The following is a 122,624-nucleotide window of genomic DNA, read 5'->3' on the forward strand; positions in this document are numbered from 1 at the left end:
TGTCCCTCACAAAAATGGTGGAACGACAGACTGTGTAGAAATGTGTACAGGACAGTTGTAGTTCCCACATGGTCCGAATGCTTCAAGCAGATTAGCTGAGTTTGTGTATTAACCTCTTGAAAAATGATAAGTAAGAATATTTTTTCAGAACTTTAAATACAAATATGATGAATACCTAATGTTGTAGGAGAACAAACTTCATCTGAATACATGCATTCAAGGGTTTTAATTACTTGAAAAATAAATATTAAATGTCTAAATCAGTCTTAATAGTTATTTATCTTGCAGTGATATCTTTCAACATTGATTTACACTTCATCTCTCTCAGTTTCTTGATATACAGAGCCAGGGAACTGAGGGTGTCAGATTCCAGATAAGATTAATCTGCTCATCAAATCAACTCTTTACTCTGAATCACATGTACACACATGCACACACGTGCACACTCATTACAAAACAGCTTCTAGACTTTGCACTGCACGATTCTTCATTTTCATGTCACCGTCCACGCATTTAGGAATCCAGCGAAAGGGGGATTGCAAAGGTTCCATCCAGCTTCTCGTGTGCACGTGTGCTTCACAGAACTTCACAGACTTTGGCCAGGAGGATCATGTGACCTCGACAGGTACGGTTGACATTTGATTTTACATGTTATATAAGGTGTGTTTTATGGTGTTTTGATTTTCATTGTGATTCTTTCCCTGACTTGAACATGATCCAGATTCTGGGTCCAGGCCTCTTTCAGTCCAGGCTCACAGAAGGTGGTTAATCTCCATAATTAAAAAGCTTGAAAATCCCTTTTTTTTTTTTAAAACAGGTTTTCATGCAGTCTATGAAAAAAATCCATGTGTATTATGTGTATTGTGTATTTTTCATCAGCAGAAAAAGGAATTGAGCTAAATCCTGTCATGCATGGTAAATCTAATCTGCTTGCAGTGACTGCGGTCCAATGAGATGACAAGTACAGTCGCTTACAATGGCAAAATGATGCTTTTTAATTTATTTGACTGGACAAACAGAAGCATTATTCTGTCTGGTAGAGATGTTGTAAGAGTTTTAACAGTTTAATGCCTGAAAATCTCACACCTGACATTAGGATTCGAACATCTGAATGTTCATATACGTTTATAACCCAGATGAGTGCTTGAGGGGGATGCATTTCTTTTGAATAAAGCTACAAATACAATAACACTCAGTCAAAAACATAAACAAGGCGTAGTAGTACTATATGCAGTGCAATAAAAAGTCAGTATAATGTTTTACTTTGGTTGTTAGAGTGTCTGAACTGTGAACATATACAATGACGTAGACTAAAATTAACTTTAATCACAGGAGGAAAGAAAAGAAAGAGGTTGAAACAGAAAATCAGAGACTTACTCACTTACACTAAGTGGATAAAAGTATTTGGACACATGAACTTTACACTAAACTCATAGGTATTAATGTCCCCAAGGGTTTCGAACCAGCACACAGAGATTTGCTTCTGTTCAGATCATCCAGACTGTTGTTGTTGGGGCTGACGTCAGAGCTCTGGGCAGGTCAGTGGAATCCTTAAACACTAACTGGGAAAGTCATGTATTTACTGTATAAACTTGGCTTTGTGCACATGCAGTATCAATACGCTAAAAGAGCAAAGGCCTTCCTCAAAGCAAGGTTTTGTCTAAATTATTTACTTTGTATTAGTTTGATGAACCCGTGGAAAGTACACAAAGATAAGTAGTGTAGATGCATTTCTCCCTTGTGTTAAAAGCCGTGCAGATTAACATGGACTCTCTGAAGAAGGTCCAGAGGGGGAGGACGGCTGTGGCGCCGACAGCCGCCCCTGACGGTGGCTATGCCTGGTTCGTCTTGCTCTCCTGCTTCCTGGTCTTTGGACTGACCTTTGGGGTCATTAAGTCCTTCGGCGTTTTCTATGTCGAGATACAGCAATACTTTGAAACCACAGCAACAGGCACATCATGGATCACCTCTATTGCTGTGGCCACCATTCACGTTGCAGGTAATTATCGACCCTCTTTTTTAATTGTGTAAGTTCATGACTTTAAAATGTAATTTAATAAACACATGTATAGAGAAAGCAAAGTGTATAGGTTTACATGGCAGCAGTACATGTCGCATAGCACTCAATTTCAACAATATTCCCTTGTTTAATCATAATCCCACCTGTCTTTATGCCCATGATCCTTCAAATGACTCTGCACGAACACGAAGGCTTATTCAGGGTCTGACCACCAGGTGGCTCTCTCTTACATTCAGATTAATAAAAACGTTAAACCCCAGATCCTCTCTTTTGTTGAATGAATTCCACTAATCACACACAAAACTATTAGATAAATACTCGCTTTTTAATCTCCAGTATTTTCATGGTTTCTGGTAAAAGAAATTACTATCTGCGGCAGACGTGGGCCACAAAGACAGTAAGTGATTAATTTCAAAACTGCTAAATCTCTAAGTCTTTACGTGGTTTAACGTAAAGTCTTCACAGAGAATATTTAGCAGACGGGATTATATGTGAAGAGGAAATCATTATCTTAAAAAGAAATATTGTGTGTGGAGTGCTTAACGTACAGTACACTGCATCGGTTTTACCTTTGTATGTATAAATATACATGTATATATGTGCTGAACAGGGTTGTGTCCTGTGTGTCCCTCTGCAGCTCCTGTAGCCTCTGCTCTGAGTGCTCGCTGCAGCCATCGCTCTGTGGTGATAACGGGTGGACTGATTTGCAGCTCAGGAGTCATGATTGGGGCTTATGCTAATAACGTGATTGAACTCTACTTAACAGTGGGGTTCTTGAATGGTGAGTTGTTTGATGCAGATTGATGCAACACAAACGTAACAGTAACCCAAAAAACATGCACACAAACTGTCATATTTCCTTGGCTGTAGGTCTGGGCTATGCTTTGACCTGGACCCCCACAGTGACCATGCTGGGCTTGTACTTTGAGAGGAGGCGTCCGCTGGCGAACGCCTTGGCCAGCACTGGAGAGTGCATCTTTACCTACGTCCTCACACCCCTGTTCCAGCTGCTGATCGACACCTACACCTGGAGGGGGGCTCTGCTGATCCTGGGGGCTCTGCAGCTCAACTTGTGCCTGTGTGGGATGCTACTGAGGCCGCTTAAAGCCACCGCAGAGCTGACTCGTGTGGATGAGGTCGAAGCAGAAGAGACAGAGGAGCAGAGAATATGTGAGGGGTCTGATCTGGGCACAGTCAAGGTTTGTCCTGAAGACCCCGAGGAGATCACTGATTCAAAAGACTCAAAGACGGCTGAATTCAGGACCAGAATCCTGCGCTACGTAGATTACACCCTCATCTCTAACGCTCAGTTTATGGTCTACTCGATGTTCGGGGTGTTTGCTGCTCTGGGTTTCTTTGCCCCAGCATTGTTCCTGGTCCCTTATGCTCGCAGTAAAGGAATCGAGGAATACCAGGCGGCTGCGCTCATGTCCATCTCTGCAGCGCTGGACGTGTTTGGAAGGGTGTTCTTTGGCTGGGTGGCAAACCTGAGACTGGTGGAGACGGTACGTTCAGTGAAAAGAGTGGAAAGTGATATAAATCTCCTCTAAGGCCCCGATAGTTCCCTTAAATTCAATCACGCTGCACCAAGGTGCACACACTCGTATATATCAGCCTGATACTTTTCATCAAGGTCCGTGAATTACTCCCTGGGCACACGATCTCGTAATGTTGAAGAAAGTGATAAAAAACATTCCTTCCACCACCCCAAGATTCAATGGTTTCTTTCTTAACTCCATCCTTCCACCACCCTAAAAAAACATCCTATCTCACAAGGTTGAAGTAAAGAATCCTTAATTCACCCCCTTAATCGAATCTGCTCCAAAAGTTAATGGGTTCTTTCCTGGCCCCACCATCAAAAATTCGTTTTAGCTGTTTCTATGTAATCCTGTTAAAAGTCCGAAAATCCAACAAACCCAAATAAAAACAAAGCACATTTCACAAAATGTCAAACAGCTGTTATTGCAGCATATTGCCTGAACAGTGTGTAGAGGAAGGTGTCGGGGTCACGGCCCTGCAGCCGCTGACGCACGGTCTGTTTGCCGTGTTTTTCTTGCCACCAGGTGCAACAGCTGACGGCTACGGTGATTCTCCTGGGCTCTGTGCTGCTCCTCTGCCCACTGGCCTCCTCCTTCTCCGAGCTGGCCGCCTTCAGCGCGGCGTACGGCCTCGTGTACGGCGCCGCGGTCTCCGTCCACATCACCGTGCTGGCCGAGGTGGTGGGCGTTCACAGGCTCGGCAGCGCACTGGGGTTCTTCATGCTCATACGCAGCGGCGGAGGCCTGCTCGGACCGCCCATCGCTGGTGAGTAAGAAAGATGCCTTGCCAAGCACTCGGCGTACCTGCTGTGCCTGTAGGAGATGGATTCCAGCTTCGACGTTTTGACTTGCAGTTCCCTGTGATTCATGTTAACTGGCTGTGATAGTGAGCAATAGACAGAATATTATCTAATTATGTTAACATTTCTGTCAGCGGAGCTTTAGAAAAAAAAAAAAAAAATCATTACCTCAAGGTTACAGTGTCTGTGGTTCCCTCTGTCCCATTCTTCCGCCACATTAAATCACACACAATGGATGTGCTTGTACACCGCTCGTCATTGTAACTCCAGCCCACTGAGCCCATTCATTGGAAATGAGATTTTCATACCTGCCTGACATGCAGCGCCACCCTTCAATTAATCATGGATTTTGTCGATGGTCCATCCCATAGGATACAGTCGTTTCATATTGAAAGAGCAACTAAGCAGAAATGAGAAAATCCCGACGTGTTAATTTCATGGCCGATCGCCGATTCCTTTAAATTAACTTCCCATTCTGCTGCTTGAGACATTTGTCACTAACTCACACACTGTGATGCAACGACTTACACTGTGACAAATGCCAAATTGGATTTTCCTGAGATCTCTTTAAAGCGACAATCACTGCCTTTGTGGCTAATTACTATCACATTATATAAAGCTGATATGGAAACAAATGCTTTCTACACATTTACACGTCCTGCAGATATGGAGTTTGCGTCAGCCTGACGAATGTAAGCCCATTATTCACTCTCCTCTCGGCTCCGTTTTGCTTTTCACCAACTCCTGAGCGCAGCCATCTGACTCTTTAGCTCCTGAATGCTCCTCTATGTTCAACAGACGGTCGCTAAAGTTGCCTGCTGGCTGTACGGTGCCGGGCAAAAAGAGTAGAGTGGGGTTTTTCAATATACTTTTACTGAAAACACCTGCCTGCCGATACTGAAAACAAAGCTCCTGAGGGATTGCAACAAAACACTTAAGTTAAAGGAAACCAAAACAATAAGCTGAAAGACGATAGATTGCTCAGTAGATCTGAAGGGTTAGGGTTAACTAACTGAAATGACAGAAACCATCTTTGACAAAGAAATATTTCAGGAGGAGGCCGGGTTTTTGACCTGTACCGTAATCAGCCACCAGGGGGCAACCAAGATGCTTTGGCTTCACTTTTGCGGAGTCATCATGTTGTGCATCTTTGTACAGAGTCAGTGATAAACACTAAATACAACATGGGCTGATGGGAATGTTGTACGTTTTGCAGGTAATCAGTTATAAAGAAAAAGTTATAACCGAATATCAAATCAATAATTGTTTGTGTACTTTAATAAAATCAACAAAAAGTCAATAATTAATCACGAGAAGCAACATATATATAAATAAATATTGATTATAGCAGCTTTAAGTCTCAGCAAGATACAGAACAAATACAGGAAACATGCAAAAATAATATCAGCCTCTTACTATTACAGGATAAAAATGTCTGTCTGCTTTTTATAATGTACGTAATTTGTCACCTCTGTGGTTCGTTAAGGTGTAAATTAATGATGAGAGTGTAGGTGTAATATTTGTAGGTGTAATATTTTTTACTGCTTCAATAAAACGTTAGAATGGAGACGTTTTGGCAGCAGCTTGGACAGCGTCTCAAATGTGTCATCTACTTAAGCAGCGTGTTGGCAGTTGTCTTCATTTATCCGTCCTCTTGTGAAAAGCAGAAATAGCCACTCAGTAAAAATGACAGTCTGGTGGTCACGGAAATCAAGGGGACATCATTTTTCCTGTCTCTCGTGGATGCAAACTGCAGCAGGACCGCCGACAGCTCTGCTCCACAAACCATTGAAGTAATGACACACAACACCAGAGGTAAATACAGCCTGAAAAAATATTCAGCTTGACTTTGGCACCGGGACTCGGCCACAGAGCGCCGTGCCTCTGAGCCCCAGCCAGGAGTCAATCAGCTGGGGACGACCTCTCCTGCCGAGTGGGAAATTATGGATTTATAAGAAGCTGTTAGAGAAGCCAGAAACAGGGAATCAGGGCAATTAGAGTTTTTGAAGTGTGACAGGCTGCTTTCCCTTTCCTCTGCAGGACGTTTGTGTCAAAGAGCTTTGACTTTACTTTTAGACTTGTATGTATTTTCATGCCTCTGCGTCGGCTGTGTTTTTGGGTCGTCCATCAACATTCTGGGAAATTCTTCAAACAAATGTTCACTTGGACTCAAGGGTGACCTGCTTAGGATTTGGAGGTCAAAGGTCAAGGTCACTTTAACCTGACAAAACAATATTTTTTGCTTCGTGATTAAGAATATGAACGTCTGAGGAGAATCCTTTCAAATGTGGCACAAATGTTCACGTAGACTCGGGGATCAATTGATTGGATTTTGGGGGGTCAAAGGTCAAAAGTAAAAAGTCACGGTGGCCTCACAAAACATGTTTTTTGCCCCTTGAACACGATATCTCAATTCTCTAGGGAATTAAAAAAAAATTCTACCACTTTGCACTTGTACTGAGAGATCAATTGATTTGATTTCCATGGTCAAAGGTCAAAAGTCATGGTGGCCATCTGGAAAAGATATGTGTAGACTGAAACTGCAGTGGATGGCGGAGGTAAACGACCTCACTGTGGTATTTCTACTTTGTTATGAATAAAGTGAGGTTCGTTGACACCGGCTGTTTATATCAGGAAAAGCTTGGAAAACACAAACAAATACTTTCCATTCCACACTCAGTCCTTCAAACCGTCATTTCTCATTTGCCATTTAACATCTCCATTAGCGTTACAAGTTCTTAAAAACCATCTTAAAATTAAAGAAAATGCTGAAGGCTGACGCTGCCCTCAAATCAAGTTAAGCGCTAATTGAGGTAGAGTAGATACAAACGTAGCCTGTGGTGTCCTATTTATAACTTAAGATGGTCCCACTGACACAGAGGCTATTTCTAACTTATTTACTGTACCGTTCAGTCCTTCGAGCGCTTTGAAGAGCGCGGACTTGATGGATGTTGAAGATGCATCAAAGCGTTTTAATTATTCCTCCTTCACGGGAGGAAAGTCGTGGCATTACCGTCTTAGGAGGAAATCAATTTACACACAACCCTCTTCTCCGTATCTCTGCCTCGGTCTTTTACCGTGTGTATAACTCTCTGATATTAAATGAAGCCGAAAACATGATTTGTGACATTTCTGTGTTTATGGGTCAGAAACTGTGTCAAAGCTGCAATGTGTACTTTTCATTTCAGGATACTTCATTGATAAGATGGGGAACTACGGGACGGGCTTCATTATGGCCGGAGTGTCTCTCCTCGTCTCTGCCCTGTTCCTGCTCCTCCTCCATCAGATGACCCGCAGGGGTCAGAGGTCGACGAAGAGGAATCACAATATGCAAACGGACAAAATGGGACAAAGCCTCGGAGGCGAAGTCACAGATCTGAGCATGAAATCAAAGATGGAGAAATATTTTCTGATGCTGATGGAGGTAAATCTCAAGATAGCGGTCAAACATTAAAAAAATTGTAAAGACTGAGGCAGTGTTGTCAGAGGTGTGAAAGTGTCACGTGAAGAATCATCTGCAGGATCGACCAGGTCTTTGGAATCCTCAAGTGTCTGTAGGTGATGACTTGATGGATTGGAGGGAGCATCTCTGTTTATAACACAGACCACAGACAGCGTGTGCATGCAGGAAGTGATGAGACTGATAAAACACTCTGCGGTAGATCTGCCCTGTTTGTTATTAGTGGTCAAACTGTGGTTAGAATAGAGGAGCTCTTTATGTATTGTTTTGAACTTTACTTGAATGATCACTTCAGTGGTTGCATCATACAGTACGTGTCCATGGGCAATTTAAAAACCAGTCTGCAACCGCGATACTTCAAACTTGTGTTTTCATATTTATTATGCTTTGCACAGTTTTCCAGTTACTTAATTTATTTGTAATGTATGGAATTGGTTCATTTGTGAAAATTAATGTTGTTTTTTTAAGAGATTAAATGTTTAAACCAGGACACTTTTCCTGTTTTAATAATATAATATTAACAGAGGTTACCAACTCAGTAATACTGTATAAATTTAAGATATTGATAGGAGGGTTTTGGAGGGTTGTTTTCTATAAGACAAGTGGAAAAACATTAAAAGACAAGATCTTGCTCCTCTCTACCCAAAACCTCTGGACTTAGAAAAAAAATGCATATACTGTGTTATTGTATCATACATTACAGATGTTTTATGAATGGATCAATGCCGGGGTTACTCAGTGAAAATGGGACTATGGCTCCCCCCAGTGAGAAGATGATGATGTTGCATTCCCAGCTTGCACAGTTGCAGGGATGAGCTGCAAAATGTAGATAAATACACACACATTACAACACAGGAAAAATCAGAGAGTTCACAGATATAAACAGAATTAAGTTGCATTAGTTGTTTTGGTCCGATTACTCAAAACCTAAGAAAATGTATGAAGTCTGCTCCCTTTAATTTACAGGCTAATTTTAATCAGCCTCAGAAGTGAACTGAAGTGTTAAATTAAACAACAAAATAAGTTGTGGTTGAATGAGCTTCTCCCCGACTTGTGTCCCAGTAGTGAAGCCTGAAACCGAGTGGGAATCTGCTGCAGAATGTTTGGTATGTGCAACCGGCGAGCGAACGAGCGCTCAAACCCCCGGACCAGCGAGAGGCCCCAGATACACATCTTAAACCTGCTGCAGTGCAGATATAACAAGAATAAATAAACATGTCATCCTCCATAAATCTGAAATAACAAACTGCAAACCGAGGTTTACAAACAGTGGCCCACACTGAAATCTCCACCGCACAGACAGACACACACACACTCACTCAGACTCACTCAGACTCACACACAGACAGACACACACACACACACACACATATGCCAAAGGAAGGATACTGCAGAATAGAAAACTTACCACAACAAGAGAGCTGGTAAAAAAAAAAACACAATGCTTTTATCTGCCAGAGAAAAACAAAGACATAATCCAAGCATGCAGTGGTCGACTGGAGAGACAAGAGGCCTCCTATTATTTGTGAAACACTGCCAGGCTCAAAATTATCAGAGGATTTCCAATCCAGTGAAAGTTATGTCTCCTGTTATTTGATACGTGAGGAAGTTTGATCTGTTACTTGCACGTCAGTATGTCTGAAAACCCTAAACCCATATTTACCCAGTCTCTGTACATAAGAGGAAAAACAAGTCTGACTGAGCAATACACAAAACAAGCACACGTGGAGATACACACCATTTTATTTACTGGGATTACTGAGAGAATACTGTTTTCTTCTTTACCTTGAAGTACATGTGAAGTTGTTTTAAAGGGAAACTCCACCAAGTTGATGTATTAAGTTCACTAAAGTCATCGTGAGGAGAACTTCCCTGTAACATAATGTGTTCTTAGGCTCTGGAGGGAGATTTGTCAAAGTATGAGAGAATAAATAACCAAGAACATGTCATCAGGGTTCTGTCATCTGTGCTTTTACATTCACAATGTTTCACCTAAGTTAGAAACTGGAGGTGTGGAGTGTGCAGGAAATGAGCCTTTATGGGGTTGATGAGAGATGCTAATGCATTATGGGAAATTAAGGATTCATCATTTGGGGGGCGGGGGGGGGGGGGTGTAACCTTACATTATTATGTTCTTTCAGTGTTTCTTTATGGTTTTTCCTGGTATGTAAAAGTTCTGCAAAGTTAAAAGGCCCAAAGTCTCCGCCAGAGAAAAAGATCTTGAAATGCACCATCAGATGTCCTGAGAATTCTGGGATGTCATGTGACATTATGTTGCCCCATATGTGCATAATTCACGCCCCCTAACAAAGCCAGGTAAAGCAAGAACGGAGGCCGCCATTTCCTACACATTGTGGAGGACCAATCACCAAAGAGTGAAGCAGCTGGCCAATCAGAGCCTCCTGTCGGGAGGAGGGCCTGAAAGAGACAGGAGCCAAAACCTGGTGTTTCAGACAGAGGCTGAAGAGAGGAGCTGCAGCAATGGACAGCAGAGTTAAAATGCTGAAGCTGAATATTGTCATAATAATACATAATAATCATAATATAATAAGTCTTATTTAACATGGTTCCCTTAGTTCTAAATCCCTGGAGCACCATAACAACCGACTCTTATCTCAAAAGTTGATGTGTTGGCTTTTTTTTTTAAAGATGCTGACTGAGGATTACTTTGTCACACTATGTTGTTTGTTCCTGTACAACGAGCTAATGAACAGAGCCCATGTGCTTTGACTTAACTTCAAGCAACGAAGTGGGACGACTTCAGTTTTCACCCCGGCCCCCCCAACCTTTCGCCCTGGTGTGTTTGTGAGCGTGGAGCAGCAGGGATATGGGACCGTCTGCATTTGGCCCCGTCAACATCAATTCCAATAAAGCAGAAAAAGCACAGGAAGAGCTTTGAAGTCGGACGGGACCCAGGGAAACGCCTCCCAGTCACTTTGACCCCACGGTGGAACCCGTCGGGCACAGAGTCGCTATAGAAATCGCTGAAATAGTTTTTGCAGTTTTTTCTTTTAAATTTCAACCCTGCTTCGAGAGGTCACGTGGAGGAATGTCGCACAGCTACCTGACTTCAAAGTGCTCGGTGGTAGCTCCAGAAGGAGAAGAGGGGACGTGAGAGGGAGAAATGTGGAGGGTAAGAGACAGGAGAGGGTGAATTATAGCTACATGTGGTGGAGGAAAGTTTGGAGAGGAGAAAAAAACAAAAAGGGGAAACTTAAAACTAAAGAGGAGCACGAGAGGGGAGAGGAACAGCTGGGGAAAGGGGAAAAGATAAGAGCTGAGAAGAGAAGGAAGGAAGGTAGGGACATTTACAGAAATGAAGTAATTACTGGATACAGCACAGAGGGTACAGTTACCGTTCAGGTTAGAGCCGATAGAGGAGAGAAGATAATGATACAGGAATGGAGCCTTCATGCAGCAGAGATGGGTCGAGGCTTGAACCACCTCTGCTGAGGAGAAAAACAGAGCGTGAGGAATGATTAGTGTGGCTACAGGGGGTTTGGCTTTAATGAGCATGACTAACGTAAATAACAGACCCACACAGCACCTCCAGGATGAAACAGGTTATTACTTTAAAGTCGAACGGATCTACGTGAGCTGAGCTGGTTCTGTAAATGTAGACGGCAGATTCAGCCTCCAAAACACTGACAATGATGAAATCCTCCCTACAACAAATCATTTCATTTCATTATATTCATATAAACACTCAGGGAAAACGGTGAAGAGAGAGCAGGCGGATGTTTAGTCTACGTACGAAGCTTTCTTTTTGTCATTCAGCCCTTTTATCTGCCCATCTTCCTTTCATCTGTACTGTTCTGTTCTTTTTCGCCCTCACCACCTTCCTCGTCTCCCCCCTATTTTTCCATCAGCCGGTGCCAGCCCGCATCTTTAAACAGCTGTCCCACTTTAACTCATCACGACCATTGTGTTGCCGGCGTCTCAAGAACGCTCGGAAAGACGAGAATACTTCGCGTTTCAGACGTAGCTGTAGATTCACAGCATCAGATGGAAACTTTCCATCTTCTGGTTGTTCTGTCTTGTTAATAGTTCAGTAAAGTCAAGCAGATGGTGCCAGTCCTGCTCTTCCTGTCCCTTTACAGTCAAATAAATCCACAAACACAATTTTGTTATACGCGTCAATAATGTGTGTGTGTCATTCAAACTGTACAAACACGTCAAACGCACATCCTGTCACAGACTAACACAGCCCTTATACCAGAGATTTATTTGCCCTCTTCAGCTGCTCGAGGTTTATATTCTATCAGACCAACATTAAAACCAAATGCTGGAAGCTGATGCTCGCTGAACTTTTAAAATGTGACAGTGACATGGAGCAAAGACAATTTTCATTGCTGTTGAAATACAAAACATTAAAAAGGAGAAAATTCAGTTTGAATTAACTGCGTGAGTCAAAGTGCTTTAAAGACTTTAGGTCAGAGCTATGAAATCACATTAAAATACAGGCAGGATCTAGGATTGTGTGTTTATAAGTGAACATGTTGAGAGTTTTCAACCTCTGAATACAACTTTCACTCTTCTCCAAATCCAGCACCAAGCGCACCTGACCCCTGACCCCCGCATACTGACCTCTGACCCCGGCTGACAGTTCTGATTTGGAATGAATGGCTTTGACAGACTCCTGTTTCAGGAATCAGCACATTGACACAAGAGCGGCCCACCAGAGCGTCGTGCTAATAAACATTAACGTGACAAAGTGATAAAAGCTGTTCACCTGGTTAGCTCGTTTTTAGCCCCACTAGCGCTGTGTTTCTGTCCATTGCTTTGGTCTAGACTGAAATATGTCAACATTGTCAACAAATTTGGTTCAGATGTTCATGTTCCCCTCAGGGTTTAGCAGCATAATTAGGTAAAAACTTTAATTTGTCCAATAGTTTATGACCAAATTCCTAATAAACTGTTCAGCTGGGTTTAGTGTTGATTAGCAAATGTTTGAATGTCGTCCCTGTCGGGTTTCACCTAACGAAAGCTTAGAGGAGAGGCTGTTAAAGCATAAAAATCCATTTTTTATCGCTTGTCTATGTTTATTTTTCAAATGAGGCAAAGAACATGGGTTTAAAAACAGACTCCGACAGAAACAAATGTCCTGACAGCTGAGAGTTCACACCTTGTTACGCATGCTGATGATTTCAAACAAGTTGGAGACCTTGGAGATTTATTTTTTGGTGGATGGTAAGTTGTAATATTAGCTGTATTTCATTGTAATTTATCTCATGAAAATGTTAGTATATAGCAACCTCCTCGAGTGTCGCCATGTTTATTTTTTAAATCATGCAAATTCAGTGGTATCCTCCAGTAACACGCGTAGTACATCGGCAAGTATGGCAGCCGGTTGTCTATGCGAACGCGTGTTTAAACAGCAAGTATATCTCTGGCCTAAGCATATCACGTTCGTCACTTGTCGAAAACATGAGCTTACGTAGGCTAGTTACTTTACTTGGAGGCTAGCTAGCATGCTAACTTGCTTAACTATGATTAACATGGTGAATAGTATATCTGCTTAATATTGGATCACATGTCAGCATGGGCAGCCATTTGCATTTCTGATACGTAGATGTTCTACTTTCCCATTTCAGACAGAAATAAATTACAGGAGTGATTTTTATCAATCGAAGCTCACATAGATACACACACAGTAAGTTTATATAGTACATACATACACACCGAATACATGTTTTGGATACATTACACAGACAAAACCCACAGACTGTCCACACAAACGAATGTGATTACATTTCTGTTTGTCGTCTAAACTCACATATTCAATCCAGATGCACGGGCTGAACTTCATTATGAAATGTTTGTGAGGGGTTCCCTGTTCGATTTATGAAATCATACTTACTGTGCTCGTGTAATCGTCACATGTGGAAGAGGGGCTGCCGAGAGACCACTCAGCCGCACACGTGTCTGCACAACCACCAAGTATTACACCATGAAGCAGGAATTAATCTTGACCATCAGAGAATGGAAACGTGTCAGAGCTGCTCCCTGAGACTCGCTGACACTCGAAAGTGCATCGCAGATGAGAGGAATTTTTGTGTATGGAATCTTAAATAGGATTTCTGGATTTCACACTTTCCTCTCATTCATAAGTGCACAAATAGATGCTGTGTCAAGACCGAATGTCACATCCTGTTTCTCGGTTTGTACATCACTTCACGTGCAGGGAGTTACAATACAGTGTGTGTTTTAATGGGCGGGGTGTCTGAACGTTTCAAACCCTATTTTCCTCATAAATGCAGCTGTTTACTTTATTTCATGTACACAGAACATTCCTGGTGTTCAGAGGAAGCAGGACACGGTCGATGTGTGGGAATATTAGCACAGTGTCTTCAGTGAGAAACTGTGCAGCTGCATTTTGTTCTGTAAGAAATTAAGACAGTTCAGGGCGTGGCGTAGTTTATGATAAGAGACAGAGCTGAATACCGATTTGATTATTCCATATTCCACAAAACCACGCCTGTTTAAAATTTTTGCAGCTGTACTGGTTCTAATAGATGCGGTAATGGATGTTTCCTCTCTCATGGTGAATGACACCGTGTCTTCAATAAATTCACGTCATTTCTAGATGTCAAACACATTGTTGACTATGCAAGAAGGTCCTAATCAATATGATCACATGGTCTATATGCACATAAGTAGCAGTGTGGATTCTTTACTTGCTGCGGCTCAATTACTGCAGGTCACTTTGACTGTTTCAGAAAGAAAAGCTGCAGCCAGCATCACCACAGGCCAAACAAACAGAGCATTCCAAACAGGCAGGTTTAGAACGGGCACAGACAACAAAGCTATGCAACTGCAAACGATGATCGCTACTGCAAAAGTTGAACAATGCATTTTTCTCTGCTGTAACATGGGATCAAGAACCCCAACAAAACTCAACATCCAGATACATTCGCCATTAAATAATTAGCTGTTGAGACATTTTTAAACACAAAATGCTGCTGTTTGTTTACTGCAGATGATAAAAATCAGCTGACTGCAGTAAAGTCACCAGTTAGAAACATTTGTCACCAGTTAGAAACATTTGGTCCGTCTTTGTCAAACATACAGAGAATTCCAAGTGGGAGATTTCCAACCATTATCAATGTATTATGTGCAGAGGCTTGACAGGCAAATCACCAGTAATGGGAAGTTGCTAAATGGGTCATTTCCAAAGTATTTAACGCACCTCTGCATCTGCTAAACTGCTGAATAACCCCAGTCTTTCTTTTTACCCAATTCCTCTACACCCCCCCCCCCCCCCCCCCCCCCCCCCCCCTGTTTCCTCTCTCCCTTTTCTCTCACTCTCTCTTTGCTCTGCCTTTTGTGTAAGTGAAGCCGGGGCCTCCCAGTGACATAAGCCCTGCTCCTGTAAAACTAATAATGACTGAGATTTGTGCGGGCTTGGCATTCTTTCTCCCTCTCAATGCAAGACACCGGGGAATGGAGGGAGGGGAAGCAGAGGAAGGTTTGGTGGTAAGGTGGCAGGGGGTGAGAGGAGGGGGGAGACACACAGAGAGAGAGAGAGAGAGAGAGAGAGAGAGAGAGAGAGAGAGAGGGAAACACACCACATGCAAGGGTCAGCGGCACTGAAATCACACTGCATCCTCTGCAAACATACAGACAGAGGAGTTCACACACATGGACACACACATTCAGGTGCGTCCCAGTCTTCCCAGTCACGCTGTGTTGTTTTAAATCCTTCATATTCATCTGGAATGTAAACAGGGACGTCGGACACTGCATGCAGCACAGGGTCGACCTCTGGGCGAGCAGTCAAATATTTTTCAAACCCCTGGTTACTTGTGTTTTTTTTCCCAACACACCAAGAGAACATGTGAAGCGAAGCCATTAGAATATGAAACTTGTGCCAAACACACGATGGCCAAAACTCCTGCAGAGATCCCTGCAGATGTGCCGTGGGATGCAACAGGGGGGGACAAGGGGGGAGGTCTCGCTCACACTCTGCCCTCTCTAATGCTCTCCCCTCCCTCCTTTCACGCCCCTCTATCCCCCCCCCTCTTCCGAGAGACATGTGCGCACGCCATGCCAGCAGACAGTTCCAGCTCTGAGGAACTGATGCACAAACAGCTGCCGTTTCTCCCCCTTCCCTCCTTCTTTCGCTCCATTAACTTTTCTCCTCTTCATTTCTTCACCCCCCCACCCCCACCCACCCCCCACCCCCCTGCCCTTCACCACACTGCCCTGCATTCGTCCTCTCTGTACTTTTCCCCTTCCTTCCCTCTAACTCTGTCATTCGGCCCTGCACTTTTCCTCAGGCAGATATAAAGGCAGGTCCTGTTGAAAGTGAGAGAGAGAGAGAGAGGGCTTGTGTAATCTCTGGCTGCACATGAGTACCGGGGAGAGTTACTGCCTCAGCTGGAGAAAAAAAGGACCGGGAAAGAAGCGGAGGAGAAACTAACTCGGGATAAGAAGAAGGAATACCTCTGGAAGACAGGAAGGGAGGAGAAGGAAGAGAGTTTGAAGTTGGGGGTGCAGGACAGAGACCATGCTGCTGCTGCTGCTGCTGTCCCTGTTGGTCCTGTCCACAGGAAGTGATGCCAGAAGAATCAGGAAAAGAGGACTCAACCAAAAGGTGGGGCTGCTGTAACCTCACCTTTAAGGACGTGTGCACTTTATGATGAGTGTGTGTGTGTGTGTGGCTTTCTCCTGCATCTTTTTCTTGTGGCTGTCACGGCCTCGAAAGTGGATGTGGTTCAGTACAATAGCGGCTCTGTCACAGAGCTGGTTTCACACTGTGGGAGCAGTTTTGTGGCCGAGGTGAGAGTTGGTCGAGTCGAGCTGACGACCGAAGTGTGGAAGTTCCGCGATGGAAAGAAAACTGGCGTAAATCACGTAATGCATTCACTCAGCTGCTGTACTTTAGTTGAGAGCATTGACGCTCAATCTTATATTGATCATCGCTAGTTAGCTTAGCATAAAGACTGGAAAAAAAGTGGAACCAGGGCTCTGCCTAATAGCAAGAGATTTAACCTACCAACCCATCAAACGCTTATAAAATACAATGTTATCTTTTCTTTAATCTTTAATCTTCATGAAAGTAAAGTGTGTAAATAAAAAATTGCTGTTTTATGGGAGTTTTGAGCCAAATATTTATTTGCGCTACTCTTTTATACCCCACTTTTTAAGCGTAATTAACAAAATCCAAACAGACCATCTGTTACACAAATCTATGCACTGATGCATTACCGCATCTTTAAAGTATATTAGTTTCACCAAGATAAAACTGCAATTCTCTTTTCTCAGAAATCATTTAATAAACAGTGACATGTATCGTATGCAAGACTCTAGTTTCGAGGGGGGGGTGGGACTCGTGTTGCCAAGTATGACAGAACAATCTCAGGAAGAATTTGAAGAACCATCACGAATACGAGGAGTTTAATCATGCATTCATCACAGGGTCAGTAACATACAGCTGTTTAAATATGTTATACAATTTGTCAATATGTTTTTTTGGTATTGCCTCAGTACTCAGTCCAGTTATTGGCATCATATCGGAACATCTGTAATTTTACTTCACTTTACGCAACTTTTTCCTACCTCAGAAATCTATTTTTTTTTTTATATGCAGACTAAGATTTTACAAGCAAAACTTTAAAAGCTTTGTTAAAAAGATACAAGGCCGACATGTAGCCGGGGGATCATTTCGATGCAGTTGTACAGTTTCCTCGTAGCACTTTTAATTGGATGATTATCTTCTGTCTGTCCTTTGCATGAAGAGGATCGTAACTGTCGATAACAGTTTGGGTGTGAAACAGGAAAAATCCACATGGACAGGAGAAGTTTTTTGTTGTTTTTTTAATTTGACGAGGAGCCAGAGTTGTAGTGTGCAACAGGTCGGATTAAATCAATGATTTTCCAGGTTTCCATATGAGTAACCGAGCAGCACACTGGACGTACGGCCCCGGTCTGTGTGTGTTTGCGGTGGATAATTAGGGCAGGAACTGAACTTGCAGACCGGGCCCCTGCTTGTTAACTCGGCTCAATGTGGCTGATTGATCATTTCTAACAAGGGCTCGATGTAGCGTGCTGCCTTCTCCTGCCCGTTTCCCCCCCTCATGCTCTCTCTCATGAGTTCTGCCCTTTTCCACCCTTCTCTCTCGCTCTCAGCCTTTATCTCCGCTCTCTCTCGTATGATGGAGTTACCCTTTCACCCTCTCTCTCCCCCCCCTCTCTCTCTCAGTATATCACCCCATGTTTTCCCTCTTTCAAATTCCCTCTTCTCCCGTCTCCTCGTGCTCCCAGGATGGGCCAAAAGCACCGTCTCGCTGGACTCTGCTTCAAAGCTGCTGTAATTGGAACATGCTGACACGGCCGTGCGTATGGAGCTTGTCGCTTTCCCTCTGAACCTTTTCATCTCTGCATCTTTCCATCTTTCATTTTTTCTTATCCAGATCCCATACATGCACACATACACATACACATACACATACACATGCACACACACACACACACACCCTCAGCCTCATTCATATCACCGCAGATGTGCAGAAGGATAAATTATAGTCACTGCATATTCCACGTAGGCAGTTGCACTATGGAGCAAATGTCAACAATTTGCGACCAACCCAGACCACCAGCATGCTCACTACCTGCTTTCATTTGTTCTTTGAATATGGACGATTTCACCAGATTCATGTACATTAACACGCATTGAATTCAAATTAGTAAAAACTTCTCGATGAGGCTGATGCTCAGGTTTCCTCATCAACATAAAGACAATGTGGAAATACCGCAAATGCTTGATTAGAGACTTTGTGGATCTGTTACCTTAAATAATCTGCAGATGTGGAAATACCCCAAGAGCTCGTAATTCAAAAGAACACATGAAAGAGATCAGTGACTTCTTTCAACCACTTTCATTTGATCTCATTTGATATTTAGCTTTGCTTGTGCTTGATAACATAGTAGAAATGTTAAACATATAAGTCAAAATATAATGTGAAAGCTACAACAGTACAAATGAAGAGAAACAACATCTGCTCTTGACTGTAATTTTGGCCAAAATGTTTGCACGAGTCATGACAAATATGCGTCTGTGTATGTTTCAGAAACGCCCTAACTTACAATCTTACAATGTTAAAGAAAGAGGAAAATATTCAGTTCATCACTTTACACTCAATGATTGAATGGGGTCTTTCTCGGGTCATGCCCCACCCCTCCACAAAATTTAATGAAAATCAGAGAAGTAGTTTTTGAGGAATTCTGCTGCCAGACGGACGACAATCATTAATGTTATATTAACTTTTAGATATTTTAACTGAATACTTCATTTGAGGTGGGCTGACGACTTGTCCGGTGCGCACCCCCCATTTGCTCCAGCCACTCTATAGATAATGGGTGGATGGATTATACTTAATATTCAGTTATTTTGCAGTAAGTTTGTTTAAACACAACCATTTTAGGAATATGCATCATATGAGCACAATATAAAATAGGTTACAAATTCCCCCCAAAATCTTAAGTTAACCAAATTGAAAGAGATTTTTAACGTAGCGAAATTGGGTCTTTTCAGGAATCTTTGGGTCTGTGGTAATTTCCTGCTTTGTCCACTTGATAATTTAGTCTTTACAATCAAATAAAATCTTGTTTTCTTATCAAATGTTTGCCTCCATTTTTCAGCAGGTTTGCTTTTAACCTCTTTCATCAGATTTTAAAGTCAAGTTCTTTGCAGTGCAGGTTTCTGGTTGGTGGTTTAGGGATCAGAGCCATGTCCACCTTATCCAGACCTCGCCCCGGCCACAAGGGTCAAAGGTCACCAGCAGCACTTTCCTAATTTCCTTTTTTGTGTTTGACAGAGAAAATGTCAAACAACACAAAACATGTAATACGGGGATTTAGTTGTATGAAGTAGGCGTCGGAGGGAAGTTTGCAATCAAAAGAAACATGCCTCAGATGAACGCCCCAAGCTGCTGTGTGTCCCCCCCCCCCTACATACACACTGGATGACTTAGTCTCCGGCGGCTGTAACACACTCCAGCTCAGACCTGTCAGGGCGTGTCAGTGTGCACGGAGTGTGTGTGAGGCGACCATCACGAATCTCTAGAGTTTCATTGATTTGATGTGACGTGGGCTGTTCTCACACCACCTGGTCTGAAGACAGGGGCCCTGCAGATGCTCACACACACACACCTACTTCCTGCTCCGGCTCTGCTCGGCTGCTGCATGAGACAAAAGAGTTTCTTACGCTGCTTTGAGGCTGAGGGAAATTTGTAGGTTTATAGAAATAATTAGTTTACCAAACGTTATGACCCCCGGTGCTTTTAAATTACAGACAAGGCAACGTTTTGTGTCGTTAATTAAATTGACTGGGATTAACCCTGACTATTTGACTGTAGCGGTTAGGAATAAGCACATATTGAATTGAAGTGAATTACACAGCCTTCACTACTTAATGTAGGAACTGAGAGTTTGCAGCCTTTAAGACTAAGAGTTGACAAATCCTGGGAATGTGTGACAAATCCAGACTTGGCAGGCGTTGTCTGTGTAAAGACCTCTTCACGCCAGCATTCAAAACCCAGACATTTTCGGGGGGGATTCCGATTAATTCTAAGGGAATCACAGAAAATAGTGAATTCACTCGCGGGGTGACTTTAAAGCAACATTATGCAACAGTTTTTACCTTTAAGGAAAACAGCCTCAGAAACCATTTTGATGGTACACTGACTTGTAACAGGGGGAATGGCCTCTTTCATTTCCACTCTGTGCCCCAAGCGCCTGTTCTTGCACAATGTAACTGTGGCGTTTCTAATTGAATAATAATCTGCAATTTAAAACTGCCAGAATCAGACCCGACAGATTCAAGAATAATGCAAAACTGTTAAAAAGACTTGTAAACATTGGAAATCAGTGTTTATCTCCGATATTCATAAAGGAAACTTTTAAGAACTCCAAACAGAATTGCAATGATGACGAACATTCGGCCAAGTTTTAGTTCAGTGAGTGGGACGATGCAGTCGAAGCTCCTGACAAGTTTTGTTTACATGGAAAACCACTGGGAGCCCGATGGAATAAGTTTATTCTTGTTGCTGCAGATTGTACAGTTGTTGCCTCATTCATGAATTTATCTCACTGAAGGAAGCTACACTGACAGTGATGACTTTTAAAGATGATGGAAAACTGCAGGAAGCTAAAATCTGAGATAGCAACTGTGTCAGCCGGGAGACATTTGTTTTTTAATCGTTTTTTCATTTAAGAAAATGTTGAGCAACACAATAGAAACCTGCAAGCAATAGGTTTGTGAGCCGGTGCAATCCAGTGGACTAATCCCAGTCAGATGATGTGGTCAGCTGCACATTACTGGACTCACACTGGAGAAGTTTGACCTGCTGGAGACACACACACACACACACACACACACACACACACACACACACACACAGACACACACACAGGTTTGTGCAGCTGTCCTTATAAGAACTTTGTATTGACTTCTGCTCATTGTGGACAGCCTAAACCAAACCTTATCCCCAACCTTGAACTAATCACTATTCACATGTTACCTCTTCCTCTAACTAGGAATTCAGAAATGATGTTTTACTTCATTAGGATAAAAACAAGTACACACACACTCATAAACCAAGTGAGAGTGTGTTACATCATCTTTAACAACATGAGATTTATTGCAAATCCATCAAACAGAATTTGAGACCACCGTCGTGTTTACATCCATCACTCTGTTATTAAGTAGAGAGACGAATGTTCTTAAATAAAAATCTATTCATAGTTATCGTACAGCTAGAGATTTTGGCCAACCACCAGGGGGCGATCAAGACACTATGGCTTCACCTTTGTGGAGGTGTCATGTCGTCTGTATTCTTACATGCGTTCAATGCTGCATCACTATAAGCAGACAACATATATGTGTGATACAGTAGATGAGATTATCGTGGTCGTCACTGCTACCTGTGGCTATGACGGAGATGTAGCTAAAATTAGCTACGGTCATGTTTCTCAGTTTCTCTCCAGTTGTGAGAACCTCACGTCATATGAGCTCCCTCTGTTTGTCAGATTCTCAAGGTGAGACATCACCTCTCTTCCAGCATGTCTTCATTCCAACGATTGCTTTTCCCCGCCATGCATCTGCCTGTTCGTCTGTCAGCATCTCTCACTGTCAGTCATCGGAAACTTTCATCTCCGGCTGATTTACAGGACGTCTGTTTGCCTCGCAGCCGAGCCCACTGCGTCTCTATGCCTCTACGCGCCTGTCGATCTTTCTGTCAAAACCGAGCGTGGAGACAGGAAATGAGTCCTGACAATTTGAAAGCTAACCAGATGTGTCCTGTGAGCTACTTCATTTAGCGGGAAATCTGTTGCGTTTGAGCTGACACTCGTATGAAAGAACACAGCTCTGCCTTGTCTATGTACGTGTGCACAACCTTGACCTTGCAGTAATGTAAGGGCATATGTCAGAGACTGGGTGTGTTTGTGTGTCCTTGCACAAAGGAAGCCCCGTATCTTTCTGAGATCACTGCCTGGACTCATGAATGGCCTGATCTCAGAGCAGTTACAGGGTCTCTCCTGTGGCTTCTCCCCACAAACTCCCCGTAAACCAGAGAGCAACAGACAAGGACAGATCGACTGACTGATAAATCATTATGCAGACACTATCATGTCAGACCAAAGAGATCGGAAGAAAGGCACGGGAAGAAAATCAAGGAGAGATTATAAACAAGGCGGGATGGTGACAGCGTTGCAGACAGAGACAGACAGACAGAGAGCGGGGGGGAAATGTGCCCACAGACAGACATGAACATCACACACGGGCCCGCTGGCAGCGTCTCGACGGGAGAGCAGCATGGCAGACGGGAGTGTAAATAAACAATGTGGAACATCAGAGAGATGTTTGTGTGATAGCGCTGGTGACGCAGCCCTCGGCGGAGCCCAGAGAGCGAAGCAGCTACACTGAGGAGCGGATACACACCTCTGCAATGTCATGTGTACACATGAGTGAACACATGCACACTCACACTCTCACGCTCACATAAACAGGAAGGGCACACTTGACCTTTTTGTCTGAGACATTTGCAGGAGACGTTGGGAACAGATCGGATATGAGACAGCCGTGGTCATTATGTCATTATCCAATCACAGCAGACTTTGTGGGACTCATTCATAGATTTCAGAGGAGCAGGAGACACCGTGAACCACATGAATGAAGGGGAGGAAAGTGTACTATGTGTGGTATTTTGATATAATCTCTAATCTTGTTTATAATTTAAATTTGTGTTATTACTTGTACTTTCTCTGATTTTAAGAAAACACATCACTTTCCTCAAACTGTCCATTGCTGCAGCGCCTCTTTTCAGCCTCTGTCTGAAACACTTGGTTTTAGCTCCCGTCGCTTTAAGCCCAGTCTCCTCTGATTGGCTAACTGTTGTGATTGGTCAACAGCTTCCAGCACGTGTAGGAAATGTCGGCCATCGCTCTCGCTTCACCTGGCTTTGTTAGGAGCGTCCAGAGTCGTGCATTAAGCTAATCTCAAGTGCTTTTGCAAACTTTCGATTTTTAACTTTTCAGAACTTTCAACATTCACAAATAAAATCTATACAACCCACTAGAGGAAAGTAAAACTGAAAATGTTTCCTTTAGAACATAAAAGCCTTTTGACCTTGAAGTGATATTTTCACACTGGAGTTGATTTCTGCTCAGTTCCCACAGACTTCAGACAAAAACAACAACAACATTTATTTCCGCATGAACGGCTGCTTCACTTTTTCACTCGGAGCGTCTGATGTTCCAGACATTCCAGCTCTTTGGCATCAGTTCGATCATCCTCCAATAAAAGAGAGGAAATATCCAGTCTGAGTATGTGAGAATATTGGACTTGCGTGCGAAGATTGCATCGAAATATTGTTGTTTCATCAACCAGACACAGAGCGACGTTCCTGTTCATCTGGAGTCATGTTTCTTACCAGCTGGTGATTGTAGGTTCAATATTTATTATCCTTTTAACTCCATTTTGGTCTCCATACCATCTCCACTGAGTTGCAGGTTCTTAAACCAAATGAATGAGCCCAGAGGCTCCCTAGAGCAAAAGGGGAATCGTCAATATAAGTGAAACCTTTTTACTTTACTTAATAAATATGGATGCTGCAGTTTTAAATAAAAACAAATCTCTTAAAACAATCTCAGAGTTACAGACATATTTAAGAAATTACCCAAAACATCACTGGTCTGAGCACAAATACTGAGCCTCATCCTCAAATCCTCCATTACTTGCTCCAGTAAAATGCAGAACTCACAGTAACTTTTACAAGCTTTGACTGCCAGAGCCAGACATTGTTCCCTCCACCCTCCCTCCCCCTAAATAACCCTCCACCCACTAAGCTCGCAGCTGCCAGAACAAATTAATGGGTGTTTAAAGTGAACACACATACAGTGTGTGTGATACCACCGTCACCGCCAAACATTTGCTTTCATTTTTCCGGGTGGTTTGTGAGAGCGTTCGGTCGGCCTGCCAAATAAACAGCACAGTTTTAATGATCGTGTGCAAACCACAAGCTGATTATCTAATTACTAATCTAGTGTAGAGAAAAGGAAGAAACACCCATTTCTCTGTGGAACACCCTGATACAGACGCAGGATGAATCCCTGAAACTGCGGAGTCTGGGAAATTCACATGAAGACATGAAATCAGAAAGAAAAATGAGATTTGTGTTTCCGCCAGAGCTGTTTGTCAAACGGCTGAGAACACATGCTGTGTTACTGACAAACAAGCGTAACCACAAAGTTTCAGTTTAAAGACGGGATAACAAAGGCAGTGTGATCATTAAACCAGGAACGTGACAAACAAACAACAACATTTGTTTTACTGCTGGAAAACAAATGATGTTGAACTTCGACAAAACAGTTGTTGAGGAATGAACAGGATTTGATGACATCCTGTGCAGCTCAAAGTTAGGAGTTCAAAGTTGATCCTGCGACAGCCTGCGATTGAAATATCCTCATATTGTCCCTCTGCTGTGGAACTGACAGACCAGCACAGTATCTGCTTGTTTCGCAGCAGTCGGTGGAAAGAAGTGGAATAAATTGGGAACTCGATCGCACAGGAAAGCAAAACACAGCGGAAGAGAAAACATTCGGGCCTAATGTTTAGTGGAGGTCAGATGTGCTTCTCGCTGTAATATCTCCCATGTGTACACAGCCCGGGACAATGAACGGGCCAGGAACTCGTGATATTTGATGCATGGTCGTGTGAAAAATGAATGAACCCACAAATCCGGCTCAAGTGAGCGAGAATCAATAATGAGCTGCAGCTTTGTGTTGAAACTAGATGCCGATGCTGTGATGCGTGCAAGAGCAGAACGTGCCAGCAACAGTGGAGAAGTGTGTGTGTGTGCGTGTGTGTGTGTGCACACTGCTGCTCTAGTGTGTGAAGTGTGTCTTTGCTTAGCTCAGGGTCCCGTGGCCTGTTTTTCCCCCTCACACACTCACGGGGGAAGTGTTCGTTCCCACGGTGAATCACCTTCCCAATCCAGGTCGAGACGTGAGAATGCACAGTAAAGCATAAACTGTTAGTTTCTCTGCTGCTGTGCTGGGATGTAAAGGGATCACCCAGAGTCCGATGCTGCCCTCTGATGGGTGAGAAGTGCAATCTCAAACTCCTGTGTGATAAATACTGATCAGCCACTACAGACAAGCTGCTTTCAGACAGGCACTGAACCTGGATGTTCTCCGGAAGTGTTCAAGTTTAAAGTCTGCAGAGAGTTGGGGAGTTGATGACGTTTCTAACACACAACAAGATGCAAAAATTTAATAACAAAAACAATACGAATATCCAAAATATCTCCTAACTTTGCTGTGCCTGTTTTAATGGTGAAGTAGTTTTTTTGTTCAGAATCAAATGAGACGTTTAATTTCTTTTTCACAAATACACACAGTTTCTGTATTTCATATAATTTCTCTAAACTCAAATCTCTCAAATCAAAATCAATCCATGAGGCACAGGAGCAAGTCTCAGATTTTGATGGACTCAGAATAATCGTTGATATTATTTAGGATCAGAGTAAAACCAGTAAAACCACCTCACATACTCCTTCATACCACAGACATCTTTCATGGGAGAGCTTCTGTTTGAGTGTATTTCAGTGTTTTTCTTTGTGTACAGGACCCACTTGAAGACCAGATGATGAATCTCAAATATTTTATCCTATTAATAAACTTAATTCACTTCTTTGTCTGTCAGGATTACGAGTACCCCAACCACCCCCAGTCCACACAGCACCAGAAGAACGACCGGTGTCCTCCGCCGCCCCAAATGCTGCCGGAGCGAGCCTGCGAGGTGCCGGGCTGCCGCTCGGACTCAGAGTGCGAGCGCCATAAACGCTGCTGCTACAACGGCTGCATCTACGCCTGCCTGGAGTCTGTTCAGCCTCCACCAGGTCGGCAGACGCAACAGACAAAAATGGATTTATGTCCGAGCTGAGCAGCTATAGGGGAACCTAACCTTTAACCTTTTGCCAGGCGTCCCCATTTTTGTGCACAGGCCTGAAAATAACCCATAAAGATAAGTCGGTTGTAAACCAGGTCTTTAAAAGATAAATCAAGGACAAGAGAGAAAGATTTATATTCATTGCCTCAACTATTTTCCTGCATAAACAGGGAATCTAAAGACCTATGGTGGTCACAAGTCTGAACCAATTCTGTGTTAAAATTCTTTGCACACACAGAGTTTAGAGACTTTAAAACTTTCAAAGCTGTCAAACTATACAAATTTCAAACAATCTATAATTTGTAGAGGCTGCATGGAAGCTGAGTGAAGTATAGACTGAAAAAAGACGTGAAATTAATAACTAATAACTAATAATTAATAACAGGTGAAATTACAATAAGACGTTTTTCGATTCTGCTGCAGAACTCTCAGGAAATACTGTTATTTAATATTTTAATAGCTCAGAAAAGAGATCATCTTTAACGTCTTAACGTCTTTACGTGTGTGTGTGTGTGTGTGTGTGTGTGTGTGTGTGTGTGCGTGTGCGTGTGTGTGGGTGTGTGGGTGTGTGTGTGTGTGTGTGTGTGTGTGTGTGTGTGTGTTCTGAACAGTGCTGGACTGGCTGGTGCAGCCCAAGCCTCGGTGGTTGGGGGGTAACGGCTGGTTGCTAGACGGCCCTGAAGAGGTTCTGCAAGGTGAGAAAATCTAAAAATTCCAACCACAAATGCATCTTAGCTTTTACATGAAATGCTTTCATCCGGTAAATCCAACCCTTTTCTTTAATTACCTCCAAGTAGGTTCTGTTTTCATCAGAGTTGCTTTTTTGTCTGTTGGCTGCATTACACTAAAACTTCTGGACGGAATAACACAAAACTTAGTAGAGAGATGCGATACAGGTCAGGGAAGAACCCATTAAATTCTTTGATGGGGCATTAGCCTTGGCGGAGGGATGAGCTCTCAGAGCACCCTTCCAGTTAATATCAGCAGAACCATTTTCTTTCTCTCTAAGCTCCTGTTGTGTGTCTGTTTCCCGGTTCTTTGGGGTGTTTTTAAGTCTCCCAGTATTTATTCCAGTCCAATTAAGCATTCAGAAATGAAAAACCTCAGCAACTACATGGAGGAAAACAGCCCATCTCACTATGTTGAAGAAAGAGGAAAGAAAGAATTCCTAATCCTCTCCTAAAGTTTAATGGGTTCCTCCGAGAGTTATGTCCCACCCCTCCACAAACTTTAATGGAAATCTGTTGTGTAGTTGTTGTGTATACCTGTTCACTAATAAGTGCTAGATAATAGAAAACGTGTGTCAAAATGCTTAAACTCAAATCTGCATGATGGCATTCTATTTAAAAGGTAAAAAATCTGCAGGTTTAAAGAAGTTGTAAGTAAACAACAAGCTGTAGTTGACGTCTGTGGTTTCCTCTAATGCCCAGTGTGTATTTAATGTTTCCACCAGCCGAGGCCTGCAGCACCACTGAGGATGGAGACGAGCCCCTTCACTGCCCCACAGGCTACGAGTGCCACATCATCAACCCGGGTAACCCCGCCGCCGGTATCCCCAACCGGGGTCAGTGCATCAAGCAGCGTGGGAACTCCGGTAAGGCCCCGGCACCCCCGGTTACAGCTGAGCGGTTGGGACATCATCTCCTATCCTCAGTCCAGTCCATCTGATTTAATGGAACCACTCTCCAAATAAATAAAAAATAGCACCAAGGGACAGAAATATGAACCTTATGATTTTTTTATTACCAGAATAACAAGCAAGAATTCAAAATACAAAATGTGGAATATACAGATCCGATCTTTTTGTTTTGTCTCCTTTCCTTCACAGACGGTCGGGGCCTGAGGCACAAATACTTCAAGGACTACAAGGACTACTTAGGTAAGTGAGGTAATGAGAACAACTTAAAAAACACTTAAAAAGACACTTAGCTTAAAAACACAATCACCGGGTCGAGCTGCCTGACGTGAGGATGTGTTTCATTGACTGACAGGTACCAGCTCTAACAGTGCAGTAGGCTTCGAAAAACTTCAGCACAAGCACCTGGGATGAAGTACGTTTTTCATGGTGTTGGAAAAAAATAAATCGTTATCTCCCCTGAGGCCAAAACCTTATGTTTTTTTTTTTATATCCTCATTCAGATCAACCATGACCTCAGCCTCAGCGACGACCATAACACGACCTCAGACGTCAGCCCAGTCGATCTGCTCTCATCTCACCTGAAGCAGGACCACATCTCACCTTCTCACTTCACCCACAGCGGCTACCTCCTCTTCTGCTTTATTCTGTGGCCTCACCGGAGACCGATGCACCCACAGTGTAGCGCCAAAGAAATACCTGCATTTATTTTTTCTCTATCCTCTCTCTGTCTAATATATATTCTGAAAAGGAAGGAGCAGAAGGTGTTGGTGGTGACGCAGAAGAAGAGAAAGCAGGCTGTGCACCAAAGTTGTTTTTATCATAAATCTCACAGGATGTTTGGAAGCGTTACAGTTTTGGCGTCGAACGCTCGTTCTCATTCTCACACTTGGACAAACCCTCTAAACCTGAATGCTGGTCAGCAGAGAAAAACCAAGACCATGTGTTTCTGTTGCTCATTCTGCAAAGCACGCTATTCAAATTTCTGCATAATCTGGAAGGCTTTAGAGACAAATGGGAGACATCCCAGCTGCATCTTTGAATAAAACCCAAATGTGAATTAAAATTTCTGATTATGAGAATAAATGCCATATGAGAGTGTGGGTTGTGTCAGTTGTGAGGGATTTGGAAAAGCTGTGGGTTGTGTCGAGCCAGCGGATCCCGACCGCCACACCACAACGAGTTCAATTGAGTTCAGTCATTTGAGCAAAAATTTTAGTTTTTAACCGATTCTCCACACAACAAGGAAGGAAACCTTGGACAGCTTTTAAACGCCACCTATAAATAAACCAACAGAGAGTGAAATGTGAGGTATGCAACAAATATCTACCACTGTTGTGATTACACAAGCTTTTCATGAATTTCTATGTTTGTTTTTGCATGAATGTGTCATCTGGGGACAAATGTAGCTCATCTGACAAACAAGATGATTCAGTCTGAGTTAAATTATCACAACTCCACGCTGCTCGATACAAGCGTTTTAACAGAAAGGGTTTTCACACGGAGCAGATTTAGAAAACTGGTCAGAAAGTCTGTGTCACTCTTGAGCTGAACCTGCTTCAGTCAACTTCAGTTGTCCGTGTTATCGATATATAAATGGTGCTCACGTTCATTTTTTTTGCCTCTAATAACAGGAGAATAAGCTGAAGGTGTAAAAAACAAAAGCTGTAACCATGAAATCTCTAAAGTGATGTCTGAATGTTTCTGCCTAACTGGTGCTGCAATGCTGCCTCGTTTATTCTAAATAAACAGAAACAACATTGTCGACACGCCCTTTTTTTTCTGATGAAAGAAATCTAGGTGGATAGATTGATTGATTGATTGATTGATTGAGAGAGAGAGAGAGAGAGAGAGAGAGAGAGAGAGAGAGAGAGAGAGAGAGAGAACCATGTAAAGCCTCAATCGTAGAGGTGCAGAATTTTTTCCACCACATCTGTGCTTTAAGTATTAGAAATAAACTTCACACTTGACAGATTGAAGCAGTTTAGCTCAGTTCTATGTTCTTTCCTGTTCCACCTGCAGAGACAGGTTTGGCACCACAGCTGGCTCCACATCTGGACCTGATCCTGAAAAGCACAGAGAAGCACGTCCGTGTTGTTATAGTTTGACGAGCTGCTGCTTTCCTGTATTTAAACACGTCACATGACCGACACATGTTGAACGTGTGTGTTTGTTCCAGTTTGTTCAGGACCCTGTCAACGCTGCCCACTACTGGACAAAGACAGACATCACTGTTGAATCTCATCAGAGAAATATCAATAAAGAACAATAAAACACAAAAATGTACCACAACTGATACACAGTATACTACAGTGTAAGTGCTACTTTAACAGCACAATGCTCTTCTCTCAGAATGATAACACAAGAATACTCTGGTATTACAACAACCTTCAGTATGTTGTTATTTGTAAAGGAAGATACTCGCTACAGGGAGAGTTTAGTGTTCATTACGTTCATTCACTCACCAAGAATGCAATGCAGACTGTGTAGAATAGTATGCACAGACAATACACAATATATAAGCAATAAATAGACATAAAAGAAAAGTAATTTACATAAGATACAAGTGAAAGTGGTGAAAACGACAATAATGTGCATCACTTACAGGAATGAGTGATGTGTAAGTGTTCCTCGATGTGAAGCAGGTTTTGAACTGAAGAAACAACAGTAGGTACAAGATAGAATGAGATAAGATAATTCTTTATTAGAATATGAATAAATAAGTAAACAAGCAAAATAAATAAACACCAGCAAAATAAATAAACACCAGCAAATACAAAAAACAGCTATAATGTTGTAGCAGTACGGAGAAAATTAAATCGACAGAATGGCCCTTTACACCTGAACAGGAAAAGGAGGAGGGGCCTAGGAGGACACACCTGTGAGCCAAAAAGGAGGGAAATCAAACAGAGAAAGGAAGCATGGAAGAGAACTGAGGAGTGAGAGCAACTGAAGGAAGGAGATAATTGTAGAGATAAACCAGTTTCTGGACGTATGTGATAAAAGAGGAAGAAAAGTGATCAAATCTAAAGTAATTCGTGGCAGTTGATCCAACAACCGGCTGTTTTTTCACAATCTTCCTGGACACAGGGAAATGAGCTGATCCCTGGAGCCTGAACAAGTGGATTCTGTTCCGGTTGAATTACAAAAGTTAAGTCTGTTTCTGTTCTGAAACTCCCCTGGCTTCTGCTTTTTGATTATTAATCACACTTCTTTGATTTTATTATTTTGATTTTAATAATTAATCGGGCAAATGATTATTCCAGTTAAATAAATGACATTACTGAGGGTGTTGGAGACTTTTTCCTGCTGCACATAAAGCAGAGTTCAGAGACAAATCTTTGATAAAAGATTCAATGCTTATGTTTAACTGGGAGCTTCCCCATGTAAAATTCATAGATTTATTATCCACAAAGAACAGACTGACTGAAATGATTAATAATTTTAATCAGTCTTTTTCTTTAATATATTAAATTCAAGCCCTTCCATCTAATAACCTTTATTATCCAGCTCTTCCTTTTCTGGTACTAATGAATAGAAATAATCTTTTGGGCTTTTGTCTGTAATTTAATCTATGTTGTGTTGTATTGTATCTGGACCCTGAGTCTGAATAATAAATGTCATTCATTCATGTTTTTTCCAAAGCACATTTTAATACATTATGCATCTTCTCTAATGTCTGTGTTGAAGTTTTCATGCTGTTAACTTTTGCACAGTGGCTGTGTGTGACTGGGACCCACAGAATGGAGGTGGATGTAAATGTATATCCCAGTGGGTGTCTGTGCCTCCCTCTGTCTCCCCCTCCTCCCTCCTCCCTCTCTGTTGCTCACATGCACGTTGCATATCGAAGCTGCACCAGAGGAAAAACCCAACGGAGAATCAAACAGTCAGTGAGTGCACGGTGGTGTCATCGTGTTTGGTGGAAACACTGTCACTTCTCTCGTGTGTTATCACCTGGAACCTAAACACTCACTATGTCACGCGTGGCCGCCTCCTCTGAGCCACCGTGTTGATTCATGTCACCATGAGCGCGCACAACAAGTCTTCAGAGAAAAGGTAAGAGCGACGACCACCTGTTGGTCGGAGGACGTTACAGTACACGTTCTTTCTTTGAGTCGATATGATATCTGACACCTATCGTGGCCTATTGGAAAAGTTTGTTGATTCCTGCAGCTGGATATATGTTAAAAGAAGGGCTGCACAACAAGAAAACTAATGATTAACATGTATAATAATGGAAATATGATAATATAATGACATAAAGTACTAATAACCCAAAGTAGATTCAGGGATATGCCTTCAAAAGAAGTACATTTTTAGCTGATGCTCACCATCAATGTAGAAGAGGACATGTTTTTGCCCGAGGTACCATTTACAAAAGAAAAACTTGGGCTGATTATCTTGAATATTATATTTTATTATATTTTACCCTTGAGGCAGCTCAATACTAATCGCAATACAAATTTCCTCAATAGCAATTTAACAAAAAATTTGAAATTGATATATTGCTTAGAAATGTATACTATGTTGATCAAGTGTTTATTCTCTGCTCATATAGAAGAGTTTAAAACTTTCACTCATTCAAAACTCAGTTTTCAAACTCATAAGAATTGATAATCTGACATTTATCACAATCAGGAAGTGTCCCTCAGACTTGGCACCTTTTTTATAAAACTTGTGATTTTAATACAAGACAAACGTGACCAGGAGGTGTCAGTGTAGTTTATTCTAACGGCTTCCCCAGTGGAGAAGTGGTCTGAGCTGTGTAATTACATTCATGTTGTGTTTTTAAAGTCATCTCAGTTCAGGTCAAGGGCAACGAGGACAGTCTGAAACCTCATTGCAGATTAGGTTCCGTGCCTGTGCAATTTATATCGAACTAACTTTTTTTTCTATTGGGCAGGAATGGCTCCAAAAACAAGCTGGATAAGTTTTTAAAGGAGCGAAAAGGCACCTTTCCGCTGCTGATCAAGGTAAGAAGACATTCCTGTTTGAACAGCCTCCGATAATCTCCTCTATTCACGTCAGTCCGACCACATCAGTGTATAAGTTATAGTTGAGGCCATGTTCTTGTGGGGTGGCAGTGGGCCCTTGAGCAACTCTACACCATGTGTTGATGTGCAGGCCATTAAATAAATGTTATTTAGGTGATTGTGCTCAGCAGAAATGATTTATTAGGGAACACGCTCTGCCCTGTGATGTTCTCGGGCTGCACCATCTGTGAGAGAGGTGCCGTGTTCTCATTTGCAAATGCTGGGAGAGCGAAACTGCCCAACCCTGACACCCACCTGGCCTGACCCCCCCGTCATCCCGCCTTCGTGGAAAGTACCACAACCTTCAGCTCGGCCCTACAAGGACACACTCATATAACCACACACACACTCATGGAGGGATTATCCCACTTGGTCCTGCCTGAGATCCAACAGGACATTTTTTTCTACTTAACGTTGATTAAAGTTTGAATGCAGTTTGAAGCTCTTTGTCATCCGAGCGAACAAAAGTGTGTGTGTGTGTGTGTGTGTGTGTGTGTGTGTGTGTGTGTGTGTGTGCGTGTGCGTGCGTGCGAGATTTTGAGATCTGGACTCCTAACCATGTTGTTGTGCTGTGTTACTACATTGCGTTCTGCAGTCTGCGTTGGTCGTCAATGAGTCCTTTGATTTACTTTGATCTCCGCTCTTTACACGAAGCCCCTCCCTCGGACGTTCTCATTAATTGAACCAGGGCAGTGCCAGCAGGTTTTTAAAGCCAAGAGACTCTCAAGATAAGAGAGCTGAAAATGTTTGAACATCAGTGAGAACGTGGACAGAGCGGAGGTCTGAGGCAACATTCGAAGCTATAAGTGCTCGTGCTGTGAGCAGACTCCACCCTCACAGAGCCAGTTCAAACGAATTCATCTTTCTCTAAGTTGGGATATCAATACAGGGTATTTGCGTCATTACCAAAATACAGACGCAAGCAGCTGCTCCCAGCAGATGCAGCGCCAGGCTTCAAGATGTGAGTCTGTAGCAGGAGATGGTTTTTTCTTGTTTGTTGCTTTCATGTGATATGACTCACTGCTGAAGTCCACCTTTGACATTTCAGTCTTTTTTTATATAAGAAAGTGCTGCGAGCTCCTTCCAGGGAAAGTGGTATGTTGCATGGACGTGACTCATTATTGGGCCCTCGTCCACTTGTTGAAGATTATTTTGAAGTTTGGTGCAACAAAACAGTAAAAGTCAAAGCTGCATCTTAATGAAAGCTTTTAACCTCGAATTTGGGTTATGATTGTTTTCTTCGATCAAATATTTTCTCATATTCCTGAGTTTTGGTTTGGCCGTTTCTGTGATTTCTCAGAAATATCAGTGATGCACAAAACATGTGAAACAGAAAGATGATTTCATTATTTTTATTGTCAGCATAGGCCTCTAAATATCCACATTTGTCCGGTGATGTCTTCAACAGCTCAAAACCCAACAATACTCAGTTTACAATGTAAAAATCAATCATGAATTTATCATCAAATCAGTTAGAATATAATTGTCTGTCGATGAGTTTTTCCATTCATGACCTTGATTGTTTCTGTGCACCTACTTCAGAGTATTGTTTATCAGAGCATAGACCCGTTCACCTGGCCCAGGTTTTACCCCCCCCACGCAGGGAGCCTCCCCATTATTCTGATGAACCTTGTCCCTGATAGAGTTTCTCATCACAGCTTTGTCCCTCGTTGACACCGGACCCTCTGGAGTGAAGCCGGTCATTTAGAGGAGAGCGTGCACCTCTGCTGAATTACAGGCTGATATCAGTGTCACCGGGAACAAGGTGGCCTCACTGTGAAGTACGTTATGGCCAATAGAAGCTCCCTTACAGTCACTTCTGTTATGGCTGTTGTGATATTGTGCTTTCATGTGCGCAGCTTGCATCGAGAGCATTCATGTGCACCGTGAGAGCGGCCTCTGGCTCGTTGTCAGGTCCGTCACATGGCCCACGCTTCTCAACATGTGAATCTCCACGTTGTGTAAAGCTCCATAATAAACATTGCAGCGTCCCCGGAGCTGTGGATGACTGTTTATCCTCCCACTGGTCCACGCAGCACCGTGGGAGCCCGGGCAGCGTTTGGCCTCAGGCGCTGCCAAGGCCGAGCCCATTCATGTCCCAGCTGCATTCTCGTGCAGAGCAGGTGCTGCTGCTGCTCCAGAGACGACAGCTGGACGGAGACACTCCCCACGTCCGATAAACATTAATTGGTTCACTCAAAGAATTCTGGGTAAACAGCCACCCAGGGAGTTTTGTTAATGAGTGCCTGGCTCGGTTTGCGTGTCTGTTTTCTTTTAACTGTGAGTCATGCAATGCCGAGCTGTACACGCAGGGTTCGCCAACGTCCTCCCCCTCCCTCACACCCTCCCTCTCCATCGCCATAGGCTCAGGAGCATTGTTGTGTAATGGTGTGTGAGGTCTTATTTAAGATGTTGTTATATAAGAGGAGCGTTGTTGTCGCCTTGTTAGGTTCTCGGGTTCCTTTATGATAACAGAAGCTGTGCGTTACAGCTCCTTGTTATTCATGACGACAATATATAGAATTACCACTGCAATGTATAGAGCATCAAGCATAACCACGGCTTGTATAGGGTTTTATCAAACATCAAAATTAAATTACATAAAAATTGCTTTTACATTTTGTTTACAGCTACACTAAACCAAACTAAATACTTTTTATCATATATTACAATAATATATATTATTATCATGGACATTATTAATGTCTCTGTTCCTTGCACTCACAAAGTCTGATATTTATGTTACATAATTGTGATCACAGTAATCCGGATTAACCTGTGTTGGTCTCACTGGCCGGAGTGTGTCAGTATAAACCTGAAGCATCTGCTGAATGAGCTGCAGCAGATTGCACCTGAGGCTAATAAAGCAATTAGAGTCAAACACAGGATCTTCTTTGCTGTCTGTCCACTGGTGACACTGTGTGGAACAGTATAGCCCCTTGTATTTGGCACCCAGAGACAACAAGCGTTTCAGTCCCCATTGTCCACATGTGCCACACACGTCATCAGATTCATTCTGCAATTTGTGCTAATTGCTACGATTCGAAAAGCCGTGTATTGTCTGTGTCAGTCGAGCTCGGACGTGGGGTCTTTTGTGTGCGGATCACCTTGCGAGGCTTGTTGTGGAAGGTGACGGGCCAGTTAGTACTTATGGGATCAAAAGAAGGGCCGACAATGCTCGACTTACCGAGGTGACAAAGCTGCGTGCCCATCACCCTGAGACAGGAACTAGGTCTGAGAGGGCACTGTGGTGAGATACAGGCAGTTATAGACATCGCCTGTATATAAGAATGGACGTAGACTCCAGGTTTGGAAAGTGAAACCATTGCAGAAGAAACCTGTATTCTCTCGAACGACCAGTAGAGGGCGACACCTCTGGTTGCTAAAAGAAGTCTATGAGAAAAATGACCCGACTTCTCACTTGATTTATAATGATAGTAAACTTCTTCAATACAGCATGATATTCATTTCGGAAATTATTGTCCCATTTAGAGTAAAATAGACGATAAAGCACGGTATGCATTGGGGGGTGTTCATACAATGGGTGCAGGTCACAGGTGTAGGTGGGCGTTGCTCTTATTCAGGCTCCACCAAAAACCAAGATGGCGCCGGACAAAATGCCAAACTGGAGGCTTCAAAAAGGCAGTTTCACAAACCAGTGGGTTGCAGCTCGGTTATAGATTATGTCAGTAACTGAGCTGGTTTTATATCTTGGTGAGTCTGGCACCGTACGCTGCGGCAGCGTTAGCCAGAGAGCAGAAGGCCAAACAGCCCAGGGGCGGGGTGGGCGGTGTCTCTGACTATCTTGTTGGCTCGGCTAAGACAGTGAGTCTGGTGCAGATGCTGTAGAGATGGGAGGGAGCTTCAGATGATTTTCTCTGCCGTTCATTGGAGACATCACCCGAGGCATCTGAGGACAAGTTGTTTGTGTGACCCCAGAGCTACCTCCAATGCATCATCCATCATCGCTCACTCAGGACTGGCTGCCTGAGCGCGTCGCCTCCATCCTCACGTTCTCAGACCTGGCAGGGCAGAGTCTGGGGCATCTGGGTCAACACCCGCATTCACTTGATAGGGGCCGGAGCCCACAGTGTTGTAAGCATAGTTAACATGGAAACCGGCGACACACTCATTTTGATGATGGAGATAAAACTCTCACATACACACACACGTGTACCTGAGCAAATTTTCTATGCCGCACCTGCTTAAGCTTTCTCACAAGTGGGCCAGTTATTTTGGTTAGTCAGTTCATCCTATCAGCTTCATTGAAACAACAACAGCGGCGCTCTGTGGGGAGAGCGGAGCCCGACATCGGGGCCCTGGACTGGGGCTTGTTCCAGAGACGGGAGGCAGCAGATCACAAGTGAAAGAATGATTAATGAGGTAAGACTTTCACCGCCTCCAGCAATATGCAGAGAGCGACATCTGGTCTCTATCACGTCTTAACAGACCCGAAAGTAGAGTTTGTATCTGGAGCAGTTATAGAAGCTTCTTGCCTGTTAACCTGTGAAGTATATGGAGCATTTTCTGAATATTTTGTCTTGGGCGTCGAGCTGAACAAGAAGACAAAGTTGGCATGGCGACAATGGTAACGTTACTAAACCTGATGAGGACATTAGTGAACTTCTCACGGTGTTACAAGGCTACATGGACTTTGTGTTCTTGATATTCTTGTTTAATATTGTCATTCTTAAAATAAAATTAGATTAAATATATACAATATATGATACGATGCGATAAAAAACAATAATATACGATAAGACAGTTAGGACTTACAAGAACAGTTATTCTACGTGACACCACCATACCTGCATTTTCTAACTTTGCTGTCAGGGTCCCACACACAGGAAACAGTCCCACCCATGTTTAACGAGGATGACTTCACAGTAATCATGACCAGATCTGCAGTGTCATTGTTGGCTCCTGTATCGATCGCTTGTTTTATGGCTGCCCCTCCGCACCAGGAACAGGAGACGGGTGGAGAGAGGGGGGGAAGAGAAAACTGAAGGAGTACTGTTTCCAGAGTATTGTCTGATTTCAGCACGGAGCTCTAGCAGATTGTGTGGTGAGGAACTCTCTCTTATCTGACACCAACTTGTTTCTGTACTGGGACACTGGGATTCGATTTTTTTTCAAAGGAGAGCGCCTATTGTCTGTATTTTAGATTAGCCTCAGAAGAGAGGGATAGAAAAAAGTCTATTGTTTATAAAACCACCCCCACGGTCCAATCATCTGCTTAACAAGGCCAGAGGGGAAATGAGTTGTGGCCCAGTTCTGTTAATTCTTGAGACGGTCTGGGTCTGCGAAGCTCAGCTGTGTCTGTTTGGGGTTTATTACAGTACATCAAATGATGAGTAATGTATTATAGAGCACGAGAGGATTACGTGTAGCCTGCTCCGGACAGTATGTACAGTAGGTGCTCGTGACGGGGCCGACACGACCGACACAGATTTGAAGCAGTAGGTCAAACTGCATCGCCATCAACCGGCGCACACACACACACACACACACACACACACACACACACACACACACACACACAAAGACACACACACACACACACAAAGACACACACACAGGAGTGGATATAAACTGTGGAGAAAGAGATTTAATATTCTGATTTATTAACTTTCAACACAATCATATGATGATGCTGTGTCATAACATTTATGATTTATTACTTATTAGTTAGTTATTATGTCCAAATCAGTGATTCCATCAATATAGGGTTAGGGTTAGAGTTAGTTTCTGTTTGATATTGATATTATTAATACTAACCTGCCAATAAGGCCTATATCCTGTAATGAATTGATTACTCTTTACTGTATGTTTACTTTCAGTTACTTGATGTTCCATCATACAACCTTTTACAATATTTCTACTCTGTTTTCTCTTCTTTCTGAGTCTTGTGGTTGGGATGTAACACTGGTGTATTTGCTTGTAACTCTCAGATATATTGGTGCCAATTTGTATGTGTAAGAACAACGTATACATACAAAAACAGACATATGTGAATCTACGTTTTCATTTCTATCTATGCATATATATACTGACATATATAGCTACTCAGCCAAACATACAGAAAAAGGAGTTGCTGTTAACACACAGTAAAAGACGAATTATGACAGATGCATTCACAAATTTAAACATTGACCTTTGACGGTGCTGCGCTACAATCAAACACTGGCTTGTGTTACTGACGTTGGACCCGAGATGAATCCAGGTCTGTTTTTTTTCCGTTCCGCCTCCTTGACCGCCATGGAGACGGAGCTCTCCACATGGCTAATGAGATTTGGCTTGACTTGAGCCCTTCTTAATTTTCAGCTGTGTCCACAAGAAGAGCAGATTTACGTGAACAAACAAATACACACACACAGACACACAAAAACACACACACAATCAGTCTTTTTTGATTGAGCATGTTGATGATTCATGTTTAGAGATAATCAGGGAAACATTCAGGATTTGGCTTGATCGTAATCACAAAAATACAAATGCAAACATCAGAGTAAACGTCAAACCCTGTCGGATTTGTTTAAAAATCTCTTGATAGCAAATGGTTCAGTTTGGGATTTGTAATGAAAACCTATTTCCACAATTGGTCAAACAGACTAAACTGTGGCTCAGTGTCATGTGTGATTAAAGTGAAGTCCTGCTCCTTCCACCAGTAAACAGCTGGATTAAAGACGGAGGCAGCGTCACCTCTGTTGATCCACACGTCCTTGCCCAACAATTTGTGCTGCCAAGCGCCATTAACATGTCATATGTAAGACAAATTTAAGCCTGTAATCGCCCGTGCCTCTGTGAGTTTGTCTAAGTGTGTGCGCTTGTGTCAACTTGTGAACCCGACCCATATCTCACATGGTGACATGCTGTGGGACTAAAACTGCAGATGCGGCAGTGCGCCTGCCAGTCAGGTCAAACTACCCACACTGCTCCGTGCCAGATGCCAGGGGACACTGATACTGTCTGTTTTGGCTGGCGGCTCCTCTCGCTTCAGTTTGCCTCGCCTGGCACCTGAGAGCGATTAGCCAAGGGCCGAGCAGAATGTAAGGCACCAGGTTATGGTCGTCTAAGAGGAGGGAATTTGGGCCCCGCTTCAACTGGGTCTCATCTGGCCTGGTGCAGCCTGTCCCAGCCACCTGTTGCTCTATCCCGATGTGGTCGGCTTCTTTCAGAGACGTGGGACAGGGTGTGGCCACCCGCCTGCCAAATGCCGCCCGATATACGCAGTTGTGTCGAGCCATGATTTAATATTGTAAATTAAAAGCCTGAAGGCGAGTGGGACGGGACACAGCAGCTTCCCCTGTGTGTCATGTACGGGTTGAGACTGGCTGACAGGGCAGTAATGAAATACAGTCCACCGCCGCTTCATGCTACAGAAATAGCAACCTTTTTCCTGTCACCAAAACAAGGTGATTTACAGATTTTATTTTTGGTAGCCGGGCAGAACATGTGTGAGCAGATGGATATTTGTACTCGCTGAGAGGAACATGTGCTTTATTATGAAGACAACATTTGAAATGAAATGTCGCACTGTAACCAAACTAATTAATGGAGGTTAAAGCAACACTGTGTAACTTTTACTGAGCAACAGCGCCCTCTGCAGCCACATGTGGTGATTTAACTCTGTTGGGAGCGATGAAGTGGACTGCGTAGTCCCACTAACTGAACTGAAACACAACTGAACGGTGGATATTACCCAGGATCCTTGGCTGCCGCTGTAACAAATCCACCAAACTCTGTCAGACTTCTTTATATTGTAAAGGTTTCCTGCTGAATATCGGAGATAAACTCTGGTTTTTAACTGTTCTACAGCTCAGCATCACTCTTGACCTTGCTGGACCGGATTCTGACAGTTTGATTTCCACACCTCTCACAGGAGATATACCCACTAACCAAAGTTACATAGAGTAAGAACAGATGTTCAGGGTGGGATTACAATTTTGAAGAAGCTAATTTAAGGTTAAAGGTTCAGTGTGTAGACTTTAGTGACATCTAGAGGTGAAGTTGCATGTTGCAGCTGAATAGCCCTCACCTCACCCTCCCCTTCCAAACATGAAGGAGAAAACTCAAAAGGTGTCTAGTTTGCTTCCGTACAGAGGACCTGCTCCAGATGTAAATATAAAGTATTTAAATATAAAGGGCTCATTCTAGGGTAAAGTAAACAACAATTCCGACAATTTAGATGCAACACACTATTGAAAACATCCCTTTCACCTAAATCTTACACACTGGACCTTTTTTTTTAAACGTTCATAATCATTAAGAACAAGTAGAGACACTGCGACATAATTGTTCCTGCATGACCACCTGCAGTATAAAGCGAACAGCCGGCCTCTGTCTTGTCCTGCTGTGGACGCTGCAGTTCCCTGCTGCCGTGTGCAGTCGGCAGGCAGCCAGAGGCGTCCAGGGCGCGGTGGGATAAGCTTTCACCTACGCACTATTTGTCAGCAAGTCTGTAGCATCCCGCAGGGGTTTGTGACAGCAGCAAAGCAGGTGGAGAATGGCAGTGGAGACGATAAGGAGACAGCCCCACCGGCTTTGTCTCCAGGATACAGTGGCAAGTGAGATGGCAGAGGAGGCGTCTGTTTAACCACATGGGAGACCCATTAGAACTGTACCTCCTCCCCGTCTGACTTCCTCAGCCCCGTGAAGAGCCCACCTGGGAGGATGATGGGATCTGTATCACGATGGGCTTATGTCTCCCTCGTCCCATAACCCCACCCCAGCCCAACACCACCCCTCTCCCTGGGGCCCCTTTCAGAGGAAGCTAAGTGCCAGGCCCCTGCTGCCCTGTCTCCGGCTCAGGATGGGTCCCTTGTGGAGTCCCATCCATACGTCACTGGCAGCAGCGGAGACAGAGAGCACTCCCTCACCGGCAGCATCCTCCCATTGTCTGCCTGCAGCCTGCCTCTCTTTTCTGTCAGTGTCCCGGAGCAGAGGGGAATAGTTTGGAGGAACCTGACGGGGAAGGAATCGCACGCGCACCGAGGCCTCGCACAAACCGGAATGTAACCTTATATGAATTAACGATGCAAGCCAAGTCCAGAGCACAGTGGAGAGTTGTGAAGAAACACAAGTAGGTCTGCAGTGAGTGAGAAGTGATACAACATATTTCCAGGATTTGCACTGAAGAGGAAGACGGCGGAAAGTCGACGTGAGGACGAGTGAATTTCTGTGAAGTTCAAGGAGATTCTTTTATTCTTTTATTTTGTCGAATGGAGCCAAGGAGCGACACCCGCAGTTTCCAGATGTAAAGCAGTGGGACGTGCAGGCCTGGCATCGTTTTCATCCTTTGTTTTGCTTCTGATGGCGTCTGTCTGATCTCTGACCTGCTGAGAAACTACCTCCCCCCCATCCCCCCCGTGGCTGGAAATGGGGTCTGGGGTCTGAGTTGGGCTTCAGGGTCTGGTTGTAGCAGCATGGGTGAGATGTGCTATGTGGGAAGACGGGACCTCACCCGCCTGCTGTGGTATTAGCCTCCTCCTCCATGGCTGCTGCTGGGGCAGGAGCAGGAGGGTCCAGCCTGAGGTATGTGTGGGGGCGGAAATAAAAATGTCCAAATCACATGCCGGGGACTCTCCCTCTGTTTTTAAAACTTTTATTTCCTGTTCCGAGTATTTAAATATCTATTTTGAGAATTGTTTGCACAGTCCTTCTTTTCGTTGTTGTGTCATGCATACACAAACTGGGATGCTTTGTTTCGTTTGGTTGTCATAGCGAGTCACACTGTACGTGCATTTCTCTGCTCCACCTGCTTCCTCTCACCAACGCTGCGTTACCTGGGCGACAAAATGCACACGGTATAATGACTCTCCCAGGTAAACTGTAATAAACGTTTACAGAGGTTTACAGTGACAGGCATGGTTGCAGTTTCATTACGTGTAAGAGTTCGGAAATGTAAGAGCCGGAGCGTCGCTTCTGTTTTCTCTGCACACTTCATTGTTAAGGGAACAGTTTAATATTTGGTCTTGTCATAACCAAAGACTGTCTTTATATATTGAACAAACTTCAGATAAGAACTGCCTCAGATGAGAGAAAGCATCTCTGAGAAGAAATTATTTGATTTTGTTTGGCTCATGTCCCACTCACTAACACGGAGGAGGCAGGGGTTATGAGCTATACTGCAGCCCGCCACCAGGGGGTGGATGAGCTGATTTGGCTTCACTTTTGGGGAAGTATCTGTAAGGATTAAACAAACAAGATGTACATTTTCACATCTATACTCGGAGGTTTCTGTTGATCGAATTTTGATCGGAAGCTGTCTCCTCCTTTTTCAAGTCTTTATGCTGGAAGCAGCATATTTGAGAGATATCTATCTTTGAAATTTAACCCTCAGCAACAATGCAAATAGATGAATCACTTAAACCAAACATTGCTGTGCTTCTCCGATACGCCACGACATTCACTGTGTTTTTCTCCATCATGCAGCAGTGATAAAAATGTGTGATTGTGTCGTGTAAGCGCCGTGCAAACAAATAATGCTGGTCGGTAATCCAGGTTGTATAAGATGAATGTCTGCTGCGGCTCGTTGTTATTAATCAGGCCAGATTTAAAGGAGCCTCCCACTTCTGAGAAGTGTTCCCTGTCTCCCTCTCGGTGTCCACTTGTTCCCTCGTCCTCCTGGAAGCCGGCCTCTCCACCAGCAGGGGCCAAAAACCACTCCTATCCTGAAATCATGCATCACCTTTTGCATGCTCGTTAGCTGCACTCAACACAGGTCGGATCCAGCCCCACTTGTGTTTCCTAGCTTGTTTTTTTTGTTATGGTTGATTTATGAAATATGGGGAAAGATTAGCTGCAGAGTAATAATGAGGGTGTAGGAGCAGCTTCCTGGATAGCTGCTAATCCAGTCCCAGGGCGGAGGCTGATTACTGAAGTGGCCACTGCTGTTGCATAACTGCTGTCATCTAATCATATTCATCTCCTTGCTCCGGGCTCTTCATCACATGGAGCAGCTGAGTTGTTTCCCCTCTGCAGCGGGGATTAGTCAAACTTGAGCTATGAAAACAACACGGTGGTTCGATCCCTGAAGGATAGAATGGGATTTCACATGTTCGTGTGATCAGATGAAAACCTGCTCAAACTGAAGATCTAGGATGTTTACGTCTCTCTTCTCTTAGTATCATGAGGTTCATTAAAATATGTAGGCTGCACAGTGTGGGCTCGAAATCAATCGAACAATAAGATCGATTTCTTTCTGAAAACTTAACGTGTACTGTATCATCAGCCAGAGATGATATCATATGTTCAATAACCTTTTTTTAATTTGTTTTCCATTTTTTATTTCTTCTTCCATTAGTAATAGTTGATTCTGTAACATAGTTAGAGCTTTTATTATGGCGAGGACTCCCAAAACTGATCTTTATAACATATCACTCCTTAAGTAAAAACCTTTTGGGGTTTTGGGGGTTGTGTTTTTTAGAATTTTGGGGTTTTATTTGAGAATTTGTTTATGCTTACAACCTGGTTGGACCCTGTAGCCCATACTTTATACACATATAGAGGAAGCGCCCCTCATTTTTATTCTTTCATTAGAAGTTCTAAATATATCTTTCAAAATGAGGTAATTTAATATTAGCTAAATGGGTTTAAAAGCATTTCCCCCATCATTTGATGTTGAAAGGTTTAAGATAAGATGAAACTTTATTGATCCGTTTGTGGAGGAAAATTAGGGGAAGGAACTACAGAGGAAATTCACCAGTTACACAGAAGCACAAGGACTTTTCAGTGTAAAATGTAGTGAGAATAAAAATGGATAGATGCTAAAGCTGTTGGACAACGGTTGTGTAGTTTTGTGATAAACAATAAGTAGCCCACTGATATTTATGTCTATTAGAGATAAAAAAAAACATTCAACATTTGACTTTTCCGGTTTATAATCTGTTTCTTTGATGTTATTGGTGAAACTCTTGGATAAAGTCCCGCTTGACCCGCTTGACGACAGTGTCCGGTTTGTTCTGCTGCGACGGGGGATCGGTCTGTGGGTGTCACTGATGGAACAGTGTGGCCACGGCGTGCAGCGTGCGTCGGTGTTCAAACCCCCTTCCCGGTTCGTTGGAGCGCGCATCAGTCACCGCGCGGCGCACGGTGTTGGTCGGACGAGGGCGCACGGATAAAAAACAAATCTATATCTGGACGGTGCCAGCTGTCGGCGGCAGGAACCTGAACAGGTGGCTCCTGTGGCGTCTTAAGGCGCAGGGGACCCTCAGCAGCTTGTCTCCCTCGCTAATCTGTCCCCTGACGACAGCGCATGTATTCGCCATGTGTGCGTAAAACCCCCGCAGCGCAGCAGCAGCTTCGTGGATCCGTAGATCTGATCAGTCGTCGGGAGTTTACTCATCACTCGCTGGACCGGAGGAGGAGAGTCCTGGTGGTTTTGAGGCTGGATTCACAGAGTTGGATACAATGAGTCTCCATTGGATTTTATAATAATCTCTCGTCTGGGTTCGGATTCCTTTGATAACAGCATGTTGCCAGAAATAAACAACAAGGTGAGGCACTGTGGTTGGATGTTGGTGGCAGGAATACAATGTGGTTCACTGAGGTGTGACTGTGGTTCTGTTATTTATTTAAAAAGGTAAGTACCACAGTCACATCATGTTATGAATTAGAGTTGTGGTTTCCTGAAAATAAAATTAGTCTGGTTATCTAATCAATTCCAGAGTTTCTATATTGTTCTTACACTTCACCTCCCATTAATGATCCCATATAGCTTTAAAACTTACATACATTCCATATGTATCTACAAACAATGTGCTCGTATAGTGAAAAGGTTTTTAGTAAGTGCATATTCTCTGTATTTTCATATTTGTGCCTCTTTCTATTCTCTCGTCTCCCTCGTTCTGGCGATCTACTGCTGTAACAAGGGTATTTCCTCGGCGTGGGAGGTTTCATGGTCTTATCTAGTCTTAGTGTATTTGCCGTATAGGTTTTCCATGCTATAAGGGACACGTTGGACCAGATACATGGCTTCACTCCAGGCTAATTCCATTTCAGGTGGAGACCTTCCACAGGTATCCTTGAAAATCTAATCATTTACTCTAAAGTCTCTCTTCATCTTAACAGATTTACGTCAATAATGTGAAGTCTTTCTCACATTATCCCACTTTAATGCTTATTTTGTAAAGTCCAGCCCCTTTCTCTCGTGACCGCGCACCAAGTTATGATGAAAAATCCGATCCATTTCTATTTCAGTCGATGTTTAGCCTACTTATTTCAGTGTTTGTTGTGCTGACAGTTTCTGTAAGTCTAAATGCGTTCTGGGTGTATTTTTCACACCCTACATGGAAACCGATGTAAATTTAACCTCTTGCTGTTTTTAAATCTTAAAAGAATTTGGTCTCTTTCACTTTTTTTGGTGTCAGAGGTGAGAAGCGCAGGAATGTTTGCTTTGCCACCAGCCTGAACAATGATTGATTAGTGATGCTGGTGACTTCTCATGCATCCATCCCGGCAGTTGAGACCAACAGGAAACAGCTTGTTGTGCAGTGAAAGTGACAGAAAAACCTGGTTATATCTGAAAAATTACTGCACGTGTCTGACGGTGTCTCTGAGCACAGCTTGTTGATGTTTACCCTCAGTTGGTTTTGTTGCTTCGTTGACCCTTTGACCAAATGACCCCTGAGATCCCCAGAGGCGCTGGGATGATCCTCCAGCTACGACCCCCAGCGACCTCACGGATCAAGAGTCAGCTCGGTTCTTGACTTTAGTTTCCTCGTGTTTACTTCCAATGATTAATTTATGGAGCTTTATCAAATTCATCCGACTGTGGACAGACCTGCATTCATCAGCACTTCATTAAATCGGATCAGAATTTTTGTGTTTCCTGTTGTACACACTGACGTTTAGGCATATTTTTAACATCAGCTGAATGTGGAATCTTCATCTTCAGCTGATTTTAATGAGGGCGGCGCAGTGGTGCAGTGGTTGGCGCTGTCACCTCAGTTGCTGGGTTCGAACCTGTCGATCTGCTGGGCCCTATACGTCACTGGAATTTAGCAGGTTCTCCCTGTGTCTGCATGTGTGGGTTTTCTCTGGGTTCCTCCCACAGTCCAAAGACATGCAGTAGGTTAATTTGAGACTCTACATTGCCTGTAGGTGTGAATGTGAGCATGAACGGTTGTTGGCCTGTATATATATATATTGTCCCTGTGATGGACTGGGATATCGGTTATAACCTGTTATTATTTTTTCTATATATGATTTATCTCATTCATCACAGGGGAATAAAAGGTCACGGTCATTCCTACTGGCACCTGGGCACATGTAATGATGTCACTGGGTTTCCACTGGCTCAGTGCTCATTAGCCAGGCTTACAGCAGACCTCTGCAGGTGAGGCTTTGGACGCCAAGCTGCCACAGTGACCTACATGGCTCCTGAGATTGTAACATGAATACACTGATGTTATTGTGCCCTCGATTGGCTACGTGTGGTTTCGTTATCACAACAACAGAACGTGTTTACCTGCATCAGCTGAGCAGGTGGAGTCTCAGAGGTTTATAAGTCGGAGATAAGAAGTTATCTCTGCAGCAGCTTGGTTCCATTCATTGGATTGACAGGTGCAGGGAGTGTTAGTGTTGGTCAGACTCCACCAAAAGATGCACATTTCTAATTGCCACCAAGCCAACTTGCCTTTTGTAGCCTATCTGAACCCAGTGTTTCACTCTGTCTGACGTTCAGTCTCGTTCCCCTGCAGGAAATGTTGCTTTTGCCTGAGATCATGATTGAGGATGTTGTCTCTCATCCACTCAGTTTGTCTTCCTCCCTCCCTCTGTCCCATCCTGCCAGGCTGGCAGGGTTTAGCACACATCCCCATATGGGCCTAAAGCTTTATTTCACCCATCTGGTGTCGCCCAACACCAACACAACCCACTGATTAATAAAGCACGTGTAAGCTGGCTCGGTGTCGAAGCGTGCCTGTGATCAACTATGCCGTCTATGCCATTTTTAACACATTCAGTTCAGTCCTTCAGTTTCTCTCCAGGCACCTGCACTGCGGAACACATGGATGTGCACATAGCTACACACCTGCAGGAGACTGCCGGACAGTGAGAGGGAGGATCGTTGTTGCTGGGTTTTTGCAGGAGTAATCTATTTTAGGATCGCAGTGCATTATTTTTGCTTGTGTGGCTGCAGCCTCGCTCGGCTGCCCACAGGCTGCACGAACCCAAGAGGCACTTTTCATTATTGTTATTTAACGTGACTGTGAGACGAAGAAATATGGTTTCTCATTTCTATTATTACTTCAGCATTTCCTGTTAAATAAGAAGCGTCTCTTTCTCCCCCTCAATGTTGTCACATGTTTCATGTATCGCTCTCATTCCTCCCACAGACGTCACGACCGGAGGCTTTCCCTCACCCCCACAGACTCCCAGCAGAGGGAAACCGGCTCGGAACAAACCGACCCTGCTCACAGGTCAGCGCCTCCCCCCCCCCCCCCCTTCTGCAACACGCTGCAGCATCTGACCCAGAACCCACAGTTTGAATTATGTAATTTGCTGCTTAAATTATTCTCGAGACCGAATATTTGCATATTTTCTTCTACTGCAAACATCTGCAGTAAACTACACCAGAATGCCATAAATGATTATCCTTGGCAGTAATTGTATTATTTTGGTTATTAACTTTTGAATGAATGATGCATTTCAAGGATAATGAAGCAGCTCATCAGAAAAAAAAGTGCCTTATTATAAAATATCATGGTCTTCAATATTAACAAGAACAAAATGGACATGACTGCACTCGTCCGTCTGCACATATGAGGCCATGTGGTGTCACGCATCAAAGATTTCCAGTGATACAAGAGCATCTTATTTAGAGAGCATGCCCCCCCATTACGTTCAGGCACATAGCTGTGTTTACTTCCTCTGCCTGTTGTGGCAGGTGCTTTGCGACTATATTTAACCCTATCTCCATGCGTCATAACCAAGTTGGCAGATCCTGCAGCAGCTCTCAACACGTGAGAAATATCAGAACCATCTACTGTATGGATGGGAGAGCTTTTATTTCCTGTTAATAATTAATGTGAGATAATTTAACGGGGGGCAGATCTGCTTTGAATTTCTCCACTTGAAATTTAAATTTGTTTGATTTTCTTTTTATCAATAAGTGGAAACAGGTTTTAAATATGTTTGACGTCCCCCCCCCCCTCTAGACACAGATAAACGTGTGCAGGATGTCTTATTTTTTCCTCCGAGCACTTGGCACAGGACAGAGGTCTAATTTTGCCCATCCACTGCCAGGGCTGAGGCTTGCGAGGCGGTGACACATGTAATCGTGCTCCCGGAGCAAGCCGGATGGCAGCCAGAGAAAAGCAGGTTGTAGCTCTTCACCTCCCCTACAGGTCTGCCCCCGCAGACAGGCCCTGTCAGGACCCGGCCCTCACGGAGCTCTGTCCCCATTTCACTCTCACCCCCCCTGATCAGTAATTCCAGCCCGCCTATACCCGCAGCTGGGGGTGGGAGAGGGGGAGGGGGGGGGGGGGGAGCTGGGTTGTCCGGGTCACCTGAGCCTCCACCTCCGAGACGCATGTGAAAGGGGATGTAGATCCCAAACCAAAACTGAGGAGGTCACAGCCCGATGAGAAGAAGTGAAAAGGAGGCTGTGACAAAGCTTGTAGCTACAGCTCAAAAAGGAATAACTGCCCTCGCTCTGCTGCGGCTGCTTTTTGCTGAATGTTTTCAAATGTGCTGATGAGTATTTGTTATTCTGGGAGACTCCCTGCAGAAAAAGATCTTTGAAGCAATTTCTTTGTTTGATTTTCACTACTATCCTCCCTGGTTTTGTGAATTAAATGCTATCATTACACATTCAGCAGACTGAAATATCTCTTTTTCTCCACAATCCATCCTTGTTGTCACTATTGTGAAGTTCTTCCAAAGTCCTTAAAAACAATCCCTGTGATTTGCAGAAGTTTGGCCCGGGTGTAGGGACGTTGCCCCAGCTCGAGCCACCGGTGGTCCAGGTGGTGGTGAGCAATGCCAAAAACCAGCACCAGCAGTCGGACAACATCCTGCCCCAAATCGCCAACAAGGGGGGTCAGAACAACTTCCAGATGCACACGGTGAGCCTCTCGTGCAGTTACGAGTTTCTTAATGTGTCTGATTTGAAGGGAAATGAACGGAGCCTCCGAATTTTTCCAAAGTAACTCACACAGTAGTTACAAAATCTTCTCTTCTTTCCCTGTGTGTGTTTTCTGGACAGGACGAGAGGCCGAAGCCCGCCCAGCAGTTCAGCATGCGGTTCGGTGGAGGGACGGATAAAGTGTCCGTTGCTCGCAACAGCAAGATATTCAGCAACAAGCTGGAGAAAGAGAAGGCATTTGAGGGACAGAGATTACCCATGTCACCCATAGGTGTGTTGTTAGAGTCAGAAGAGACGTTATCACACATTTTCAATCAGTTTTCTTTTTTTTTAAACACTTTTTTAAACTGATGCAGTAAAAATAGCATGTTGGCATTCAAGGCGACTCTTCACAATCCTCTTCACTTGGCAGAGGTGTAATCAATATGAAAGTGATTCATGCCGCCCTCCTCCTCCTCCTCCTTCTTATTCCTGCTGCAGAGGCACTGAAGAACTTCCAGGAGCGGCTGACGGGGTTTGAGCAGGAGGAAATCGTAGACTACAGCGAGCTCTGGTTCCTGGGTCTGGGCTCTCAGAAGATCGAGGGTTCCCAAGGAGCGCCGCAAAACTCCGGATATGACGACGAGCACGGAAGCTACATCAGGGTAATGTCTTTATAAACAGGTTTAACATTTGCGATGATATCCGGAGTATCTCCAGACATTCTCCATAGGGGGCTGTATGTGTGATCGCAAATGTCAGAGTGAGCCGATGTGAGAACACAGCAGGAGATCCCTTTCCGCAGGATTTACCCCGAGCTAGTGGGCACATTGATGAAGTTTCTTAAACGCGACAGACACAAAGATAATAAAGAAACATAAAGAATATAAAATATCTCTGGATTAAGATGATTCTTTAAGAAGGTAATGTGAAAATATGAAGATGCCATGTTGTGTATCTTTTCAGTCTCTCTCTTTCTCACACACACACACACACACACACACACACACACACACACAAACACACACTCCTTCCAAGCTGCCTGCGCTGCCTCCATTTGACCTTAATCCAGCAGCTGCAGTCATTATTCTTGAACAGTGTTTTACAAGAACCGGCTCTGAGGAGACAGTTAGATCCTCTTTATGCTGAATGAGCTGTTGAAGCCTGAGTGAATAACAACTGTTAGAGGATCTGACAGTAAATCCATACTACACATAATACTGTAATCTGCTCACTAGTTTACAGTGTAATGCAACATATAATAATTAACTGTCGGTATTAGAGATAAAATTTGGTTAATCACATTGTTATGATGCGTTTGTATGAGCTACTTTTACTGTTACGTGATATATCTTAAGTGAATAAATAAATAAAATACCAATAAACAGTATAATAAATATGAATAAAGTTAAATGAATCAGTGAATTCTGCTTTAATATTCTCTGTGCTCGTCCTCTTGCTCTTCCAGGTGCTGCACGACCACATCGCCTACAGGTTCGAGGTGCTCGAGGTGATTGGGAAAGGCTCCTTCGGGCAGGTCCTGAAATGTCTGGACCACAAAACCAATGAACTCGTAGCCATCAAGATGATTCGCAATAAGAAAAGGTAACATTTGACTTATTTTATTTAATCCAACCACTATTTAAAAGCCACAAACGTGAACAGTAATAGAGCTAATTCAGTTTCTTTTTATGAAAAATGTTGACGATAAAATCAAAGCAGATAAACCAGGTAGGATGAACGCACAGTTTTCTAACTTTACTCTGACAGTGTATCGTAGAACTATTTGAGGAGGACTCACTAATGATGAGGAGTAATTCTGACACGGCTCAGGAGCATCAACACAGGCCAAGTTAACAGCCCAATATAAAAAAGCAAGTTTAGAACTGCACTACTTCAATTTAATTCTGACCAATTCATGTCTAATTAAATCTTGTTAAACTGCTAATCCACGTTGTTAAAACCAGACAACCTGCATTTATTACGTTCAGTGCTTTGTTGCTATGTTACTGTGCAGATTGAGTAAATCTTCACGTTCAGGGAGTCAACGTGTGGTATTCATGTGAGACATTGATCTGAGGTTTTTTCCCACATGCCTGCGCCGTGATCGTTTTACATCTCAGGACTCTGCCAAAATCGCTGAGATCCTGATTTAGCATGACGCAAGTCGGCACCTCTCGGTGTTATCTTACCTGTCCCTGCTCGCTGAGCAGCGCAGGGGCAGCAACAGGCATGAGGGCCTATAGGTTCGATGCTGCAGGAGCCGTCAGGTCTTACCACCGCTTCAATAATGCAGAAAACAAAATGGGTGCAAACTGCCACAGCACAGACCGAAGGGGAAGTGTTCCCTGTGTCAGATAACTGTCGCAGATCCTCTTTCTCCTGGAGGAGGATTGTGACTGGTGGACATACAGGGGGATTTTAGGGATTTTTGTACTTGGACAAAACATGTTCATGTAGTATATCAAACATTTTGAAAGAATCCAAATGTAAGAGATCTTAGTGTTATTGATATTTTGACATTTGACATTAATTGGTTTATTCTGACTTGGCTGTATCTGGAATGTATCATCTTCAAATCACAGGTTACACTGGTGAATCTAACAACTCTGCACATTTGCCCGTAGGTTTCACCACCAGGCTCTGGTGGAGCTGAAGATCCTGGATGTGATCAAGCGGAAAGACAAGGACAACCTCCACAACGTCATCCACATGAAGGAGTACTTTTACTTCCGAAACCACCTCTGCATCTCCTTTGAGCTCCTCGGGTTTGTCCCTTTACTCATCCAGCACACAGGCCTGCACGTTCAGAAAAGACGTCACTGAATAATTCATCTCTTAATCGAACGCATTCGAGGTTAGCCAGCTTTCCCCAGGTGCACCAGCAGGGTCTGTGTCCTCAGAGGCCCGTCTCACTTGTCTCTAGCCATTACCTCCACATGGAGTCAGTGAGAAGTCAAGTGTTTACCTGTGCAACCTCAACATCTGCATTGGGACATTGATCTCCTCTGATATCTATATTTGAGGGGAGATAGTTTTGTGTATCACTGTGGATGAATGACCTTTAGAGGACGTCTTGGACTGCCACCTTGTCTAAGGTTACCGTCACCCAATCCTTTAGTTAAGGCCTTGATTAGGTCGCTATCTCTTACCCCTTCTTGCTTCATGGTGTGAAGGCTCGTGTTGCACAGGCTAAAGAAGTTTATGCTTATCACAAGTGGCACGAAATAGCAGGAGGATACACTGCTTGTCAATCATAGATAATTTCCAAGTGACAAGTCAGTGGAAGGTTTACACGATGTAAAGTGTAGTGACATAACTTTGTCTGCCGTCTTTCTTTTCATTTATTTGAGGTGTGTGATGTTTACTTTATTTGCTGCATCGTTTTCATAAAGGGCGTCATCACTGAACTCGCTCTATAATAAAATAGAACGTATCCTTTTTGAGGAACTACAACAAAAGGAATTAAACTTTCTTCGCATTTTTGATTTTTTTCCCACAGGGTGAACTTGTATGAGCTCATCAAAAAAAACAACTTCCAGGGCTTCAGTCTCGCCCTCATCCGCCGCTTTGCCCACGCTCTGCTCAGGTGCCTGCAGATGCTGCACAGGGAGAAGATTATCCACTGTGACCTCAAACCGGTACTGACTTCTAAAGATCAAGTTATCATACAGAGAATATGGATAATATGGCTGAAGTAAAAAAAACGTAGCTCCACAAAACATACAACATATTATAAACATTACATAAGAAGAGACAACAAAGGAGGGTGTTGACCACTGGTGATAAATTTGCTGTATGCAAACACAGTACAGTTAGAGGATGGAAATCAATATGTAACTTATAGATATAGTGCAAGATTCACTGTAGCTGTAAAAACTAAGTGTGTAAAAGTTATAGTAGAATAGAATATAGTGTACTTCAATATATGATATAATAATAATTTATTATCATTATTGTATATTCTTATATTATTCACTTTTCTTGTGTTTTCTTGTTAAAAAAGTTACAAATTTCTTCACAAAAGGATAAAACAACAATACAATTTTAATTTAAAGGGATTTAAAATTTAGTGACAGATGTAACATATCATATATGGGGATTTTTTTGTATTGTATTTGTAAAACCTGAACCTATGTGAAATACAAATGACTGGACTTGACTGAAAGGAGTCAACAGAACCTGACGTGACTCAGACCTCTGCACCGAACCACTGGACTGCAACTGATACTTGACCTGCAGAGACAATAGTGTGAATGTTGCTCCCTCTTGTGGAGCATTGTAACATCAGCAGTGATCCTGAGAAGCAGCAGTGTCTGAATGTTTTTTTTTTTTTTACTTCTGCACAGGAGAACATTCTTCTTTCTCAGAGAGGACCAGGGAACATCAAGGTCGTGGACTTTGGCTCGAGCTGTTATGAACAACAGAGAGGTGAGAGCATAAGGAATGAAAACTGTGTTTTTAAGACGTGATTTCAAAGAAGTCGTATATGAACTTGCATTCGTTCTCCTCCGTTAGTCTACACCTACATCCAGAGCCGCTTCTACCGCTCCCCAGAGGTGATCCTGGGTCACCCGTACAGCATGGCCATCGACATGTGGAGTCTGGGCTGCATCCTCGCGGAGCTCTACACAGGCTATCCCCTCTTTCCTGGAGAGAGCGAAGTGGAGCAGATAGCTTGCATAATGGAGGTAGAATACGGAAATAGAAATGTCTCTATTTATTTTTATACTCATTTATGAGATGTGTTGAGTTGCTCCGGTACATGAAGGTAACCAGATATTATTACTCGCAGGTTCTCGGGATGCCTCCAAATGATTTTGTTCAGTCGGCGTCGAGGAGGAGGTTGTTCTTCGGTGAGAAATCTTCTTCACTGACACAACTTTATTTCCGTGGATATTTGATTTGTTATATTTCATTCTTTTGCAGATTATAGAGCCGGATAAAAAAATGTGGGACTGCAGGATGGAACTATGAATGAGTTTAAAACCCTCTGCTGTGTTTTGTGTGCAGATTCCAAAGGAAACCCGAGGAACATCACCAACAGCAAGGGGAAGAAGCGGAGGCCGAACTCCAAGGAGCTGTCGGCTGCTTTGAAAACCAATGATGCTCTGTTCCTGGACTTCATCAAACGCTGCCTCACGTATGTCACATTCACACCCCTTTGAAATAATAAGCTCCTCCTTTTATTTCATCCTGAAGTGACTGCATTGAAACTGGATGTGCTGCATTAAAGATCCAACAAGCTGCGTTTTCTCGTTTAAATTCTTATGCCTCTTCTTCTCAGTTGGGATCCGACCAAGCGACTGAGTCCTGACGAGGGTTTGCAGCACGAGTGGATCCTGGAGGGGAACTTCAACAGAGTGCGGCCGAGAACCAGGCCTGTGGTGAAGAAGACCTCAGACAGTTCCACCAGCACAGACAGACAAACTAACAGCAGGCCTGGTAAGAGTAGAGTCATCATCCACACTATGCATATTATTCATTGTTATCGTCATTGTTATTATGATATTGTAATAGTGCTAGTAATAATAAGGATAATAAGCTAACAAGATACAAATCTGAAGCCATGTTCAGACAAACCCACACTACAGTTCTTTGTATTCACCTCCAGCTGATGTTTAATGTCCTCTGTTTCCACGGCGCAGCGGAGAAGGTCAGCTCTGACAGCAGCACTAACGACAAGCTGAAGAGAGACAGCTCGGAAACAGGAACAAACACGGCACCTGCCGAGCGGCTGCGGCCCATCGGGGCCTCGGCGGAGGAGGAGGTGTGCGAAGGCGACGGGAAACTCTCCACGGACACCAAACAGCAAGGAGGTGGTGAAAGGCCCGTTCACATCTTCATCAAACCGCAGGAGGAAGTGGGCACGGAGAGAAAAGACAGCCAGGAACCATCTCAGTGTTTGCCACCTATCATGTAACAGTCTGAGGGGAAATGTGCTGCGTTCATGACAAGTGGGAACTGGGGACATTCGCACTCCTCCCACTTCCCACCTGAGTGAGGCAGTGGCGGTGAACGGACAGCTGAGAGAAAGTTGCATTTGTTTGACCCTGCACACAGAGAATGTTAAAGATCCTCCACGTTGCTGCTGCATCTACATGAAGTTGAAAAGCAACGTGTGAGAGAAGTCAGACTTCCTGAGTTTCAGGTGGAAAAAGCTGCTCGAACCCAAGTTTCCTCCGAGTTCCCACCTGCCATGAACAAAACCCTGATGTGTGGTGGCGACGCGCTCATCGTCAGCACAGATCTTCTTTTTATTGCCGTCTTAGTGGATTATTTCGATTCTGTGAAACTTTGAGTTTGTGTGACTGTGACGTCAATCAACCATTTTTTTATATAAGGGAGTGAAGCTGTTGATGGAATGTGTGACAGTGGAGACGTCCGTGTCCTCGATGAGTTCAGATCGAATGGTTCAATATCTTCATCGTTGTCTCCGCTGTCACTGTCTCCTGTTATTTATTGAACCCAATCTTTGCTGTGCATTGACATCTCATTTTTCTAGAGCGCTCGTACCTCCACCAACAGTCAATTCAATCAAGCTGCACCAAACTTCACACACTAATAGATATCAGTCTCTTAATTATGCCGGATTTTAGTCATCCAGAGCCCTGAATTATTCCCTGGGAAATGGGTGAAAATGTCAAAAAAACAACATCAAATGCAATGCAACAGTAATATTCCTGGATCACATCCTTCCACCCAGTGGTTTTAACCCTGCTGACAAACAAACAAAGTGCAAATGTGTTTTTGCTTTTTTTTCTCTTTGCATTTAAACATTTTCGCTTCACTTCAAAAACAACACTTTCGTGAGGGTAAAAGATTTGAAGGATTTTGTGCAATAAAGGCTGAGCCAAAAAAAAATCTTAATTTTTTTTAATCATGTTGACAGAGAAGTAATTATCATGTACTTTGTAATTGTAGATTGCAGTTGATTACCTAGTGATTATTGTTTTATTTATTATGAAATATGTTCGATCCTATGTTTAATATTTGTGCAACAATTTAATTGACGGTCATAAAGTATGTATTTGTAATAGAATGTGTTGTACATATTTCTGTTCTTTCTTATGTATGTGTAATACAGGACTTATTTAAGAAAAATATTTAAGATATTTGTGGAGGGTTTAGACAAGGTTTTACTTGTTGTGTTGTTACTGTATGGAAACATTTTGTCCGTGTTATTCAGGATATTTTTTATATTAGAAACAAAAAGACAATCCTACTATTGATAGTTTGTGCCTTGCAGTATTAGAAATCTTGCACTTAATATTGTGTGTGAGAACACCTGGATAGAAACAGCTGGATTCTTACCTGTCAGACATGTAGACAGAGTTGCCAGGATCCCTTTTATTTGACAAAATCATGTCTCTGCTCATGTTACGGGACATTTACCGTCTTTTTATTCATGTCTTTAGTCGCCAACAGAGATCAAAGTTAAATTGAAGATAGACCCCGTGCCCTCATTATCGATTAGCTAAACAACCAAGAGATCCAGAGAGGAAGGACTGTAGCTGGGAAAAAAGTCAAGAGCAGTAATTTTTATGTCTTTTATGAGTAAATAAAAAACTATTTCAAAGAACTTGTGTTTCATAGTTACTTTTATATTGTATCATCAAAGTTGAAATGAAATGAAATGAAACAGAGGCCTCTTCAGCACAGTGACACAATCTGAATTATACCACAGAGATTATACTGAAGAGCCACTGGTCAGATACAAAATGAAGTAAAAATTACAGGTTAATAAATGACATTAGCATTTACACATAAATTAGAAAGTGAAGAAAAAAGATCATATTAATCATTGTTAACTGTCTAATAACCATCATGCTAACTCATATAATATATTAAATAGTAGAATCTGAAAATAAAACAATTAAAAAATAGAAGTATATTTCCCAAATATACAACGATAAAAAATTCCAGACCGTTTCACCAAAACGTGCCACCCATTTACTTCATTCATTCATTCATCCATTTGTTCATTATTTATTTTATTTTTAAATTCAACTATTTATTTATTCATCTATTTATTTATTCATTTATGTATTTACCAAACAGACACTGTGAACATCCATGTAAACAAAACCAAACATTTCAAATCACCACATTATTTCCTGACATTGCGGAACAGTAACTTCACAGACTTCCCATTCAGTGCAAATATAAATAACTCGTGTTGCACTTTGTGTTGCACATTTTTAAAAGTGTAGAAAACTTTAAAACATTTTTAAAAAACCACCGCTGGTATTTTTGGCCCCTGTTTTTTTTTTTTTTTTTGCGTCACTGTTCAGCGCCTCGTAGACGTTTCTCGTGTTTTGACACGCACGGGACGCCGTAGTTGGGGAAGATGGCGGCCATAGCGTTGGTTAGCCGTCCTGCTAATGTCCTTCCAAAGATTTGCAGTGAGTAACGTCTGATCCGTCGCCAGAGCTCGTGTAGAAGTGTGTGTTAGAGGAAACTAGAGACTGTCTGTTCGTCTGTGTGATCACATCTCTGCCCCCGTGCTCACACCGATCACACGGATCCAGTGACCTTGCTAACCGGCTAAACACCTGCTAGCACCTCAGCTAGCTGCTAGCTGCCAGTTAGACCTGTGCAGCACTTCAAGGGTAATTAACAGTGTAAAGCTGAAGGCTAGCATCGATGTGTGGAACTACTGCTGAAGGATACAGCGTTAAGTTTAGTTCCAGTGTTGGTCAGTGTCCTCTCCGCTTGGCCACCGTGACGTGACGTGTGTTCGAGACACTCACAACACTGTGTGTTTAAGATTCAACGTCTCAGTTGTTGGTTCTTAGTTTGGATGATAATTAACTGTAATGATTGGTTAATTGGTTGATTGATTGATATCAAGCTGGCAGCCTCTTAAGATAAATAATAACTGATGTGTTGTTGATATTCATTTGCTTATATCCTCTCTTACTGGGTGGTGCCTCGTACATTCAAACTGATGTACTTTGAAGTGGTAGTTTCACCATCAGCCTCCGATACATGTGTGATTCTGCTTACCTCAGTCAAACAGACTGGTTTCCTCTCTTGCTGTAGTTGTTCTCTCAGCTTTTGAATCAGTCCGGCTCCTCTCCTGACCTCGCGTCGTCCTTCCTGACCTGCAGACGTGCAACTGTCAGGTTTCTTTTGCACAGAAGTGAAATCTAGAGATGGTTGTCCATGCAAATCCCATCTTACTCCAGCATACTTCTTCCCCCATTCTGATCATCAACTCAAGCTCTTGACCAGTATCTGAATGGTTTTATCTACTGCAGTGCTGTCACCCACATGTTTGGGTGATTCATTGGGTTATTGCAGGAGTAAGCAGATAGTAAAGTGCTCATTGAGAATAGAATGCATCAAGCTGAGAGGTGTTTCTAATATTTGATATTATTCATACCAACAGATGTATAAGAAACACTTCTCAGTTTAAGACCTTACAGTTAAAGGACACCACAAACAGTTTCATCAAAGACTGAACCCAGATCAAAGCAGGGTTTATTGCACGGCCGTTGTTTTAAACCCCAGTAAGTTTAGTTCCCTGAATGCAATCCTCCCTTTTGATCCTGACCGAACGCTTGCCTGTGTTCCTCTCCTTTTCGATAGGTAGCTGCTCCCCTGCTGTGTTGTCAGCTGCCTGCGTCTCCACGGGCCAGCAGAGGAAGCTGCACCATGCAGTCATTCCCAAAGGGAAAGGAGGGCGCTCCTCTTCTAGCGGAATAGCAGCCACGGTGTTCGGTGCCACAGGTTTCCTGGGGCGATATGTGGTCAGCAGGCTGGGTGAGTTTAAAAATACAGCATTACACTGATGTTAAACTATGTACACACTTATATTTACTTGCTTTTCCCAAAACCAGAGATGGTGCTTGTGGATAGAGTTTTGATATTGAATTACTGTCTCAATATAATTGGTGGATCTGTTTGGGGAAATGTATTGATCAGTTTTTGTTCTATTATCTTAAATATGTTTTAATATTAATTGTATTGCTGTGCACGTTGTTTTCCTTGTTGAATCGACGGTGCAAAGAGGTGATTGTATCTGATGATGGTTTGCAGGTCGGATGGGCTCTCAGATTGTCATCCCTCACCGCTGTGATCAGTATGACCTCATGTACTTCAGGCCCATGGGTGACCTTGGACAAATCATTTTCATGGTGAGATTTGCACTTTGCACATTTCTCAGACTTCACAGACAGTTGTTGTAGAAATACTCTACTGGTGCAATCAAGTATTTAAGAATTTATGAATAAAAATGTAAATGTGGTGTCTGTGTTCTGTCTTGTGGCAGGAGTGGGATGCCAGGAACAAAGACTCCATCAAACATGCTTTGGAGAACTCTAACGTGGTCATCAACCTGGTGGGCAGAGAGTGGGAGACCAGGTATTAAAGCATGTGATTCATGTTCAGTTCTGTCAATTGATTTCTAATCCTATCCCACCACGGAACAAGGTGTGTCACACGTTGGATGACTTTGACTGTTTCGGCTTGTAAATTATAAGTAAACATTCACTGCATTTTCCCTCTTTTTGTGTGAAGGAACTATTGCTTTGAGGACGTCTTCGTTTCCATCCCTCAGCAGATTGCCAAGGCAGCCAGAGAGGCCGGCATCACTAAACTTGTCCACATGTCTCACCTCAACGCTGACATACGTAGCCAGTCCAAGTACCTGAGGAACAAGGTGGGCTGTTTCTCTACATAATGCACATCGATCCCACTCCTAACATTAACCCAACCTCGTGTTAGAGCTGGTGTGTTTGTTGTTTGTTTTTTCTGTCTGCTGAGGTACTTTTAGGCTTCATCCACACTAATATGTTTTAGTTTTAAAGTGCATCACTTCTGATATGTTTATGTCTTGCACATACACTACTGTGAAGTTTCAGAGTCCCTTAAAGGGAGAGGTAGCTGAGCCTATAAAACAACTTTGGGGTTGTGTTTGAGTGCAGATATGGGTGCAGAGCCCAAGACAAAATTCATCTTGAACCTTGTGCTGGCTACATTAACATGTGAAGAAGGTTTGTGTGTTTTAAATCTAGGTGATCATTGTGCGTCATGTTCCTTTACCACAGGCTGTCGGAGAGAACGCTGTGAGAGACGAGTTCCCTGAGGCGATCATCATGAAGCCCTCTGAGATCTATGGGAGAGAGGACAGATTCTTCAACTACTACGCAAGTAAGAAGTTGTTTGTTTGTGAATGAGACCATTTCAAACTTTGGGATTATTTTACTGTTCTAGAATTTACATAAACTCCCTCCACTTCTCACAGTTAGCCAGTCTCATGTTTGGCTTTAATCCTGTTTCAGACATGCGCTGGTTTGGCAACGCTGTTCCACTTATTGGCATGGGGAGGAAGACGGTGAAGCAGCCCGTTCATGTAAGGGACTTTTCTGATATACAGTAGATTCTAATCAAGCCACATTTGCATGTAGAACAGTAACTGACTCAGTAGCTTCACGTGGCTGATTCAGTTTCCGTTGACATTTGATGACAGGAATGTTTTAAGCTGTAGCAGACACAGTGACGGGACATTATTGGTCACATGTTGATATTCAGAAGGACATGACATTCCTTTTGGACTCTAAACTGAACTGAACTGAACTGAACTGAACTCTCCATCTCCTTCCTCAGGTGGTGGATGTTGCCAAGGCCATCATCAACGCTGTCAGAGACCCTGACGCTAATGGAAAGACCTTCGCACTCGTTGGGTAGGTTTGAAAACTTGTCTTCAGGTTCAGCAAACACAAGTGTTTGGGAACCTAATTCAGTGATTGAATGTGATTTTCTCTAATAGATTGTTTTTGTCTTTTCTTGTCTTGTGTTGTCGCGCAGCCCGAACCGTTACCTCCTTCATGACCTGGTGGAGTACATCTACGCTGTGGCACACAGACCTTTTGTGCCCTACCCCCTGCCCCGTCCTTTCTATCAGTAAGTTCCCTCAACCTGGTAAATGTACTACATTTATATCGGGCTTCTCCAGTCTAATCGACCACATTCATCCACTCACACACACATTAATGCAGCACGTTTTCTATTGCACATCATTCACAACTGTCAGGGGCAATTTGTGGTTAGCACTATACAGCACTACTTTTATACGAGCCAATAGTCCTCTTTATAGCCATAATCCATGCAAAGCCTATGTATATACATTGTGCTGCAGTAGCAGCTCCTCTGCAAAACATATTGTTGAACTGAGAAGCGAAATATTGTGCATTGAGCAAATGCTGTAAATATGAATTGATATTAATGTGAATATTGTACATTGAAAAGATAAAGTTGCATAACGGCATTTCTTTGTGTATATTTATGCTTCGTACATTCAGCCTTTTACAGAGATTGCAAAAATAATAAATATTACATTTTAACATTTCATTTAGCTATAAATATGACCCATGTAAGTGGGGTTTTGGGAAGATATCAGGGTTGTAGATCTCGACTTACGTTTGGAATTAAAAAGTGATATTATTCTTGGAAAGGTTTGTGAGCACTGCTCTATGTGGTGTCTTTAAGCTCCAGCTGTTGCTGCACACTGACGTCATTGTTACTGTTGTTTCTTTTCAGCCTCGCTGCTAAGTTTTTTGCAATGAATCCTTTTGAGCCTTGGACGACCCCCGACAAAATCGACAGGGTAAGAAAACCACGACTTTGCACTGTCGAGCTTCTACTTACATTATTGATATTTCTGCTTATTCCAGTTAAAAGAAACCTCACGGCCTAATTCTCTGCTGCACTTTTTTTCTTCCAGTTTCACATAACAGACATGAAGTACCCAGGACTTCCTGGTCTGGAGGATCTCGGGATCACACCTTCCACCGTAGAACAAAAGGCGATCGAGATTCTGCGTCGCCATCGCCGATTCCGTTACCTGGAGGCGGACCTGGACGACGCGAAGCCAGCCAAGCCTGTCAACTATTAAACCTGATGAGAAATGTCACTCTCGCTCCGGCAGTCAGAGGATACCTCTGCTATTGTCAGTAACATATATTCTGTACATAAATAAAAAATTATCCTTTCAGGGTTTCCTTGATTTGACTGTTTTTCATGTGTTCATTGTGATTGTTGTCATTAGACGTGATGTTACAATGACAGAGTCTCTGAAGAGAATTCACCACCATCAATCAATCAAATTTGATTTGTATAGCCCATATTCACAAATCACAATTTGTCTCATAGGGCTTTAACAAGGTGTGACATCCTCTGTTCTTAACCCTCAACAAGAGTAAGAGTAAAAACTACAAACAAAAAACCCTTTTAACAGGGTGAACGTAGAAACCTCAGAGAGCCACGTGTGAGGATCCCTCTCCCAGGACGGACACGTGTAACGAGAACATCAGAAAGATGAGGGTATTTGCAGCATAGATTAGAATAAACAGTTTGTAGCATAATGGAAGGTCAATGAATTGATGGATTATTGTCAGTAATGCTAGAGTATCAGAGAAGAAATATTGCATATCAAGCAGTCTTGTTGTGATCCTAGTCCACGGTCAGCAGCCACCACGATCAGATGCCACCACGATACAGGAGCCACGATGTTTTGATGCCTGACTATGATTTAAATATACAAATTTGCGGTTCACACATGTGACACGATTGATCTATGTTCCTCCTGTGAACTCTATGAATCCGTCTCGCTCAGAGGCCGATTTGCATGATGGGAGTTGTAGGATCCAGTGGTTTTTGGGACCAGCACCACAGGTGATTTTCCTCCAGCACTGATCAGAGTCACCTGCTCCTCATCAGAGACCCGGAGCGTGTCGGTGTCTGTGTCGGTGTGTCTGTGAGCCGCTCGGGCTAAGTGAGGTGCTATCCGGGCGTCGGTGCGTCAGGATGAGGGCAGCGTGGATCAACCGGCCTGCTCTCTTACTGGCGGGGATCGCACTGGTCTTCAACGTGGGCATGTTTCTGAAAGAAGGGACCTACCCCGAGCTGGACGCGACCCGAGGGACCAAGAGCCTGTCTGAGCTGGACACCAGACTCAGCAACATGTGTGAGTGCAAACTACTGCTTCAGATTCATGACACATTAAGTTCTTCACTGAAGCTTACTTATATACAACCTGCCATATGCTTAATAAGTAGAGGAGCAGCCACTTAAAACATCAGATTTGTCAATGAAAAAGCAATTTAAAAATGTTAAGTTTATGTCACTCAACATAAATTCGAAAAAATTGAAATGTAAAAAATACGTGTGTGTGATATGGTAGAAACCAGAAAATAGCCACACCCATATAACAAAAAGAAATAAAATACCAACACACAAAATCTTCAGTGCAGGTTACACGTTAGTTTAAAAGATAAATAAAGAGATAGATGTCGTTATCAAGCATCGCGACAAAACGTTATCGAGAGTTGAGGATTTGTACAGTTGAACCATAAACGTTTGTATAAATAACTCTATATAAAAAAGAAAACACAAATATGACCAATTGTATAGAAATATATATTTTATATATACATTAAATAAAGAAACATCAATGCACGTCTTTTCTGCTTTTGTTTATTGGGTAAAATAAAAGTTGTCATACCTGCAAATATACACAGATACTGGGAAAGGCTCATATCAGCTGTTTTTTATCAGACTGCCAAGAAACTTGTTGGGCTCTGATTTCTATAATGTTTTCTTTATGTATTTTAATCTAAAATGTTCATGCTGTTCGGAGTGCCATTGCTATTTGGTTGTGTTGTCTGCAGCAGTACAATGACAATAAATAAAATGCCATATTAAAATCTAGTGGAAGAATGTGCTGCTGCTAACTTAACCCTGGCAACATATAAAATATTATAATGTGATACAGAATAAATCAAGGGAAGATGCACACGTGAATCTCAATGGAAATACTACATTTGATTTCATAAATTGGCAAATAACGCACCACATGTTGTCTTTTACATGTTAAAATGTCCATGTCTAGTATTATAAAAAAAGATAATGTCTCCGGCTCATTCTGCCTTTTCATCCTCAATCTCTCAAATCTGTCAAGACAAAATGCTGGAAGATTTTGGACTAAAGCAGGACGCCATGCTGAAAATGCTGGAAAACGACAGAAACAGATCCGGAAAAGCTGTGGAGGCCAAACAGCAGCCGCAAGGCCAGAAACAGCCTGAGCAGAAGGAGCAGCCTGAGCAGAAAGAGCAGCCTGAGACAAAGATCCAAAAGGCCCCCGGAGCGGTAAAGTACAAAAAACTGTTTCCTGACTCTGCCCTGTTCAAGCAGTGGGGGGAGAATCTGTCTGAGGACGAGCAGCGAGAGGCAGAGGATCTGTTTCAGAAGTACGGATACAACGCTTTCCTCAGCGATCGCCTTCCTCTGGACCGAGTTCTTCAAGACACCAGGGATCCGAGGTACCACTGTCCTCTCCTGCTCTTTCCACACATGCTGCATTTCTTTGAGCACATTATCCAGCGGTGCATCAGTGTTTTTCCACATGTGCCTGACCAACCATCCACCGATCACTAACTACTGTTCAGCAACATTTGAAGTCAGTGGTGCGATGCCACGTCAGACTTTCTGCATTTACACAACTTTCTAATGCAAACAGTAGTTGACAGTTGTTTTGAGTTTAAAGTCCCCGTCTCTGATCAGGTGTGTGAAGAAGACTTATGCCAAAGACCTGCCGAGTCTGGGAGTGGTGCTGATCTACCTGAACGAAGCGCTGTCTGTGATCAAACGAGCGCTGCGCAGCATCATCGACCGCACCCCCGAGAACATACTGAAGGAGATAATACTGGTGGACGACAGCAGCTCTCATGGTTGGTTGGTTACAAACTAAAACTTCTATTCAGATACAGTCACAACATTGAATTTCACAGAAGTAGTATTTATTGTAGTGAAATGTTTACTATAGCTTGTGAAGGTGTGAGGGACCGTGTGTGTGATCAGAACTGTGACTCCTCCTCCGTGTATAAAACATTTTGCTGCTCTGCATTCTAGAAAAACGTCGTGGAAACTGTTACCTGAGTCGTGTCTAAACCTGCGAGACCAAAAACTATCTGTCGAGCCCTGTTCTCCCGTGATCTCAATACATGCCAACATTCTCCTCCTCAATCCAGAGGACCTGAAGGGCGACCTTGACCAGCACGTGGAGTCACTGGAGAGGGAGAACCCAACTCTTCTCATCACTCGAGTGAGGCACAGCGCGCAGCGAGGGCTCGCCTACGCCCGAGTGTCTGGGTGGGGAGCTGCCACTGCTGACGTGGTGGCCATCCTGGACGCACACATCGAGGTCCATGAGATGTGGTGAGAAAGGGGCTGAAATGCTGTTGAGCTTTTATTTTTGTTTCAAGCACTGACAATAATATAAAGTATAGTTCGGTATAGATGGATCATCTTCATGATCGCGAGGTACAATTTGGCTTACGACCCCAATGCACACGGTACAGATAATAAAAATGATCAAAATTAAAGGTACAGGACAAGAAAACAAAGACATACAGTGGGAGTCTTCACTTTGAAACTTCGATGAAATATAAAAACACAAAACGTCTGCTGATCCTTGTTAAAATGTGTAAAATATACAGTCATCACTCTCAATTATTCTTTAAAAGACGAGGACCAACTGATGCGCACCTACTGTGCGGAGCTTTAAATTAAGGAAGTGTGTCTCTCCTCCACAGGGCCGAACCCCTGCTCACTCAAATCAAAGCCGACCGTACAGTGGTGGTGTCGCCCGTGTTTGACAAAGTCAACTTCCATGACCTCAAGGTCATTCAGTACCATCCATCAGCGCACGCCTTCGACTGGACTCTGTGGTGCATGTACGAAAGATTTAGGCCCGAGTATTACAAGCTCAATGACAGCTCACTGCCCGGGAAGTAAGTTCAAGTGACACCAATCAATATTTGTTCTAAATGAATATGTTCTTATTAATTGCATCTTGTACAGTCGTGGTGCATTGTGTAAAAGATGTTTTTAAAGGACCCAGTAGTTACCGTTTTCATCTTTCTCTGGAGGAGTCCATCCGTAATGGGAATCCTAGTCGCTGATCGGACGTTTCTTGGGGAGATCGGAGTCCTCGATGACGGAATGAAAGTGTACGGTGGGGAAAATGTTGAGCTGGGAATTCGTGTGAGTAAACTTCACCTATCTCATATTAAATCCTACATCTGGTGACACATGCCCAGTTGCAGCAAGACAGAACACAATAGTTGCAGGATAAAGTGATTTGAGTTTGTAAAAAAAAGCTGTCAACCGTTTCTGATAAAGCCTTTAAACCGATTGAATGGAGCTTCCTGGATGAAGTTAAGTGCACTTTTGTTTTGTTTGTTTGCTCATAAAGGTGTGGACGTGTGGAGGCAGTGTTGAAGTGGTGCCTTGCTCCAAGATCGCCCACATCGAGAGGAACCACAAGCCCTACATGCTCAACCTGAGTCCAGCCATGAAGAGAAACACACTGAGGGTAGCAGAAATCTGGATGGATGAATACAAACACAACGTCAACTTGGCCTGGAACTTGCCATTTAAGGTGCATCAACATACAGTCGAGAAGTGAAGCCCTGTTTGTGGCACTGAAAATATTTGTAGTTATTTGTCCACTGAATGTCTTCAAGTGCTTAAATGACGGGGGAATGATTTTAAATGTCTATAATCACAATATCACAAACGATGCCCAGTTCTTTGCCTCTGCAGAATCACGGATTTGACATTGGGGACGTGTCTGAGAGGAAAAAACTCCGAGAGAGGTTGGGCTGCAAACCTTTCAAATGGTACCTGGAGAACGTGTATCCCGAGTTGGATCCCTGGGATAACATACTGGCCTATGGAGGAGTAAGCTTAGTTTCATTCATTGCTCAGTAGGTGGCAGCACAGTATCAGATATCATCCTGTGTGCTTTCATGACTAAACTCACGTTTGATAAAGTTGCACAAATTCCTTCGCTGACAGATGAAGAATCTCGACGCCAACATGTGCTTGGACCAAGGCCCAGTGCCGGGTCACAGACCCATCGCCTTCCACTGCCACTATTATGGACCCCAAGTAATCCAACTCTAGTCCTTCTGTCGTCTTTGTCTTATTTAACCGTCCGTCCTGCTTTCTGACCAGTTTGTCTTTTTTAGTTCACGTATTACCGCACGACTGGTGAGCTCTACATCGGTGGCATCAAGTCCCACAAGTACGATGACAACCAGTGTTTAACCGATGTCGGCGAAACAGAAACCGAGCCTGGACTTTACGACTGCAAGGAGGCCATTCAGAAAGGAATGGGGATATACTGGGACTTCAATCAGGTACAACAACATAAACCATCATCAGAACACGTGTATGAACGTCATGGAAGATGTTGCAAAAGGCCCAACAGTCCCCTTAAATCCATTCAAGCTGCAGCACATTGCACAAACTGAAAGATATCAGTCCCCTAAATCTTTTTCTTCAAGATTCATAGATTATTTCCTGGTAAATTAAGGAAAATCTTGCAGTTTTGAAGAAAGTAGAAAAAACACTATCTTGGATCCAGCCCTTTATGTGGATCTGTGTCACAATGTAATGGCTTCTGTCTCGGCCCATGTCTCATCCTCCCACCAAGTTTCATAGATTGGTAGGTTTTGTGTAATCCTGCTCACAAACAATCGGATGGGGGTGAAAACACAACACGCTGATCACTACATCACTGTTCTGTCTTCCAGGGCAAAGAGCTGAAGAACAGACAGACAAAAAGATGCCTGGAGATTAAAGATGCCAAACTTCTAATACAGGAATGCTCTGGTCAAAGATGGAAAGTCCAAAGCATAATCAAAGCCTTTTAAAAAGTGTGTGTGTGTGTGTGTGTGTGTGTGTGTGTGTGTGTGTGTGTGTGTGTGTGTGTGTGTGTGTGTGTGTGTGTGTGTGTGTGTGTGTGTGTGTGTGTGTGTGTGTGTGTGTGTGTGTGTGGGGGGGCCAACAAGAGGTGACGGAAATAATAATGTGTAAAATATAAAAAACAAAGTTTAAGAAATGTGACTGTGATTTAAATTGTGTCTTATCCCCATTTTGTAAATCTTAAGAGTTATGAATTGACTTTACCCTGTAGATTTGTTTTACATCTTGTGTGTCCACAGTACGGCTGCAAATCATTTTCACAATTGAATTACCAAAGGTCAGAATGATGGTATGAATTGAAAAATACTAAAGGATTTCAATTTACAGCAGAAGATAAGTGAGCAAATCCCATATTGTTTAGATCTTCTTTCATGGATCCAAACTTATGACTCATGATTAATTGTGTCTGTGTGTTCAGCTCTGTTGATCAGGTTATTGTATAAAGACTCAATGTTACATGAATGCTTGATCCCATGGAATAACAACGTCCAGGGGACCATTACATCACTAAATGATTCACCACAGCAAAACCAACCAGTTATCTTATTGATTTTCATCTTTAAAAACTCAGCGGCTCCTGTGTTGAAGCAGCGGAGGCTGTGATGAGCCGTCAAAACTCCCACAGCCTCATCTAAAGGTTTGATGAGAGTTCAGTTTACTGTGTGACGAACAGAACTAATGCAACAAATTCTACTTTTACAAGCACTTTTTTTTTACTGAAATACTTAAAGTGCAGAAGTTGGTCAAATATCAGGGAAGAATCTATAAATGTTATTTTAGAAATGAATTTCGAAAATTACTCTGCTAATTATAAATAAAATTTATGAATAAATCTAGTTTTTATTATTATGAACTATATGAATGTTAATGTTTTGTAAAATCTCGACGTGTATGTCGAATTTATATTGTAATAACCACACCCTCGGTTTAAAATGTCAATGTTTTGCCTGTTGGAGCAACAAGGAGCTTGTTGGGTTTGTTTGTTTACTCGTTTGTTTGCTTGTTTGTTTATTTGTTTCCTTGCTTATTTGTCTACTTGCTTGTTTATTTGTTTACATGTTTGTTTGTCTACTTTGTTTACATGCTTGTTTGTCTAGTTTGTTTGCTTGTTCGTTTGTTTGTTTGTCTGTTTGCTTGTTCTTTGTGTTTATTTGTTTGTTTGTTTACTTGTTTACAGTCGGGAGGATTTTTCAAACAAAGACGTGAAACTCTGAAATAGTTCTTACAGCTTCTTTTAGGCGATAGGTGGCGCTCTTGGGCTTCCACACAGCGGGAAACACCGACTTCTACCGGAGGCTCTCGAGCCTCTGGTTCCTTAGCAACCGGAGTGTTAGAGAGACACACGTTTGTTCTCTTGGAAAAGACCGAGCTCCGTGTTTAACGCAAAGTTTAACTCAATAAACTCGAGCTTGTGCGTCAACATGTTTAACGCAGAATTAGCCTCGGATCGTTCGAAGAGGGCGGAGCTGCAGAGACGTCGAGACAGAGAGACCGAAAGAAGAGAGCGGATCTTTAACGATAAACAACGAACCATGGGAGTAAGTGACTCGTTATGTGAGCTAAGCTAAGTATGCTAACGTGAAAGTGTGTATTTAGACGCACATCTCAGTTGGTGTGTGTGTGTGTGTGTGTGTGTGTGTGTGTGTGTGTGTGTGTGTGTGTGTGTGTGTGTGTGTGTGTGTGTGTGTGTGTGTGTGTGTGTGTGTGTGTGTGTGTGTGTGTGTGTGTGTGTGTGTGTGTGTGTGTGTGTGTGTGTGTGTGTGTGTGTCAGGTGGACACAGAAGCTCTGCACGTTCAGGTGGAAGAGAAGAAGAAACGAGAAGAGAAACGCGAGGAGAAACAAAAAGCTCATGGTTAGTTCAGTTAGTTCATGGGACCTGGATTCATAAGCATTTTATTAAATATCATTAAAATACATCCTTAAGAGGAGACAAATACTTTTCACTTCACTCTGGTGACCCTCACTAACTGCATGTCCATTTTCAGAAGATTTTACTGCAGGGGAAATTCCTCTACTTCTTCATTATGGCACTCATTGCTTGCTGTAATTAAATATTTATACTGACTAACTAGTAACTGTAAATATAAATATGTAAATATTTGACAAAGTAAACAATGTTTTTGTAAATTAACTAAAACATATGAATTGACTTAACCTCTAAATCTGACACTATCACTTACTGATAACATCTGTATACCGGATATACTTATAATTATAAATATTTATAATTTCTAATGATGCCATGTCAGTGTGTGTGTGTTTTTTCATATCTCAATCTCTATTGTAGATGCTGAAACGCTCCATAATAGCAAAGCAGCTTGCATTCTCCAACACAGAGAAGAGAAGAATAAGCGTGCCTTGCAAATGGACCTCGTCAACTACCGGCAGCAGCACCAGCAGCCTCGGAGCCAGCAGGAGTTTGACCTGAACGACACAGAACACAGGAGAAAACCAGGAGTGATGCCTCCTGGTTTTGTGGGTGAAGACCCAGAGATTGAGAACAGATTGCAGAGGCAGAAGGAGCAGTTCAGACAGTGGAGCAACCAGCAGCAGAGCGAGCGGGCGGCAGAGAGGCACCAGCAAACGCTAGAAAGTAAGTTGGTCTGATCCCATAGAGGATACACACCCTCGGTTCATACACAGGAAACATAGCCTCACTTTCACCTTCTCCTCTGGCCTCCAGAGCAGCGAGACGATCAAATGAGAGTCGAGATGGACAACAGAGCTCTGCAGCTTCAGAGCCTGGAGATGGAGAGGAGAAGGGCAGAAGCCGTTGCCACTAAAGAGTTCAATCTGGCCAAGGTAAGTCATTCATGTAGACACATTTTTAAATCCTTAAACCAACAAAGGAGGAATCTCGGAGATAAACACATTTTAGCTGCATGTACCATTAATGAGACACCATGTAACTTTTTACTGAGCAACAGCGCCCTCTGCAGCCAAACATGATTAATTCTGTTGGGCTATCACTGTGTTGACTGGAGCTCTGACTCTATAGTCCCACTGTGTGAAATGAAACTCAACTGAACGGTGGATTATTACCCATGATCCCCGGCTTCCTGAACCCGAAGAGCTGCTACTGTAACAGTTACCCCAAACTCTGTATAGAATTCTTCATTTCTTAAAAGTTTCCTTGCTGAATATTGGAGATAAACATCTAAAAGTCTCAACTGACCTATAGTTCAGCATTACTCGTGAACTGGCTGCACCTGATTCCGACAATCGAAGCTACGACTATCAGTCAGTAACACGCTTCTCACAGGAGATCGTACCCAATGACAAATGTTACCTAGAGCTGAACTGTTGTTCAGAGTGAGGAGAAGAAATGGAAAAGGCTCAATTCTCCCTATTCTGATTCAGTGAACCATCAAACTTATTTTGATGCAGCTATTTTAAGGTAAAAAACTAAGTTTCGTCTCGTTGCTTTAAGAACACTTAACTTTTATGACTAGTGCCAGCTGCTCCTCCAATGCATGTTTTTGAGTTTTATTTTTGTTTAAGCTGAAAATTGAAGTTTAACTCAACTGATATTGTCGATCACGCTCTCATTTTCACTTTGTGTGTTTTGTGAAAGATTGAAGAGAAGCTCCGTCAGCAAAGTTATGATGAGGACAACAGAGGTGTGGATATCAATCCCGCCCTGGGCAGGTGGGGAGTACCTGGTCTGTGTCCAGGCGCTGATCTGAGACCCCCTCCTGAGACGCTGGAGCAGGTCCTCCAGTTCCAGAGAAATCAAATAGAGGAGAAAAAGGTCAAACTGCAACGAATGACACTCAAAACACACACACGTGCTCTTTTTGATCATTTATTTAGAAAATCCGTCTGTAAGAACCTGTCTAATGTCTGTTCTCTGTGCGTCTGTAGAGGATCGAATTAGAGAACAAGCGAGAGGAGGAGCTACACGATCGTGTTCGCTTGGCCTCTGCTCGCTCGGCTCTGCTATTAGAGAGGAAGCAGGTGAAACTGGGCAAGCAGATGAGACGACACCAGGAGAGCACCAACTTCCAACTGGCCGAAATACAGAGACAACAGTCAGTAACACTTAGAAAATACTTCTTCTTTAAACTCCGCACAGAGCACATCGTCTCACTGTGTCTCTAAACTCTCATTCTAAGGAAACCGGACATGGAAAGAGGAAGCATCCACGAAAGCTTCTTCTCCAATTTCAACACCTGCAGCAGATGATGGACGATGTGGAGAAGTACTCACGACGGTGCTACATGATAAGAACAGAATAAACTGACCCACAGTCAATAAACAGCTGTTTAATTATTTAAAATTGAGTTTACAACCTTTTAATATGTCTGAGTGATGCTGAAAAATTGCTCATAATTCTCTTGGCTTTCCTGCAATCATACTTTTAATGTTTATCAGGCAGTTTAAAAAAATTAAAATACATTTCTTAAACTGTGCGAACAGAGGCCAAAGCCCTTTTTATATACCCATGAAAGCTAAAGATAAAAAAATAAACACATTCAAGTAAAAATTTAAAATCAGCTGAATGAGGATATGATAAGATGTCATTAAAATGGAAAACATTATTTTAGTGTAGCGTACTGTTTACAAGATGACAGTGTACTAGAGGGATATTAAAATCAAAATGCCTGTTATGTTATAATAAATAAAGATGTTGCTCAAGTGTTTTATTTGGTCTCCTCTCTGTAAACCTTACTTACTGTGAATTCTCTGACTGATACAATGTTAGTTTGCATGATACCTTGTTTTAGATTTCGATATATAACATTATCACAATAAAGCAACAAATACATGGACTGCTCTGTTACTGTATCACAATAATTTCCAAGTCAAGTTCAAGTGTTTGATTTATTTAACTCTAGTCATGGTGATTAAAACATTCAAACCCTGACATGGAGCTTGTCCTTCTCTAAGATCTACAGTGGCAAGAAAAAGTAAGTGAACCCTAAGAAATGTCTGCATTTAAATGTGTAAAACGCGTCTTGAAATGTGCTCATTTTAATCCAAATTACAATGGTAGTCCCCCCCCCCCCCCCGAAAAAAAGGGAGTGCATCAGAAAGGCTCTTTCTAGGTTTCTCAGACACCATTGGAATGAAGTCTCCTTTGAAGAAGAACCTATAATGATTAATCTGACCTTTTACCTTTGATAATGGAGGTGCTTCTGGACTTGTGATTTGTTCTTCAGGTTTCTGGTGCACGGTAAGCGTTGTGATCAGGGGGTTAAAGTTGAGGAAAATCAAAATTACAGTTTGTGCTTCAAAATGTTTATCGTTGAAACCGTCGAAGAACGCATTGCGAAGGCGAATCTGCAGAGACGTCGCGATGGAGAGGCCGAAAGAAGGGAGCGGATCTTTAATGACAAACTCAGGATCATTGGAGTAAGTGGCTACAACTCCTCAGTGAAGCTAGCTAAGCATGCTAACGTGCAGTGCTAATTATGGAGACGTGTATTTAAATGAACATTTCAGTTGATATTTGTTCTGCTGTTCGATTGTCAGGTTGACAAGGAAGCTCTGGACATGCAGGTGGAAGAGAAGAAGAAACTGAAAGAGGCAGAAGAAGAGAAACAAAAAGCTCACGGTGAGTTAATTAGTTCATGTGACCTGGTTTCATTGGCTCTTATCAGCTGCTGTGATGTGAGGATCTGACACAGAGGAAACGATCTAGTTGAGGATTAGAACCAAACCGATATGGACATTTTGGGGCCGATACCTAAGACGATGATTGCTAAGATGTGGTTATCAAACCCCAAACATAGAAATGTAATTGAGGCTTGATATTTAAACTCTGCTTTTTGTATTCTGGGAAATTTAAATATTTAAAAATATAAATATTTCGATATTGGGCGCATACCAATTACCAATTATTGGCCAACTGATATATTGGTTGCGCTCTAAAAAGTTTAAATATAATCCTATTTTAAGATTTAGAGGTTGAACTTATTCATATATTATAGTTAATTTACAAAAATAAATGTATGATCATACATAGTTAATATTCATGTTTAACAGATATTTACATGTTTTTATATTTAAAATCTTTACATCCTTAAAACAATATAAACTGTTCAATCTAAATCCTTCTAGCCAATTTTATGTGGGTTGGTTTAGTCTGAACTGACCAATCAGTTCTGCTCAAGACAATCACACAGGTTCAACAGATTGTTATTTAACTGTTTGAAATGATGATGTGCAGGAACATGTAAATATTCAACTAGGTCAACACAATTTTGACAAATTGATTCAAATATATCAAATAACTTAACGTCTAAATCTTTCACTATCACTTAGTGAAAACAGAATCCAATAATAACATAGGAGGTTTGTGTTTTGAACATCTGTGTACCCATATATTACCACTTACATTTATAGACATTCATAATTTCTAATGATGCGACGATGTCTGTGTGTGATTTTTTCCCCATCTCTCTACACTGTAGATGCTGAAACGCTCCATAATAGCAAAGCAGCTTGCATTCTCCAACAGAAAGAGGAGAAGAATAAGCGTGCCATGCAAATGGAGCTCGTCAACTACCGGCAGCAGCACCAGCAGCCTCGGAGCCAGCAGGAGTTTGACCTGAACGACACAGACCACAGGAGAAAACCAGGAGTGATGCCTCCTGTATTTGTGGGTGAAGACCCAGAGATTAAGAACAGATTGCGGAGGCAGAAGGAGCAGTTCAGACAGTGGAGCAACCAGCAGCAGAGCGAGCGGGCGGCAGAGAGGCACCAGCAAACGCTAGAAAGTAAGTTTGTCTGATCCCATAGAAGATACACACCCTCGGTTCATACACAGGAAACATAGCCTCACTTTCACCTTCTCCTCTGGCCTCCAGAGCTGCTTTACGATCAAAAGAGAGTCGAGATGGACAACAGAGCTCTGCAGCTTCAGACCCTGGAGATGGAGAGGAGTAGGGCAGAAGCCGTTGCCACAAAAGAGTTCAATCTGGCCAAGGTAAATCATTAAAGTCACTGCTTTTTTAATCTAATAAGCACAAGTTATTATCTTGTGGGAACAAGATATTTATTTTAGGATGTTTGTATTTTGATCCCTCAGATGCACACAGCCCCCAGATTTGTACCATATCATGGAGAAAACTCAGTCAGTTTTCAAGTGTTATTTTCCTCTGGGAATAGAGACACAGGATTGTCAGGAGTCATTCACTGTGCATACTGAAGGGCGACAGGCTCAGGGGATGGAATGATTATGTTTCAATCATAATATTTGAGAAATGAACAAACTCTTAAAAGCTATAACCGCAACTTGGTGTTGTCCTCAAAGCATCGGCCAGTCTTGTCTTTACAATGCAGATAGACTCACCAGAGTTACACAGAGCAAGAACAGATGTTCAGAGTGAGGGGTGGGGATGAAAGTGGCAGGGTTGCTTTTCACACTTCCATTGTATGAGGAGTAAATATAGATGTTTAATGACTAATGACAACTGCCTTTCTGTGGTAATGTTGTGTTAAACTTCATGAAGTTTAAGCTGAGAATTGAAGTTTAACTCAACTGATATTGTCGATCACGCTCTCATTTTCACTTTGTGTGTTTTGTCAAAGATTGAAGAGAAGCGCCGTCAGCAAAGTTATGATGGGGACAACAGAGGTGTGGATATCAATCCCGCCCTGGGCAGGTGGGGAGTACCTGGTCTGTGTCCAGGCTATGATCTGAGACCCCCCCCTGAGACTCTGGAGCAGGTCCTCCAGTTCCAGAGAAATCAAATAGAGGAGAAAAAGGTCAAACTGCAACAAATGACACTCAAAACACACACACGTGCTCTTTTTGATCATTTATTTCAATTCTGTAAGAACCTGTCTAATGTCTGTTCTCTGTGCGTCTGTAGAGGATCGAATTAGAGAACAAGCGAGAGGAGGAGCAACACGATCGTGTTCGCTTGGCCTCTGCTCGCTCGGCTCTGCTATTAGAGAGGAAGCAGGTGAAACTGAGCAAGCAGATGAGACGACACGTGGAGAGCTCCAACTTCCAACTGGCCGAAATACAGAGACAACAGTCAGTAACACTTAGAAAACACTTCTTCTTTAAACTCCACACAGAGTGCATCGTCTCACTGTGTCTCTAAACTCTCATTCTAAGGAAACCGGACATGGAAAGCGGAAGCGACCTGGAAAGCTTCTTCAAATTCAACACCTGCAGCAGATGACGGACGATGTGGAGAAGTACCCGAGCCGAGAGCAGGACCGAGACTCTTTTCCTCTGACCATGAGTGGAACATGAGAGTCGATCACAGCCGGCAGCTCCAGTTACCAACGAGAACACAACACCACACTCCTCCGCCCTGTACTCCTCATTGAGCTCACCGTACCTTGGGGGGAAGGGACTGAGGCATTTCACATAAGCCAAGACCCTTTCATATTCCCATGACAGCTAAAAAATTCACATTCGATAAAATTTGATTGATTGATAAAAACTAGATACTACTCAAGTAAAGAAATACTGTGGGGGTGGTGTATAGCTCACCTGGTAGAGCTGCCGCCTCATGAGGCCACACGCCTCTGCAGCGGCCAGCGTCTACCCCCCCATTCTCTCTCTCTTTCACCACTGAACCCTCTGCCTATCAAATAAAGTTGATTAAAAGCCCATAAAAAAAACAACACTGTCTTCACAGAATAATGTTCAGAGCCCCACAGGATTTAACACCCATTTCAACAAACTACCTAGTACACTCTAATTCAAAGTTCACACGACACAACTGCTGATTCAACGGCGATTTAGCTGCGATCGGGGGGGCCTTTGTCGGCGGGTGAGGAACTGGGCTTCTCAGCGTTACAAAGCCCAAGCAAACCACAAAGAGAAATCAAACAGTACTTAGCACCTCGACCAGAAACATGAATCTTAAAGTGCAAATACAAAAGCAAAGTCTGAATTAAACCCAAAACATAAACGTGGCACAGCTCAAGCCTGTTTCACACTGGCCAAATCATTTACTATCTTATATTATTTGTGCTTTTCCAACTGTAACGTGTCAAATTTGTCATTTTTGTTCCTGACACAAACCAGCTGTGTTCACATTGATCATTTCCATTTGTAATCCACCTGAGGTAAGAGGCGTTCCTTTCCCAAAGGATGCATGAAGTAATTTGACTGAATAAAAAAACGCTTAAAAAAACATTAAGGTCTTCTTGCTTCAAAGGCAGTTTCTGAGACAAACTTATCCCATTTCCTCTGCCACAGAGCCAAAAGTTTCTCCTGTTGATTTGGAGCCAAAGAACTGTACCTGGAAAAATAGACAGGGACACGTCAGAGAGCGGTTTCATTGAATTAACTGTAAATGTGTTCATCCCACCCTGAGCCGATCCTCACCTAATGGAGTTAGTGGCCAGCTGTTTGAGGGAACCCAAGTGGGAGCTCAGCCCACCGAAGCCCACAAAAGCTTCGTAGAAGTCGTACGAGAGGCCGGAGGCGCCGAACATGGCCGGGTCGTCAGAACTGATGACCATCGGGTGGTTCTCCAACATCAGAGCAGCTGCTGGATGGTTTCGCAAATCATTCACCAACATCAACACCTGAATGAGGACGTGATGAGATGGCATTAAAATGGAAAACATTATTTTAGAGTAGAGTCCCGTTTACAAGATGACAGGGCACCTGGTTGGAGATGGGGCAAACTTCCAGAGCCACTCCTCTCTTCCTGGATATCTCTTTGGCCACTGGATGGCGTGGCAGAGCAAATCCGTGGCCAATGCGCGACGTGTTGAACAAAAGAGCATCCAACAGGTTCTGGTCGACCTCCGTGCCCTCGAGGTCTGCGTGTAGTCAAGAGAAATCAATATCAAACGATGCTAAAAGACACGGACCGATCTGTTCACGCATTTAATTTGTTTTACTCTTACTGGAGTTCTCGTAATAGTATCTCTTAATCACGGTGATCCAAATACAAAATCCTTGAGTTAAACATTTAAACTTCCTTCTCTAAGATCTACAGTGGAAAGAAAAAGTCAGTGACCCCTTCAGAGATGTCTGACGGGTGTGATGTGCTCAGATTTTAAACAAGTATCATATATTTGAACTAATGACACAAATCATTTCTCCAGCAGCACCGACTGAAGTGAAGCATTAAGAGAAGGATCTTAAAACTGAGGATGAAGAACTGTTATTTGCGAAAAAATAGCATGGACCATTTATCAAATCCAAGATTTTACTGACTTTTCTGTGAATCATTAACGGGTATGTTCAATAAAGATAACAGTTAAACCTTCGATGATATTTTTTAAACGTCACACAGAAATAAACATGAATTATTGTTCCTCTGGCGTCGAGATTCGTTTATGAGCTACACAGTAAAGAATGAAGTTACTTCTCATATCAAACACTGATGAACTCACCCGTCTCTCCAGCGTGGAAAAAGAAAGGGAGCGTGACCCCCCGCTCTGCCGGCAGTGATAAGGCTTCTCTGTAGTACCACAGCGGTCGGCCTGTGTCCTCGCGGCCCACCTGCACATGCAGGGACAAAGTGAACCCTTTACTCAATAAACAGGAAGTACTGTTTTTGGTGATCTGAAACAGCCCATTTGATTTTTTCACTTTCTTTAACCTCTTTCTTAGGCCTTTTTGGACATTTTTACAATTTTCCCTGGAAACAATTCATGGATCTTGATGAAAAAAACCAGGCACATTTAGGAAGCTGATATCTATGAGTGTGATATGTGGTGCAGCTTTATTTGATTTAAGGGGATTGTTGGTCCTTGGTGTCATTCTGTTTTTTAGAGACAAAATCAGTACAAACTGTGCCCACGTTCTGCTGCTCAACACTATTCATACTATAGGTTCTGTTGCTACCCACCAGGTCAAAACCAGCCATGATGTCTGGGAAGTCCTTCTGTAGCTTCATGGCCGTCTCCACAGCTCCATTCATCGTGGCTATATTCACCTGCCTGAAGAAAACTCTGTGTCAGTGTGACCATGTCTACATCCTCTGATATCTTCTAGTGAGGGCAACGTGCCGAATGCCATTCAGAGGAATCTGTCAATTTAATTAGAAAGGCATTCTGAGCAGTCACCTGCTGATTGTGTTGATGATTCTCGCTCCATAGAAGTCTGGGTGGTCGTCTGTGAACCGTCTGGTGACGTCCTGGTAGGTCTTCAGAGTCCAGGCTGAGTCGTGAGTGCTGCCGTCCAGTTCATATATCTGAGGATCAAGAAAAAGTAACTTAAAAACAATTATACTAATAGACAGGAGAATACACGGAATACTCGAAGACATAAGCTCACCTGTGGGAGTAAAGCCCGTAGTTCTAAATACATGACGTTGTCCAGGTAGAACTCAGTCAGGCCTTGGTAGTAGTAGTCTCTGAACACGGGAGCATACGTGACCAGACCCCACAGTGCAAAGAAGCACTGTTCAAACACGTTCCATATCACATCCTGACTGGGGTAAACACTTTCTGGATCCTGATCCGTGAAGAGCGTCAGGTTACGCAGGATGCTGTGGATATGAAGACACAGTTATGATCTGATTAACAAATAAAAATGTCCACAACGTTTATTTCTTGGCATTTCTGTGTAGATGGCCGTCCACTCCAAGTAAAATTGTCTTGTAAGGTGGTTCCTCTGCAGCGGTGACCTCACGCTTCACTAGTGGGTTTAACGAAAATGTATTTTCTTTCCAGATTCATATAAGGTCACTGTGACCTTCGACCTTTGGCCAGTGAAATCCAATCACTTCATCTTTGAGTCCAAGGGACAACTGATCAGAAGTTGAAGACATTTTCACACATCAAATCTTTGTTCTATCTGAAGTCTTAGCGGCAGCAAAGTGTGGTTCACCTGTCGTCCAGGTCTGTGGTGTTGCTGGTCTTGGCCCTGAGGTTTTCCAGCAGGTTCCAGGGGGAGCAGCGCGGCAGAGGTTTGGGCCACTGAGACGAGAAGATGAACCTGACGGAGTGGCTGTCGGTGAAGCACATGTAGCAGTGGGGCCGATAGGTCGCGTTCTTCACCAGCCACTCTGGATCAGCCATGGAGAAGTCATGGACGTGTAGAGCGCCCCCTAGAGACAGAAAATTATAGAATTATCTCGACATAAAGAACCGGAATACCTACTACAAACATGACTCTATCAATTAAGAGGTTTCGTAAATATCCTGAATGGAGGATTCCACATTTTTCACAGCATCTCCAAAGAGTTCTATTAAAATATGTCAGTGGTGCATTAATAAGAGTTTAATTCATCTACTGATAATTGTCACAATATGTTGATAACCTGGTTCATGCATTAAAATGTCACGTAGCAGTAAAACATGTTGAGCTTAAAGGTGACGTCTTCAAATATCCAAACTTTAAAGATATTTAGTTACATGACGAGAAAATCTGCCAACGTTCTTTATTGAGACTAAATTTATTGTGTATTAAAATAGTTGCTTTCCTGTCAATAAACTTAACAGTTAACTAGTTCAATGTTTCATCTGGTAGAGAAACATTTTCTTTACACAAAAACCACGAGTAACAAAAACAAAAAACTCACAATCTCTTGCTATCTGACAGACCAGATGGTTTCCAGTTTAGAAGATGATGCTTAGTGTTTTCTCAGAGATTAATATAATTTACGTATTTGATGTATTTAACATATGTAATAAGCAGCTAGGATAAAGACTAGACCCGGACCGATGTGGATTTTGAAAGCCGATGCCGATTTTAGGGAATTAAGAAGTTCCTGCTGCCGATATATTTAAAATAAAAGTTTCCATGTCAGCGCATATCAACAAATATAAATGCTGATACCGATAAATGTGTGAAACGCTCAAATCAGCTGTTTTTTATCGGCTAAATGATCCATTGCTCAGGCTCAAATGATGACTATTACAAAAATCTAATTCAGGAAGGTACTGATCGTAAACTACAGCTCACAAGCAGACAACTCCACTAAGACAACGGCCAGAGTGCAAGACGTGTACAAACCTTTTATAAACACACTGAACACTGTGACACTGGACGTACCTTTAGGCATCTTCTGCAGCAGGCTGAAGATGGGACTGGACCTGATGAGGGCTCTGGCCTTGAAGAAGTGCATGGCGGGGGGGAAGTCCGCTCTCAGAACCTCCCTCTGCTTCATCTTAAACAGCAGCGCGTCCAGACGCTGCTCAGCATCGCTCAGCACCACCTGCCCACCCGTCTGCATGGAGGCCTCCTGCTGGATGAGGGCCTCCCTCTGTCGGGGGTCCGGGATGGAGAGGACCCCGGCCAGGTAGTGCACGACGAGGAGACAGGCCGCCGCCGCCACGTGGGGGCGCTGTAGCTCGACTGCCATGGTCTGGAAGAAGAATACAAGATAAGACACCACAAACAGGACAAATGACAAAAAGGGAATTGAAAGCAGCTGTGGCTATAAATGAACATTCAGCATTATCTGTGGGGGGAAGGCCATTTTATTTATAAAGCACTTTTCATACACAGAGTTAGATTCAATGAGCCGTACAGGAAAGAATAAACAAATCAAATATTAAAATCTGAAAGCACAGTGAACAACAAATGAGGTACAAAGAGAAAAAGGATAAATGTGTGTGTGAAAATTTTAAATATATATACGTTGGAAGGGAAAAATAATACAATAAATAAAATATATGATCTATGTTCTGTTTATATGAAGTTTATATATCTTTCTATAGAGAGAAAACACTGGTGTGTGATAAAAACACGATCAAAGGAGGAAAACAACCCGAGTCAACAACAACTCGATGTTTTATTTTAGTAAAAAGCGTTTAACTCTTTTCTCCATAAACAAAATAAAAAATACTTGAACACGACAAACAGTGAAAATACATGACGTTACCTTTAATTCCAGCTGCAGGTGGATGTTAAACTCTGTATTTTAAAAGCACAATAAGAAGAACCGACACTAACACGACGCGGTCCGCTGGGAAATACGTGCGTGTTTTTGTCGAATACGTTACTTTCCTACGTAAGTATGACGGAAAACCACGAAGCTCGCAGCACTAAGAACTACAGTTTACGCACAGCTCGTGTTTACGTGTTTGTGTCTTTACGTCCCAGTGATCTACTTCCGCTGTTTTGCACCTAAGCCCCTCCTTCTCCTCTGTGATTGGCCGAGACAGAGCTCGCTCGGGCGGCTGATTGGTGGATTGTGGACGCATTAACAGTCCGTTATATTTTTCAACTTTTTAACTGCGTTACATTTACGCATTTATCAAATATGATAAATAAATATAAATTTATAAATATGCAGGTTAAGATCAGCTTTTGTGAAATGTTATACTGCAATAATATATGTATGTAATTATATTATAGATAATATGTTGCTTACAGTATTTTTCATATATTTGGTTTCCTATTTCTATATTTTCTATATTTATACTTGCACAAATACACCACATCAAATTCCTTATATTTGTAAACCTGCTTGGCAATAAAACCTGATTCTGATTGATCAACAAATTAATTATTATTAAGCTCGTTTTGAGATGTTCAAATATTAAACTAGAAGAATGAGATAAAAGCATCATCCATTAGATGTAGACGAGAACAAGGTGCTGTCATTATTTACTGTTCCGTTTGTTTTATTTGCATTTTATTTTCCTTACTATGTAAAATTGTTATAATTGTTATTGATATTATCATTATCCACTCATGCATCCATCCATCATCTAGATTGATCCTTTCGAGGGTCATGCAGGTTGGAGCCAATCTATCATTATTGCTATATTATCATTGTTATTATTACTGCTAAGTACCTCCCTCACCCGGTCACAGTGACACGAAGACGAGACACAACCTGCTTTTACGAACTTCACAGACACTATTAAAATGTAGATGAACAAATGAATATCAACAGATATATTAAACATTTTAGAGGTTAATGAATGAGAAGTGTGTTCACTGTTTATATTCACACGACCACTGTCACACCACAATTATCCCCTTTACATAGAAACTGAAAAGATGCTTTAAGGTTTAACGTCGCTCAAGTCAAATTATTCTAATACCTTTATTCAATAACAATTTACACATTTATTAAATTCCATACTGATGTAAGAATCTTACAGGTAAAGAGTCCAATTTTCTTTTAACATTCAATCTATTCGTTTAGTGTTATATACTGTGCCGTTTTCTTCTTTTGCAATTTAGCTCTACAACTTAGCTTAATTAGGCTCAATTAAAGTGCCTTAATTACACGCCTCAACTGCCGATTGGGTCCTCATTAGGCGCGGACAAAAGAATATATTACTTGTTGGCTCACAGGGAGCCCGAAGGAAGGAGGCCTGAGGAGCCGCAGAGCTTCCTCCACCACTGACGTCACATCACATCACTGACTGCTGCAGACGTGAGGGGTCAGCGGAGGCAGCATATGATCGGTGGAGGGTGTTTGTCAGGAGGTCGAGCTCTAATGAGAGGCGATGGTGTGAGCCGCTCTGATAGATTAATGCATTGTCTTGCGTTGGCCCTCTGGTTTGGCTGTTTGCATTTCATTACTTTTGGCCTTTCAGTTTCTCTTAACAAATTACTGATACATGTCCCATTACTATGCGCTGGCACGGCTTCTTTGTATCTCCATTTATTCACAGCAGTTACAATTAAAGGACTGTTGCAAGTTTCAGGTCAAATGAAATTGGAAAAAGAAAAAAAGTAAAACATTGGAAAACAGTTATGATTTCAAGGATAAAACAAACTCTTGTTCAAGAAAAGTTATTTATTTCTAAGAAATGTACAGTATAGAAAATACTCAGTTCCATTTCCAAAATAATCTATGTCAGTCAGATAAGAACTTGTAAACGTCACTTAAAAACACACAGGTCTTTTTTTCCAATACCACCATGCTACTGAGGTAAAAGACAACTGCTTAAAAAAAATAACATCAAGAAAAAAAAAAAGGAACAGACAGCACATTTATATTAAAACGAGTCCAAAAATGTACAAAAATTCTTAAAAGAGCAAATAAATATGATTCACATTTAATCACGTCTAAATGGTTTTCACTAGTGCAGAGGGATGACAGCAGGGTAACAGATGAAGAGTTGAACGCACACTTCCAGTCGTCTGGTGTCAATTCTACACACCAGTAACACACACACACACACACACACACACACACACACACACACACACACACACACACACACACACACACACACACACACACACACACACACACACACACACACACACACACACACACACACACACACACACACACACACACACACACACACACACACACACACACAAGACAGTATCACAACCTCACAGATCTTTAAAAACAAACACTGCCCTTCACACGTTAGACAGCACATGAGTGAACACGCTACCTCCACAGTGGCCCCATCAGGCTCACCAAATATTGAGACACTTCCCTATTTCAACAAAATAGCAAGTCTTGTGTGACACGTTTATAAAATTGCCTCACAGCTGCTAGCATTTTCACGTTCCGCCATTTTCCCCCTCAAACAAAGCCTTATTTACATATTTCTAAGGCCATTATACATCTGCCAAACTCTAATAAACTCTATCACAGACCCTAGATTGGAATTCAGCCTACTTTGTCTAGTTTCAACAACATGTAGGCAGGGAGGCATGCAATCTGTACAACAAAGTCCCAACGATGACATTAAACAACTGGGAGGGAAAAGTACCCAGTAGACCGTCTACACTGGCACCTGCACTCTGTGACCAACCGACAGCTGAAAGATCACAACAGCGTCTCGTTGAGGCCAGATTTGTGCACGGCGACCGTAGATGTCCTCTCATGATGGAAGTATTGTAAGGCCATTTCCTCATCAGTTCTCAGAGTCTAAAAAACTACCAGGGTGAAGCTAAAGCTGGTCAGAAAACATTGACCCACAGGAGTCTGGCAGAGTATGAAAGGAAGTAAAGGGGACCGTAAATGCCACTGACGGGCTGGATGAGGTAGATTCATTTGCTGCCATCACTTGTGGGGTGGGGGGGTGGGGGGTGGGGGGGGGGGGGGTCACACAGGTGCAACATTGATATGCTAGGGTGAATGAAAAGAATCCCCAAAACAATACACCAGTTATGAGAAAACGACATAGGTTGACGAGGCCAAAATTAATTGTGACGACAAATCAAATTTACAGGAATGTAGAAAAACAAATTAGATCAATTTCTCTTGCAATAACACAAACACAAACAGACTGGCAGCTTGCTGAGCCAAATATTGTTCAGGACGATGAAGACGGACCCTTTAAAAAAAAAAAAAAGAAGTTCATCACGTGAGGTGGTTGTCACGGTCGTAAAGCCCCGATTTCCTTTTGCTGCTCCTCTTACATATAGTAATTCAGAAAAATACCCGTATATAGAAACTGTACACCCTGAGGATATGTTTAGTCGTGAAATGGTGACGAGGGAGGAACCATGCAAAGCGAAGGGCTGTGAACAAACAAAAGGACTAAAGCTACACGTTCGTAGGTGGAATGCAACAAAAACGTCCCAAAAACACAACAGTAGGATTTGATGGGTCTGTGGTGGTCGTGTGCGTATGTGCCTACACCAGCTAATGGGAAAGATTTACCTCATCTGTAATAAGAGGTTTGACTCTACAGTAAAAGTGAATATATATATATATTTTCATACATATATATACACGTTACCAGGCATTGACTAAAAACAAGACTATCCAAGGCCTCTCAGTTCTAGACCAACAGAAACCATGTAGTGCATAACAGAGACAGGTGTGGTCAGATACGAATATCGCCATCTTGGTCGCTTCCCTCTCTGCTAAGTCAAAGACATTCTCATCAGTGAAGGCAGCTCTGAAAGATGCATATTCCTGCGTTTGCTCCGCGAGCAGAGAAACACTGTTGAGGGTGGGGGGGGGGGGGGAGATGGACAGTGACTGACTGGGCCCTTTCGGGACAGTTTTCATGCTTCAGACAGATGATCAGTGTTCGTGCTCTTTCACATGCAGCTACTGTGCTGTAACCTACACATTCACTCATACATTCACAAAAGGGGACCAAGGCAGTTGGCGAGGGGCCTGCGAGTCGACCGGGTCAGGGTGACAGTCTCATAGTACCTCCTTTTTCTACACCTGAGTTTCATGATACAGTCGGAACAGAAAATAGTAGTAAAAAAAAAAAAAAGTCCCTTTCCTCAGTATGATGGATTCATTCAGTGAACAGGACGGACAGGCTGAGTTCAGTGGCCTTTAATACATCCGTGTTCCAACTCCTCAAAGAGGAAAGGGCTTCTTGAAGGCAGCGTCCCCTGTGTTTGGCAGGTGGAACTAGTGGTTAAAAAGTTGCCCTTCTCCTGGAGGATTCGAGTTCAAAGGCTCACGATGGAAAACAGGAGAGTCCTCGAGTGAATCTTCAACAGTTCCACAGAGCTGTTCAGTTCTTGACCCCTGTGAGAGAGCTCTGTGTGGAGAAGAGCAGGGGAACCGTTCTCCAGGGCTAAATAACATTTCACATTTTTTTTATCATCTTAGTCAAACCAGCTGCTTGGTCAGATACTCAGGTCCAGTGGTGGGCAGAGCCGAGCTCAAAGAAATCTGTTCAGTGTGAGACAATCACTAAAAGATGTGTGTGAAGCGGAGCCTCTCATCTGGGGCCTCGTTCTGCACAGTCAGCATTCATCTTCTTTCTTTTCAGCTCGCCGCTTTGTCCAGATGTTCTTTGATATTGACATGTCTGAAAGAAGAAGAGCGAGTTAAACAAATAGAATTTAGAACAAAATAGAGCACATGTGTTAACGATGATCTTAGGAATAGTAACCTAAGGTATGAAATATATGTGACAGCAGGTAGGAAAGTTCTGTATAATTATGTTAGCTCAACTCACTCTGCTCACACGTCACACTCCCTGTTTATTGTTGGGGCCGCCTGGAGCAGCCATCATTTGTTGCCTGTAAACACAGGAAAAAAAACAAATGTTAACACTCATTTATATGGGACCAATTTTATTCATCTCCAGCTCTATATTTTTATAAATGATTTTTTACAAATGAGCTAACTTTGCATTATTCACAGTTTAAAAGTTGTTGTGTTCTGCAGCTACTGAAATAAGTCATATTAGCTAAGGCCTCAGCCCACTTTCTTCTGATTGGCCAAACATGGGGCAGTGCATCTAGCACCACTTCATCCCCTTATCAGTATATGGGTACTGAAAGTACCAGTAACTATTAGTAAGTATGTAACAGAACATAACTGAATGCAAATGGCAAATTCTAAAATCCATCTCTTCTTGACAGACTGAATCAGATTCAGATTTAGAGAGTATGAATATCTGCAGCAACAAAGATTACAACAGGACGTCCGTGTTCGGTACTTTTTAGTCCCATTACCTGTTTATTATGGGACATAACTGTGGATTTAGTTTTTCAATCATAGTTACAAATATTATGAATATTATCAAAGATAATATACACTTCTAAAAATGGACTAAAGCAGAAAAGTGATATAGAAGCTCAAAGAGATATAAGAACATGGCTATGAGAGCTGCAGGAGAATGATTTTTTTTTACCCTGGGTGTAGGAAGTGTTCCGGTGACAGGATTCTCTGCTGAATCATCATGCCCTGGAAGTGCCCACCGGGCCGGGGATGTTGGTACATGGCCATGCGTGTCTGACCCGGGGAGTACGGCAGCTGCTGGGGGCGCTGCAGAGCCTCCATCAGGTGTGGGTGAGGTCTTTGGCCAGCATAGCGCCCTAGATCTGGGTATGGCTGGCGAGGGTAAGGGCTTCCATTTCCAACTCCACCATGCTGCATCCCAGGGTGCATGATGCGTGGGTTGTACATGAAGCCAGACGCCATGTGTGCAGCTGGGTGTTGATGTGGTTGGGTGCTACGGTGGCGAGCAGCTGCATTATGGCTGTCAAGATCCAGGATTTCCTTTGGGCTTTCAGGTCGCTCTGAGCTCTCTATACGAGCTGGACTGCCGCTGGCCTGCGACCTCCTTTCACGCTTCCCCTCCTCCGGGCCTGCTTCAGACACAGAGCCAGGGGAAACTAAACTAGTACCGTTGGAGGCTTCCGAGCCCTGCGGTGATACACTGCTCTCCATCTTTGACTGAGCGTTGCTTCTGGCACTGGCTACAGGTAGGTAGGCGTTAGGAGCCATTGGCTGGTGAGGCTGATAAGGAGACCGATGCCACTCATCTTGAGGATAGCCCCCTCTACTGGTGGCTTGGTTATGAGTCTGAGCTTGCGGATGGTGCTGGGGGTAGAAGTGTTGCTGCTGGTACTGATGAGCTGGGTACATGTTGGGGTGGGCCTGAGGGTGCTGTTGGCCTGACATGTGGTAGGAGTAGGCAGCTCCTCCCTGCTGGTGGTAGGCGGGGTGTTGAGCAGGATTGTGGAGGGGGTTGATGGTCTGGTTGTGGTACGGGTGGTGAGCAGATGACGGCATGGACCTGGTCATGTTCGTCTGGCTGTAGTGTGGATGTGGAGGGTTGCCCATGCTGTATGGACCCATGGCTCCATTCACTTGGGAGTGAGGAGGCATGGCTGGATTGTGACCAGGTGAGAGCCCTCTCTGAGCCTGCATACCCGTGTTACTACTCAACAGCTGCGCTTGATGGTGACCGGGGCTGAAATCCTGGTGTTTTATAAATAACATTCGGAGGCCCGGATTTCATCACGTTGTGCTGCGGAGGAACGGCACTACTTCTGTGTCTGCTCTACTTGTCGGCTCACTGGGTCTCTGATTACCATGGTCTGCTGGACTTGGCTGGGAGGGCAACAGTGGGCTAGGATGACTGGGGGGTAAAGATGTGAGAGGAGCTGGCTGAGGGGGTCCAGGCTGAGCTCCTTGTGTAGCACTCTGTGGCATCCCATGCATGGGGCTGTTCTGCGTGGGACGTTCGGGAGAGATGTTTTGGTGGACTGGTTGTGGGGGTAGCAGGGAATTGTGCTGCTGTGAATTCTGGGTCATTAGCTGGGGCGAGGTGGAAGGGGGGCATTGAGGGGGGGTACTCTGGGTGGCATGAGGCAGCTGCTGCTGTTGTTTTTGGACATTCTGCTGATGCTCACTTTGCTGATGTGCATTCTGCACGTGTGGGGAATTGTTCTCCGACATCTGCTGAGTGGAATTGTGAGACGCTGGTACTTGCAGTGGTGGTGCATTCTGGGGAAGAAGTGCAGGGCTTGCTTCGTATTGCTGTGGACTATTCTGAGTTTGCTTAGAGGTGTTGAGTGGAGCGGGATCCCTGGAGCTGATGTTACTTGTGTTGAGATGGGGTGAAACAGTTGTGGCATTGGTGGGTTGAGGAGGACAGTTGGTGGTGGACTGACTCTCTGTTGATGGTCCAGAGGGATTCTCTTGTAATCGGACCAATTTAGGGACTGGGGGTCTCTGCATTCCCTCTGCGGCCTCACTGTGGCGTCCTGTAGGACTGGGATTGGACGGGTGCTCTTGATTAATTGAAAAAGTGTTTTTTGTGTGAAGAAGATTCTTTAGAAATGTTGCTGACAGCCATTTTGTTCTCTGACGTTGTGCCTGTTCACATACAGAAGAATGAAAGATGAGTTAGCACAAAAGAATAGCAAGGGGAGGTTAGCATTGATGATTGATGAACTATAATTACAAGAAAAATGTAGCCTCAAAGAATACAGATATAAAAACAAGGAAAGAACAGAGGGCTGTCATTTAATGCCACCTATAAAATGTGTTGCTGTTCCATTCCTTTACAGACAGGATGCAAACACATCTGTAAGATTGCTGGAGATGCTTAACTGACAACAACCAGCAAGAGGTTTCACTACATCAATGAATATGAATTCTGCCACTTACTGTGAAAAATGATTAAAATCAAATTACAAAAAAACATTTGAGGGGAGGAAGGGCAAGGATGTTTTCTGTGATGGTTAACAAATTGAGACACTAAGACTAGGAAGAACATTTGTGCAGAAAAAGGTTAGAGTGTACTTGGGTTCCTTCATGCAGAATGTGAAAAGCAAAATAATAAGAGAGAAGGTCAGGTCTACCTTTGGGCTGTGTGTCTGTCTGTTGAGGGAGCTGGCTGTCTGGCCCATTGTCTTTAGCAGGATGCAGCAGCTGAACCTCAGGGGCAGGGGGAGGCTGCTGTGAGGGGTGAGCTGGGATGCTGCCAATTCCTGATGGGGGCCCAGGCCGCTGAAAGTTGCCCATGTGCTGATGAGGGACACCAGCAGGGGGTCCAGAGGAGGCTGACAGCTGCTGCAGGGCCAGCATCTCTGGGCTTTCCAGCATGGAAGCCAAGCGTGTCCTGCCAGAGGAGTCTGGGTGGGTAACAGGGGGACGGGGGGACATGGGCCCCTGGGAGCTGACCCCTGCAGACATTTGATACTGGGCATTGGGAGGAGGGTGAGGGTATCCTGCAGCTTCTGGCCATGGTTTATGCCCTACTGGAGGTGGGACTCCACCGTAACCGAAGTTGCGCTGGTTCACCATGTTGGGATCTTGTATGTGCATCCCATTGGGTCTCTCCTGGTGATTCATACCAGGCCACATGTGTGAGAGAGCCATGCCAGGTTGTCTCAAGCCTGGGTAGTTGTGTTGAGTTGGTCCACCTGGTCCTGAGAATCTGTTGCCCATGGGGTGCATGGTGTGGCTCTCTGGATGGTGGTGGGATGGGTACATGCTGGCTTCAGGAGGAGGTCCAGGCTGCAGGGCCACGGGACGTGGGCCCAGAGATGGGCCATGAGCCGGACCCATGTAAGGGTGCTGCTGCTGGTGTGGATGTGGCTGCTGTTTAGGATCCTGGCCCACTGGATACCTCGGACCCATGTGATGTCCTTCTACCATGCGGTGCTGAGAAAAACAAAAGAAAATGTAATAAGGGCGTTTTGATCAGTATATCTATACATCAGTCTGTACACATAATAAGGTTCAGTAACACAAACAATGCTATTAATTCAACATTATTGAGCCTAGTATAAGATATCCACATAAAGAAACTTAGCTACATATATTCAGACACACATGAATTGCATGCAGTGTTACAGTAACTAATACCAGTAACAGTAATCCATACCTGCATGTTGAAGTCACTGGCGAAGCGGTTCAAATTAGGGTCTCCGTGCCTGGAAAGATGAGCTGAGTAAGTGAAGCGGGGGTCCATACCCATCCTCTGGGCATACATAGGTGGACCATGGTGAGCAGGGGGCCCATGTGGATGACGGAGCTGGTAAAATGGAAAGAATTGTTAAGTCTTTCCTTGTAGATTTCATACAGAAATAGGATTACGGTGCTTTAATTATTGTGAGAATAAGTGAGATATTTATTCAAACTTTAAAAAAGAAAGTTGTGCTGTCAATACCTGTTGCCCTGGGTGGTACAAGCCTCTCATGTCTCCTCCATGGATGCGTTGATGGCTTGGAGGTAGGCTGTGGGGGTGAGGGGGGCCATTGGCCCAGTGAGGAGGAGGTGGTGGTCGTGTCAGCTTGTACTCCTCTTCCTCGGAGGGTGTGGTGCCTTTGCCCCCCTGTGAGTTTCTCTTACGCTGGACTTGCTCAGTGGCCTTGATCAGACTCTCAGGCCCCAAACCTTTACTGCCACGGTTGCGCTTTTTGTCTTTGCGCTCCTTGTCTTCTCGATTGATGTGGAATTCCTCGTCCGTGTCGCAGTCCTCTGCTGGAATATGTTTTAAAATGGCCCGACTGAAACACCGGTCAAGGGACTCTGCCATGATGGTGTACTCTGGAAGCAGACAGGGATCAACGTCAGGTAGGCTCATGATAACGCAAACAAAAGTTCTTTCACACAACCACATAAACAAAGTCACACACTCAAAACACCTGTAGCACATCCACTCATGTATCCTCAAACAATAATAGGTTTTCATTCACTTCCTCTTTTCCAAACATACATCACTCCATCTCTTGGCCACTCTTAACCCTTACCCCTCGAGCACTGCAAAATAATTTGCATGTATGTACCCATAGACACACACTTGCTCCTCTGTTCTCAGCTCACACCGGCTGACTGACCAGGTCAGAGGGCGTCGGTTGACCCCTGCTCCCTCCAACCCCTTCCTCCTCCATCCAGGCCCCCCTACACACTCTTCTACCCCCCGTCCCTGGGGAGAGCATTCAGTTGGATGGATGGCTCCAGACAGGGGGCTTAGGGCCTGGAATGTTTCTCTGGCACTGCAAGGCTCAGATCCCCCTGAGCACTGGAGCACAGCTCAATCACTCCCCATTAATCACTGTCAAGGCTGCCCTGGCCCCGGCCCCAAACCACCACTAGGTCCAGCCCCCTTTCTTTTGCTCTTTCTCCCACTCTCACCCCCCGTTTCTCACCCCCATGAACGCATATATGCACTTCTTTCTCACAACATTCATCTACTGGAATTGATTTTGATGCAGTGGTCTCCTGCTGAGACAACCTGTTAATGGGAGGAACTGGATTTGTGTTCATTTACCACTGTCTTCTCCATTGTACTCGATGCAGTTTTCAAACATGAGCTTCACGTCAGCAACAAACTCCTCCTTAACAATGTAATCGCCATCATTGAGCTTTTTCTCAATGGTTGACAGGTCCATGGGCGTCTGAGGGGATAAGAATAAGAGAATAACAATTAAAACCTCATGCAAATATCCACATACACATTCGGAGATAAACCAAACATGAATTCATTAACTCACAAACACAATTAGTGAAAACAATGACAGTTACTTGTACCTGGATGAGCTCATGGTAATTGGGCGCGTAGGAGTCGTCCACAGGCTCCAAGAAAGGCCAAGCGTCTTTATGGGATTTCAGCACCTCAAGCACTGAAGAAGAGAGATTAGATCAGTTCAGACATGTGGATTGAGACAAAGAAATGGTCTCTAGTAGAGATCCTGTAAGCATACCTTTGTACAGGGCAGTGTAGTCGTCATCCATTTCATAGCTGTAATGTCAAACACAGGACATGTTACAAATAAGAATCAATGAGTAATTCCAGTAGAGAGTGAAATCTCATGTCAGAAATGCACAAAGCCTCTTACAATTCTTTATTCCTGCGTGTTCTGAGGACAGGTGAAGAAGGCTCCAGATTCAGGAGTTCAGGTGGCAGGTCCTTGCCTTCAGACAGCAGCCAGGCCCTTTCCTCTCGCATCTTACGCCTTTTTGCTCTTTCTGAGAGAGAAGGATGAACACGGGGGGGGGGGGCAATTAGACGCACAAACAATAAAAATCACCAGTCTCTGGAGGCTTCAGGCCAACAATGATTTAATTGCTTTTTCAGGCTTGCGAGTTACAGTTTAAATTGCACTTTGTGCCCATTGACAATGTCATGGGAGTCAATGAAAACCAGGCGTTCGCCATCAGAGGCGGCAGCAATTCAGATAAGCAGAGGGAGCGATTCATGAGCCATCTTTTCTCGGGCACAGCTGATCAAAAGAGCAGAGGAGAAATGTATCACCGCTTTATCTTTTAACATGAAAGGCAGAGAGGCCCTGCCAGCCCCCCTGCCGTGTGCATTAAAGATGTTTGAGGGTGGATTCCACATATGCAACGCACACAGAGAGTCAGGCCAGGTCCTGCTGTTCATCTATAATACATTAATGAGGCTCCTCCACTGAAGCACAATCAGCAGTTCATTAACCCTTGACAGATGACATCAGAGGGAGGGAGAAAAGGAGAAGTGATCCTGTGATTAAAGGCCCTGAACATTCCCTCTCACAGTCTCTGTGTACTATACATAAATTACAAGGCTTCCAATGCAGCTATGCTACTGGAGATTTCTCAGCCGTTAAGAGCCAAACCAGCAGCAGTGGAAATGTTAAAGCCTGTGCATGGGGTGTCCTTCACGATCCAGTCTGCCCTTCATCCCGGAGCTGGACGAGGAACATGAAAGACACCTACCTGCTGCTGACGGGTCGCTGATGAAAGAATATGAAATGACTGCTGCTCCTTGATTTTTTGACTTCTGGCAATTAGCTTCATTTTTGTTTAATAACCTTTCTTGCATTTACCACCAGTTTTTTTTTAAGTATGAAGCTGCTGCAGTATGAAGTATGATGTGGGATGTTTCGCACAACTTTCCATTTGTGACCCATCTATCTGCGTGTCCATCCATCTTACCCTCCACAGCTTTGATCTTCTCCATCTTCTCCATCTGCCGTTCTTCCTGCAGAATCCGCTCCTCTTCTCGTCGCTGCTCAGCCAGCAGGACCTGCCTGTCCAGCTCCTCATCTTTCCTCTTCTCCTCCTCTGAGACAGCCTTCAGACAGTCCTGAATACAAAGACACAAGACAAGCCCATTACTTTACACTGGACTGATCATGGGATAAGCTTTAACAGTAGGAATGATGGACAGAAGAAACCCAGACCCAAAATACTGCTAGGGGCTGAAACACCTAATTACACGGGGAAGCACTGCACTAGTAAAAAAACAATATTTTCCGGAAAAACATATCATTATGTCTGTAAATAGATGTTTTCATTATGCTACTGCAGATGTAGTTTAAAAACATGTACACAGACAAACACACGCACCTCGTCCTCTGGCTGAATGTGTTTTCCAGAGAAGCGCTGTGATGTGCGAACTGGGGTGGGGTCCAGTAGTTTCTGTTTCTGTTCTCGTTCCTGAAGACAAAACAAAGAGAAAAGGATTAAGCTCTGTTAATTATACCCGTTCTACATTCTTTCAAAAAGGTGAAGATGGCAGCACGAGATTGTTCGGCTCAGACGCATTCACAGCAACACGAACATTTCCGGAACATTCAGGCGAGGGATAGCATCTGGGCAGAGCTTGCAGGAGGCAGGATGTAAAGTTTAAATTCCATTGCACAGTGTTTTTGTTTACAGCACATTGAAGATGGTAGAAGAAGAAGCTACTGACTCAGATGTTATGTTTACTTTGTTTTGACAATAAACCTACAAGTTGACATCTTCGTCAAGGGCTTGAACCTCTTCTGACATATCTGTATTCTTCCATTTTTTACCACCACTGTAAAACCACCACTTCCTCACTGGGAATTTTCTGGAAATTCCCCTGCTGTTTTGTCACATGGGCTCACTGACATTTTCTTAACATTTTACGGGGGGGGCTTCAGTGCATGTCTAATAGCAGCTAAAAAGGGCAATGCAAGTTGGCACCTCACTTCTGAATTGATGGAAAGCCAACTAACCGCAGACAAGTACAACTTTTCTTTGAATGTAAAAGGTGATTTTGCTTTACTGAAGTGTGTAAATGTAAATAAATTAGTCTTATATTTTCAACTTCTTTTTATATTACGTAATGCCTGTAACTTATGGTCAACAAATCACTGATTGAGCCTTCAAGACAGATCAGCAGACGAGCATCACACTGAAGTGACAGGCCCTGGGGAGTTGTGGAGAAGCACTCAGTATTGAGAGGTCACTGGCTCTCCCCTCCCCCAGTCACCCTCTCTACTCTGCTGCCTACGTTCCCCCACCTTTCCCTGGGGGGGAAAAGGAGAAATAAAAGCATGTGTGTCTCCTGTGACTCTCCTAATCATTCGTAATGATTTGACGGCACGGTGTAAGGGCATGCTGTCCAGTCTGACAACTGCACTACACACGGCCAATCATGGAGCTGTTGATCACAACATGTTGAATTCCTCAGGATGCATCCTGAAAATAACAAGGCCTATAAATCCTCATTTGAGTCCACATCCACGACATATCAGTAATCCAGATAGAGCAAGCAGTGGAGGAGGGAGACACCAGCCAACAGAGCTATAAGCGAATCCCTTGAAAGCCTGTCTATATCAGGGACTGGCCTCTGCAGCTCATGTCAGAGTTCATCAGGGAAGCAGGACTGTAAATAACCATCAGCCCAGAGCAGCTAACAGCACTGAGAGGTGTCACAGTCGGGCTTCTGGCCATCAATAAAATAACTGTGGGCGGTCTAAAAATACATTAGCAGCTGTATGAAGCGTGGAGATGTGTGCAGGTGAGGCGACGAACAGCGAAGGAAGGATGATGTTGTCGGGGGAGTGAAAGACAGAGGAAAATAAATTATGTCAGAAGAAGACAGATGTTCAGGATCTGATCTATGCTACTCTCCACAACTCTTCTGCCCCGACGCCATCTCTGCCTCTGAAGCGTGGGCGTATCCCGGGGTTCGACAATTCCTCTCTACATCCCCCACACCATCCAGCACATAAGAGATGGAGTGCCCCTGGTGTCACCACTGAGAGAGGTTGAAGAGCGAATCCTGCGGCACAGCAGAGCTGTCATTCAAGAGGCTCCGCTCTGCCTCAAGGTGAGCTCCCGCCTGCTGTCAGTGCCCCGTGAAATGGCTGGTGACAGCAGCCCGAGATGTGTGGAAGAAAGGATTCAAGACTAAACACACAGTGTATTGGACACAGTTGTAGGCACACACCCACATAGACGGATATATTTATGTGAAGTATACACACGCTACACTATGCTATTACTACATTTAAAACCATTCAACAGGCATTTCCAGCTTCCTTATAAACAGGTTGAAGACCTTACTAATTTTAAAACAGAAATTAGAAGGTATAAACAGGTTATTTAAAACGAGGGTAAACCCCTTTCCTGTTGCCAATAAAGGCAATTGCATCTGTCTTTTTTTCCTGGTGCGTCACGATCACAGACAAATTAAAGCATTCACCCGGGAGTCCCGTTTCCAACACTGCCGATCGCAGTGAATGCCGATCGTATCCATTCCCATTGCAGACAAAAGGCAGATGTTAGTGTGTGTTTTAGGGGAAAGGGATTCAAGGACTCTGAGAAATGTGTTCTTCATTCTCTCGAAGCAGGCGAGAGTTAGTAAAGTGCTTTAAACGTCAAAGCATCTGTTGTCTCTAATTAGAGCAAACAGAATGAAAAGACGACTGTCTGCTTGAACAAGATAAATTTAGTCTTAAATCAATAACAGACTCTCTACACAGCTACAGTGAAATGTGTTGGTGTAATGAATATATAATTAATAAAGAGGGTATTTCAGTGTAATCTCCCGCTGTGCGACATCAGGGGAATTTATTTGCATATAAAAAGGAACATTAGGGGAATGCTCTTCCCTTTTAATTGAGTCTTTGAGCGAAGTCAGATTAATCAGAGTTCTTTTCCTCCGCCCTGTGATCATGTTTGATAGAGACCATGTAGAGTGGGAAGCCCTGCCTGGTTCGGTTTTAAATAAATCTGTCTTTAGTGGAATAACAACAGATCATAAACAAAGAAGTCTGTGATTCTTCTGTGCTGCTTCAATAACATCCAGTACTGAGGGAAGCTACAGACAGAGGGCCTTCTGAATGTCGTATATAATGTTGAGTTGTACAGTCAGTGAAGGACAGGACCACATTCATCCATTTGTGTGACCATTTGTGTGAAAAGTGAGTGACCCCTCTGTCGCCGAATACGACCAGCAGGATTCTTTACTTCACTGTTGATGATGATGATGGAGAAAGGCTGAGGGGGGTTTCTATAGCAACAGGCACTCCTGGTTATACATCACACAGGAGTGGAGTGAACCCCACACATCTTAATACAAAAGGAGGTATAAAAATCAAGGACCTGCTGGGGGCTTTGAATAATTGCAGCACTCAATCTCTGAAATATATATTGTATTGCAAACCATTGAAATATTCTAAACTGAAAGGAAAACTGAGTAAATTGTGTCGGCTGTGGACTCCTGCTCGTTATGAACAAAACAAACAACAAGTACACCAAACAATCTGCTCCTGAAGAACACACATTCCAGGGAAGATGCTGACAAATGAGCGTGACCCCCGGTGTGGCCAAACTTGGACTCTCACTCTACCAAACTAGCGGGAAAGCATAGTTCTTCACTGTCATGTCTTATTTTTAAAGGCCTGAGGCCGACATCATCACTAAGCCTGAGCGCAGAATTAAGGGCAAGCTCAGACCAGCTTTCACTCCACCCGTCCTGCAGCCATCCCAGGTAAGAATCCAGGATCCCCCAAAACAGCTACACGAAGACGGTTGACGGTGATTTGCAGCAGAACATACTAGAAGCAGCTAAACGGAGGTTCAACCTGTCAAGCTCGAATAGCGTGGTTACCCATGAAGCAAAAGGTAGGCTGATAAAAATGATAAAAGTGAAAATGGAAATTAAGGAGCCAGTATGGGCTGCTGTGATTGAGACTAATGGTTATGACTCCAACGTGTCTGACCTTGTGCTCAATCATGCTGCTGATCTCGGGCAGAAAGTTCTGGCTGATGACACGGTAGAGGTGGCGGTCCTGTGAGGAGGGTTTGTCCTTGATGCTTTCTGCCAGACTGACCCACTGTTCCTCAGTCTCACACACAAGGGACCAAGTGCCTCGCTTGATGCCTGGTGGGGGGAGACACGTTGGCGTATCGATTAAAATCAAAAATTACGTTTCCATGATTCCATGATGTTGGGAACATAAATATGAAAAGCTTATAATGATGAGATCATCTCACTTTTCCTTATGGGAGGATCCTCCGGTACATCTTCTGTCTTGACTTCCGGCTCTTCTCTTTCTGTGTCACTGAAAAGAAAAACAGGGAGATAAATAAATCAAAAAGATTGCTAGAAAGAACAAAATGACATAAACAATATTAAAATGCAATAGTCCTGATGCAAGAGCAGCAGTCCTGTACTTTGTGAATGAAATTACAGTACGTGTTCGTGACCTTTACATTACATGTGTGGTCACCGATTGGTTAGAGAAAATGTGCCCAAGAAACAATTAATTATTAATTACATTGCAGATCTAGTAGTAGGTTAAAGGTCTTTCTGTACAAAGACCGACCAAGACCAAAGAAAAGGATCACACACAAGCAAAAATCGAATAGCCTATTATCTGCTAGAACCTTTGTTTTATATGATTGTATAAAGCCATGTTATATCTAATATCACTCAAAGACCACACAACTAAACGACCTGCCATGGCCTCTACAGTTCAATGCATGTATTCTTTTGACACGACCCGTACATCTGTGTAACACATGCATAACGACACGTCAGCATTTCTCTGAAATCTGCTGATGGTACTGATGACAGGCAGAAAAGTTTTCTCACCTCAGATTAGAGTCGTCAGACTTTCTTTTCTTTGGTGGTCTTCCCCTTTTCTTTTTCTCTGGTAGCGCAAGTTCAGAGGGTTCACTATTGAAAAAGAAAATAAGGCCTTTTAACAGGGGGTAATTAGCAATGACATTTGATATAACATTTATAATTATCCTGTAACAGGCCTGTAAACAAGTGTCAAATGTGCTTGTCAAATGCGGAAAACATGAGCAGTGACATAACTTCTTCATTCTGGTGAACAGGACAGATGAAGGCGATACACAGTACTCAGTGGTATTTACCTGATCCTATCAATTTTCCTCTTGACAGGCTGTTCTTTGTACATACGAGTGCCATAAAAGTACCAGTAGAGGGCTCCATTTTCATCTTGCCCCAGCGGTTCCACCCTGAGGCTGTCTGCATCCAGGCCCTGAGGGACAGTGGGGGTGGGGACTTTACATTTTTTATAAATCATGTGTAGGACTGTGTTTTTAAATCATCAGTGGGTGAGGTAATTTAGTCCTTCTAGCCTACGCGGCTGTGAATCACACGGACATGAAGCGCTTTCATTATCTCACTGAGTGCCTTTATTAATTGAATGTGATAAATTGGCTTTAAAAAAATCTTATCTCATGACAAAAAGGCAAAATATATGGACAGAAAAACCAAACTGACAGACAACACAGGGATAAAACTGTCATGTTACAATTAATCACAGCTTTGTTTATGCCAGGACACACATACCTTTGTTAAGTCTGCTCGTTTAAATGTACATAAAACTAGAAGGTAACGCAGTAGAACTCATACCCATGATGAGGCTCAACAGTCCCCTTAAATTCAATGAAGCTAGACCAAATTTCACACACTCATAGATAGCAAGGCCCTTAATATGCTTATATTCTGTGTGATCAAGATCCATGAATTATTCCTTGGGAAAACAGTGACATTTAAAACGCTTATCTTGCAATATTACAGAAAGTGGAAAAATAAATTCCTGGATCTGTACCAAAATGTACAGTAAGTGTAATGGAAATCCATTCTGTTGTATTTGCATACAGACTAATGCAACCTCAATAGAGCTGCTGCAACGCTCTAATGCCCAGTATCATTGCCGACAATTAGATGGCTTGGATTTCAATTGACTCGGGTTCGTTTAGCTGCTCCTCGTGAGTGTCGTACCTTCAGCAGGTCAAAGACATCAGCAGCATCCAGGCGGTAATCACAGAGCCGGTGCAGCAGCTCCACCTGAGTGCGAGGAGGCAGATTCTCGAAGGGCCCCTCTCTAAGTGGGTTGGGCTTCCCCTCTTCCAGCTCCCACCGGTAGCTGATGATGTCGTCCAGGTAACCGCTGAACGCCTCAGGGCTGAGGAGCCGAGAAAAACAGCGAGAGAGATTGACAGAGTGAGAAAGGGAAGGTGCAGCTTGGTTCCAGATCACCAAAATGTACAACTTTAAACATGATGAAAAAACATGGCAGCATAGCACATTTATTAAAAACCTTACCCATATGAATAACTGTCAACCTATAAGAAGCAACTGATATTCCTGTGGCTGATCTACCTTCATATTGTCACAATCCTTGTTGTTGTGTTTGATGTCGTCTCACTGCTATTGTGTGACCGTGTCTATACTATATGTTTTTGTCTTTGCAGAATCTACAGTAACCCACTGTGGCGTAGAATCTGTCATTTATTGTCTCAACCCAAGGTAAAGCTGTGATCGACGTTCTTTGAGGGTCGCAGGTTTGGGGTGAATGACAACTGATTGACGTATTTTAATGATTGAAGCAAGTCTGAGTTAGATACGTTTCCTTTTTCTTTCTTACACATGAATTGTTTCTTTAAGTTTAATGTGTTTTACAGCATAAGGTTAGTGATTATTTTAAGTCCCTGACATTTTTTGATTCACTTTCATTTGACCCAACCAATGAGGCCGGCACCGACCCAGAGCCCCATTCAGCTCCAGGTTTATTCTTGTCACTGCCACTAAGTTCTAGCTCATAGAGAAATGCGGAGTCTCTGCACTGTCTAGAGCTACTAAGAGCCCTGAGATGACTTATCTTATTATATGGAGCTCTATAAATAATGGCTGTTATCATAAAGTCCTCACTAACATAACAATGTACTAACTACAAATAAGGATGTTTAAAAACTCTGATATAACGTTCATCGTAAACAATAACAAAGAATCCACACAGACAGAGGAGTTGTTTGGTTCATTGGGATCTGTCAGTTCAGATAAATCCAACCAATTCAATTGCAAATGCTGTGTGTGCACATTGAAAAGCCAACACTCGGTTTCACTATCAACTCACGCACCATTGTAATAGATAGGTTTAGAAACAAAGTTCAAACGAAGCAAAGTTCAAACAACCGCAGTGGCTATTGAGATGGAGTTTCTTTGAAATGAGCTGGTAAATAAATGCTGGTTCTGGTTCAGGTCTAACAGATTAACCTGTAACGTTCGGTTCAAGCTCTGATTAACGGAACAAGTGCTCGGGGCAGTGCTGAGCATCTACGCAGCAGCAAAGAGAAAATGGGACAGAACATATGGCTTATCTTGAAAGAGCAGTGTGCACTTTTCACAAAGCCTCCCCTTCTCACTTCCCAATTCTCTCTTCCTTTCTATCCCTCATTCTCTCTGCAGCATCCCCCCCTCCCCAACTGCTCCGGCAGAGCGTTTAACATGTGTGGATGAAAAGGGCAGCCCTGTGAAAGGCCAATGCTGAACAGCCACCCCCAGGATGCCAGTGCCTGTCCAGTCCAATAAAGCAGGTTGTCGTCCTGTGAGCGGCTCCCTGGACAAGAAAACTGTATCATTCCAGCCTCTCTGTTTATCACCCAACTAATACGAGTTTGCTTTCTAATGTGGATCTAGAGCAGGAGGTGGATACGCGGGGAAACCCCGTGTGAGATGAAGCACATTTGTAGATTTGAATAACATCCTCTGCTACATACTCACTTTCTCCCATTGTTTGATCTCATAGAAAAATACAGCTTAGGGGGCGGTGCTGTTCCTATATTTCACAGCAGAGGTAATGCATGATTTCACCACAGAGGTTGACTCACATTGTGGTATGAGTTAACTCTGACTCCTCAGCGAGTCATGTTTCCACTAACTCAACCTTTCTTTGAAGGTTCCTCGTGCTATGACTACTTTGAGGTCAAATATTGGTTTTATCTTGACAGCTATAAATCAAATAAGGAAAAAATTGACATTCAGTGTTTTCCACTGTGCATCTAAGTCTATTAAGAAATAATGTTCTCACGCAGTGTACTAGTCCTGACAGGGTTAAGTCTTTGACCCAAGTCTGCCACAAATAATTCAACAATACAAGTCGGAGCAGGTTTAGGATGGTTTTAGGGACATGGGAACAGAGGATCTGAGTCGTCTTGTACCATTTTCCACTCCTTCTACCTCATGATGCATCGGCTGCCAGTAAGCTTCCTCGTTCTATGTTCGGAAAACATGCTTACATTTAAGTAGGTTAATAGTTTAAGTGTTGTTTTTGTATACATACATTTCAAATGTTTATTTCCCAATGATGGAAAGAACACACAAAACCCTTACAGTGAATATATTGACGTTAGTTCTGATACTTACATGATGTCAGTACGCTGGTAGCATCCCTGCAACAGACAGGCAATGAGGTCCCCGAGGAAGTCCAGGTCCTGCTCTGACAGGGCTTTCTCCAACTCCTAGACAAAACAAAGGAAATACAAGGGTAAAAACTAAGGACAACTTAACTTCTATTTAACAGAGCTGAGAATTAGGTACAAAACGGGCAGATTTATAACATGTTCCCAGATCCACAAGGACTAAGTCTTTTAAAAAACGTAAAAGTATTAAGACCATTATGGCCACAGGTGATATTTGATGTATTAAACCATTGCTATAATTATCAGGGCTGCCCCCTGAAAGTCAAACAATACAAAACACCAGTTAAAGACCTGTCAATCAACTGAGACTGTCAGGCACAAGGTTTTCTATTATGGTCTCTCAGCGTGCAGTGGACTTCAGGGAACATTTTGGTCCCAAGAAGTAGCAGCAGAGTGAACACTCCTTGCTTTCACACGGCTCTCTGGGGTAAAAAATCCTTCAACTATGTCAACTTGTCCCATCTGCCCGGTGAAGATGTCTGGGCTGGGTTCTGGCTGCTGTGGACATGGACCCAGGGTGAGTATGAGTAAGATCCAGGCAGCTGCCGAATATTTGTATTGATTTGACTGGCAAAATCCTGAGAGTCTCAGTAATTATACATCAGCCACAACATTAAAAGAGTTAGCGGTTTTAATGCTGTTAATTCATCCAAAGTAAAAGAGTGTTGCTATCAGTGTGAGGTAAACTGGCAGAGGTAGACCGCAGGAGGGATGGTTGGAATTTGCAACTTGACTGACTGGGGTTTTCTTGGTTTGCCAGTGGCTGCTTGGCTGGAGCTGAGGTTCAAGTTCAGCCATGACCCCTCTCCTGCCTGGCTTTGTGTTTCAGCCATTGAGGTTTTATGAAGCGGCAGTAACCAGCCGAGCAAACTCTAAAAGACCTGAAAGCACCAAGGAGAGATGGCAGGCAGCAGGGGCCTGGAGCTGCAACACAGCCGTGCCCCCGCCTCTCCTCTGCTGACCAACCCCACGCAGCTCCCCACACGGCTTTTCCCAGCATGCACTTCTCTCTCCAATGATACCCACCAGAAAGGCTCTGGAGTAGAACGAGAGGGCAAAAAGAAAGGGAACAGGAGCCTGAGAGGGCAGAAATGCTAAGTTCTTCATCAGGCAAGTGTCCATTTTACTTGTAGCTCAATTTTGCATCCTGCTCTCTAGTTAGAGATTAGATTCAAACCTCCTTAGCTGCTTTCAGACATTGACTGAACTCTGCCGTTCCTCCGTATTTTCTCTAAAGGAGGTGCATGTGGGAATGCAAATGGCCGAGTGTGACGCTCCGCAGCCTCTGTGGACTATCTCCGTCTGGCCTCCTACGATAATGTCCGTAGAAATCCAGGAGAATCCGATATATGAACACAGCAGAGAATCCCCCACTGGATTCACCGTGAGCGAGTGGGAGGGGTGATGACGCTTGTAACGCGCTACAGACGCAAAAATGAAAAAACAAATATCTCCCGTTGAAAAGGTGGTGTCATACACGTAGAAGACACCGACGAAGATGTCAAGAGAGTTTGTGTTGATAAGAGCTGACTACGATGTCTGCGTGTTGCTAAGAAAATCATGTGATCTCTGCAGCGGAGTTGACGTGTCACTTCCTGCCTCTGTCTGCTGCACCCGGCTGCTCCACCACTCGCCTGAGTAATGCGGAGGATTTGTTGTTGTTGTGAACGCGTCTGTGCAGAGAACGTCCCGCTGTGTTGTGCATGTGTTAAAGACAAACTCTGGGTAAACTCCGTAGCCAATTCTCCGGATTTTACACGCAGGTCGTGTCTGAAAGGGGCTCTTGTGAGTGCTCTCCATCTAGCGACAGATCCAAACTGGCTGTATGGTTTCTATAGTCTATAGTTTCCTCTCCCCTTAGTTTCAACACTGGTCTAAAATTATCTCAAGGACGAGGAGGCACATTTAATTGGTGTCCACACTCTTCTCTCCTCTCAACAGAGGAACCTGGGCGAGCTCAGGGGGTCACTAAAGGTCAGCATACACACCTCCTGGCCATGTAGAGGGGCGGAAGCTACGAGCCAGCAAGTCAGCGCAATGAAAAACAGAAGGGGACGGACAGAAAGGAGGTTGATAAAGAAAACTAGATAAGATCAGACCATTTATGCTTAAGATTGGAAACGAAAAAGAGCATGAAGGAGACACTCAGGACAACTTGCTCCTGCTTCTAAAAAACAAACAAACATAAAAATCAGCAGTCTCATGACTCGAAGGAAGAACTGTGTTCTTAGGTTTTTATGAGCACATTCTAAAAAAACAATTTAAAAGCCCACAGATCAACTAACCCTCATCTCCTGGATTTCTATGGACATCATACTAAGGGGCCAGGCAGAGAAAGTCCATAGAAACCGAGGACCGCTCACTCGGACCTTTGAGTTCACACAGGCACCTCCTGTCTGAAAGCTGCTTCTGTAATTTATGCTGCATTTCTGGATTTGATAACTGGGTCATGTTTGTTATGAAGTGGAGGAGACTTCTGCAGATAATTCGGCCTCTGGTAAAAAACACTGACAGAATCCTTACCAGGAGAAGTTGACAGTGATGAAAGACAACGCTAAGGATCCTATAGAACGTAATGTCACCAAGGTGTCTTTAGTTTTTAAGATCATTTTTGGACATTTTTCCTTTATTGATAGGACAGATTAAGCAACCGGGGGAAGATACACAGCAAAGGGACCCAAGTCGGAACCTGTGGCTGCTGCAGAGGACTAAAGCCTCAGTATATGGGGTGACCACTCAGCCAGGTGAGTTACAGGGTGCCCCACTTTTGTTACTCTTGCATTTAAACAGTTGCTAAAGTGAAAACATGACTCATGGCTTTTTCACGTGTACATGTTATCCACCTCTGTCATGGCCAGTGAGCTCTGATTATTAAATAAATATAGAAAGATTGTACGTCTAAATACAAATACATGTGTGCAGGATGCAGAGATATCCTTTGTCACACTCCCTTCAACTTCCTGGTCCCATGTCAGACAGCTACTGGGCCAGAGTGCGCCATCGATCAGAGACAAACTGCACTTTGATCGCACTTTGAAAAAAGCCGGGGGCCACAGCTGGGGGAAGAGTGGAGGGTCGAGTACAGCACAGCCGAGTGGAGAGCTTGCTACAGCCCCTGGATTAACACCACCCCGCTCCACCTTTGATGTGCAACACAGCATCTCAGATGGCGGAGGGAAGGGGAATTAATGTGGTGTCCGTGGCCTTTCTTCAGCCATCCGTCCAGCCGGTCAATTCTTCTGGTGCTAACAAACACTCAGCTTGATGAAGGGCTGCAGGGACAATCCACTGCAGCTGGATATGTCCTGTGGGAAACCTTTCCCCTCAATAACCACGTACACTACAAGGACACAGCTCGCAACCTTTGACTAACAGGCAACAACAGACAAAAACACACACCTATGCCAAAACAAACTCGTGCACGCGTCTCAGCAGAATGAACACAGCTCACTACTTAGGCTGCTTAACATTAATGATCAATGGGACTCAGAGATAAGCGAGCTGAATCAGTGATAAGCCACAAAGAGAAGAAATCGCACATCCAAGCTGTCAGATTTATCACTGAACAAAACAGGCTATTCATATTCACACACACTGAGGCAAAGATTGGTGGGTGAGTAAAGGCTTAGTCAAAAAGGTGTGTCATCACCACAGACCCTCTGTGGGCCTGGCTTGAAATCAGCAGTTCACCCTTAAGGTATTTTCCATTTCTCTCACCCAACTCCCCTGCTGTTCCTCTCTCTGCTTCTCTCACTGGCTTAACCTCTTATTCCTCCCTTCCACACCATTTTCCTCCCCCTGTCTTGCTGCCCAGTGTCTATGAGGGCCTCTGAGGCATTCTATTATTCCCCTGACAACACCCTCACTCCCCTCTCCACCCCATTCTTTTCCTCCCTCCGTCTTCCTTATCTCTCCTCACCCCACACACGGGGCCCTCGCTTCAGCCAGTTGTTGGCTCCACTGTAGCTGGGGACATAACTGAATCCTAAATAATAAAAGGAGAATGGGATTAGCGTTGAATCTTCCAAAAATGATTCAACACCATGGTGGAAAAAGATTTAGCAGCATCTCGCCTGGACTTGTTTGAAATCTCAGCTGAAAACAACACAACACAACAATTCTTTGAGGTATCAATTCAATAAAATGTCACACAGTGTGAGAAGTAACACCTGTGGTGTTAACACAACTGGCCACTTGTCTTTTTCTCTTCCTCTCAAGTCCTTGTCATAAGCTGTTTTCAGACATGCCCTGCGGATAAAGTCCGCAGAACTGGGCCCGGACTTTAGCTGCAGTTCGCTTTTCACACATTCACATCGCAGTGGGAGGTTCTCTGCACAGACACGTTAACAACAGCAACAAATCCTCTGCATTATTCAGGGTGCAGCAGGAAGTAATGCATTAACTCCGCTGTGGAGTTCACGTGATTTTCTTGACAACACACTGACACCGGCGTCAACTCTCATCGCCTCAAACTCTCTAAATATCTTTGTCTGTGTCTTTTATGTGTATGACACCAGTTTTTCATCCGGAGAAATCTGTTTTGTTTGTTTATTTCATTTTTGCATATGTCGCTTCTCACATCGAACTCTCCGGACTTTCTGCTGACTGTATACTAGGGAGCCAGGGACAGAAAGTCTGCATATAATCCGGAGGCTCTCACTCGGACATTTGTGTTCACCCACGCTCCTCCTCCGGAGAAAGTGTGGCGCTCAGTGCATGTCTGAAAGCAGCTCCAGTCACACATAGGCCCCAGTCAGACTTGGTATTAACATTTGTCTGGAGTAATCTGATCACAAGTGGACAGCTTTAATTACAGGTGTAGCGCACCCATAACACAATAAAGATGCAGTTGAGATTTGATCCCTCAGATCACTAAGACCTTGTTCAGACCTGGTATTAACTGTTAAGCGCTAAATAAATTCATCCTGAGATCATCCATATGAAATATGCAATGGGTGAGTTCTGTTATTGGAGTAAAAAAAATCCTGGCCCAAGCTGAAGGAGATGAAAACTTAAGAAGGCATCTCTTTTGTGCCTTTTTTCATTCTCATTATCCCGACCTGGCTTTGCAGAATACATAAAACAGATCTCAAAATGGCAGTCTAGCATTATTACATCCGCCAAGGACGTTAAGTTTTCACCACTGTCCGTTTGTAAGCAAGATTATACAAAAACAACCACACAGATTTCCACGAAACGGGATTTGACCATTTCCCAGGAAAGAAATAATGTAACTTGATAAAAGATCCAGCAGGGAACTGATATGACATTTTGTGCAGCTTTATTGAATTTTGGAGGACTGTTGGACTTTGGTAGAGGTATGCGCTCCACATTGTGCCATTTGAGTAGTTAAGATGTAAAGCCAGCTTTTCAAAAAAAGCATAACAGATAAATGCATTCTTGTCACATGACTTTTTTTAAAAGGGTCTCAAAATCCAGAGAAATCCTTTATTTTTTTACTACGGCTCAGGTTAAACCCATGGTAAATGTTAAAGAAACAAAGAACACACGTGCAGTTTGTCAAAGTGAAAGAGACTGGACGCTTTCAAATGAACGTCATAATGTGAGTGGCAGTCTGCTTCTAATATCCTCTAACCTAATATGAAATCTCATGATACAGAGGCGAGACTTAAGATTTAATTTGATTCAGGGATTTGTCAGAATCAGCACATGAAATCAAAAACAACCAACTGGCAAACAAAGCAGAGGTTGTCTCACCTCGATTAAGTTAGAAGGGTTTCTATAATCTTTCTCTTTATGTTTTCTATCATGCTACGATCCAATTGAAATGTCAAAAAGGACATCTGTACCTCCCACCAGAATACGGCTGTCAAAATACACAGGATGAAAATGCTTCTCTCGGCCATCGCTCGCTCACATTCAATTTTCCGTCTCCTTTTGCAGGTGAGAATTCATTTAGGTTACATCCATACTAGTACATTTTCATTTATGAAACTGTGTTTTTAAAAATTCAATCCACACGAGCATTTAGCTCCATCTCAGAAGTTATCCATGTCTATATACTAACACAACTGAAAATGAATATCACTTAACCATTCATGTACACTGGGCACAATTGGTTACTCAGTTACATAAAATATTATAAACGAGAAACAAAACTGGTGAAAAGTAAGTCGAGGAAATTCTTTTCTTGGAACTGTTAGTAAAGGTTTAAGCTTAAGCTAATTTTTACCTTCACCACTTGTTATGTCGTGACTAAAAAGAACCAGTAAGGGAACGAATGTGGGTGACTGCGATTGTGACATCGATTAGAATATCTGAGTTTCTAGTTTCTACTTCATCCTACAGTGTAAAAACCGCAGTTTTCAAACTAAAAATAGCCAACAGCATTTCCTATCTTCTCAGTTTTAGGTGCTTAAGAAACAGAGTAGTGTGGAGGCCAGGCCTAAACATAGCAACAGGGATGCATTTTAAAAGCAAAACGTAGTAGAGTGGCTGTAGCCTCAGGTCGACAGTGTGACATGCATTGTATCTGAAAGGGTGAGCTTGTGTCACTCAACCCTAAAATGCAACCCTCCCCACAGCCTTTGTTACCAGATGCTATTAGATCTGGGAATTATTGAATGATATTGACACCTGGACATCATTTACCAGACATGAGGAAAACACAAGGACGAAATAATAATAAATAAGATATATGGCCAAAGATAATCCTCTGACAGCTGATTGATACGAATAGATAAAGTCAAACAACATTCATTATCACCATCTTGCATGCAGGCCTAAGATGAGTCTCACACCGAAGGACTAAACACCAGGTTTCTGTTTGATGTGAGCATGGCTAATGTAAATGAGACATGAATCCACTGAGTGGAGGGGGGGGGACCTCACTGGAGTTTGTAAAAGCAATGAGATATCTAGGTTAAACTGCTTTAAAGAAAAAAAAACACCTCTGTCTTCAAGGCAGAGCAGACCATCTGTAATTGCAGATAAAAGTGAAATGTGCCTTTCTCAGTGGACATTCAAGACCCTCATCGTGTGTCAAATGATATCTGCAGAGAGAAAGAGAGAGAGAAAGGCTGAAGTACATTGCATGTATTTGTGTCTGACCCATGCAAGCTGCATGTGACATGAGAGGGAAGAAAGAAAAGGCTGTGATAAGCAGTGCAGCAGCTCCAAGGTTGTGGCAGATCCACAGAGCCTATAGTATCAGGGGGTTGGCCTCTGGCTACCTTCACAGCAAACACTTTCCACGCCACTGCTGTTAACAGCTCCTCCGGGGTCTATATCACCAACAGTTGGAGGATGTATGCACGGATAGCTGGAGGGGGAAGGGAGGCCTGTTTGTTGTGTAAAGGCTCCTCTCTTCCTCTCCTTTGCTTCTTTCTTTATTTCTTCCTCCCCCACTCCCCTCCCACTTTCAGCTCACACATGGTTCCTCCAGGAGCCATCATCTGACAACACCCTCCACCCCCACACGTAACCACCTCCTGCCACATGACAAACATGCACACACAGCCATAACACCACAGGAAAACGCCCTCGCATCCTCAGGATGTATTGTTGATCTGATGAGTGGAAAGCATCAGCATCTTTGAGTTACTGCCAGACACTTTTGATTGACTACATCAAAACAAGAACTTGTTGACTGGTTTGCCTTTGCAACCATTCCTGATCTTCAATATGTTTGAGGTCGAGTTATGAGTCGAGTCCTACAAACCGGCCTTAACTAGTATCTCAATGCAGCAGACAAGGACACCATTTGCTTATGAAAACATGCGAAGAAGAGGAGTGACTACAGGTTGTGCTGAATGAGCTGCACTATCATGTTGGAACAGTAAATATAGCTCATACACGACACAGCTGTACAGCCAGTGTCAGCTTTCAGTTGACTTTTATTACAGTGTCAATGTCATGGCCAGGTGGGGAAGGCGGCTGGGGTGTAATGGAAGAGATGGGATGGTGGGCAGATCCTTCCGGAGTCCAGCTCTCTCCACACAGACGGAGACCCTTTGCCTTGGCGCGGCTTTCTGGCTGTGCGGGTGAGGATCATTAAGCACAGGAGATGGAGGCCACCCGGTGCAGCAGCAAGCATGTCTCATACTTCCACTGCCGGCTCGGAGGAAGTCACATCATCAACTTCCTCGTATAAAATGAAGCTTCCTACTTCAGATGACATCTGAGTGGTCCCTTTCTCCAACTACATGAACATTCAGTGCATGTGCACAAACACACACAGAGTTATTGATGGTAAATAATAACACAAAATTTGTTATCCATGTTGCATTTATCACTGATCATTGACTGATAGGACTGAAACTGGAAGCACATGGGGGTTCAAGGCTGCTGCACACTAGAGGATAACCGGGCCCCTTCGGACAATCACGGTGTGTGTTCCCGAGTGAAGGTCACTCTGCGCCGAGTATCTGCCTAAATAATCCTGAAGTGTGGGGGGGGGGGGGGGGTTTAACCAAATAATCTTAATGCTACCAATTGAGTCAGAGCCTCCCCAATCTTGAATTGTAAATATGAAACAGAAATCGGCTCAGACAGAAATCTGCAATTGCGAGAGCGAGCTGACCAGGAAGCGCCACCCAGATGTTGCGTACTTGTACAGCTGTGACTCAAAAACAACCTCCAGCTCGTGCTGCAATATGTACAAGCCTTCTCAGCCATGACTACATCCAAAGCTGTTTTTGTTCCACTGCAAAACAGAACACAACTTCTACATGTTTGTTTTTCTTCTGAAGTTCCACACTCTAGTTCAGAGGGTGGCAGTAATGCACCTAAAAACCTGTGAGATTTTAAGTCTCTGGAATTGCCACTCTGAAATTGTTTCCTGCAAACGGCAAGTGTGTGGTCTGACGTTCAGACAAAAATCGTCCAGTGTCTGTGTTCTGAAGATTAAAAATCTTGTCTGTGGTCTGCCACTTTTTAAAAACCAGTCAAGAGATGAAAATCCTCTAGTGTGCAGCAGCCCTTAGGTGACACAGTTGTGACACAGCAGTTGGCACCATTTCTTTGTCAGTCTAGTGTGTCATGGTCCTTACATTCACAAACAACGGTGCAATAGCTCCCAAGTCGCTTAGGCCACATTCAGACTGACCTCTGTATAAAAACCCAGCTCCCTAATTCTCTATGACGTAACCAGGGTACCAATGCAGAAGGCTCCAACCGAAAGGCAGGATCCGCCAGTGAAAAAGTTGGGACTAGTCACATCCTTTTCTGGAAAATGAAAAAAAAAACTAAAAGAAAGCCTATCTCTGGATGAAAAACCAGTGTCATTCACGCAGAAGACACAGACAAAGATCTTTGTGTGTTTGCCGACACTTGTGTCCGTGTGTTGTCATGAAAACCACTTGATCTCTGCAGCGGGGTTATTGCGTCACTTCCTGCTGCACCCGGCTGCTCCACCTCTCGTCGGAATAATGCAGAGGATTTGTTGTTGTGAACGCATCTGTGCAGAGAATCTCATGCTGCGTTGTCCATGTGCGAAAGGCAGACTGCAGGATTTTACCCGCAGGTCATGTCTGAAAACGCCTCCACTCACATGGCAATCATCCGCATGAGCACTAAATTGATTGTCACCTTGACAGTTTGTTTTCTGACTGATGCTAAGCCTTCAGACGAACAGATCTATTATTTAAACCAGCTTTCCTGGATTTCATTTCATTGTGTCACTGTAAAAGCAACAACATGCCTGTGCCAAGTTTTTTTCACACCTACTACTACAGTTGTAAATGACAGAGTAACAGTGCTGACAGTAACAACATGTGAGGAGCAGCCTACATATTTGTAGCTAATATTACCTTGTTTGAGCTGCTGCCACCATGAGTTGACTCTGGATAAGCAGCAGAAAATGTCGTAACCAACAGTATAATGAGATATGTTGGCGTTGAGAAGACTCAGGAGTAAATCAACCAGAGTTATTTTTATTTCAGCCTTTGGACTGTGCCAATCCTTGAAGGCGGCGGCTACATCCACACACCTATGTAGTGTTTAGTTTTTAAAACACATCTCTCTTGCTAGATTGACCTCTCATCCACATGGCTATGGAGTTCTCAGGGGCTGTGTTGTAATATTGATGGGCAGAGATTTTGAAACGATGACTCAAGTCACTAGATTCAGTTCCCGATTGGATCTCATCAGTCAGGACTCATCTACTTGCAGTGAAGGCGAAACATCATAAACACTTAGGTTCAGCCACATTTCAACCCCATATTCTATCAAATAAAAGAAATCCCACGTCTTACTTTTCAAAGTTGTTGTTCCGAAGCAAACAACTTCTGAATTGACGATCTGTTTCCTGTATACACCGGCACGCACATGTCCAGTGTTCGTGATTGGTCAAGTTATATGCATTTTCAGGTGTTGAATTATGGATGTAAAGGGATTATTACTAATACTCTTGTGTGAATGGAGATAGTTTCAATTTAAAAACACTGTTTAAACAAGAAAAACATTAGTACTTGTACATTAGAGTGTGTTCCAGCTGGAACCTGTCTAAAACCTCCCAGTTTCACATCCCTACTCTGCATCCAGTCACTCTGACTCAGGCCAATCTCTAGTTAGCACAGCTCAAAAATGTTTTATACCACTTTACATCTCAGTGCTCCTTCTGTCTTTGCATTGTTCTGTTTGTGCCTTCTCTGTTTTCTATAAGAACAAACAGCGCCATGTCTTGGAATGAAAATCTTTCTTTATTACCTCTTCTTGCTGTGATGTTGAGTCACACAGACACAAACACACATCAGGGCAACAGAGAACACGGTTTCTCAGCAGGCTAAAAACATGAAGCAACCAGTGAGCTTTACATTGCTCCCACTGGATGAGACCTGGTTTGATGAAGCTCTCATTACTGGAGTTGTCTGACTCCTCTCATCTGTGTTTCGCAACCAGCCACAAACACACAGGGTGAAAAAGCAACAGCGGAGGGATGCCGCCACAGACTGGAGACAGAGAGAGGGAACCATGGGGAGCTGCAACAATGGAACTGGCTGAAACAAACCCCAGTGTATTTGCCCCTCTGCCCCCCCCCCCCCCCCCCCCCCCTCTGAGCACACACTCCCCATGTGAAACCATCTGATGCATGTACTGCTGCTCTCACTTGTCAATCACAATTGGGGGAGGGGCAGCAGCCTCTTGCCCTCGCAGTGCATGTGAGGAAGGGTATTAAGAGAGACATGCAAAAGGGGTTCTTGATCTTCTTGGGGTATTCACAGAGTGTGAAAAAGTTTTGAGGGCATTATGTGGAGCCTGATCTGGAAAGGAACGTGTCAGAGGTTGGTGTCTGTGAGGCTGTAAGAAGGGCTGAGCTGGGGATGTGTCAGTGGGTGGGACAGGGGGAGAGAAAGGGATGCAAGGGATGAGTGAACACTACAGATCTGTCGAGAGGGGGGCTTCAATCTCTTCACTGGAAATGACAAAGAAGATAAAACAGGCCAAGGTCGAAGGTAAAAACATTTTCAGTGGTTTCAATCACCAGCCAATGATCCATGTTGACGATCATGCAGATGTCACAGAAAAATACAAATGATTTGCTTTTGCGAGTGACGCATCTTTACGACAACCATCTATGGCCCTCGCAGCAAAGCTAACCAATGGAGGCCAGACTGGCAACACATATTAAATGGCTGCTATCTGCACTTATAATGCACAAGAACTGGGAATCAGCGAGTGTGTGTGTGTGTCTGTCTGAAGTTGGGCCATGATGTAGCAACACTAAAGCCTTGATCCTATTCCCCCATTAATCCATCTGCTTTGTAGACAACAGAAACAAGGACTTGCTCACAGGCAGCATGCTCTCACTTATTTACCAGATCTAATAGGACTAAATCTTCTTTTATAATCACACTAGGGGCTTCAACAAAAAAAAATAGGAGCCCCCACCCCAGAAGGGCTGCAGCAGCAGCCGCAGCTAGCACCCAGTCAGAGTGAAGAGCCTCCACCCTCCAGGGGGAAGGGAAAGAAAGAACCACCATCTGGGGTTTAGTCATGGTGATGCCAGGGGCTGAGGCTCAGAGACGGGGGGACTGCTGGGGCTCGAGAAGGGATGGGGCAATGGGACTGCAAATGGGTATGGGGTACTGTGCGGACTGGAAAGGAGACGGAAGTAATGTAGATGAAGAGTTTGACAGGTAATAATGAGTGAGAGGATATTTTACAGCAAGAGTAGCAGAAAAACTGAATAAGAGCTTAAGCTGTTGTCAGACATGAACTCCAGAAAACGTGCTGACATTCTCCAATCCCTGTCCGGAGCGTTCAGGTGAGGTGTCGCACCTGGGAAGGGCATGCAAGCGGCAGGACATAACATATACAGTATAACGTATTACTGTTGAAATCATGTACTTTTGGATGCAGCACATAGACATTGGCTCATATCACCAAAAGCTGTCGGATCTCATAGTCTTCCTTAATTGACATCTTCATCGGCATCTGAAGTGTGTATGGCACCTCTTTAACATCTAAATATATTTGTATACTTTTTGTTTTGTTTTTCCCCCCCAGTTTTGCATAGATCTATTGTTAGAAATGTCCTCGACATGCCCTTGTTCACTGTGAATTCTTCTGACATTATCCTGCTGTATTCTCACATTGGCTCAAACGTTCTCACATCCAGCCCCTCAGGAGAATTTCAGGAGTCGAGGAGAATGTCGACGTTCTGGTTTGAGTCTGAAAGCAGCAACACTTCACACCCGAACGGTTTATATTTATTCTGTCTATTTATACATCACATCAGGTAATGTTGTGCGTGGCCTTTGTGGGTAATGATGTCATATCACCAACTCTAACCACTTACAACAATGCTGATGATGTAAACTGTCCCACCCTAGCCGGTTCAACAAAACAAACAGGGGAGTGAATCAGCTGCAAATCAGGTACAACCTGAACACACCCACACATGGTCGACTCAGGTAACATGAATGAAAACATCGGTGAGGGTTGATCAACGGTTTGCCGGGAGGGAGGTCGTCAAAAGTTCAGGTGTTACAGAGAAAAAGAGATACATAAAAAAGTTGGTACCATAGAGACTATGGTTAGAAAGAAAAATGTATAAATGAAACAGCAGAAGTGGCAACAGAAGCCAGTTTGCACCTTTAAAATTCATCTCTGCACATCCAGTCTTTGTGGTATGTATATAGATCTTCTGTAGTGGATATGATCTATGACTATAAACATCAAGTGTGTTTGATCTGGGTGGAATCAACTCCGGCGCGTGGGAGCAGCAGGTGCCATTCCTCTCACACCAGGGCGGCAATGACCCCCTGCCAAATGTGACAGAGTCTTCTAAGACACGACTTAAACCAGATCTGCAGTAAAAGAACAGCTTCTCTAACCCATATGGGCCACGACTTTCAAAGTATAAATGGATCAATGTGTTACAGCCGGAAGACGGGATCATGGGGCTTTCACACAAACATCTGCACCATGACAAACTCAAAGTGCCGTGTTAGTAATCTGCAGAGAAAAACATTAAATATACATGACAGGTCCAGTTTCAATGCTTTGAAATTTGCTGTATTGATAATGTACATAATCGAGGGGCAAAGTAGACGACGACAAGCCAATGATGAAGATACAAGGAATAAAAAGGCATGACAATGTGCCAAGCAGGCTGCCCGCAGAGCACAGAGTGGGAAGATGACAGGGGAAAAGGTCCCTGCCATGAGGAGCCATGTCTGGTGACAGAGGGCACATCATTGAGGATCCAGAATCAGAGGTCTACAGTGTCCGTTAGCTGCGGGATTTCAGGCATCATTTCACAGATACATAGCCAAGAAATCAAGCATACGCCACAGGGACAAAAAGCGAGGCATGGGGGGGAGCGACTATGTCGACCTTGGGCCTTCTTCTTGTAGATCACACTTTGCGCTTTCATACTAATGTCCTCTCACTTCCTCACTCTCCATCTCTAGGACATTTTCTCCACTTCCCCTCTTTCCCCTTCCCTCCCACTCATTCTTTCTTTCTTTCCTCTCCATCTCACCCACACAGCTCCCTGCTTGCAGTGTGAGGAAAGTGGAAACCAGCGACAGTGAAGTGTATCAGCACAGGAACAATGTGCAGGGGGCTGTTTTGTAAGACCAGCCAAGGAGAGTGGGGGGGAGACGCCATTATCACTGACCAGCACCGTAGAAAGAAGAGAGCTGCCCCGAAACAGTACCACAGCAGCCTTGTTGGACTGGATCAGTGAGTTTCAACATCCACCCTGGTTGTGGTTTCATAGGGTGTAAAAAATTTGTGATCTGAAATTTAATTACTTTAATTACAAAAGTCTCCATAATGGGGATAAGAAGAAGGCGTTTCAGTGAACCAATTACAGACAGTCAGTCGGGAGCATCAGCCATCCTGAGTTATCTTCCCTGAAATCCCTCTTACCTAACCAACAAGATCCGAGTTCCACAACCAAACTAATGCTGTGCAGGTATGTGTCCCACACCCTTCTTATGAATCTCCCTGACACCAGAGGGAAAAACTAGGCAAGGTAACACACAGAAGTACTGATGTGCAGAGTTGGTTGAGGCCCTCAGAGGCCACAACCGGTATAACATAGGGGCCAGGTTGAAAAGCCTGATACAAGTCAGCAGCAACCAACATAAGACACTGTGTCTACAAGGTAGGACTGATAACATGTCAAAGACTGTTGACACTAAAGCCCAGACCAGAGTGAAATCACTCGACGCCACCCACTCCGTCTTGAGCACTGACGGCCTCTTCCTGCCCCCGTTCCAAACCCCTGATTCTTGAGTAATTTAACCTGAATATCCACAGATACAATATAACTGTAGCCGACCAACACAACCCAAACATTCTCACACCGCTTAAACATCTTGTATGAGGAAGAAAAAATAATTGAATCAAATTTCAATTATTTTCTGATGTCGAAACTATACTGACAAGACTAGAGAAGGCAAGATAAAAAAGGTAGAGAGATATGAGTCAGCCTAAGTGCAACACTTGTGGGAAGTGCCCAGGCCAGCCTGTCCTGTTGCTGGTATGTGGCATTAAGCAAAACAAACATGTCTGCGTATCTATTCCTCTTACTTCTACAACACAAGAGAGTAAAGATCATGGATCCAAATGTTGGGATAAAAACCGTCACCGAGCACTGTTACACATCACTGTGATACCAGAAACAACAGTTTGAAAGAGCACGACAACAACAATGAGACTAATAGGACAGGACAGTGTCAGCTGATTCCTTTTTACATGTTAAGTTAGTGTCTAAGGCAGACAAGAGGGGACTTATAAAGCTCTTGTCAGGCAGTTGAGTCCAACTCGAGTCTGGAAGATGAGTCCCGTCCTGGAGGGTCAGTCACCATAAACACACAGGAGACCACTACAAAGCCGACTTCTACAAAGAAAGGACCCACGTGCTCCACAAATGCTGGACTAAGTGTGTAAATGTCGGAGGGGACGATGTTAACAAAAGCTGCACCCGGGTTAAAAATGACTCCTTCTACCGTAGGCCATGAAATGATCCATCAACCTTTGTACATTGTTTTATCCCAAGTGTAGCTAGTAGTGTGAAGAAGCTCTGCGCTTAGTATCTGAAACAACAAAGTCTGATTGACACCTTGTTTTTATTCTTCATAACAATGGCATCTGACCAAAAGCCTGCTTCAAACCATAAACTGATAGGTGCACACGGGTGTGAAAGCAGAACTCAAAGCACGGTACATGTGTTTTGATGATAAAAAAAAAGATGGGCTTTTATCATGAAAAGATGGAAGGAGTATAACCAAAACCAGGATTGACTTCTGAACCACAGAGAGGTCAGACATGTCGGACTCCCTCTTTAAATGCGTATGTTTTTTTTCTGAATTACAATCTACCAACTGGTTTGAAGTACTTTCTTGTTTCAAACACTGGAGAGCCACTCATCACGTAGGTCGGACACGTTTTGTAATCCTGACAACATGCGCTTTAGTTTGTGACAATTTGTTAATGGCGTGTATACAAATTCAAACCCATTCGTGAGCGAAAAACACTAGTTTGCTTATTCGTCACATCCTTTGGAAATGATCCATGATAACTTGTGTCTAATATGACGCCAACTCCTGTTTTGAGTTATCAAACACAATGTACAGGCTTAAAATTTGTTGTTTCTTTACATGTGATCAGTTATGATGGATTCTAACATCAACATGGTCCCTTTAAAAGCCCTCGGGAAGTGAGAATCAGACCCTAGAAACACATTTTGAGTCTACTATCACAAAATAGGAAACAGGACTGACATATACAAATTGAATAACAAACCATCAACCATCCCATGTCCCAGCGGGCTTATAAATATAATTCAGTAATTTGAACAGGGTGCTAACACCACAAATATGTGGCGGGACAAGATTAACTCTATATTTAGTTTCACCGTTTCGTATTAAAGTGGATCGACATCAATCAAAGACCTAAAGCCTACGGTTTCTTGTCGTGTTTGCTATCTAACCATTATTATCACTGCAGCTGCAGATAATGACAGAGAACCGGAGGAGTTATGACCTTGAACACTTGTGCGTCTGATTAGGATGTCCAAGCTCAAGATAATAACTATATCAATCTCAATATTTCCTCTAAATCCATTTGAAGGGGTGTATCCACACATGTGATGTGCTTAGTGATGCGGTTAAAGACGAATATATCATCGAACCTCGTATATTAAAAAAAAAGCTAAACGGCTCAAACAACACACGAGAAACGTTTTTTTTTTTAAGTAAAACCAGGCAAAAATACGTGTTTTACGTTAATCCAACCAGGAGAAAAGCAGCAGTTCACAACCCCTCAACTTCCATGTAAACTATAAGCGCAACGCGATCCCCCCCCCCATCTGCCCTCCACCTCGTTCAATAACAAAGCGATGCCTGAGCGTGTGTTTCTCTCGCTGGAAGGAAGGGGGTGGGGATGAGTGATGGAGGCTGTTGATGCGTGGTGTTGACCTTACCAATTTCTTTAAAGTGCAATCATTCTTCGAAGGATTGAACAAATCTCCATTAACGCTGATGTAACACGGGGGGTATATGTATATGGGAATTAACAGCTCTGTAAACTAAGAATAGATCGAGAAGAGCCAAGAGGAGGAGGGGTGGGGTGGGGGGGTCGAGCGATAAAGTTGAATTGTGAGATCGCGCTGTAGTAATTTGCGTATATTCAGATGTTAGAATGAAGCGCAGGTGCGTGGTTGTGCATCTTTCACTCCTCGTAGAGAACAGATATGAGAAACTATCGTTTAAAGCATCACTTCGTGCAGGGAAATGGGAGTTGGGCGAGCAAACAATGCCCGAACAGCATCTGCGTCCCTATGGCTACCCCCGAGCCAGATGGCTGGCAACTCCAAGACAATAAACTCGAGCCTCACGCCATGAACTTAACTTTATCCGATAGAGGATATATACATATATTTAAAAAACTGCAGTAGTGTAGTGTATTCAGTAGGAGCAGGCAATTCAAGTCAACGTGCGACTTTTGCCGACGCACAAACACATTTGTGCGGTGGCACGATTGTGATCGGTTTAAGATGACGATCAAGTTTCGCTTCTTCACATCCCTTCCCCTCCTCGAGTCTCACGTTATCTCAATCATGTCTTATTTTTAAAAAGGACCAGAAGTTTGGGGGGTCGCTCCTCGACACAAGCATGAGGCTCGAATGAAAACAAACGAAGGGCACATGGTTGTATCGAACGGACAGCTCTATCTAAAAAAAGTTACCCAACACCAGAGCCGCATTACAACACAACACGCAGCGTGAGCACACACTTTGGACCACAACTAGACAACGAAGTTAATGTTTTATTCACCCCCGATGTTGACATTTGCAAACTTCGACGCGCCCGGCAGTTAGCCCCGTGAACGCTAGCTCACCGCGGGGCTAACGAACCCCGCTAGCTCGTTATCTAACAGGATCGCCTTAGGAACGTGAACCGCAGGAGAAGTTCGCGGAACGCCGCTAAGCTGGTTAACCAAACAGGACGTGAGGAAGATAAAAAACCTGACACAAACAACTTCTCATTTCCGCCATTGAACACATTGGCGCGGCTGAAAGTGGCGCACGAGCGCAGTTTACCTCTATTTCGAAGTCGGGCAGGTTGAACGCGGTCCTGAACAGCGAGCAGAAGTGCGCTATGGCGGGGACTTCCCACCAGGACTGGACCTCCTCCACGGACACGGTACATCCCCGGGACATGTTTGGACCGGCGGTTTAGCGGGACGTGTGTTTCTCACATTAGAAAGTAGTTTCCTCGGCGGTTTATGGCGTCTCCGTAACATTACAGACACAACAACACTCGCTGCGGCCGTCGGCGACCATCGCGACCCGGGGAGCGCGTCAATCTGTTTCTATGAGTATCACCGGGGCTGAGCAGATGGGGAGGAGCGTACCACCGCGCGGCGACCAGGGGGGGGGGGGGACGGGTTACTCAACTATATATATATATTCAACTACACACGAGCGTGAATATGTTTACAAATCCCATCATGTGTATCTATTATGATAATTAACCTAAATTACTAAACAAATTATACAACTGGACTCGTCTGTTTATTGCAATAACAACAGTCTCTAGTTGGCTGTTCCCCCGCCGGGTTCATAGTGTAGCGGCCGTTTAAAGGGAACAAATGAAAAGGCTGAACCACCACTAACTGTTAAAACAAGTCAGGTAACTTGTTTTTTTTCCCAGTTTGATTCATATTAAATTTCATTATTTGGCATGAAATAATAAATAAATAAATAAAATAAATAGTTGTTTTTTCTCCACTTTATAAAAAATAAATGTAATCTTTATTTAATCAGTCACATTTAGAAGAGGCCTGGGAACAAGAAACATTCACAATCAGCAACACAGAATTAAACACGAGCAACAACACAACAACACAATAACAATACATTAATAAAAACAGTCACAAGATTCATAAAAGTCATCACATCGTAAAGATTAAAACATTTCCAAGGGGAACACAAGACTGATATACATATAAAGTAGTTACTGGATCTTGTGCTATATATGTACTGGTTTTAAATGGGAGAAGAGATTGTTGTTTTGAATTGAATTGAATTTTCGAATATGTAGATTGAATCATGGTGTTTGATTATGTTTATTTATTATTGTTTATTTTCTTTCACTTGTTTGTATAAATTCTCTTCTCTTTTAATTGACATGTTCGAAAAAATTAAATAAAGATGAATGAATTAATAACGTGAATGTCTCTTTTCGTTTGTAGTCCATCCAACTGAGTGATACACTTGAACGTCGTTAACCCATTCCCTCCTTTCCATGCATGTGCAACAGCTGTTGTCAACCAATCATAAATGCCCATACAGGCTCACTCAGCTGATCCATGTCGGCTCCAGCAACATGTCAGGAACAGTTTGTA

The 122,624-nt window shown here is 43.4% G+C and overlaps 9 protein-coding genes across 16 annotated transcripts; 7 read left to right on the plus strand and 2 right to left on the minus strand.

The window, feature by feature from the left end:
* Positions 1 to 468: 468 nt before the first annotated feature.
* Positions 469 to 8,308, plus strand: si:dkey-246g23.4 (uncharacterized protein LOC559426 homolog). Of its 3 annotated transcripts, XM_034588601.1 has the most exons (9): positions 469 to 625; positions 1,437 to 1,538; positions 1,748 to 1,999; positions 2,658 to 2,801; positions 2,891 to 3,525; positions 4,084 to 4,324; positions 7,547 to 7,782; positions 7,851 to 8,077; positions 8,130 to 8,308. In XM_034588601.1, the coding sequence occupies exons 1-8, from the start codon at positions 496 to 498 to the stop codon at positions 7,863 to 7,865; spliced, it is 1,755 nt and encodes a 584-aa protein (XP_034444492.1). In that variant the 5' UTR covers positions 469 to 495; the 3' UTR covers positions 7,866 to 8,077; positions 8,130 to 8,308. The 3 variants fall into 3 exon arrangements, with proteins under 3 accessions (XP_034444492.1, XP_034444494.1, XP_034444493.1); XM_034588603.1 differs by lacking the exon at positions 1,437 to 1,538 and having other exon boundaries at positions 1,751 to 1,999; positions 7,547 to 7,794; positions 7,826 to 8,077; XM_034588602.1 differs by lacking the exon at positions 1,437 to 1,538 and having other exon boundaries at positions 482 to 622; positions 1,745 to 1,999; positions 7,547 to 7,794; positions 7,826 to 8,077.
* Positions 8,309 to 16,003: 7,695 nt separating this feature from the next.
* Positions 16,004 to 28,553, plus strand: wfdc1 (WAP four-disulfide core domain 1). Of its 3 annotated transcripts, none has more exons than XR_004614147.1 (7): positions 16,005 to 16,414; positions 26,027 to 26,222; positions 26,884 to 26,967; positions 27,726 to 27,866; positions 28,101 to 28,160; positions 28,264 to 28,323; positions 28,412 to 28,500. XR_004614147.1 is itself a non-coding variant. In XM_034588406.1 (7 exons), the coding sequence occupies exons 1-6, from the start codon at positions 16,328 to 16,330 to the stop codon at positions 28,320 to 28,322; spliced, it is 618 nt and encodes a 205-aa protein (XP_034444297.1). In that variant the 5' UTR covers positions 16,006 to 16,327; the 3' UTR covers position 28,323; positions 28,412 to 28,553. The 3 variants fall into 3 exon arrangements, 2 of the variants coding, with proteins under 2 accessions (XP_034444298.1, XP_034444297.1); XM_034588406.1 differs by having other exon boundaries at positions 16,006 to 16,414; positions 28,101 to 28,151; positions 28,412 to 28,553; XM_034588407.1 differs by lacking the exon at positions 28,264 to 28,323 and having other exon boundaries at positions 16,004 to 16,414; positions 28,101 to 28,151; positions 28,412 to 28,550.
* A 2,232-nt stretch (positions 28,554 to 30,785) lies between these two features.
* dyrk4 (dual-specificity tyrosine-(Y)-phosphorylation regulated kinase 4) lies at positions 30,786 to 57,591 on the plus strand. 4 transcript variants are annotated; one of them, XM_034588402.1, is made up of 15 exons: positions 30,786 to 31,964; positions 32,812 to 32,881; positions 48,280 to 48,363; positions 49,858 to 50,010; positions 50,151 to 50,301; positions 50,511 to 50,674; positions 51,478 to 51,614; positions 52,637 to 52,777; positions 53,512 to 53,650; positions 54,359 to 54,440; positions 54,528 to 54,700; positions 54,805 to 54,865; positions 55,023 to 55,152; positions 55,297 to 55,454; positions 55,658 to 57,591. In XM_034588402.1, the coding sequence occupies exons 1-15, from the start codon at positions 31,933 to 31,935 to the stop codon at positions 55,930 to 55,932; spliced, it is 1,950 nt and encodes a 649-aa protein (XP_034444293.1). In that variant the 5' UTR covers positions 30,786 to 31,932; the 3' UTR covers positions 55,933 to 57,591. The 4 variants fall into 4 exon arrangements, with proteins under 4 accessions (XP_034444293.1, XP_034444294.1, XP_034444295.1 ...); XM_034588403.1 differs by lacking the exons at positions 30,786 to 31,964; positions 32,812 to 32,881 and adding an exon at positions 42,366 to 42,475; XM_034588404.1 differs by lacking the exons at positions 30,786 to 31,964; positions 32,812 to 32,881 and adding an exon at positions 44,926 to 45,438.
* Positions 57,592 to 58,291: 700 nt separating this feature from the next.
* ndufa9a (NADH:ubiquinone oxidoreductase subunit A9a) lies at positions 58,292 to 63,021 on the plus strand. Its single transcript, XM_034588683.1, has 11 exons — positions 58,292 to 58,414; positions 59,604 to 59,777; positions 60,054 to 60,151; positions 60,286 to 60,377; positions 60,534 to 60,675; positions 61,064 to 61,166; positions 61,298 to 61,368; positions 61,623 to 61,699; positions 61,824 to 61,919; positions 62,556 to 62,622; positions 62,740 to 63,021. The coding sequence occupies exons 1-11, from the start codon at positions 58,360 to 58,362 to the stop codon at positions 62,908 to 62,910; spliced, it is 1,146 nt and encodes a 381-aa protein (XP_034444574.1). The 5' UTR covers positions 58,292 to 58,359; the 3' UTR covers positions 62,911 to 63,021.
* Positions 63,022 to 63,563: 542 nt separating this feature from the next.
* Positions 63,564 to 68,742, plus strand: LOC117763070 (probable polypeptide N-acetylgalactosaminyltransferase 8). Its single transcript, XM_034587937.1, has 11 exons — positions 63,564 to 63,981; positions 64,975 to 65,335; positions 65,577 to 65,743; positions 66,044 to 66,230; positions 66,608 to 66,805; positions 66,944 to 67,058; positions 67,270 to 67,455; positions 67,620 to 67,757; positions 67,875 to 67,967; positions 68,048 to 68,218; positions 68,615 to 68,742. Exons 1-11 carry the CDS (start codon positions 63,822 to 63,824, stop codon positions 68,732 to 68,734), a joined length of 1,896 nt encoding a protein of 631 aa, XP_034443828.1. The 5' UTR covers positions 63,564 to 63,821; the 3' UTR covers positions 68,735 to 68,742.
* A 1,326-nt stretch (positions 68,743 to 70,068) lies between these two features.
* On the plus strand, positions 70,069 to 73,166 carry ribc2 (RIB43A domain with coiled-coils 2). Its single transcript, XM_034588213.1, has 7 exons — positions 70,069 to 70,324; positions 70,558 to 70,639; positions 71,075 to 71,380; positions 71,471 to 71,589; positions 72,362 to 72,538; positions 72,652 to 72,818; positions 72,903 to 73,166. Exons 1-7 carry the CDS (start codon positions 70,208 to 70,210, stop codon positions 72,970 to 72,972), a joined length of 1,038 nt encoding a protein of 345 aa, XP_034444104.1. The 5' UTR covers positions 70,069 to 70,207; the 3' UTR covers positions 72,973 to 73,166.
* Positions 73,167 to 75,203: 2,037 nt separating this feature from the next.
* On the plus strand, positions 75,204 to 76,925 carry LOC117763256 (RIB43A-like with coiled-coils protein 2). Its single transcript, XM_034588219.1, has 5 exons — positions 75,204 to 75,509; positions 75,600 to 75,718; positions 76,324 to 76,500; positions 76,608 to 76,774; positions 76,859 to 76,925. Exons 1-5 carry the CDS (start codon positions 75,275 to 75,277, stop codon positions 76,923 to 76,925), a joined length of 765 nt encoding a protein of 254 aa, XP_034444110.1. The 5' UTR covers positions 75,204 to 75,274.
* On the minus strand, positions 76,545 to 82,780 carry ada2a (adenosine deaminase 2a). Its single transcript, XM_034588212.1, has 10 exons — positions 82,548 to 82,780; positions 81,716 to 82,028; positions 80,549 to 80,768; positions 79,994 to 80,207; positions 79,783 to 79,910; positions 79,566 to 79,656; positions 79,108 to 79,216; positions 78,371 to 78,528; positions 78,086 to 78,288; positions 76,545 to 77,999 (listed from the first exon to the last, which is right to left on the minus strand). Exons 2-10 carry the CDS (start codon positions 82,023 to 82,025, stop codon positions 77,894 to 77,896), a joined length of 1,539 nt encoding a protein of 512 aa, XP_034444103.1. The 5' UTR covers positions 82,026 to 82,028; positions 82,548 to 82,780; the 3' UTR covers positions 76,545 to 77,893.
* Positions 82,781 to 86,566: 3,786 nt separating this feature from the next.
* LOC117763250 (cat eye syndrome critical region protein 2 homolog) lies at positions 86,567 to 121,574 on the minus strand. The gene is given in 22 exon segments (XM_034588211.1): positions 86,567 to 87,378; positions 87,529 to 87,592; positions 88,210 to 89,291; positions 89,293 to 89,354; positions 89,357 to 90,122; positions 90,124 to 90,182; positions 90,671 to 91,475; positions 91,699 to 91,848; positions 91,984 to 92,363; positions 93,088 to 93,214; positions 93,348 to 93,439; positions 93,521 to 93,558; positions 93,656 to 93,785; positions 94,734 to 94,884; positions 95,148 to 95,237; positions 98,780 to 98,940; positions 99,054 to 99,121; positions 99,655 to 99,738; positions 99,942 to 100,069; positions 100,819 to 101,002; positions 103,243 to 103,337; positions 121,318 to 121,574. Coding segments are annotated over 21 exon segments (4,824 nt in total). The 5' UTR covers positions 121,438 to 121,574; the 3' UTR covers positions 86,567 to 87,378; positions 87,529 to 87,540.
* Between the last annotated feature and the right edge of the window lie 1,050 nt (positions 121,575 to 122,624).

This window comes from Hippoglossus hippoglossus, chromosome 6 (assembly GCF_009819705.1).
Source record: "Hippoglossus hippoglossus isolate fHipHip1 chromosome 6, fHipHip1.pri, whole genome shotgun sequence".
Classification (NCBI taxonomy): domain Eukaryota; kingdom Metazoa; phylum Chordata; class Actinopteri; order Pleuronectiformes; family Pleuronectidae; genus Hippoglossus; species Hippoglossus hippoglossus.

Coding starts and splice junctions, on each gene's coding strand:
- LOC117763070 (XM_034587937.1), top strand. CDS start 63,822: ATGAGGGCAGCGTGGATCAACCGGCCTGCTCTCTTACTGGCGGGGATC. Junction 65,336..65,576: donor CAAGACACCAGGGATCCGAG/GTACCACTGTCC, acceptor GTCTCTGATCAG/GTGTGTGAAGAAGACTTATG. Junction 67,758..67,874: donor ACATACTGGCCTATGGAGGA/GTAAGCTTAGTT, acceptor CTTCGCTGACAG/ATGAAGAATCTCGACGCCAA.
- wfdc1 (XM_034588406.1), top strand. CDS start 16,328: ATGCTGCTGCTGCTGCTGCTGTCCCTGTTGGTCCTGTCCACAGGAAGT. Junction 16,415..26,026: donor AAAGAGGACTCAACCAAAAG/GTGGGGCTGCTG, acceptor TTTGTCTGTCAG/GATTACGAGTACCCCAACCA. Junction 26,968..27,725: donor CCCTGAAGAGGTTCTGCAAG/GTGAGAAAATCT, acceptor TGTTTCCACCAG/CCGAGGCCTGCAGCACCACT.
- ndufa9a (XM_034588683.1), top strand. CDS start 58,360: ATGGCGGCCATAGCGTTGGTTAGCCGTCCTGCTAATGTCCTTCCAAAG. Junction 58,415..59,603: donor TGTCCTTCCAAAGATTTGCA/GTGAGTAACGTC, acceptor CCTTTTCGATAG/GTAGCTGCTCCCCTGCTGTG. Junction 60,676..61,063: donor CCAAGTACCTGAGGAACAAG/GTGGGCTGTTTC, acceptor CCTTTACCACAG/GCTGTCGGAGAGAACGCTGT.
- dyrk4 (XM_034588402.1), top strand. CDS start 31,933: ATGAGCGCGCACAACAAGTCTTCAGAGAAAAG. Junction 50,675..51,477: donor AGCACGGAAGCTACATCAGG/GTAATGTCTTTA, acceptor TTGCTCTTCCAG/GTGCTGCACGACCACATCGC. Junction 54,701..54,804: donor AGATAGCTTGCATAATGGAG/GTAGAATACGGA, acceptor TATTACTCGCAG/GTTCTCGGGATGCCTCCAAA.
- ribc2 (XM_034588213.1), top strand. CDS start 70,208: ATGTTTAACGCAGAATTAGCCTCGGATCGTTCGAAGAGGGCGGAGCTG. Junction 71,590..72,361: donor AAGAGTTCAATCTGGCCAAG/GTAAGTCATTCA, acceptor GTTTTGTGAAAG/ATTGAAGAGAAGCTCCGTCA. Junction 72,819..72,902: donor GCCGAAATACAGAGACAACA/GTCAGTAACACT, acceptor TCTCATTCTAAG/GAAACCGGACATGGAAAGAG.
- ada2a (XM_034588212.1), bottom strand. CDS start 82,025: ATGGCAGTCGAGCTACAGCGCCCCCACGTGGCGGCGGCGGCCTGTCTC. Junction 79,657..79,782: donor ATCATCAACACAATCAGCAG/GTGACTGCTCAG, acceptor AGTTTTCTTCAG/GCAGGTGAATATAGCCACGA. Junction 78,000..78,085: donor CTGGCCACTAACTCCATTAG/GTGAGGATCGGC, acceptor CTATTTTTCCAG/GTACAGTTCTTTGGCTCCAA.
- si:dkey-246g23.4 (XM_034588601.1), top strand. CDS start 496: ATGTCACCGTCCACGCATTTAGGAATCCAGCGAAAGGGGGATTGCAAA. Junction 626..1,436: donor GGATCATGTGACCTCGACAG/GTACGGTTGACA, acceptor CTAAACTCATAG/GTATTAATGTCCCCAAGGGT. Junction 2,000..2,657: donor GGCCACCATTCACGTTGCAG/GTAATTATCGAC, acceptor GTCCCTCTGCAG/CTCCTGTAGCCTCTGCTCTG.
- LOC117763256 (XM_034588219.1), top strand. CDS start 75,275: ATGCAAATGGAGCTCGTCAACTACCGGCAGCAGCACCAGCAGCCTCGG. Junction 75,510..75,599: donor GCACCAGCAAACGCTAGAAA/GTAAGTTTGTCT, acceptor TCTGGCCTCCAG/AGCTGCTTTACGATCAAAAG. Junction 76,775..76,858: donor GCCGAAATACAGAGACAACA/GTCAGTAACACT, acceptor TCTCATTCTAAG/GAAACCGGACATGGAAAGCG.